Consider the following 141,411-nt stretch of genomic DNA (forward strand, 5'->3'; position numbering starts at 1 on the left):
TACTCCCATTAGCAACCTTGTCATGAGAGCACAAGGAACAGAGGAAAGCAGACATATTTATTTCCTATGCATTTGGGGTTGTCCTTACTGCTGTGACTGATCTCCATTGGCTGGAGCCAAACTTCACAATCTAAACTAAAACCCAATTGGCTAATAACTTGAAACTTTTCTAAACAGGTAAAAGCAATGGAGAGCAAAAAGAGGAAGTCCAAATAAGGGAGGGGCATAGGCTGCAAGCTCGGACATGCCTGTGAGAATGTCCAGCACAGATATCACAGTTAAAGTACAAGGACAATTGCTAGAAGCCCTATCCTATGTAGCTGTTAGACATGCTTACAGGCTAAAAGGACATGTCTTACAGGCATGTCTAACAGCTACATAAGATAGTGCTTCTAGCAAAAAAGCAAGAAGACTTTCGAAGACAGTGTTTAAAACAAACTATTATTTCTAACATTTATGAATTTTTCTTAAGAAAGGAAACTTTGAAGAGAAACTTTTCTACTTCCCACAGTTATTCAGCCTGGATTTGAACTCCTGGCCCACCTCAGCCTCCCAAAGTGCTAGGAATACAGGAATGAGCCACCACTCCCACGGGGCCTTGGAAAGGTATATTAACAACAGTCCTAACTGTCTAACAGAAGAAAGGACATGCTCTCCCTGAGGGAAAAAAAATAACACCTATTTTAGTCTCTATAGTTCTCTTAAGTACAATTTCTGGCATAGATACAATTTTTAAAAATATATAAGACATGCACAGAAGCAGGAAAATATGACCCATAATCAAGAATAAAAGTAGTCAAATAGAAGCTGACCCAAAGATGGTGATGTGGTTTGGATCTGTGTCCCCGCCCAAATCTCAGGTTGAATTGTAATCCCTAGTGTTGGAGGTGGGGCCTGGTGGGAGGTGACCGGATTATGAAGGTGGATCCTTCATGAATGGCTCAGCACCATCCCTTTGGTACTGTTCTTGTGATAGAGTTCTCACAAGATCTGGTTGTTTAAAAGTATGTGGCACCGCCTCGCTCTTCTCCTCCCCGTGCTCTGGCCATGTAAGACAAGCCTGTTCTCCTTCACCTTCTGCCATGATTAACAGTTTCCTGAGGCCTCCTCAGCAGCCTTTATGCTCCGTGTGCAGCCTGCAAAACCATGAGCTAATTACACCTCTTTTCTTTATAAATTATGTGGTCTGACACATGGAGTAGTTGTTGGAATTAACAGACAACTTTGAAATAACTATTATAAATATGTTAAAGAAATTAGAAGAAAAGATTGAAAAGAAAATGAATGAAAGGATGAAGAATTTAAACAAATACACAGAAAAATAGTGTATTGTTTTCCATTGCTGCATTTCAAAACCACCCCAGAACTTAGTAGACGAAAATAACAACTATTTGTTATTTTTCACAATTCTGCACAATAATTAAGTGGTTCTTCTGATATTCTCACATGAGGTCATTCATGTCACTACATCTCTCTTCACATAACCTCTCCACCTCAAAGAAGTTGACCTTGGCTTCTTCCATCTTGATGGGGTCCAAGAGCCTCCCAACATGCTAGGAATACAGGAATGAGCCACCACTCCCGGCCCGGCAAAGGTATATTAACAAAAGTCCTAACTGCCTAACGGAAGAAAGACATGCTCTCCCTTAGGGAAAAAGTAACACCTATTTTAGTCTTTATAGTTCTCTTAAACACAATTTCTGACATATATGGGTAAACCTCAACATGTGGCATTTCTCAAATTTCTGTTTGTGTTACATTTGCTGAAGCCCCAAGTCATATGCCAGTCACTGTGAAAGAGCACTACATAAGGGCATGAATACTAAGAGGCTGATTCACTGCATGATGGAAACTCTAAGAATAAATTGGGCCTTCTAAACTGAGACATACTAAAATTAAGAATTTATTGGATGGTAAGCCAGACATGGTGGCACATGACTGTAGTCCCAGCTACTCGGTAGGCTGAGGCAGGAGGATCACTTATGCCCAGGAGTTTCAGCCTGTAGTATGCTATGATCATGCCTGTGAATAGCCACATGTGAATAGCAACATAGTGAGACCCCACCTCTTAAAAAAACAAAACAAAACAAAACAATGTGTTGGATGGGTTTAACAGCAGAAGACAGAGCATTGTAGAAGAATGAATCAGTGAACTCAGAGATAGATCAATAGAAAATATATAAATCTATTGATATACAGAGATAGATCTATTGATATACAGAGATAGATCAATAGAAAATATATAAATCTATTGATATAAATATATTGTATACAAAATATACAAATCAATAGAAAATATACAAAATATACAAGCACTTTGGAAGGCTGAAGCGGGAGGATCACATGAGTCTAAGAGTTCAAGACCAGCCTGGACATCATAATGAGACCCCATCTCTATTTTTCTTTTTTTTTTTTAGACTGGGGGGGGGGTCTCACCATGTTGGTTGTGAACTCCTGCGCTCAAGCAGTCGGCCTGCCTCACCCTCCTAAAATGCTGAGGTTACAGGATTGAGCTACCAAGCCCAACCCCACCCATCTCTATTTTTTAAAATAAATTTAAAGTTGAGAATGAGGAAGAATAAATATTTTTAAAAGATGACAGCTGAAAATTTTCCAAAATTGTTGGAAGACATCAATCCATAAGAAGTTTAGTGAACTCCAAAGCAGCATAGACACAAAGAAAATCAAACCTTCAGGGCACAGTGGCTCATCCCTGTAACCCCAGCACTTAGGGAAGCCGAGGTGGGCAAATCGTCTGAGGTCAGGAGTTCAAGACCAGCCTGGCCAATGTAGTGAAACCCCATCTCTACTAATAATACAAAAATTAGCTGGGCATGGTGGCATGCACCTGTAAACCCAGCTACTCAGGAGACTGAGGCAGGAGAATCGCTTGAACCTGGGAGGCAGAAGTTGCAGTGAACCAAGATCCTGTCACTGCACTCCACCCTGGACAACAGAATGAAACTGTATCAAAAAGAAAAAAGAAAGAAAAGGAAAGAAAATCAAACCTGAGCATATTATAGTCAAACTACTAACCAAAGAAAAAGTACTTCTCAGTACCTATAAATATTTCATACAAAACATGTTCAAGAATTTCTGGGAAAAGATAGAAAATCTTATTGAAATACAATAGAGAAAGCCTAAATTAATTGAGAAAAATGCCATGCTTAGGAATTATAAGTCTCAATATCTTAAAGATGTCAACTCTATGCTAATTATTCCCTAGATTCTATAAAATTCCAACAAGATTTTTTCATAACTTGTTCAAAATTGTGTATGTGTAAACAAATATTTTGTTAGGGACACAAACATATACGATAAAACTTTAATAAAAGCTAAAGTGCATGAGATTTCCTTCCAGGTTACATCTAAAGTGTTTACTGTATTTAAAAATGAATATTCATATAGAAACAAGGAATCCAAATGCTATGTTCCAAAGATGTTATGCTTACTGGACATGCTGGTTTACCATGTAATTATGAAATCATTGAACACACACGAGTTCACGGTGTCACAAGTGACTCTGAAGTAGGTATTTGGCAATTCGTCCTCCTGAAGGGTGCAGCTAAAGCTGGATACTGAGACCAAAGTCAAAACTGGGTTTATTCCTACAATGTGAGCTCCGTACAGATAGGAATTTATCCGTTTTGCGCACTGCTGAGTCCTCTATACTTAGAATAATGGCTGGCACATAGAAGGTATTCAATAAATGTAAGTAGAATTAATGAAAAACAAAAAAATTGCTGATGCTAGCACGGCGTAGGTGAAAATCATCAACTTAATACAGTTGGGACAACGATGGAAATCATTAGGAATCCCAAATCAGAGAAACCTTAGTTTCGGCCAGGGGTTCACTGGACTTAAGCCAGTCTACTGCGGGTTCAAATTAGGAGGAAAAGGAGCAAAATTAATGAACATGTACAGAATGTTGGAGTTATAGCATTGAAAATTGTGTCTCGGCTGGGCTCGGTGGCTCACGCCTATAATCCCAGCACTTTGGGAGGCTGAGGGGGGCGGATCACTTGACCCCCGGACCAGCATGACCAATATGGTGAAACTTCGTCTCTACTAAAAAAAAAAAAAAAAAAAAAAAAATAGCCCGGCATGATGGCTCGTGCCTTTAATCCCAGCTACTCAGGAGGCTGAGACACAAGAATCGCTTGAACTCAGGAGGCAGAGGTTGCAGTGTCGGAGACCACAGATACCGTATCTCTCCAAAACAACAAAAACTCCCCAGCCAATTCCCAAAATAACCGCTAGAGGGGAGTATCTCCCCTTGAGAGTCATTGATCTCCTTAACGAGAGTCCTGAGAAAACAATGCGTCTCACTGAATCACCAAACTTTTTTTTTTTTTTCCCCAAGGAATCCAGAATTTATTTTATTATTATTTGTATTATCATTATTGTTATACTTTAAGTTCTGGGGTACATGTTCAGAACATCCAGGTTTGTTACATAGGTATACACATCAAACTCTTTTATAAAGAGACAAATGGAGCTGCATCATAAGCACAGATAATTTACCCAGACTCAACTACATGTGCTCAGAAAAAAAGAGACATTTAAAGAAAATAAGATTTTGGGTGGGTTTTTTCTTTTTTTCTTACTTTTTTGAGACGGAGTTTCGCTCTTGTTACCCAGGCTGGAGTGCAATGGCGCGATCTCGGCTCACTGCAACCTCCGCCTCCTGGGTTCAGGCAATTCTCCTGCCTCAGCCTCCTGAGTAACTGGGATTACAGGTACGTGCCACCATGCCCAGCTAATTTTTTGTATTTTTAGTAGAGATGGGGTTTCACCATGTTGACCAGGATGGTCTCGATCTCTTGACCTCGTGATCCACCTGCCTCTGCCTCCCAAAGTGCTGGGATTACAGGCGTGAGCCACCGCGCCCGGCCTTTTCTTACTTTTTAAATCAACTTTGTTTTGCCCTTCTAAAACATCATGTAAATGGAATTACTCAGCATGTATTTCTTTGTGTCTCTCTTCTCTCAATATAATGTTTTTGAAATTAATTCATAGTGTGTGTATTGGTAAATTATTGCTATTTATTGAGTAGCATATTGTATGGATATAACTCAGTTTATCCATTTATCCGTTGAAGATTTGAGCTGTTTCCATTTATGGGTTATTACAAGCAAAGCTGCTACAAACAAGGGTAGAGAAGTCTTTGTCTATTAACAAATTAAATGACATATGTATATTTAATGTTTCTCTTTGTTTGTTTGAGAAGGAGTCTCACTCTGTCATCCAAGATGGAGTACAGTGGCGCCATCTTGGCTGACTGCAACCTCTGCCTCCCAGGGTCAAGTATTCTCCTTCCTCAGCCTCCCGAGTAGCTAGGATTACAGGCATGCACCACCATGCCGGCTAATTTTTGTATTTTTAGTAGAGGCAGGTTTTCACTATGTTGCCCAGGCTGGTCTTGAACTCCTGACCTCAAGTGATCCACCTGCCTCAGCCTTCCAAAGTGCAGGGATTAAAGAAGCAAGCCCTAAAATGCAATTTAAAAAAAAAAAAAAAAAAAAAAAAAGGAGGAAAAAAAAAAAAAAAAGAAGTGAGCCACCATGCCCAGCCTATTCTGGGTATTTCTGTACAATGAAAACACTAATGATTTTAGTTTTCTTATTTGTGCTTCTCTGTTAACATGTTTCCCAATGAACATATATTACTTTTACAATTAGAAAAAAATATTAAAGATACAAATAATAATGACTCTGGAGCCTGGCACAGTGGCTCATGGCTATAATCCCAACACTTTTGCGAGCCCGAACGAGGCAGGAGGATTGCTTGAGGCCAGGAGTTCAAGACCAGCCTGGGCAACATAGCAAGACCTTGTGTCTACAAAAAATACAAAAATTAGCCAGGCATGGTGGTTCATGCCTGCAGTCCCAGCTACTGGGAAGGCTGAGATGGGAGGACTGCTTGAGTCCAGGAGTTCAAAGCTGCAGTCCGTGATTGCACCACTGCATTCCAGCCTGGGCAACGGAGCAAGACTGTCTCCAAAAAAAGACTGACTCTGGGAGACTAAATCAGGCAGAGGATCAGGGCAGAGTTCCAGGTTCACCGCTTCCTAGGTGTATGATGTGGGCAGCTTTCTTAGTTGCCTGACAGAGCCTTAGTTACCTTGTAGAAAAGGCAAAGATAGGCCAGCTGCAGCAGCTCACACCTGTGATCCCAGCACCTTGGGAGGCCAAGGCAGGAAGATCACTTGAGTAAAGAAGTTCAAGACCAGCCTGGGAGACATAGCAAGACCCCATCTCTACTATATCTCTACTATATATATGGCAGGTATGGCGGCACCTAGCTCCTCAGAGGCTGAGGTGGATCACTTGAGCCCAGCAGTGTGAGGCCCTGGGTTAAAAAAGAAAGGAGAGAGACAGAGACAGAGACAGAGACAGGGAGACAAAGAAGAAGGAGGAGGAGGAGGAGAAGTAACAACTGGCTGGGCATAGTGCTCACGCCTGTAATTCCAGCACTTTGGGAAGCCAAGCTGGACAGATCACAAGGTCAGGAGTTTGAGACCAGCCTGACCAACACGGTGAAACCCCGTCTCTACAAAAAATACAAAAATTAGCTGGGCGTGGTGGCGCGTGCCTATAATGCCAGCTACTCAGGAGGTTGAGGCAGGAGAATCGCTTGAACCCAGGAGGCGGAGGTTGCAGTGAGCCGAGATCGTGCCATTGCACTCCAGTCTGGGCAACAGAGCAAGACTCCATCTCAAATACACACACACACACACACACACACACACACACACGTATGTATGTGTATATATATGTGTGTATGTGTATATATGTATTTATATATGTATATATATATGTCTGTATATAGGTATGTGTGTGTGTGTGTGTATATATATATATATATATATATATATATATATATATACACATACACATACAACTGTGGGAATTCATTGAGGTGATACAGATAAAGCAATTGGTACTTTCTTTTTTTCTTTTCTTTTGAGACACAGTCTCCTCAGTTGCCCAGGCTGGAGTGCAGTGGCACAATCTCTGCTCACTGCAACCTCCTCCTCCCAGGTTCAAGCAGTTCTCTGCCTCAGCCTCCTGAGCAGCTGAGATTACAGTCACCCACCACCACGCCCGGCTAATTTTTTTTTTTTTTTTTTTTAGTAGAGCCGGAGTTTCACCATCTTGGCCAGGCTGGTCTTGAACTCCTGACCTCGTGATCCACCCACATCGGCCTCCCAAAGTGCTGGGATTACAGGTGTGAGCCACCATGCCCAACCAAGCAATTGGTACTTTCTACAGGGTACTTATATATCATCATCTCAACCTTTCAATGCTTCCTTGAGTATAGCCTGTTCTCGGAAAAAGCCCTTCTGAGCACCTATCCAGGTAGCTTCCTTCTCTAGCATCCCAGAGCCACCGGGCTCACCTTACACATCTCCAGCGTCAGGGGGCTCCCTTCCTCCCAAACCTGCCCCATCATGTGTGGCTCCACTCCTTGACATGTCACGTGGGAACTCTCTGGCCTTGAACAAGTCACTTTCCCTCTCAGCTTGTGGACCTCACCTGTGAGGTATTTTGGGGAATCTTCCACCCCAGAATTGGCTGGTCTCTTTGGCTTGCTGGGAGTATCCTGATGACTTAGGAAGTTGGATGTATGCTTAGGTGAGGGTCTGTTTGAACACTGAGAGGAAATGGGCAGTTCGTGTGTGAGGCTTAATTTTCAGAAAACGATCTAGTCTGTTGGTCTTGGCTTCAGTCCTAAGTCATTAGGATACCATATCAAGAAACACAGGAGAACCCTTTCACTCTCAGTAGGGCCTGCCTCTCAAGCCAAATGCACCATCTCATTCCGGATTCCAGGAGCTTATAACTGATTACTATTATTCACTGTTACTATCAACTCACATTGTTAACTCTTGTCATTATTAACTCTACCTTTCTTTTTACATTGCTTCTATAAAGTGCTCATCTCCTGATAGTATAATTATCCCCATTTTTTTTTTGTTTTTTTTTTGGTTTTTTTTTTTGAGGCAGAGTTTCACTGTTGTTACCCAGGCTGGAGTGCAATGGCGCGATCTCGGCTCACTGCAACCTCCGCCTCCTGAGTTCAGGCAATTCTCCTGCCTCAGCCTCCTGAGTATCTGGGATTACAGGCACACGCCACCATGCCCAGCTATTTTTTTGTGTTTTTTGTTTGTTTGTTTGTTTTGTTTTTTTGTTTTTTTGAGATGGAGTTTCACTTTTGTTACCCAGGCTGGAGTGCAATGGCACACTCTCGGCTCACCGCAACCTCCTCCTCCTGGGTTCAAGCAATTCTCCTGCCTCAGCCTCCTGAGTAGCTGGGATTACAGGCACGTGCCACCATGCCCAGCTAATTTTTAGTATTTTTAGTAGAGACGGGGTTTCACCATGTTGACCAGGATGGTCTCGATCTCTTGACCTTGTGATCCACCTGCCTCGGCCTCCCAAAGTGCTAGGATTACAGGCTTGAGCCACCGCGCCCGGCCATTATCCCCATTTTATGGTTGAGGAGACTTTCAGAGGTTGAATAATTTTTCCGGAGTTGGACAGAGAGAAAGTGATGTGGCCAGGACTGGAACTGTTTACAATGGTCATTAGCGCCCACTCTGCTCAGGTCCCTCACCTCCGTCCACGGACCATTTCTCCCACATCCTAGACCTGTCCCCCACCCCTGGGGGAAGAGGAGCACAGGAAGCAGACAGAAAGAAGAGACAACTGGCAGCCTGTGTTTTATTGGACAGCAAGAAGCAGCTACTCATATTCAGGCTTGGGGACAGGTGGAGGTTTCAATGCATAGGAGAGACAGCACAGGGAAGCATCTGGGCACAGGTGCATGTAAGTTTCTTGCCTTGTGCAGTAAGTCCGGCAGGCCCCTTGGCCCTTCCAGCACCGTTTGAATTCACTTCTCCCTAAGCAGAGGAAGACCACAGGTCACAGAGCAGCCTATGGGTCACAGGTTAGACCGCTGGTCACAAGTTATACCACAGATGCACTAACACTGGTCGAAGATTAGTCCTCTGGTCATTTGTTAACTCCCTAGTCATAGATGAGAGTACTGATTACAATTTAAATTAGACCTAATTAAATTAGGTCACAGGTTAGACCATTAGTTACAAATTAGAAACTAAGGCTGGGCACGGTGGCTCACGCCTGTAATCCCAGCACTTTGGGAGTCCAAGGCAAGCAGATCACCTGAAGCCAGGAGTTTTGAGATCAGCCTGACCAACATGGTGAAATCCTGTCTCTACTAAAAATACGAAAATTAGCTGGGCATGGTGGCATGTGCCTTGAGTCCCAGCTACTTGGGAGGCTGAGGCAGGAGAATCGCTTGAACCCAGGAGGTGGAAGTTGCAGTGAGCTGAGATTGCACCACTGCACTCCAGCCTGGGCAACAGAATGGGACTCCATCTCAAAAAAAAAAAAATAGAGATGAATTTCTTGTCCAGGTAAAACCACACACCAAGTACACATTAGCACTTTTCATAACAATGCTGCATGATTATAGGTAGTCTTATTACAACCCCTGCTATACAGGTAAAGAAACTGAGGCTCAGCGAGGTTAATGACGTTATCCAACTGGGCACAGTGGCTCGCGCCCCCCACTTTGTGCTAGTTCTTCTGAGCTGCTTGCTCTCTGCTTGTCTGAGGCTGTATGTCTAGAAATGTCATTTAGCAGTCAAGCTTGTCCACATGGTCCCCTCACTTGCCACATCTGCTCTAATTGGCCATCACAGTACCCGCATCATTTCCAACATGACAGTTACCACAGAACCTATGTCTTGTATTTATTTGCTTTTTTTTAACCGTCCTTCGTGACGCTGGAAGCTGCTTGAGGGCATGGACCATGCCCATATTGCTCATGATAACTTCCAGTGCAGTGGCGCAATCTCCGCCCACTGCAGCCTCCACCTCCTGGGTTCAAGCAATTCTCCTGCCAGCCCCCCAAGTGGCGAGGGCCACAGGTGCCTGCCACCATGCCCAGCTAATGTTTTTAATTTTTTGTAGAGATGAGGTCTCCCTATGTTGCCCAGGTTAGTCTCGAAGTCCTGGGCTCAAGCAATCCTCCCACCTTGGTCTCCCAAAGGGATAGGATTATGGGTATGAACCACCACACCCAGCCAAGAAATACTCTTAACGCGTCATCATATTTGAACTTCCCAATCACCCCAAGACCCAGAAGCAGTTTCTTTCTCCTGCGTGATCTGCACTCTCTTGCTCATATCTTGATTCTGTCACCCACCGATTTCCTCTGCGCTCCCTCCCCCAGCCACACCACCCTCCTTGCTGCTGTTCAAACACATCCATCACCCTGCCTCGGGACCTCGGCCCTTGCTGCTCCTTCTTTCTGTCTGGAACAATCTTCTCTCATATTTTCACCTTATTCAGACCTCTGTTCAAACCCACTTTATATCAAATAAGATTGCTGGAATCTACTTCAAAATAATTCACAGGGGAGGAGGAGGAAGTAAATAACAAAACAGGATTCGTTCAAGCTGGTAATTGTTGAGGTTGAGCGATGGGTAATAGAGGTTCTTTATACTATTTATTTCTTATTTTTGGTTGAAATTTTCCTAAATACCAAAGTTTCTGGCTGGCCTCATGCCTGTAATCCCAGCACTTCGGGAAGCCAAAGCTGGAGGATTGCTTTCGGCCGAGTTTGAGACCAGCCTGGGCAAAACAGTGAGACCCCCCATCTCTACAAAAAATTTAAAAAGTCAAATAAAGAAGTCTCTTTTTAAAAACTCATGCTGTTACATTAGTCTCTATTTCTGCATAAGTTTAAATTTTCCCATAATAAAAATGTTTAAAGTTCACCTTGTTTATTTATGTTATTCTCCCTACATTCATGTATATGTGAAATTTTCCTAAATAAAAAGTTTTTAAAAAGAAAAGATCTAGGCTGGCTGTGGTGGCTCACATCTGTAATCCTGGCACTTTGGGAAGCCAAGGCAGGTGAATTAGCCCAAGGTCAGGAGTTCGAGACCAGCCTGACTAACGTGGCGAAACCCCGTCTCTACTAAAAATACAAAAGTTAGCTGGGCATGGTGGCACATGCCTGTAAAACCAGCTACCTGGGAGGCTGAGGCAGGAGAATTGCTTGAACCCAAAAGGTGGAGGTTGCAGAGAGCCAAAATCGCACCATTGCACTCCAGTCTGGGCGACAAGAATGAAACTCCGTCTCAAAAAAAAAAGGGAAAAAATTTTATCAGAGGCCTTCCCTGTCCATCCTCCTCAGCCTTCCCATCACTGCCCCATCCAAACACTCGCCACTGTAACCCCTTCCCTTGTCTTTCTTCTTAGCACTTATCACCACCTGACATATGTTTATCTGTTTATTTTCTACCCCAACCAACTAAAATGTCAGCTGCATGAAAGCAAGGACCTTGTTTTCTTTCACTGCTAGACGTCTGTCACTGTTATGATTTCACAACCATCATAACATAAATGCATATTTATTGAGAGAATCCCATTTTGGAGATTCAAAAACTGAGGTGCAGGCTGATTTAGCAAGTTGCTCTAAGTTACCCAGCAGGTCGCTGGTGGGGCCAGAACTTAAATGCAGGCCCAGGCCCCTCTGTCCTCCAGGACCTGAGAGTCTGGTCCTCTTTCACACACACGCACATGCACATGCACACACACACACATACTAAGTGGGTACCTGGTGGCGCATGACCCAGGACCAGGAGAGCCACAAGGAGCAGAAGTAGCTGTGTCATGGCCACGGAGCTCCTGGGGCGGCTGCTGGAGAGAAAGCAAGAGGAGGGAGCCGAGATGCTGAGCCTCGCTGCTTCCAGCCCAGCCTTTATTGAGCGGCAGATGACGGCCGTGCTGTGGGCAGCAGACCTAAGTGGGAGTATGAGGCCATGTGGTCCCCAGGCTGCTTGGGACCTCTGCCAGCTACATGGGAACGGGTCAGCCACACCCTCTGGAGCCTGCTGAGCTCTGAAGCTGGGGGCAGAATTTTCTGAGACAATGTCTAGGGTCAGAAACTAGACATCTTCCCCGCCTAAGAGAGTGGAAAAAACCTTGACTTAAGAGAGACCTAATTCAATCCCAGCATCTCCCCCTAACTGCTGTGAGACATCAGACAAGTCACCTAACCTCTCTGAGCCTCAGGCTGTTGTCTATGAAATGATGACAGGCCCTTGCAAGGCCAAGTGACCAGCATGAATGCAGGCCGACTCTAAAATGGGAAGAACAGGCCAGGCGCGGTGGCTCATGCCTGTAATTCCAGCACTTTGGGAGGCTGAGACGGGCAGATCAGGAATTCGAAACCAGCCTGGCCAACATGGTGAAACCCCCTCTCTACTAAAAATACAAAAAAATTAGCTGGGCATGGTGGCGTGCAGCTGTAGTCCCAGCTGCTCGGGAAGCCGAGGCAGGAGAACTGCTTGAACCCAGGAGGCGGAGGTTGCAGTGAGCCGAGATCACACTACTGCACTCCAGCCTGGGCAACAGAGTGAGACTCTGTCTCAAAAAAAAAAAAAAAAAAAAAAAAAGGGAAGAGTAATAGGAGTAATAGTACCCATGTCATAGAGAGTAACAGCTACCCATCTCACTTAGGGGATTAAATGAAATAATACACTGGCTCTTAAAATGTGGTTCCCAGACCAGCAAGCAGTAGCCATACCTGGGATTTGTTAGAAATGCCACTTCTCTAGCCCTACCCGGAACCTACTGAATCCAAAGCCCTGAAGGGTGGGTCCCAGCAAAATGTGGCTTAACAAGCCCTCCAGGTGATTCTAACACACCGCCAAAGTTTGAGAACCCCTGAGATAATATTCATCTAGAGCTTAGAACAGTGTCTGGTACACGGGCTCTAAGTTGCGTCATGAAAGATGAATAGGGTAAAAGGTATCCCAGGCAGAAGGAACAGAATGTGCCTAAAAGAGTGGGACGTGAGCCAAGCAAGGGCTTTCCTGGGAGGAGAGGTTGAAAGGATTCTCCAGAGAATATAATGGGGCTTGAACTCCAAGTTCAGACTTCTGTATTGTAGACAACCAAAAGGTATTTTTTTTGGTTTTTTTTTTTTTTGAGACAGAGTTTCGCTCTTGTTACCCAGGCAGGAGTGCAATGGCGCGATCTCGGCTCACCGCAAACTCCGCCTCCTGGGTTCAGGCAATTCTCCTGTCTCAGCCTCCTGAGTAGCTGGGATTACAGGCACACACCACCATGCCCAGCTAATTTTCATATTTTTAGTAGAGACGGGGTTTCACCTTGTTGACCAGGATGGTCTCGATCTCTTGACCTCATGATCCACCCGCCTCAGCCTCCCAAAGTGCTGGGATTACAGGCGTGAGCCACCGCACCCGGCCCAACCAAAAGTTTTTTAGCAAGAGTGTAAGCTGTTCAAATCATGGTTTTAAATAAAGAAACTGAAAACCACAGAGGGGAGTTGACTTGCCTAAGGTCACACAGCAATTGAGCTGTAGAGATGGAACTAAAAGCCAAGTCACCTCACTCCCAGACAATGAAGGGTGCTGCAACAGGCACGGCCCATCTTCCAAGCCAGAAAGGTAAGCTAAGAGGGCCAAGCCACGGAAGGAAGCCAGCCATGAGGGCGTTCCGCATCAGTTCCAGGACCTGCTGGGGCTGAGCCAGTCTGCCCAGCTGCTGTGGGAGTTATTCCAAGCTGGACACCTGAACCCCCTCAGCCATGACAGCGAGCCCCACCTACAGGTGCAGCCTGGTCTCCATGGGCTCCACACATGTACACACCCCAATTTCTCAAGACCTAAAGGGAGGCACCCCTGTCAAAGAGTCTGGATGCTGGCCCCTCGGATGACCAACGTCACCAGCACTCTCTTTGCTCCATACCTGCAAGTTTGTTTGTTTGTTTGTTTGTTTTTTATCCATGAGTGATAGAAACAGTAGGCTGAACCTGGATGCAGTGGCTCACACCTGTAATCCCAGCACTTTGGGAAGCTGAGTTGAGCCCATCAACTGAGGTCAGGAGTTCAAGACCAGCATGACCAACATGGAGAATCCCTGTCTTTACTAAAAATACAAAATTAGCCAGGCATAGTGACAGGTGCCTGTAATCCCAGTTACTGGGGAGGCTGAGGCAGGAGAATCACCTGAACCTGGGAGGCAGAGGTTGCAGTGAGCTGAGATCGTGCCTTTGCACTCCCCTGACAGAGCGAGACTCCATCTCAAAAGAAAAAATAAATAAATAAAGAGAGAGAGAAACAGGCTGAACGGCAGAGACTTGAGGCCCAGAACCAGCTAAGCCTCAGCTGGTGAATGAATGAATGATGCAATGATGCCAAATATACGATTTTCAGGATTCTTCAGTGCAGACTTCCTGAGCTCTCTTTTCCTCCAGACCACCTCCCAGAATTAATCCTTCATCCAGAGCAGAGGTTCTCAAAGTGAGGTCAATGAGCCATCTGCACTAGGATCACTTGGGGCACTTGTTTAAAATGTAGCTTCCCAAACCCCTCTCCCAGCACTGCGGAATCTGCCTCTCTTGGAAGGTGGGACCCGAACATTTAGCAAGTTCCCCAAGTGGTTTTTCTGGAGGCTAATGTTGATTCATCCCCTTGATGGAGTGGACAGATGTGGACCCAGATGGGACGCTCCAGACCCAAGAATCGAGCCCCCATCCTCTCTCATCCACCACCCTTCACCCGGTTCAGTTCGTAGGACTGGCAGAAGCGGGTCAGCTGAGCTCTGCGCTTTCAGAAAAGTCACTGAGCGGCCAGGGCCTTGGGGCGGGGACCCCGGGGCTGCCCTAACGGGGCGGGGCTGGATGGGGCGGGGTCGCGGCTCCTCCCCCGACCCAGGGGAGGGCAACTGGCCTGAGGGGCTGCGTGCGGAGGCGGGTGGTGCAGCCTGGAGCATCCTGCCGCTGGAGCTGCGGGGGACCCTGGACCCTCCCACGCCGAGGTAAAGCCCTGCGCTCCGCGCCGCCAGCTTGCTAAAGTTGGAGCAGAGTTCGCCAGGCGATTGCAGGGGGGTTCTGCAGCGTTGCCAGGGTAGGGGGACTTCGAAACTGCGTCCCGAGGGTGAGGGTCTTCAGACCTTGGGACCCGGAGAGCTGGGTAGCCCTAGACAAAGACCCCCCGACCCCAGGATGGGGCATTCACACCCCGGATGCCGGCTGGGAAAGTTTGGACCCAGACTCCAGGAATGGCACAGCCTTCCTGGGCCCTGTGGTCTGTCCTCCCCGTCCCTTGCCACGACCCTGTCCTGTCACCTAACCTGAGGCCTGGCAGCTCCGGTCATTAAAAGCAGTTGGAGGCCGTAGCGCCAGCCGCTCCTGAATTTTTCACACAGTGGGCGGGTCAGACACGCGGTTCCCATAGCACCAGGGCACTCGGGTTACAGTCGGGTTACCCCCCACGCCCCCCCACCCTTCTGGAGTATCAACCCACCCTCCTGCCTCTTCCTCCTCAGACTCCGTGAAATTGGGCATCAAAGTTAAGTAACCCCTATCCTTGGTGGGGGACCTCAAACTGCACTCCCGACCCAGAACCTGTGAAAGAGAGCAGTGGGGAAGGGGAGGAGGGGAACAATTCAGATGCCTTTCACAGCCAGGGCCTCTTGTTGTATGGAAAGGGCAGGCCCGGTACACAGAAGGGAGAGTGTGCATGTGAGGACACCCCACCTCACTGCTGCCCTTCCGCCTGCCTGTCATCAGGAGTAGGTCATCCTTAATGGCCTCTGGGTGTGCATGTCTGTGTGTTCACAGCCTGTGCGCTCACTCCTTCCAGCCAGATCCAGGTGTACGCTCAGCCTGAAGCCAGAAGGCCCCCAACCCAAGAAGCTGAGGCACCTCATCCTCCCATCTGAACAAGAGGAGGATCTGGAAAAAGCCATCTCAGCAGCTTATCGGGATGCTATAGAAAGAAGCAGCAGCTCAAAGCCACTGGCTGACAGCCAATTCCCCCTTCTTTCAGAAGGAAGGAAGAGGCAAAACCCCTCTACCAAAGATGACACTCAACACCAGGCAGGAATCAAAGACCCCTCTGTGCCGGCGAGCTAGCACCCCACTGCCCCTGTCCCCGCGGGGCAGCCAGCCTGGCCTCCTGAGCACAGCGCCTTCCACTCAATCCCAGCATCCCCGGTTGGGCCAATCAGCCTCCCTCAATCCTCCCACCCAGAAGCCTTCCCCTGCCCCAGATGATTGGTCTTCTGAATCCAGTGACTCTGAAGCCTCCTGGGAGGCCTTCTACCGTGTGGTGCTACTTGGAGATCCTGGAGTGGGGAAGACCAGCCTGGCCAGCCTCTTTGCAGGGAAGCAAGAGAAGGACCTCCATGAACAGCTGGAAGGTAGGGGCCATACGGGCTGGGCTGGGATGTGGCCAAAGGAGTGAAAGCCCTGTCACCAGGGCACTGGGCTCCCAAGAACAGTTGTACAAGTCATGCACTGTTCAACTCTAAGGGGCATCATTCACTCAGACTATGACATGAACCATGTCCTCCCGTACTGAGAACCAGCTCGGTTGGGAGACCCCCACCTAGGTAGCACTGAAGGTATTGAGAGGCAGAACACCCAGATAGAACAACAGAGTGGATCTATCCAGGGGACCAACAGCCTTAGAGCTGAGAGGCTGACAGCTTTCCAGGCTGAAGTCCCTGAGCAGATCCTCATCCGTGTATTTATTTGCTCTTAGACAGGTGATTCTTATTAATACACAAATACTCTATATTTACTCATAACTCCAGAATCTACCAAATAGGCAGCTGTTACCTGCCTCCCACTAATTACAAACTAAAAGGTCCCTCCACAGAGGAGCCATGGGGGCAGGGCAAATGTAGTGTTTCTCAACATGCCCCACTCCAAAGTTGTACAGGGCACAGCCTGCACAATGAATGGTCAAGGGGAGGGAAATTCTTGAACAGAGCAAGAATTTTGCCAATTTCCCACGAATGAGAAGTGTATGATTCATTTCCATGTCATAAGGGTGGCAGTTCTGAGTTCCATGTCAAGAAATGGTGGGCTTCCACCCAGCTTGGAAACTCCCCACCCCGACGCCTCTGACTCTGATTCTCCTAGTCCCATAGACACCCATCTATGGTCACCATGACCTACAACAAAACTAAGATCCTTTGTGGAAGGGAGACTCCCAGACCCCAGGTTCTGGGCCCTGGGTTGCTTTATTCCCAAGAAATGAAGTGACCTGAGAGTGTCGGGGGCCCCAGGATGATGGAGTACAGGGAAGATAGAAGAGACGAAGGTAGGCCCTGAAGGACTGGGCAAGAGGACACAGGGTGAGTGGGGAAGGGGGTTGATTAAATGCAGAGAAAAGGTGGGGACATCTAGCCAGACTCTTCTCTAGTCTTAACTTCCCTCTGCCAGCCTCAAAAGTGAGAACCCATGTGTTACAAATAGGGAGACTGAGGCCAAAAGGGGATAACATGACCTGCCTGAAGCACACATTAAGTCAGAGACAGAGCAGGCCTGGGAGAATTCCTAGCCCAACTTTAACCCCACCACCCGACCTTCATTCAATCAATCAAGTCTTTTTGGCACCTACAATGCGCCAGGTATTATAGCAGCTAGGAAGACATGTGCTCCTGCCAGGAGAGACAGGCATCAAACAAGTGCAATGAGTGTTTCTGAGAAGTGGAGGGGGCGATGTGACCAGAAAGGCGGGTAGGGAACCCCACACTCTCTCAGGCTTGCCCCTCCTTTTGCAGAAGGTGTGTATGAGAGGACCCTCACGGTGGATGGAGAAGACACCACATTGCTGGTCGTGGACACCTGGGAGGCCGAGAAACTGGTATGGCACTGCAAGCAGGATTTGGGGAGACGGGTGCTGAGCCTAATACCAGACTCCTTCCTGTCCCCTCCTGGGACACTACAGATCAGGTGTGAGCAAAAGCTGAGGATGCAGCACCCTCCCCCAAAACCCACAGCCGCAAGCCGTCTTTCCAACCCCAAACAGAAGACCTTTTTGACCCTGGCCCCTTTTCTCACTCCATAATCCCCTCCCAGCGGGCATCCCAGAATGTGCTTCTCCCTACGCAGAGCTTCCCAGCATTATTTCCACCTTCACCCCACCCACCCACATTGTGCAGAAGGAATGTTGGATTTGGCACCAAAATGCCTAAGCCTGAACCCCCTTTCTTCTTCTTACTAGTTGTGTAGTTTTGTGCAATTGACCACTCCGAGTGCCAGTTTTCTCATCTGATAAATGGGTAAAACATTCTTGCCTTCCTCCTCAGCTAGTTTTTTAAAGTTCTTATGCAATCTCAGAGGTGAGCCCAGTTTAAAGCATGAAAAAATGCTGAATGGGGTGAAGAACTGTAAATGATAACTCTTAGTAATTATGACCTGGTAGCTAGAGAAAAAGGAAACCAGAGCAGGAAGACAGCAGTAGGCAGGAACACGTCCTATTATGGTTTTCTTTTGTTTGTGTTTTTTTTTTCTTTTGCTACACAGGTAATACATGGCTCATTGTAAAACTTTGAGGAAAAACACCTAAGCAAAGAGGATCTAAAAATCACCTGGGATCCCATCTCTAAGGCATAGGCCACTCTCCTAAAATTGAGGGAGGCCCTGCCCATGGGGTGGAGCTTAGGAGGACATTGATTCGTGATTGACAAGAATGGTTGACAGCTCTCCTTTTAACAACCATAAAAGGAAACCTCAGCCCAAATGAGCATAATAATGACGATGATTCTTATAACAGCACCTGACATTTATGGAGTGCCCACTTCCTAAGTGTCAGCCCCTGTGCTAAGCACTAGACATATTTTATGAATTCAATCAAAACAAAAACTGGGCCTGGTGCAGTGACTCAGGCCTGTAATCCCCGAACTTTGGGAGGGCAAGGCAGGTGGTTCACCTGAGGTCAGGAATTTGAACCAGCCTGGCCAACAAAATGAAACCACACCCCTACTAAAAATACAAAAATTAGCCAGGTGTGGTAGCGTGGGCACGTAATCCCAGCTACTTGGGAGGTTGAGGCAGGAGAATCACTTGAACCCGGGAGGTGGAGGTTGCAGTGAGCCAAGATCACGCTACTGCACTCCAACCTGGCCAACAGAGCAAGGCTCTGTCTCAAAAACTAAATGGTGAATCTTCTGATTCCCATTCTACTGATGAGGAAACTGAAGACCAGAGAGGTTAAATAATAATGTGTCCATAGCTCTCAAATAGCAAGTGAGATTCAAACCCAGATCTACAAAATCCCAGAGGCTGTTTCTTTTTATATTTTTTCTTTTTGAGACGGAGTTTCACTCTTGTGAAACTGTGTGTTTTCTGTGTGTCAAGATCACAAAAGCCAGTTGGTGCATGGATCTGTGCATAAGAACTCATTGGCAGTGTGATTAAAAATATAGATTCTTGGCTAGGTATAGTGGCTCACACCTGTAATCCCAGCACTTTGGGAGGCCAAGGTGGGCAGATCACCTGAGGTTAGGAGTTCAAGACCAGCCTAGCTAACATGGTGAAACCCTGTCTCTACTAAAATACAAAAATAGCCAGGGGTGGCAGCAGGCACCTTTAGTCCCAGCTACTCGGGAGGCTGAGGCAGGAGAATTGCTTGAACCAGGAGGCAGAGGTTGCAGTGAGCCTGAACCAAGATCGTGCCATTTCACTCCAGCCTGAGCAACAGAGAGAGACTCCACCTCAAAAAAAAAAAAAAAAAAAAAAAAAAAAAAAAAAAAAACTATATATATCTATATAGATTATAGAACCCCACTTTTAGGGTTTCTTACTTATTTATTTATTTATTTATTTTTGAAATGGAGTCTAGTTCTGTCGCCTAGGCTGGAGTACAACGTTGCAATCTTGGCTCACTGTAACCTCTGCCTCCCAGGTTCAAGCAATTCTCCTGAGGCAGATTCAAGCAATTCTCCTGCCTCAGCCTCCTAAGTAGCTGGGATTACAGGTGTGCACCACCATGCCTGGCTAATTTTTTGCATTTTTAGTAGAGATGGGGTTTTACCTTGTTGGTCAGTCTGGTCTCGAACTCCTGACTTCAGGTGATCCACCTGCCTTGGCCTCCCAAAGTGCTGGGATTACAGGTGTGAGCCACTGCACCTGACCAGAGCTCCTTATTCTCTAGGTCAAGGGTGAGGCCTGATAAATTTGATTTTTATTTATTTTAATTAATTAATTATTTTTTGAGATGGAGTTTCATTCTTGTTGCCCAGGCTGGAGTGCAATGTCGCAATCTCAGCTCACTGTAACCTCTACCTCCCATGTTCAAGCAATTCTCCTGCCTCAGCTTCCCGGGTAGCTGGGATTACAAGCATACCTTGCTAATTTTGTATTTTTAGTAAGGACAAGTTTTCTCCATGTTGGTAAGGCCGGTCTTGAACTCAGCCAGGTGTGGTGGCTCAAAAATTAGTTGGGCGTGGTAACGGGTGCCTGTAATCCCAGCTACTTGGGAGGCTGAGGCAAGAGAATTGCTTGAACCTAGGAGGCAGAGGTTGTAGTGAGCCAAGGTCACTCCACTGCACTCCAGCCTGGCAACAAGAGTGAAACTCCGTCTCAAAAAAGATAAATAAATAAAAATAAAAATAATACAGCCTCTGGGATTTTGTAGATCTGGGTTTGAATTTCACTTGCTATTTGAGAGCTCTGGACACATTATTATTATCATTATTATTTAACCTCTCTGGTCTTCACTTTCCGCATCAGTAGAATGGGAATCAGAAGACTCGCCATTTAGGTTTTGAGACAGAGCCTTGCTCTGTCACCCAGGCTGCAGTGCATTGGCATGCTCTTGGCTCTGGCTCACTGCCACCTCCACCTCCCGGGTTCAAGCAATTCTCCTGCCTCAGCCTACCAAGTAGCTAGGATTATAGGTGCCTGCCACCACACCTGGTTAATTTTTGTGTTTTTAGTAGAGATGGGGTTTCACCATGTTAGCCAGGCTGGTCTTGAACTCCTGACCTCAGGTGATCCACCCGCCTCAGCCTCCCAAAGTGCTGGGATTACAGGCATGAGCCATCGCACCCAGCCAAGAATCTATATATATATATATATATATATATATATATATATATTTTTTTTTTTTTTTTTTTTTTTTTTTTTTTTTTTTTGAGATGGAGTTTCGCTCTTGTTACCCAGGCTGGAGTGTAATGGCGCGATCTCGGCTCACCGCAACCTCCGCCTCCTGGGTTCAGGCAATTCTCCTGCCTCAGCCTCCTGAGTAGCTGGGATTACAGGCACATGCCACCATGCCCAGCTAATTTTTTGTATTTTTAGTAGAGACGGGGTTTCACCATGTTGACCCGGATGGTCTCGATCTCTTGACCTCATGATCCACCCGCCTCGGCCTCCCAAAGTGCTGGGATTACAGGCTTGAGCCACCGCGCCCGGCAAGAATCTATATTTTTAATCACACTGCCAATGAGTTCTTACACACAAATCCATGCACCAACTGGCTTTTGTGATCTTGACACACAGCAAATCCTCCATAAATATTTGTGCAATGAATGAATGAAAGAATGGTCAAGACTCACTTTCTCATTCTAGAGATGGGGAAAACTAAGACCCAGAGGAAGAAACCTGTCTGTAGTCAAGGTTGAGAACCCACATCAGTCTGACTCACCCTAAGGTTATTTGGTCTGGGAAATGATCAATATGGCTGTTGAGAACTTACCCCGCTTTGACAATAACGTTGACCATGGATCTGATGGTTTCCTATTCATCACCAAATTCCCATTTGGTTATCAGAAAATTTCTGGCTTCTGGTTGAGTGTGGAGGCTCATGCCTGTAATCCCAGCAGCACTTCGGGAGGCCAAGGCAGGTGGATCACTTGAGGTCAGGAATTTGAGATCAGCCTGGCCAATATGGTGAAACCCATCTCTACTAAAAATATAAAAATTAGCTGGGAGTGGTGGCAGGTGCCTGTCATCCCAGCTACTCAGGAGGCTGAGGCTGAAGAATCACTTGAACCTGGGAGGTGGAGGTTGCAGTGAGCCAAGACCACGCCACTGCACTCCAGCCTGGGAGACAGAGTGGGACTCCATCTCAAAAAGAAAAGAAAATTTCTGGCTTCTTCCCCACCTCACAAACACACTCAGTCTTTTTCCCTTTAGCGCCGACTGTTCCCTTTGCCTGGAATCTCTTCTCTCCTGCTTGGCCTGACCTTCCTTCCTAACCCCATTCACCAGTCCCCTGTGAAGCCCTCCCACACTCTGCCAGGGGAAGTTCTTCTGGCCTCCCGACCCCACTCCTCCAGCCACTTGCACATGCCTCTTACTGGCACTTTCACACTGCACTGTAACTCCCCATTTCCACAGCCTCTCTTCCAGATCATGAGCTTTTGGAGGGCAGAAACTGTGTCTTACTCAACACTTACAAAGTTATTACCTAAGTAGTCCAGTCTTGGAGGCCTGACCCTGACAAAAGATCACCATCCAAAATATCAGCGGAAGTCCAGTTCTTTCTTTTTCTTGGTCAAACAACTTGAAAGGACTCCACTTCTTAAAGTGCTCCGTGCCTCTCTCATCCCCTTGTGAAATTACACTTTGAAGTTGCTCCTTCACTTCCGTCTTAAAACTGTCCTGAAAAATGCCTTCCCTCTGACATCAGCCTCCTGTCCTCACTTCTCTTTTCTTTTTTTCTCTTCATTCTGGATTACAGCAGCCTTCAAGAACCATATGGGAAGGCTAAACCCTCCTAAACAAGGCAAAAGTGCCGAGCAGGCCAAGGCAGAACCCTCTTTAACAGGAACAGGAACCAAGTAAATGCTGCCTCCAATACCCAGCCTGCAAAACTAACCGTGAATGAGAGAATTCTGTGAGGTGGTGTTATTAGCCTAAACTTTCAAGCAGAGAAACTGAGGCTCAGAAAGAATCACTGGTTTTCCCAAGGTGACACAGGGAATTATGGCAGAATTTGTCCCCCACACCTGTCCAAACTATAAACCTCAGCCCCATCCCACCCATTAGACCATCCCAGCTCCACCTTTCTCAGCCAGGTCCTAGATACTCTCTGAGGACGGGCCTTGGGTCCCTCTCCCACAGGATAAAAGCTGGAGCCGGGAGTCATGCCTGCAGCAGGGCTGTGCCTACATCATCGTATACTCCATTGCAGACCGAGGCAGCTTTGAGAGTGCCTCTGAGCTCCGCATCCAGCTGCGGCGCACACATCAGGCAGACCATGTGCCCATCATCCTCGTGGGCAACAAGGCGGACTTGGCCCGCTGCCGAGAAGTCTCCGTGGAAGGTGAGCCCTCCATCCCACCCTTCCTCTTCCTCTGGGCCCCACTGTCATGGCTGCTCCTCCAGCACTCTTCATCTCAGTGACTGTCCCTGCCAAGCTGCCCCTACCCTGCAGCCAGTTGCCTAAGCCTGAAAGCCAGGAACCGTTCCTGCCTCCCCTCTCACCACCCCCAAACCAGTCCTTAAGTCCTGTCAGGCCACCTCCATTAATCCCACATCCCTTCCCTCTGTGCCGACAGCCTCTGTGCTATCCTGGCATCTCTACCTTCGACAGTCCTCCTACTTCTCAATCATTCTTCCTCACCAGCTGCCAGAATTTTCCAAGACCAGAGCTAAATTTACGCTTCTTAAAAATGCCTGTATGTGGCGGGCCATGGTGGCTCACAACTATAATTCTAGCACTTTGGGAGACCAAGGCAGCAGGACTTGCTTGAGCCCAGGAGTTCAGGACTAGGTTTGGCAACACCGCAAGACCCTCTCACTACAAAAAACAAAAAATAATTTTAACTCTTTTTAAAAAAAAAACCCTGCCAGGCACAGTGGCTCATGCCTGTAATCCCAGCACTTTGGGAGACCCAGGCAGGTGGATCACTTGAGGTCAGGAGTTCGAGACCAGCCTGACCAACATGGTGAAACCCCATCTCTACTAAAAATACAACAATTAGCCAGGTGTGGTGGTGAACACCAGTTATCCCAGCTACTTGGGCAGCTGATGCATGAGAATCGCTTGAACCCAGGAGGCAGAGGTTGCAGTGAGTCGAGACCACACCACTACACTCCAGCCTGGGCAACAGAATGAGACTCTGCCTCGAAGAAGAAAAAAAATTCTTCTACGGCTCCCCTATCCCCTTAATCAGAGACTTTATTCACCAACATAATAGGCCCGGTGCCTACAGGCTTTTCAAGGGCTTATATTTGAGAACTGAAAACAACGATTATTGGCTCCAAAATACAGTGAAAAAAATTAGAAATGCAAATTTCTCAAAGCTTTAATTGTCTGCAAAACGTATCTGTCAGCCAGCAACTACAAACCAAAACTTTAAATGTCGCATATGGATTGTATTTACAATGGGATGGGGAATACTTTAATAAGTTTGACATATCAGATGGGGCCTATGAAATTTTTAAATGGTTTTACTCACAGAATAAAATCTTAAAAATGTGTAAACTGAGACCCAGAAAAGAAAAGCCAATTTCACAGTCACCAGCCCTTGAGGACTAGAACTCGGACCCAGTGGCATCCTGGAGGTGGAAAACCGTATGTTTTGCGGACAGACATCCAAAAAAAAGAAAAAAGAAAGAAAGAAAACCTGCAACATAAGCCCCAGGAGATTTTGTTAAAGCACAGATTTCCAGACCTCAACCCAAACCTACAGAATCAGAAACTCTGAGGGTGGGTCCAGTAATCTGCATTTTAACAAGCTCCCCCAGGTAATCCCAATGAATTAGACCCTTCACCCGGCATTCAATCTGGCCCCTACCTGACCCCAGCCTTTCTGTCTTCCCTCAAAGCCCAGTCTGATTTACCTGAGTCCCCAGACAGCAGCACCAGGTCTGGGCACAGGAAAAATTGCTTCCAATCGAGACTGAACACACCTTCTCTACCTTTTTCTCCACCTTCCGGCTGTGGCTCCACCCCTGCTCGCCGGGCCCCGCCCCCTCAGAGGGCCGCGCCTGCGCTGTGGTGTTCGACTGTAAATTCATCGAGACGTCAGCCGCGCTGCAGCACAACGTGGCGGAGCTCTTCGAGGGCGTCGTGCGCCAACTGCGGCTGCGCCGCCAGGACTGTGTGGCCGAGGAGTCCCCAGCACCGCGACGGCGAGCCAGCCTAGCCCAGCGCGCTCGTCGCTTCCTGGCACGCCTGACAGCCCGCAGCGCACGCCGCCGGGCACTCAAGGCCCGCTCCAAGTCCTGCCACAATCTGGCCGTGCTCTGAAGCCGCCCGCCCTTCGGAGGGTTGGCAGGTCACTGAGGTGCATTCCGGGCTCCACGGACGACACTGCGGGACAAAAGCGCCGCTCCCTGGAGTCAGCAACGTGGGTCTTGCTTACCTGCCCTGATGGCCTGAGCATCCCCCAGATCCAAGCCTGGGGGACGCCAAGGAAGCGATGGACCAAAGCCCCATGCTGGGCGCAACGTAGTTTTTATCTGGTGGGGGTCTTTTTGTAAAAAAGTCTTCCTTGTCCCTGGGCTCTAGCCAACCCTTAGAAAACCTCACAATAAACCAGACTAGAAGGATGACCCATCTGAATGCCCAGACCTCTCCGTCTCGGCTCTTTGGGTCATCTCCACCTACTGCCCTCCCATCTACACTTGACTACAGACTGGTTTAGTCTGCTGGCCCGGGTGTCAGGGCCAATCAATAAAGTCCTTGGACCAATTTTGTGCTCAGGCCTTTCTCCGGGCAGTGGATCCCAACCACAGTTCCGTGACCAGCTACTTTCTCATTAACCCATTTTTTACATTCTAGATTCTCATGTCTGGAAGGACCTCATCCTGGCAATAGAAGTGCTGGCGTTTGTTGGGAGCTGGGTACTAAGCTGTCGCCACTATTAGTTTTTGTTTGTTTTTTGTTTTGTTTTGTTTTTGAGACGGAGTTTCACTCTTGTTACCCAGGCTGGAGTGCAATGGAGCAATCTCGGCTCACCGCAACCTCCGCCTCCTGGGTTCAGGCAATTCTCCTGCCTCAGCCTCCTGAGTAGCTGGGATTATAGGCACGTGCCACCATGCCCAGCTAAGTTTTTGTATTTTTAGTAGAGACAGGGTTTCACCATGATGACCAGGATGGTCTCGATCTCTTGACCTCGTGATCCACCCGCCTCGGCCTCCCAAAGTGCTGGGATTACCGGCTTGAGCCACCGCGCCCAGCCACCACTATTAGTTAATCCTCCCAACGCCTGGGAGGAGGGTGTTACAATTAACCCCATTTTGCTCATTAGTAAACTGAGGCATGGGACAGTGAAGGCCCACCAAGGTCATACAGCTGCTACTCGTGAAGCTGCCGGGATTCCAGTTAGGCTTGTCAGACTCCAGTGACCAACTTATCCACTGTCCTCTTTAAAGATGTTACAAAACCCTGTAGAATCTTAGGAAAACTAATTTAAAGACATAATTTCGGCCGGGCGCGGTGGCTCAAGCCTGTAATCCCAGCACTTTGGGAGGCCGAGGTGGGTGGATCACGAGGTCAAGAGATCGAGACCGTCCTGGTCAATATGGTGAAACCCCATCTCTACTAAAAATATACAAAAAATTAGCTGGGCATGGTGGCACGTGCCTGTAATCCCAGCTCCTCAGGAGGCTGAGGCAGGAGAATTGCCTGAACCCAGGAGGCGGAGGTTGCGGTGAGCCGAGATCGCGCCATTGCACTCCAGCCTGGGTAACAAGAGCGAAACTCCGCCAAAAAAAAAAAAAAGACATAATTTCACATCCAATTTAAAGGAGGTTGGGGCGGGAATACTCTATGAAACTCAATCCATTAATCCCGGGGATGGACCCCAATTTAATCCAATTCACTCATTTCCCTAAGGCAGAAACAAGGCTTGAGAGGGGAGGTGAGCAAGCCAGAGTCACCGGGCCAGGGAGGACCACACCCCAAGGCCCAGCCTCCTCCTGGAGCTCCCTTTGGCTGTGTGGGAGGAAGGAGGTGGTGAGGCGTCCAGCCCGGCTGGGGTCAGGGCTGGGTGTTGGGGATCAGGTCAGGAGTTTCCAGCCCGAAGGGAAGTGTCGCTACTTTGAGAGGAAAACAAGACGCAAACCGTTTGGACCACCGTGTCCCTGACGCCTGACATCCCTCCCTCCAACTGGCCCAGACGCCCCAGCCCTGGGGGTCGCAGTGCAGAGAAAGACAGCAGCCCCCGCCAGCCAGCCCCGTGTCCTCCAGCCACGACTCCCGGCTCCCCAGCCTTCCAGCTCCAGCGGGGAGTGATGGTAATCACTCCCACAACCCCAACCCCAGCCTGGGGAAGGGAAGAGACGGTCTTCCCCCACCCCAAGCCGTCTCTGGCCTGCGGTCAGGGGGAGGGGCTCTAGCTGTGGAAAGTTGGCAGAAGCAGCCGGCAGCAGCCGGGAGAGTGGAAAAAATGATATCAAACCCGGAAAAATGCAGGCCGGATGGAGGGCCGGAGTGGGCCCTGGGAGGTGAGAGGGCGGGAGGGAAGCGGGTAGGGGGAAGGGCTGAGAAAGGAAGAGGGGCCAGGGAGAGAGCGCAGGAGCTGGCTTTAGAAAACTGAGTACAGTTGCCCTCATTCCGTCCTTTCTCCATCTACAAATATTTATTGAGGGCCTACTAAGTGCAGGTCACAGTGCCAGCCTCCAGGGAGACCTGGTGAACAGAAAGAGGGTTCTTTCTCACTGCGCGGTGGCTCACAGCAAGGTGGGGTAGGCAGTAGGCAGACTAGAAAACTAATCAGCAAATAAAAGAATGGCAAACTGATGAGGAGCTGAAAATTAAAGTGGTCAGGGAAAGCCCTGAAGATAATCCAGTGCAATCCCCCATCCTCAGATGGGGAAACTGAGGGACACAGAAAGAGAGAGAGAGAGAGAGAGCGCTTACCCCAAGGCCACTCAGAATGTGGAAGAAATACTTGAACGGTGATAGGGGAGGAAAGGGGGAAGGAAAAAAGAACCGGTGCAGACCGAGATGGCGGAGTGTGGGGGTGGTGTTGGGGGAAGGAGAGTTATGCAGCCAGCAAGCACAGCAAGACGGCAGGGTGATTGAGGACACAGCCCTGAACCAGTGGGGTGTGTGTTCAAACCCTGCTCCCCTCCATCTCTCTGTGCCTTAGTTTCTCCATCCATAAAATGGGATTCATGACAATTCCTTCCTTTATGGTCGATGTGAAGATTAAATGATTTAAGATGTATAAAATGCTTAAGACAGTTCCTGTGTCTAGGAAGATTCAATAAATGTGGGCTGCTGCTAGCCTATCTTTTTTTGTGAAACAGGGTCTCACTCTGTCTATTGCCCAGGCTGGAGTGCAGTGGTGCGATCACAGCCTGCTACAGCCTCTGCCTCTCAGGCTCAAGCCATCCTCCCACCTCTTCCCCCCAAGTAGCTGGGACTATAGGCATGTGCCATTATACCCAGCTTTTTTTGTTTTAATTTGTAGTGGAGACAAAGTTTTGCTATGTTGCCCATGATGGTCTCAAATTCCTGAATCCAAGATCCTCCCACCTCAGCTTCCCAAGGTGCTGAGATGACAGGCATGAGCCGCTGGGCCCGGCCCTGCTATCATACCTTAAGGCCTTGCAGAAACCAGGATTTGTTAAGGGTAAGATATGCTGAGACTGTGAAGACCTGCTTATGAGGCTTTGCCTAGCATATGTATTCACATGTTTTTGTCTGTCTGCCCCACAGGAATGAAAGCTCCTTGACGGAAGGGCCCCCAGTGCTGCCCTGACCCCAGCACCTACAACCAGTGCCTGGCTCATAATAGGTACTCAGTAAATATTTGTTGAATTGATTAATTCATTATCTATTAATGGATATCCATTAATTCATTATCCATTACCTGTCAAGTGGCCCTTCCAATCCTGTCCTCTCTGATTCTAGGTGTCTGTGAATAGGCAGTGGCTGGAAAAGCATGTGAGAAAGCCACACTCTCCCTTCCAGGGACACAGCCTATTATAGTTTAGAAAGTACTTTCTCATCCATAAAAACAAAACCAAAAAAATAGCCAACTTTGTCTTAACTCTTTCTCTGTTAGTATTGGGCCCAATGCTGCATGCTGGGTACAGATTTTCTCACATTCTCATCACCACAACCCTCTACTTAATAGGTACCGTTTAATAGATGAGGACATGGAGGCTAAGACAACCCAAAAATCTCTCCAAGGCTGTACAGCGAGAAAGGGCCAGATGAGTGGTCGAAAGGAAGGCAGGAACTGCCGTCTTAGTTGTACAATCAGGGAAACTGAGACTCAGACAGAGGAGATGAGTTGTCCAAGCCCAAAGTCATGCAATAAACAGCAAACAGTTACATCACCCTTACTGTATACCAGGTGCTGTGCTAGGCGTTCTTCATACATTAATTCATGAAATCCTGAAAACTGATCATATTATCACACCAGTTTTCAGATGAAGAAACTTGTAGCACAGAGAAGTTCAGTAACCTGCTAAGATTGCACAGTTAGCAAGTAGCAGAACCAGAATTCACACCAGAGAGGTCTAGCTCATAGCATCAAGGGTGGTCTGTGTTGCACCATTTGTTGGCACAGCAAGCCTGGAACAGGCTTGTATAAAAAGGAAGGTGTGTTTGTCTGCAGCCCTGCTGCCTGCGCTAGTGTCAAGGCAGAGAACAAAAGCACATTGACAGCATCCTCAGTTGCCAGCTGGGACTTTCCACCTTGAAGGGAGGATACTGTTATGGAAAAAATGATAAAGCTCTTGGAAGATGGATGTCTCCCCAGGGGCCCCCAAGCCTCCTCAGAGCCCCTCCTCTTGCTGTGGAGGAGGGCCACAAACTGTGCTGGCCTGGTCCAGATGAGACAAAGGCCACCTGGATCCCAAGACACCCCAGCCAGGCTGCTCGAATACTAAGGATCATTGGCCTTGGTGACAAGTTCCAATTTCTCAGCCCAGGCATGAAGCTTCTGCTCAGGGACCCCCAAGGAATCAGGTTCAGGTTGGAACTCCCTGTCCTTGGAGATGGGAAATACACATCTCATAGGGCCTACTCCCTCCTTTCTTCATTCAGCAAACATTGACAAGGATGTGAGCTCGGAGGGAAGATAGAGAATGTAGAGAGGATCACAGCTGGTGGGTACAGGAACATCCATGTCCCTGCCTGGCCACAAAGGGAAGGAAAGGGTAAACGAGGGGTAGAAGTAGTGAAAAATTCACCTACAACTGCTTGGTAATGATGAAGAATCCCTTGGGTGTGTCATGACCATGTGATCTTAGGCAAATCAAAATATACAGAGCAAAGGGGTTAACATAGAATTCTCTATGTAATTGTCTCTGTCTCCAGAATATTTAAATATTGTAGTTCAACAGCTTGAAAAAATATACAAGTTCAGTTTCAATTTGAGCACTGTTCCCTTCTGTTCAGTTCAGGGTTCAGTTAAAAATAATACTAATGATGGGATGGGAGCTCTGGGTGCAGCAATGTGTGATGTTTTATCCATTTCCATATGGTTCAAGTTCAAGGCCTGGGTGTGTGTATATGTGTGTGTTTGTGTTGTGGCTTACATTCCCATGCTTTGTGGATGTGATAATTTATTGGTGGAAAAGCACAGGCTTCAGAACTAGAAGAAACCTGTGTTTAATTCCACCTCAAGCACTTGATCTCTGTGTGAGCTGGATTCTCCTTTCCTTCAATTTTGAAATGAGACATGATAATTGTTACCTTATAGGATTAAATGAGGTTTTTAGTACTTAAGAAAGAACCACTAGGGCCAGGCGCGGTGGCTCAAGCCTGTAATCCCAGCACTTTGGGAGGCCGAGGCGGGTGGATCACGAGGTCGAGAGATCAAGACCATCCTGGTCAACAAGGTGAAACCCCGTCTCTACTAAAAATACAAAAAATTAGCTGGGCATGGTGGTGTGTGCCTGTAATCCCAGCTACTCAGGAGGCTGAGACAGGAGAATTGCTTGAACCCAGGAGGCGGAGGTTGCGGTGAGCCGAGATCGCGCCATTGCACTCCAGCCTGGGTAACAAGAGTGAAATTCCGTCTCCAAAAAAAAAAAAAGAAAAAGAAAGAAAGAAAGAACCACTATATGCCATTGTTAATTTACTTCCCCTCTCTAGGCCTCAGTTTTCTCATCTGGAAAGTGGGGATATTAATAGTATTTCTTGGCCCAGCACAGTGGCTCATGCCTGCAATCCCAGCACTTTGGGAGGCCGAGGTAAGCAGACCACCTGAGCTCAGGAGTTCAAGACCAGCCTGGCCAACATGTTGAACTCAATCTCTGTTAAAAATACAAAAATGGGCGCCGGGCGTGGTGGCTCAAGCCTGTAATCCCAGCACTTTGGGAGGCCGAGGCGGGTAGATCACGAGGTTAAGAGATCGAGACCATCCTGGTCAACATGGTGAAACCCCGTCTCTACTAAAAATACAAAAAATTAGCTGGGCAAGGTGGCGTGTGCCTGTAATCCCAGCTACTCAGGAGGCTGAGGCAGGAGAATTGCCTGAACCCAGGAGGCGGAGGTTGCGGTGAGCCGAGATCGTGCCATTGCACTCCAGCCTGGGTAACAAGAGAGAAACTCCATCTCCAAAAAAAAAAAAAAAAAAAAAAATACAAAAATGGGCTGGGTGCAGTGGCTCACACCTGTAATCTCAGCTCTTTGGGAGGCCAAGGAGGGCAGATCATGAGGTCAGGAGTTTGAGACCAGCCTGGCCAACAGCGTAAAACCCCATCTCTACTTAAAAAAAAAAAAATTAGCCAGGCATGGTGGGGCGTGCCTGTAATCCGAGCTACTTGGAAGGCTGAGGCAGGAGAATTGCTTGAACCCAGGAGGCAGAAGTTGCAGTGAGCCAAGATCGAGCCATTGCACTCCAGCTCTGGACGACAGAGCAAGACTCCATCTCAGGATGAAAAAAAAAATACAAAAAATGGTCGGTGCTGTGGCTCACACCTATAATCCCAGCACTTTGGGAGGCGAAGGTGGGCAAATCACAAGCTAAGGAGTTCAAGACCAGCCTGGCCAGCACAGTGAAACCCCATCTCTACTAAAAATACTAAAAATACAAAAAAATTAGCAGGGCATGGTGGTGGGTGCCTGTAATCCCAGCTACTCGGGTGGCTCAGGCAAGAGAATTGCTTGAACCCAGGAGGTGGAGGTTGCAGTGAGCTGAGATCACACCACTGCACCCAGCCTGGGCAACAGAGTGAGACTCCGTCTCAAAAAAACAAAACAAAACAAAATAAATTATCTGGGCATGGTAGCACACACCTGTGGTCCCAGCAGCTCAGGAGGCTGAGGCAAGAGAATCACTTGAATCCTGGAGGCGGAGGTTGCAGTGAGTCAAGGTTATGCCACGGCACTCCAGCCTGTGTGACAGACCAAGATTCTGTCTCAAAAAAAAAAAAAAAATAGTATTTCTCACTAAGGGTCAATGTGAGAATTCAGTCAGGTTGGCTATTTGTTAGCATGATGCTTTGCACACAGTAAGCACCCAATAAATTGTAGTGCTTTTCTGTGCATTATTTTATACTTTTTCCTACATATATATTTTGCTAAGGCATAGTATTGGATGCTTTTAAACTTCACTCAAACATCATACTATGTGTATGCTTCAGTTTTTTTATTTTTCACATTCAACATTATGTTTATGAGATTCATTGTATTGAAATCTGTAACTGTAACTATTCTTTTTCATCACTGCATAGTATTCCATTGTATGAACATACAAGATTTATTTATCTTTCATTCCTGGAGTGCAGTGGTGCAATCTCAGCTCACTGCAATCTCCACCTGTCAGGTTCGAGCGATTCTCCTGCCTCAGCCTCCCAAGTAGCTGGGACTACAGGCGTGCACCATCATGCCCAGCTAATTTTTGTGTTTTCAGTAGAAACAAGGTTTCGCTATGTTGGCCAGTATGGTCTTGATCTCTTGACCTCATGATCCTCCAACCTCGGCCTCCCAAATGTGAGCCACTGAACCTGGTGATGGGCTTTTTTTTTTTTTTTTTTTTTTTTGCTATAAATAATGCACTATAAACATTGCATGTGTGTCTTTGAGCACAAATATGAGAGTTTCTCTTTCCATCTTTCCACTCTGCCATCTTCTGGGTCTCAGCTTGCCCTGGGGTAGCTACCCTTTGGGTCCCGATATGACCACCACAGTTTCAGGCATCAAACGTGGACATGACAAGGTCCAGGAGAAGCAAGAAGTTTGTTTCTTCCTCAGTGTGTCCCTTTCATCAGCAAGGAAACTCTTCCAGAGCCCTCCAGCTAATGTCCTTCATTGCTCTCTGGCCAGAATCGGGTTACATTGCCACCTTCAAACTAGTCAGTGGCTTGGGTTAATCAGGTTTTGCATAAAGTACAACATGGCCACACCAAGAAGAAAAGCTAGAGCTGGATTTACACCCCACCTGCTCTAGTAGGACAGTCAAGGGTTTACACTCTTAGCTTTTCCAGTGTGAAGAACAGTCCAGAGTGAGTGTGACGTTCCAAATCCAGTCTACTTCAGGGTTTGCCCAACTCTGTGAATGAGGATGGATACCTTTTCACAGAATTGTCTGGAAAGAAACTTTGGGAGGCCAAAGTGAGCAGATCATCTGAAGTCAGGAATTCAAGACCACGCTGGCCAGCATGGTGAAACCCCATCTTTACTAAAAATACAAAAAATTAGCCAGGCATGGTGGCACATGCCTGTAATCCCAGCTACTCGGGAGGCTGAAGCAGGAGAATTGCTTGAAACTGGGAGGCAGAGGTTGCAATGAGCCCAGATCGCACCTCTGCACTCCAGCCTGGGCAACAGAGTGAGACTCTGTCTAAAAAACAAACAAACAAACAAACAAATGAAAAAAAGCAGCTTGGGCTAGGCACAGTGGCTCTTGTCTGTGATTCACTTTGGGAGGCCAAGACCAGTGGGTCTCTTGAGCCCAGGAGTTCAAGACCAGCCTAGGCAGCATCGTGAAACCCCATCTCTACAAAAATTACAAGATTTAGCCAGGTGTGATGGACATACCTATATTCTCAGCTACTTGGGAGGCTGAGGCAAAAGGATTCCCTGAGCCCATGAGGTCAAGGCTGCAGTGAGCTGTGATCACACCACTGCACCTAGCTGGGCAGCAGAGGAACACCCTGTTTCAAAAAAAAAAAAAAAAAAAAAAATAGAAAAGTTCAGAAATAGGTTTTATTTTTATCAAGGAGGAAATTGTTCTACCAGAAATTTTCCTTTGCCTCTTGCCAATCCCCAAAAAATGGCTTCTATGAATGAGAGAGAAGTGGGTGAAGGATGTCAGATGGGCAACTTTGGTATTTGCCACAAAACTCCTTCCATCCTCCTCCCGGTCCCACTGTGCTCCCTGGAGGTCCTCACCGTTAACAGTTTGGGATATATCCTTCTGGATATTTTTCATTCCACTTATATATACGATGTAGAAAAGATTTGGCCACTTTTCTTTCTTCCACACTATCAGAATTGCAATTTTTCTCTGTTGTTCTACTCTTACCTATGGAATCAAGAATAAATCCTGATTGCTTTAAGCCAGAGATTAAAGGAGCACCTACGGTCTAGCTATGACCAATGAACTATAATGAAAAGTTAGCTGGAGGTTTCTAGGAAAAGCTTCTTTACTCTTAGAAAAGAGCTTAATAAATAAATAAAGAGCTGCATCGAAAGAGACCAGTCCCTTTTCTTTGATCCCTGGAGTGTATGAATGTAATACCTGGAACTGTAGCCACCATCTTGCAATTATGATGGAATCTAGTCAAAAGATGGCAAGGCAGAAAGATGGGGAGTGCCTGAACCCTTGCTGATGAAGTCAAGCCTCTGAACACCAACCTTGATGCTTCCCCATTTCTAGACTTACTGTTATGCAAATTACCTTGAGGGATTTCTGGGCCAGGTGCAGTGTCTCACGCCTGCAATCCCAGCACTTTGGGAGGCTGAGGCGGGTGGATCACCTGAGATCAGGAGTTCCAGATAAGCCTGACCAACATGGTAAAACCCCATTTCAACTAAAAACACAAAAATTAGCCAGGCATCATGGCATGCACCTGTAGTCCCAGCTACTTGGGAGGCTGAGACAGGAGAATTGCTTGAACCGAGGAGGGGGAGGTTGTAGTGAGCCAAGATTGTGTCACTGCACTCCAGCCTGGGCAACAGAGCCAAGACTCTGTCTCAAAAAAAAAAAAAAAAAAAATTAGCCGGCTATGGTGGCTCACGCTGTAATCCCAGCACTTTGGGAGGCTGAGGTGGGCGGATAACCTGAGGTCGGAAGTTCAAAACCAGCCTGATCAACATAGAGAAACCCAGTCTCTAAAAATACAAAAATTAGCTGGGCATGGTGGCGCATGCCTGTAATCCCAGCTACTTGGGAGGCTGAGGCAGGAGAATCGCTTGAACCCAGGAGGTGGAGGTTTCGGTGAGCTCAGATCGCGCCATTGTACTCCAGCCTGGGCAACGAGAGCGAAACTCCGTCTCAAAAAAAAAAAAAAAAAAAAATTCGTGAAGATTTCTGTGCCAAAGTCTAAATCATCCATCTAATATACTTGTATAGGTTTGTTTCCTTTTTTCACATAAGTGGAATTACAGCCATACACATTAAGACTGAATTCTATTGCAAATCCAAATCGGCAGTGATAGAAACTGATAGAAGGACGTTTCTCTCTCCTATAAGCGAAGTCCAGAAGCAGGCAGTCCAAGGCTGGCATGGCATTCCACAAGGAACTGTGGCTGCGTCTATCTTGTGGTTCTGTCATCTTCAATACAATATGCTGCTCAAGCGCGGCCAACATATTCACATTCCAACCAGCAGAAAGCGGTAAGGAGTCAAAAAAAAAAAAAAAAAAAAGGCACAGCCTTTCTGAAGACGCACACCTCTGCTTACATCTCATTGGCCAGAACATAGTCACGTGGCCTCACAATTTCACTGGAGTTTAGGAAACGTTTTCGTGGGGTTTTTTTCTGTTTGTTTGTTTTGTTTTTTTGAGATACGGTTTCACTGTCACCCAGGCTGGAGTCCAGTGGCACGATCTTTGCTCACTGTGACCTCCACCTCTCAGGCTCAAGTGATTCTCCTGCCTCAGCCTCCTGAGTGGCTGGAATTACAGGCACGTACCACCACGCCCGGCTAATTGTTGTATTTGTAGTAGAGACGGGATTTCACCCCGTCTGTCTGGTCTCAAACTCATGGCCTCAATGATCCACCTGCCTCAGCTTCCCAAAGTGCTGGGATTATAGGAGAGACTCACTGCGCCCAGCCAGGAACTGTATTGTATTCTAAATAGCTACATACCAGCTCAAAATTAGGGATTCTGTGTTTAAAGAAGGAGAGAGTAGACATCCAGAGACAAGGCAGAAAAAAAAAAAAAGGAAAGACCTTGAGAGACAACCAGCAATCTCTGCTACAATATCGCACATATTGGTTAATAGGCTTTTTTCACTCCGTGTGTACTGGCTTTCTATCCTTGCCTTATTATCACGCATTTCCCTTGTTATTTTGGAACTCGGATTGTTCTTATTTTTCTATCTTCTTCAGATAGAAACTTCAATCATTTATTTGAGGTCTTTCTTCTTTTCCAATTAAGCATTGAAAGCTATAAATTGCCTTCCAAGCGCTGTTCTAGATGCATCCCACAAATTTTGGTATGTTGTGGTTTTCATTATCATTCAGTTCAAAATATTTTCTAATCTACCCTGTGATTTTTTTTTCTTTATTTCCATAGGTTATTCAGAAGTATGTTAATTTCAAAATATTTGGGAGTTTTCTGTATTTTTTGTTTCTTTCCACAGCAAATTTAAGATTTGTTTAATAATTCAACATACGATCCATCTCGATGCATGTTTCATCTATACCTGAAAATACTATGTATTCTGCCATTGTTGGGCATAATGTTCTAAATGCCAATTAGGCCAAAGGGATTGACAATGCTGTCCGAGTCTTTTATATACTTAGTGATTTTATGTCTACTTGTTTTATCAATTACTGAGAAAGGAGTGTTGTATGTATCTGTTTCTCCTTCTAGTCTGTCAATTTTTCTTTTACCTTTTACCTTTTCATAGCTGTAATACTTTTCTGCAGTATGGATGTACCATATTTCACCCATTGAAGGACATTTAGGTTAGTGCAAATGTTTTGCTTTTCATAACAGTGTGACAAGTGAGTATTTTTATATGTACAGAAGAAATTACCAAATTCAAATTTACTAGTCAAAGGGCACATACATTTTACATTTTGACAGACACTGACAAATTGCCCTTCAGAGGACCTATTTTGTTTATATTCAGATGAATCATGCCGTATTTCCTACTTTGTGGCCCACATCAGATATTACCAGTCTCTTCTCATTTGACCCTCTGTTGGGGACAGAATGAGAGAACATAAGAAGGAAGGTGTTTCATTGCTTATTTTGCGTTTCCCTAATTACAACAAAGTTGAGCCATATTCTGCTCAATGACTGTGCCCTTTAACTGCTCAACACCACAGTGAAGCTTTGAAATTACAGCTGCAGTTAAGGGCTGCATTAAATTCTTCGCCCAGACTATCTCATTCTTTCTGCTCTGCCTGCGATAGAGGAGTGTGTTTTATTTCAGTTACCAGAGCCTTGGAATCCAGTTATGGATACTCTTGATATCAACCTAGAGTCCTGATTCCAGAACAGGAAATCTGGAATCAGCCAGGTCTGACTTTGAATCCCTCTGGCTCGGCCATTTGCCAGCTGCGTAACCTCGGGCATGTAACTTGGCCTCTCTGAACCTTTGGACAGTCAGTTTTACCAAGGAGGATGACAAGCACTTTGCACAGGTGTTATATAAATTAGAAATTGGGTGTGTAAAGCACCTCTCACAACACCTAGCACCTAGCAGGCTCTAATGATAGTTAAATTTTTAATAGCCATTGACTGAGTACCTGACATGTGCAGAGCACTGAATTAAGTAAGCCCCTTTTCCAGGTTATTTCATTAATCTTCACACCAGTAAGAGATGACACTATGGCCGGGCGCAGTAGCTCACACCTGTCATCCCAGCACTTTGGGAGGCCAAGGCGGGTGGATGACCTGAGATCAGGAGTTGGAGACCAACCGGGACAACATGGAGAAACCCCATATCTACTAAAAATACAAAAAAAAAAAAAAAAAAAAAAAATTAGCCAGGCATTGCGGCAGTCGCCTGTAATCCCCGCTACTCAGGAGGCTGAGGCAAGAGAATTGCTTAAACCCAGGAGTCGGAAGTTGCAGTGAGCCAAGACTGTGCCATTGCACTCTAGCCTGGGCAACAGAGCAGGACTCTATCTCAAAAAAAAAAAAAAAGAAAGAGAGAGACAGAGAAATAACACTATGCTACAGATAAAGATAACTGAGACTCTAAGATGTTAAGTAGCTTGTCCAAAGTCACAGCGTTAGTAAAGAACAGAGCTAAGGATTAAATCAGAAATGTCCGACTCCTGACTAAGCCTGCTTCCCAGGGTAGCTGGCTCATTTCACAGATCAGGAAACTGAGGCCCAGGCAGATGAAACGGCACATGGAATGACACGGTGAGTTAGCAGTAGCCATTTGAAGAAATAGTCCCCTTCTTTCTGGGTCTGGATGACCAGCTGGGGAAGAGACTGGAGAGAGTGGAGGCAGGGACAGCCACCCAGCAGAGGAGGCAAGAGCATGGAAAATGTCTCTTTCAGCCAATTTTCCTGAGGAACCCTGGCCGAGGCTCAGGGCTGGGAATGGAAAGCGTGCAGGGAGGAGGCGCAGCCGCATCCATCCGGAGAAACTGTCTGCAATGTCCTGCCTGGAGAGGCCAGCGGGAGGGAGCTGCTGGGACTGCGGTGGGTGAAGGAGCAGGAGGGGCAGATCCGGGAGGATGAGGATCTGACATCCATCCAGGGCCAGGTCTCCTGGGAGAGGAGCGGCAGGCATTCCCCAAGCTCCCTGCTTCCTCCTTGAGCTCCTCAGCTCTGCCAGCTCCTGCTGTGCCCTGCCCATGTGTCTGGGCATCAGCCACTCCTGGAATGGAGATGCTGGCAGACTCAACTCTCTGGGGATGTGCATGGCTGACTCAGGGAGGGTGCGGTGGCCAGGAAGAAGGACTGATCCTATTCTCAGAGATCTTGACTAGGGCAGGACTTGAGAGTCATAGGCCACACCAAATGCATCCTGATCTCTATGACATCAGTGTGGTCCCTCTGCCTCGTAAATCTCCCCTTGCTACTCACAGTGCCCACAATTCCACCATTATGGATACAACCAAGGCTTTTGTTCAATATGCAAAGGCATGGCCATACTAATTGTCAAAATATTTAAATGCATTCCTACTAGTTGGGAATAACCCCTGCCCTGAGTGTCCTCCAAGTGCCAGGCATAACAGATCCTCCAGGCCTTCCTCTAGAACCCTCTTAACGGCCATTAAAGGGGTAGTACCCCTGCCATGGCAGGGCCACCCAGGGTTGTGTGGATCATCAGTAAGTGATGGTCGCAACCATGATTAATACTTTTCATATCAGTCCTGGAAACAATCCTTTGGATCATGACTTTGTCTCATGTTTAAAAGCAAACAGAAGAAATTTAGAAGTGAAGAGGCCCTGTGCAATCTCTTCATCTTTCAGATGAGGAAACTAAGTCCCAGGGAGAAGCAGAGACTTGCCCAAGGTCACATAGCCTGGCAGTGTAAAACACAGCATTAGAAAGCAGGTCCCTGACTCCTGACACTTCCTTTAGATGTCAATGTATCTGCCCCCGCAACACACACACACACACACACACACACACACACACACACACACACACACGAACTTGAGCAGGTGATGGAAGGAAGTGATGGGGAATAACCTGTCTCAAGGAAGAACTGAGAGCCAATCATTTGGCGCTTGTACCTGGTCACCATAGTCATGGCAACAATTTCCTTGGTCACTGTCTCCACAGAAATAGTTGCCATGGTAACCACCATCCCGGGGCACCAACTTTCTGACACCCAGGAGCCTTAAGAGAAACCCAGAAGCAAGTCTGTTCCATAGCACTGACCCGGATCAGAGCTCCGAGTAGGAAAGAGACTTACCCAACATCACACAGCAAGCTGACAGTGAAGCCAAGCTTCCTGAGCTCCCCACCCAAGGCTCTCAAAGCAGCCGCCCTCTCTCTACGGCTGACACCGTCCCCTCCCCCATCCATCCATTTTTCTGCCGGCTTTGGTGCTTCCCACATTCCTGCAGCCCTCAGTCAGGATCTCCTTCCCACGGCATCTCACCCTTGGCTGCCTGTCAGCCAGCCCATCCTCCTGGGAACAGGCTGACATGAGCTTTGTGTAGGACTCATCACAGGGGTTTGTGACATTGGCAGAGGCTCCCTGAAGACCGAAAAGCCTTCCACATCCTTTGCCCTCCAAAGGAAATAATCTCCAATGGTGGAATTTCAGACTCTATGCTCAGAACTGAGTAGCTCTTTTTGGGTGGTCGGGCCCATCCACTGTGTAAGGCAGAAGTTGCTGCCCTGCTCTGAGTCTAGAACCACTCTGAGTCTGATCCTCTGTTTTGTTTTTATCAAGTCCCTTTTCCTCTCTGGGAGTCAGTATCCCCACCAAAGACAAGGGGATCAGGATACTGTTCTACAATCACCACCACCACCTTCATAGGACTGCTGGCAACCGGATGCAATCTAGCATTTCAATATTATCAAATAAGGAATAGCCATGGTTTAAAGAACTGGCCTACCTCCAGTTATCTCCTTTTAGAAAAATAGAATCTCAGGATTGGAAGGATGTCCCAAGCACAGGGAAGATCTCGAACAAACCAGAAAGGCTGGAAAGAATCTAGGGAGCCTGTGAGTACTTAGTGTGTTGAAGTGTAAGGATAAAGAGAAAGGCTGGGCACGGTGGCTCACACCTGTAATCCCAGCACTTTGGGAGGCTAAGGTGGGTGGATCACAAGGTCAAGAGATCCAGACCATCCTGGCCAACATGGTGAAACCCCATCTCTACTAAAAATACAAAAAATAGCTGGATGTGGTGGCGCATGCCCGTAGTCCCAGCTACTCGGGAGGCTGAGGCAGGAGAATCACTCGAACCTGGAAGGCGGAGGTTGCAGTGAGCCAAGATCACATCACTGCACTCCAGCCTGGGCAACAGAGCAAGACTCCATCTCAAAATAATAATAATAATAATAATAATTACAAATTATTGCATCAGATCTAAATCTTAACCTCCAAACTCAAGTGTGCAAGAAATATTCATTTTTTATTTTCTCAAAAAGCAAATTCTACTCTTATCCTCCACCCTCATCCTTCTGGGCTTCAGGGAAATTCAGTCTCCATCCCTACTAAGGCCACTCCCTGGCAAGAAACAAGGAGGGAAGACAGGGACTCTCCCTGGCACTGGACCACGTGAAGCTTCTGACTACGGTGCCCAAGCCCTCGAGAGCCCCTAAAGTTCTGCATCCGCTGCAAGCCAAGCCAAGTGAGGGGCCTGGGAGTCCTGCTGGAAGCTGGAATCATCAGACCTGAATTCAGCCTCCCCAGGCACACCACCTGGCCATCCCCATGGTCTAGCCACTTCTTGGGGTAGGAGAGCTCCCCAGTCCTGGACTCCACCAACCTTCATGACCTCTGACACCTCCTTTCTTCCTCCTCTTCCTGCCCTCAAAAGCAATGAGCACCAAGCATTTGCAAACTTCAAGTCTCCAAGGGCCAAGCAGGTACCAACAAAAACAAGAATGAGACTTGGTGAGACCTGAGAGCACAGGCTTTGCCTAAAAAGGTCAGCATAGGCCAGGTGCAGTAGCTCACGTCTATAATCATAGGACTTTGGGACAGAAAGATGGCTTGATGCCAGGAGTTGAAGACCAGCCTGGGCAACATAGTTAGACACCATCTCTAGCCCCCAAAAAGGTTTTTGTCTTTTTTAAAAATACAAAAAGATCGGCACAACTTAGCTTACCAAATGTTTCAGGTAGTGTACCTAATGGTTAGGGAACTGCGTTCTAGAGCTATGCTGCCCAGGTTCAAATTCTGGTGACAGTCTTTGCTTTTGTGAGTCCTTAGGCAAGTCACTTAACCTCTCTGTACCTGTTTCCTAAACTATGAAAAAGAATAATACTTGTGGCCTGACACAAGTAACGGATCGTGTGAGGTCAGGGGTTCGAGACCGACCTGGCCAACATGGTGAAACCCCGTATCTACTAAAAATACAAAAATTAGCCAGGCATGGTGGTACATGCCTGTAATTGCAGCTACTCAGGAGACTGAGGCAAGAGAATCGCTTGAACCCAGGAGGCAGAGGTTGCCGTGAACCAAGATCACACCACTGCACTCCTACCTGGGTGACAATGTGAGACTCTGTCTCAAAAAAAAAGAAAAAAACTGTACCGGTAGGAACGACAGCTTCACATGAGACAGCACTTAGGACAGTGCCTGGCATTAGTAGTTACTCTGTAAATATTAGCACCTATCACAGGAAAATACAGGGCCAACACTGCCAGACCTACTAAATGTTCAAAAGAAACCAGAGTCAAATTTTTATTCTGAAACTGCTCCATGTTTTAACCCTGGCAACTAAGTCAAGTCAGATTTTTGTTTTTGTTTTGTTTTGTTTTTTAGAGATGATATCCCGTTCTGTTGCACAGGCTGGAATTCAGTGGCACAATCATAGTTCACCACAATCTCAAACCCCCAGGCTCAAGCAATACTTCTGCCTCAGTCTCCTGAGTAGGTGAAACTACAGGTACATGCCACCAAGCCTGCTGGGTTTTTTTGTTTGTTTTTTTAATGTTTTGTAGAGAAACGAGGTCTTGCTACATTGCCCAGGCTGGTCTCAAACTCCTGAGCTCAAGCAGTCCTCTTGCCTCAGCCTCCCAAGTAGCTGGAACTACAGGCACACACCACCGTGCCCAACTAAAGCCAGTTTTTTGTTTTTGTTGTTGTTTTGTTTGGTTTTTGAGATGGAGTCTCACTCTTGTCTTCCAGGCTGGAGTGCCGTGGCACAACCCTGGCTCACTGCAACCTCTGACTCCCGAGTTCAAGTGATTCTCCTGCCTCAGCCTCCCAAATAGCTGGGATTACAGGCGCACGCCACCACGCCCAGCAAGTTTTTGTATTTTTAGTAGAGATGGAGTTTCACCATGTTAGCCACTATGGTCTCGATCTTCTGACCTCGTGATCTGCCCGCCTCGGCCTCCCAAAGTGCTGGGATTACAGGCATGAGCCACCATGCCCGGCCTAAAGCCAGTTTTTAAACTTTGGCAAGGTCATATGAAACACATCAGTGAGCAGGATTGGGTCTATAAAACCGACGATTTACGACATCTGCTCTATGATGTTTAAGCTTATAGAAAATGGAGTCCAGAAAAGAAAGAGTCTTGGAAGCAGATCTTGCTTTGGGCCCTAGAACCAAACCTCTCCTAGGCAAGGAGCACAGAAAGGGGAGGGGCAAATAGAGAAAGATGAAAGTATTAATAATAGAGCAAATCACCCTGGTACATAAACGCTACGTGTTGGGAAGGTTTGTTTGTCTTTTAAGTAACTCAGATAAACATAGAAAAGTGGTCGGGGCTGGGCGTGGTGGCTTACACCTGTAATCCCAGCACGTTGGGAGGCTGAAGAGGGAGGATTGCTGGAGCCCAGAAGTTTTAGACCAGCCTGGGCAACACAGTGAGACCCCGTCTCTACTAAAAATAAAAAAATTAGCCGGGCGCGGTGGCTCACGCCTGTAATCCCAGCACTTTGGGAGGCCGAGGCGGGTGGATCACGAGGTCGAGAGATCGAGACCATCCTGGTCAACATGGTGAAACCCCGTCTCTACTAAAAATACAAAAAATCAGCTGGGCATGGTGGCACGTGCCTGTAATCCCAGCTACTCAGGAGGCTGAGGCAGGAGAATTGCCTGAACCCAGGAGGCGGAGGTTGCGGTGAGCCGAGATTGCGCCACTGCACTCCAGCCTAGGTAACAAGAGCGAAACTCCGTCTCAAAAAATAAAAATAAATAAATAAATAAATAAAATTTAAAAATTAGCTGGGTGCGATGGCTGGCACCTGTAGTCTCAGCTACTCGGGAAGCTGAGGCAGGAGAATCGCTTGAACCTGGGAGGTGGAGGTTGCAGTGAGCAAGATTGTGCCACTGCATTCCAGCCTGGGTGGAAGGTGAGGTTGAAGCTACAACCCATGAGAAGGAGCTACCTTAATTTAACAGGAAAAAAAAAAAAAAGCAGGGAGAGAGACCAGGCAGGGGACACCCATACAAAGGGACTGAGGCAGAAAATAGCTTGGATGGAAAGAGGAGATGTGCAATGAATGAGTGGGACAACTAGGCCATGGTGAGGAGCATGAAGTTATCTTGAGGGCAGGGCCACGGGGGGGTCATTGAAGGGTTTCAAGCAAAGGGGACTCTAGGAGACAAATTAGGAAGCTGCTGAAGAGTCCAGGAGAGATGGGCTTGCTTGGGTTGGCCAGCAGCCTTAGACATGAACAGGCCCAGATTTATGTGGCTGGAATTGGCCTCAAAGTCAAAGACTGCATTTGAGCCTCAGGGCAGGCCTGCTGCCTCCCGGTAAACCAGGTGGTGGCCATCCATCCCAGTGTCCTGGCCCCTCCAGAATGCAGCTGTCTGTTAACTGGCTTAGGCTGCCCTCTGCTGGCAAAAGAGGGCACTTTTTTGGGGAGCTACAACCTCCCATAAGAAACAACTCCAGTCCAGTGCGGTGGCTCATGCCTATAATCCCAGCACTTTGGGAGGCTGAGGCGGGTGGATCACCTGAGGTCAGGAGTTTGAGACCAGCCTGGCCAACATGATGAAACCCCGTCTCCCTAAAAACACACACACACAATTAGCTGGGTGTGGTGGCGCATGCCTATAATGCCAGCTACTTGAGAGGCTGAGGCAGGAGAATTACTTGATCCCAGGAGGCGGAGGTTGTAGTGAGCCGAGATCACTCCACTGCACTCCAGCCTGGGTGACAGAGCGAGACACTGTCTTAAAACACAAGAAGAAGAAGAAAAGAAGCAACTCCAGGTGGAGACAGGAACAGGTGCCTCGGCCCCACCCATCTTCCCATCTCAGGTAATTGCACGTCCGTCATGCAGCAGTCAGCTCAGAAACCCAGGACACAGTTTCACACATCCTCCTCCCTCACATCCTATCAGGAAGTCCTTTTCATCTGATTTCCTAAACACAATCCCAAATTGGACAACATACCCCAGATCTATCCTAACCCTGTCCACCTCTCCTTGTCTCCACTGGCCCCCACCCCCAGCCGAAGCCACCAACATCACTTCTTTAGTCTATTTATTCACTTTTACTCTTGTCCTGGCCAATCTATTTCCCACTCGGCAGCCAGAGTCCTCATGGTGTCCTCTGATTCCGAGATCCTTTCTCCTCCGTGTTTGAATCAGATGGGGAAATCCCTGATAAACACACAGCCCCACCCACCAGGGCAGCCTGTCCATGTAGAAAACTGTCCTGAAGATGCAAGACAGCAAAGGTGCTCACAGCTGAGCCCCACAAACAAGGCGCCTGGCCACCCTCCTGCTGGGACTGTTTCCCCCATCTCTACCAGTGTCCCAGCCTCATGCCATCCGTCTTTCTGGCTCTGCTCCTTCCACATCCTGCCCTCCATTTCTTTTTTTTTTTTTTTTTCATTTATTTATTTATTTTGAGACAGGGTGTCGCTCTGTCACCCAGACTGGGAGTGCAATGGTACAATCATAGCTCACTGCAGCTTCAACCTCCTGAGCTCAATGATCCTCCCACCTCAGCCTCCTGAGTGGCTGGGACTACAGACGTGTGCCACCACACTGGGTTAGTTTTTGATTTTGGGGGTTTTTGGCTTTTGGATTTTTGGTAGAGACGGTCTGGTCTCAAATGGTCCTCTCTCCTCAGCTTCCCAGAGTGCTGAGATTACAGGTACGAGCCACTGCACCCAAGCCTCATGCCCTTATATTTCTATCTGCTGCTTCTCTCCCTCCCACAAACTCCTGTTCACTTCTAATGCAAGGCAGATTTGCCATTTCAGCCCTGCCAGCCAGGGTGCTTAGGGCTCACATTTCCCTCAAGCAGGTTGCCACGGTGTCTTCCTGTACTGTACACATATGTACAGTCCCCTCCCTAGGAAAAATACCAGGATCAGGACAATAGCATTTTCATCCAGAAACACTGTGAGGCTAGCATCGTTCTATGACCCTGACGTTCATTGCATGACATTCGACATCTTTTTCTTTCCTTTTTTTTTTTCTAATTTTTTATTTTGAGACAGAGTTTCCCTCTTGTTGCCCAGGCTGGAGTGCAATGGCATGATCTCAGCTCACTGCAACCTTCACCTCCCGGATTCAAGTGATTCTCCTGCCTCAGCCTCCCGAGTAGCTGGGATTACAGGTGCCCACCACCACACCCAGCTCATTTTTTGTATTTTTAGTAGAGATGGTGTTTCACCAGGTTAGCCAGGCTGGTCTCAAACTCCTGACCTCAGGTGATCCATCCCCGTTGGCCTCCCAGAGGGCTGGGATTACAGGCATGAGCCACCACACCCAGCCTGACATTCAACATCTATGGCTTGGGCTGAGATTCTGGAAATCCTCACTTACCTCAGAGTCAGCCTGTTGAACAGAAGCCTCACCACCCACCCCAGAGGATTTTGAGAGTAGAGCTGGACACCCTTCGAGACCTTCCTGACTAACTTGAGCCAAGGAACTCACAGATCTGGGAGTTTCTAGGTTCCTGCAGCAAATCTTAACATGTTAACTCAGTTCCTGAGGGCTGCTGTTTGTAGCGAGCCTGGTTTTCCGTGAAAGAGAATGAAGACTAAGCAGATAAAAGCAGAGAGGAGATGCAGAGAGAGGACCCTGGCAGCATGGACATCCTGGCTTCTGGGGGTTAGTGAGGCCCAATTCCATCCCCGCCTGTCCTCACAGGGGTTTGGTTTGGTTATTCACCTCTTCCTTGGAGTTCAAGAGGCCAGTGCATTCCAGCCTTTGCCTAAAGTGCTTCAAATTGTGCTTCCAGCCCTTGCAAACCGAAGAACCCTGATTGTCTCAAAGGTTCTCTCTCTGGCACTTCCCATTCCCTTGGCAAATCCAGCCTCCATTCCCAACAGAGCAAAGCACAAAGGGAACTCTGAAATGACAATTTTCTGTTAAAGTCTTCAATATTTTCCCTTTTGTTTTCTATTTCGAAAGTTAGGAGCAGAGTGATGAGTTCATCACACTCATTCCTTCCTCGTGGCCCATCATCACTATTTTCCACAAGGCCCTTGTATAATTTTACTTCTGTACCTATTTTTTGCTTGTATGTTTTAATCCCAGTTGCCACTCTCATTCTCATCCCTCTACAGGCAACCATTCCAATGTGCTTGACCTGCATTTTTTAATGTGTAAATGACCTTGTCAGATTTGCTATGTGGCCTTCTGACATATACCTGTCAGAGGTGCTTGAACCAGAGCAACTAACTCCTTCTTGAATAGGGTCTGAGTAAAGTGAGGCTGAGATCTACTGGGCTGCATTCCCAGGCCGTTAGGCATTCTTAGTCACAGCATGAGATAGGAGATCAGCACAAGACTCAGGTCACGAAGACCTTGCTGATAAAACAGGTTGCAGTAAAGAAGCCAGCCAAAACCCACCAAAACCAAGATAGAGACAAAACTGACCGCTGGTTGTCCTCGCTGCTTATTATATGCTAATTATAATACATTAGCATGTTAAAAGACACTCTCACCATTTATATGCCATCATAGTTTATAAATGCCATGGCAACGTCCAGAAGTTACCCTTATGTCTAAAAAGAGGAGGACCCCTCAGCTCCAGGAATTGCCCACCTCTTTCCTAGAACACTCATGGGTAATCCACCCCTTGTTTAACATACAATCCAGAGATAACTATAAGTATACTCAGTCGAGCAGCCCATGCCACCATTGTGCCTATGAGTAACCATTCTTTCATTCCTTTGCTTTTTTTTTTTTTTTTTTTTTTTTTCTGGATACAGAGTCTTACTCTGTTGCCCAGGCTGGAGTGCAATGGTGCAATCTCAGCTCACTGCAACCTCTGCCTCCCAGGTTCAACCGATTCTCGTGCCTTAGACTCCTGAGTAGCTGGGATTGCAGGCATGAGCCACCACACCCAGCTAATTTTTACTAGAGATGGGGTTTTGCCATCTTGGCCAGGATGGTCTCAAACTCCTGACCTCATGATCTGCCCGCCGCAGCCTCCCAAAGTGCTGGGATTACAGGCATGAGCCACCACACCCAGCCATATATTAGCTATTTAAAAAATAAAACATAGAAAATAAAAATCTCCTTTATCCTTTAAGACTTGGTTCAGGCCGGGCGCGGTGGCTCAAGCCTGTAATCCCAGCACTTTGGGAGGCCGAGGCGGGTGGATCACGAGGTCGAGAGATCGAGACCATCCTGGTCATCATGGTGAAACTCCATCTCTACTAAAAATACAAAAGCTGAGGCAGGAGAATTGCTTGAACCCAGGAGGCGGAGGTTGCGGTGAGCCGAGATCGCGCCATTGCACTCCAGCCTGGGTAACAAGAGCAAAACTCCGTCTCAAAAAAAAAAAAAAAAAAGACTTGGTTCAAATGCCCAGTCCGCTGGGAGCCCTTCGATGGCAGAGACTGCTGCTGGCTTCTAACTCCCATTCTCCTCCTCTTTCATTCTAAGAATACTCCTGCATTCTGCAGCTTGGCACATTTTTTTAAAAAAAGAATACTCCATTTTTAGGCAATTGCAAGATTTCCAATAACTAGCTTAATGCTGTCCCACTAGTAGAGTGTGCATAACCTCCCTTGTGGTTAAACATGATCAGGTAATTATGATCTGGCCAATTAAATGTAAGTAGAAGCATTATATAGAACTCCTGGAGTGATTGTCAAGGGAAGGGGATGAAAACTCTTTAGCCCTTCCGTTAAGTTCATCTGTTTTAATTTTTTGTTTGTTTGTTTGTTTGTTTGAGATAGAGTCTCTCTCTGTCACCCAGGCTAAAGTGCAGTGCCACGATCTTGGCTCACTTCAGCCTCCTCCTCCTGGCTTCAAGCAACTCCCGTGCCTCAGCCTCCCGAATAGCTGGGACTATAGGTGAACACCACCATGCCCAGCTAATTTTTGTATTTTGGTAGAGATGGGGTTTCATCATTTTGGCCAGGCTGCTCTTGAACTCCTGACCTCAGGTGATCCTCCCTCTTTGACCTCTTAAAGTGTTGTGATTATAGCCATGAGCCACCGTGCGCAGCCTCTTTAAATTCATCTGTTTTAAGTCACTGTTATTTGGGGGTTTTCTGTTGCATGCAATCAGCCAAACCTAATCATAACTAATACATTGTTCTAGTTATCTATTGCTGCATAAACAGGAGCTCCCAAAGGAACTATTCTGTCATAGTCATTGATTCTGGGGATCAGGAGTTTTGACAGGACTTTGTGGGCATGGCTTGACTCTGCTCTGTGCTCTCATGGGCTCCAGCTGGGAAGACTTGATGGCTTAGTATGACTCAAGCAGCTGGGGACTATGATGATCTGGAGGGCTCTTCACTCACCTGTCTGGCACCTGGGATGAGATAACTAAAAGACTGGGTTCGGATGGCATTGCTGACATAAGCATCTACACATAGATCCTCCATGTGACTTGGGCTTCCTTACAATATGGCAGTCTCAGGACAGTCAGACTTGTCAAAAGTGGCTCAGAGCTCCCTCCTCAAGTGTTCCAATGAACAAGATGGAAGTTGTTTGGCTTCTTCCTTATTTCCTTTCTCTCTGATTTCGTCTACAATGTTTTACCTTAGTGTTTGGCTTCTTCTGACCTTGCCTCAGAAGTCATGCAGCATCAACCTTGCCTGCACCTGTCCTGAGCCAGCAGTTCTTTACACACCCAGCATCAGCATCAAGCAAGATGCACCTGGCAAAGTTGGAGCAGGCGTGGGCAGAGTGATGGTGGCCAGGCTCCGGCAGGAGCTACTGCTTCTGGCAGTGCTCCTATCAATGCAGGTTTATACAGCTCAAACAACTGTTGTAACACTTTTAAGTAACTTCTCCCAGAATAACTTGGCTGCCCCCAAGTCTAGCTAATGCCACCAGTAAGGCATTGGCAGTGTCCTGCAGTCAGCCAGTCTCCTCCCTCACTCCTCAGGGTCTCACTCTCTTCCACTTCTCTACTGTTAAAAGACTCAGGCTGGGTGGGCACTGTGGCTCACGCCTGTAATCCCAGCACTCTGGGAGGCCGAGGCAGGTGAATAACCTGAGGTCAGAAGTTTGAGACCAGCCTGGCCAACAACATGAAACCCCATCTCTACCAAAAATACAAAGAATTAGCTGGGCATGGTGGTGCATGCCTATAATCCCAGCTTCTTGGGAGGCTGAGGCAGAAGAATCACTTGAACCCAGGAGGTGGAGATTGCAGTGAGCCAGGATTGAACCATTGCAGTCCAGCCTGGGAAACATGAGTGAAACTCCCTCTCAAAACATAAAATAAAATACTCCGGGTGCGGTGGCTCACACCTGTAATCCCAGCACCTTGGGAGGCCAAGGTGGGTGGATCACGAGGTCAGAAGTTCAAGATCAGCCTAGCCAAGATGGTGAAACCCGGTCTCTAGTAAAAATACGAAAAAAAAATTAGCCAAGAATAGTGGCGTGCGCCTGTAATCCCAGATACTTGGAAGGCTGAGGCAGAGGATTACTTGAACCCAGGAGGTGGAGGTTGCAGGGAGCTGAGATCGAGCCACTGCACTCCAGCCAGGGTGACAGAGCAAGACTCCATCTCAAAAATAAATAAATAAAAATTATTAAAATTAATTAATAAAAGTGAAAACACTTGGGCCAATATCGGGCACGGTGTCTTCCCAACGTCCACACAGACACACACTGCACTAAAATGCAAGCTTCATGAATGCAAGGACGAACTTTTGCCTGTATTGTTCACCTGAGTGTCCCCAAAGCCTAGGACAGTTCTTGGCGTACTGAGGGACACTCAATAAATATTTAAGCAGTGAATAAACAATTGGATACCCGATAAATGCATGTATGAATAAACACATTCCTAGTTATTCGGAATATGAGGATCTGCGGAGAGTGGACAGCCTGGGACTGAGGAGACCGGCTGGGACTGGGAATGGGCATTTGGGTCGCATGCCCACTGCAGAGGTCCAGAGCCCCTGTCCGGACGCCCAGCAAGTTCCTTAGCAACCCGCCGCCAGCCCTCGGCCACCGCTAGAGGGCGAGCGGGCGGGGAGACGTGCGCGCGCGCGCGCGTACGTGGAAGCGTGTGTGCGCGCGTGCGCGGCGCGGGCTTGGGAAGGAGTACGTCACTTCCTGTTACCTTAGGGGAACGTGGCTTTCCCCGCACAGCCGTTGTCTCCGTCTGCGTCTCCGCTGCAGCAACCGGAGCTGAAGTCGGATCCCGAACGCACCCTAGCCATGGACTCGGCCGTCAGCGATCCGCATAACGGCAGCGCCGAGGCAGGCGGCCCCACCAACGGCACGACGCGGCCTCCTTCCACGCCCGAGGGCATCGCGCTGGCCTACGGAAGCCTTCTCCTCATGGCGCTGCTGCCCATCTTCTTCGGCGCCCTGCGCTCGGTACGCTGCGCCCGCGGCAAGGTAGGGTCACCGGGAAAACCGGGCACTTTGCACCCCCATACCGAACACGGCAGACATGGACCCTTCCTAGGCAGGACGGACACTGAGCCCTGATCACCACCGTTCCCTCCATCCCGGGCACACATTATGGGGCTGGCGTTTCCTGCGCACCGACCCCCGACCAGGGTATGACACCTTCTCCAATAGGAACTTGCTTTTGCTCCCGACCCGGACCCTGACAATTACCTCCCTGTGCATCATGCCGCGGCTGGGAACGCTGTCAGCCCGTCCCCAACTTTGAGTCGGCCACTGACTGTTCTGAGCCCGTTGGGCCCAAGTAGACCAGCCCCATCTATACCTGATGGATAGTGGTCCCGAGAACTTCCTGAATGGTGCAATCTCATGTCATCCCCGGTTAGAAACCCTGCCTCAGCCCACCCCAGGGCCCTTTCCACCATCCAGACCCATTCCTAGACTCTGACTCCTGTCTCACTGAAATATATGGCACCTTATGTGCTCACCTAGAGCCCCCACCCTTGGCCCTTGCCCCTGCCTCAAAAACAGTGGTCTCTCAGCCCCTGGTTTCTCACATCACTTTCTGGAACCACCCCAGTCGGCTAGCTCCTCAGAACCTGGCATCTTGGTGCCTCTACTTTCCAACCAGGTATGGACGTCTTACTTTGCTGGTCTCCTCTCTCTCACTACCATCCAACCTTGGACATGGCCTAGTCGAAACCCAGACCTTGTTCCTAACCTGTAACCCTTTTCCCAGCCAGCCTTTGACCCTATCTCAAAGTGGACTTTCTCCCCTACCCCCAGGACAACTCCCCCGACCAAACTGGGCCTGCCTACTGGGCCACTGTTGGCCCCTCTTGTGAGACTGGGCTAAACTCCATCCCTGGCCTTCCTCAGCATCTGTCCCATTGGATACCTAGGAGGTCTCCAGCACATTTCACCTTCTGCTTCCTCTTCCCTCTTTGCCGGCCCACTTCTTCCCTATATGAAGCCCTCTCCAGCCCGTTGTACCAATGGCTTCTCTTAATCTGCAGCTCCCCATGCTCCTCCCCGACCCAGACCTGAAGAAAAACCTCAGTGGAAGCTGTCTTGCCCAAAGAGGGCAGGCCAACAGAGCAGCTGCCACTTTTGAAACTGCTCAAGCTGAGGTTCTCAAAATACAACGCAACTTGAGCAGTGGCTGAGGCCTGCCACCTTCCTTCCCTAAGAGCAGGGAGCTCACTACTGGCTCTGTATGCGATCAGATGCAAAGGAAAGTAGTAGTCAGGCAGGGCTTAGGCTGAGAGACTCAAACATGACTCCATGTTCCTTTTGATTTGGCTTTTTCTAAGCAGAGTTCAGGTGATCTTAACCTTCTCTACTATGCCTGTCAGGTAGACACTTAGTGCAGAGAGAAGTTCTAAGATAAACCAGGACAGAGGAGGCAAAGGACAGCTGCTGTAAGGCTAGGCAGCTTGATCTGAGCTGCTCTCCAAACTGACTAATTCTCCCTGGCACCTTTCGTATGCGGATCACTAATCTCTGCAGAAAACACCTTCCAGACAACAGTATTTCCTGAACTTCCACCACTGTCAAGGTTAAGGGAGGATTCCTGTAAAGATGAGTAGATCTGGGCTGGGCGCGGTGGCTCAAGCCTGTAATCCCAGCACTTTGGGAGGCCGAGGCAGGTGGATCACGAGGTCAAGAGATCGAGACCATCCTGGTCAACATGGTGAAACCCCGTCTCTACTAAAAATACAAAAAATTAGCTGGGCATGGTGGCGCGTGCCTGTAATCCCAGCTACTCAGGAGGCTGAGGCAGGAGAATTGCCTGAACCCAGGAGGCGGAGGTTGCGGTGAGCCGAGATCGCGCCGTTGCACTCCAGCCTGGGTAACGAGCGAAACTCCGTCTCAAAAAAAAAAGATGAGTAGGTCAGGAGTTGGGTGAAAGCAAAATAACTAGATCTGGGATTATAATACAAGCAGTGCTGCAGGGTTGTGGGAGAAGGACTGAGCACATCTGGGACAGTGCAGGAAGGCTTGTGCTAGGGATAGGCCTGAGCCTTGATATACAGGTAGAATTTCAACCAGGAGAAGGCATTCTAAGCAGAAGGAACCAGGTAAGCAGAGAGAGATACGGAGGCAGGAGGCTATAGGGCAGTTCAGGAAATAGTGGCAGGTCTGGTGTGGCTGAAACAGAAGGTAAGAAAAAGCCTTAGCCTCTGAATACCTCTCCCAAGCATCTCCTGCAGGGCAGCAGGGTTTGGAGGACTGTATGAAATTACAAACAGGATCTGACCATTAAGAGCCTACCACCACCAATGACGCAGATGCTGTAAAACTTGCAAAAACCTTTACGCCCTTTGATGCTCACAGCAACTGAGGTGGCAGGCAGAGCCAGTTTCATTATCCTCATTGTGCAGAAAAAGAAACTGAGAGTGAAAGAAATGACTTCTGAAGATCACTCTGCCACTTAGGGGCAGAACCAGATATGCCTAGTTCTTTTCCAGGGCTCTCTTCCTGATACAGGTACCTCTAAAGACAAGCAGCATTGACCTAGGGGAAGGACAGGCCATATGACTCCCTTTCTACCCTGAGTCGTTTCCCTGATCATGTGGAGAGAGAAGAGTTAGTGTAGAAACCCAGTTTTGATTTCCCACCAGTGTTGGACCCCAAAGCCAGTGGAAGAGAGGGAATGTGAGGACAGAATTCTCCCCAGGGGTCAAGGTGTCCATAACAGGCAGGGAAAATTGGGAAACTGTGAGAGAAGGTGGAGTCTCCAGGAGTATGTTGTAAAGAAGTAGCATTGGGAGGAGCAGCTACTCAGAGCAGCACCCATCCCGGCAGAGGCCTACCTCCCAGACAGAAGCGAATCTGGCCCAGGCAGTAGCTACACATTGGATTGGTTTAAAGGGCCCAAAGCCAGCAGGACTGGGTGCCCCCTCTGGGCCGAGCTCTGGGCTGGGTACCAGGAGTTCCAGGACAACGAAGGCCAAGCCCTGCCCTCACTGAGTTCAGTCACCAAGGAGAAATAGACATGTGACTAGCCAAGACGATAGAGTTCTCATAGGCCTCCTGGAGGGGGCAGCGGTTGTCTTTGCGTGGATGGTGGGGAGTCCAACAGGCAGAACCACAAGATGTGAGAGGCAGTGAGGAGTGTGGTGTGAGCCCAGGAGAGGGGCTTGGATATAATGGCATGATGTTCAGGACCTGTGGCCTTTCTGAGGAAGAGAATCCTGAAAGCAGTGCAGCGGTTAATCACTATTGTTAGAAAAATACTATACACTTGTAAAAAAAAAATTCAAACAGTACAGAAGTATAAAGGAAAAGCCTCCTGGGCACTATTCCTTGGAACTATCCCAATTAGCTCTTGGGTGTGTAACCGTAACTTTTAAGAATTTTCTCTGTGTATATACAAACATTGTGTATGTGTCTGTGTATATAGACATACGTCTATTTATTTTATAAAAAGTGGATTATATTGTACATATTGTTTCTCAACTTGATAATTTTTTTCTTTAACAATTTGTTGGCCAGGTACAGTGGCTCATATCTGTAATCCCAGCACTTTGGGAGATCAAGGTGGGCAGATCACTTGAGGTCAGGAGTTTAAAACCATCCTGGCCAACATGGTGAGACCCTGTCTCTACCAAAAATACAAAAATTAGCTTTGCATGGTGGGGCATGAGTGTAATCCCAGCTACTCGGGAGGCTGAGGCACGAGAATCACTTGAACCCAAGAGGCAGAGGTTGCAGTGAGCCGAGATCGCACCACTGCACTCTAGCCTGGGCAACAGAGTGAAACTCCATCTCAAAAACAGTAATAATAATATGTTTTTGTTATAACCAGATGTGGTGGCATGCACCTGTAGTCCTAGCAGCTCTGGAGGTTGAGGTGGGAAGATAACTTGAGCCCAGGAGTTCAAGGCTTCAGTGAGCCCTGATTGCACCACTGGGCAACAGAGTGAGACCCTGTCTCAAAAAATACAGACATAAATATATGTCTATATGTAGCTCTACCTCATCTTTTATGGTGGGGAGGATAAGTAATGTCATGCCCATGGTACAGAATTCAAAAGGTACAAAGGGGTGCACAATGATTGTCTCCCTGACACCTCAGGGTGCCCCAGTTTCCTCCTCAGAGGCAGCCCCTATTTGTGTGTTTCTTAGAGAAAAGAATTTCTCATCCAGAGAGATTCTGTGTCTTTACAAATAAATAGGCATAAGCGCCGGGCGCGGTGGCTCACGCCTGTAATCCCAACACTTTGGGAGGCCGAGGCGGGTGGATCATGAGGTCAAGAGATCGAGACCATCCTGGTCAACATGGTGAAACCCCGTCTCTACTAAAAATACAAAAAAATTAGCTGGGCATGGTGGCACGTGCCTGTAATCCCAGCTACCAAGGAGGCTGAGGCAGGAGAATTGCCTGAACCCAGGAGGCGGAGGTTGCAGTGAGCCGAGATCGCGCCATTGCACTCCAGCCTGGGTAACAAGAGCAAAAGTCCGTCTCTAAATAAATAAATAGGCATAAGCTTTCCCTGGTTTTTGTTTTGGTTTTTGAGACCAAGTCTCACTCTGTTGCCTAGGCTGGAGTGCAATGGCACAATGTCAGCTTACTGCACCCTCCACCTCCCGGGTTTAAGGGATTCTTCCACCTTTGCCTCCCGAGTAGCTGGGATTGCAGGCACCTGCCATCATGCCTGGCTAATTTTTGCATTTTTGTAGAGATAGGGTTTCACCATGTTGGCCAAGCTGGTCCTGAACTCCTCACCTCAGATGATCCACCCACCTGTCTTCCAAAGTGCTGGCATTACAAGGTGGCCCCAGCAATGTATGTTTTAACAAGCCCATCTGGTGATTCCGATGCATGCTCAAATTTAGAACCACCAATTTAGAGTCCTCCACTGGTCATTCAGGTTATTTCAGCCTTTTGCTATTACAAACCATGCTGAAATTAGTATCTTTATACATTTTTATTTCACACTTGTCTGTGTATTTGTAGGTTTGTTGTTTTTTTTTTTTAAGATAGAGTCTCCCTCTGTCACCCAGGCTGGAGTGTAATCGCACCATCTCAGCTCACTGCAACCTGCCTCCCAGATTCAAGCAATTTACCTTCCTCAGCCTCTTGCGTAGCTGGGATTACAGGCACACACCACCACACCCAGCAAATTTTTGTATTTTTAGTGCAGATGGGGATTTGCCATGTTGTCCGGGCTGATCTCAAACTCTTGACCTCAGGTCATCTGCCCACCTCAGCCTTCCAAAGTGCTGGGGTTACAGGCCTGAACCACTGCTCCCAGTCCACACTTTTGATTGAGATAGATTTTACCATGTGATTCACTATAGAGGTTATATCAGTTTACTTCCCACCAGCAATAACCTTAATTCTTGTTTAATTGCTGTGGAGTAGTCTGTTCTCCAGAGGTGTTTTTGTTGTTGTTGTTGTTGTTGTTATTGTTTGCTTTTAGTTTTTGTTTGTTTGAGACAGTGTCTCACTCTCTTCTTCTGGGCCGGAGTGCAGTGGTGTGATACTGGCTCACTGCAACCTCCGCCTTCCGGGTACAAACAATTCTCATGCCTCAGCCTCCTGAGTAGCTGGAACTACAGGCACATGCTGCCACGCCCAGCTAATTTTGGTATTTCTAGTAGAGACGCGGTTTCACCATGTTGGCCAGGCTGGTCTCAAACTCCTGACCTCAAGTGATCTATCCACCTCAACCTCCCAAAGTGCTGGGATTATAGGCGTAAGCCACTGCACCCAGCCTCTCCAGAGGTTTTTAAGCAGGTATGTGATACAATCAGGTGTAGGCTTTAGAAAGAGCTCGTGGCAGCATGGGTGATAGGCCAGAGGGAGAAGTGTAAGGTTGGTGCAGGGGTTGTGAAGACAGCAGTGAGGGCCAAAGGATTGGGGTGGGAGGTTGGGTCAGGAAAGGTAACCATGGAGAGCTGAGTGACTGAATGGGGTGGTAAGGAGTAGAGACCCTGGGGTGTCCAGCTGGGGCAACAGTAACAGAATGGCCCATGAATTCCAGATCATTTCCAGGACATGGCCTACAAGCAGCCGTGCCAATGGCTTCCAGCAGGCATTTGTCCTCCCTTACTGCTTTTGTTTCCGCTCCGCTAACAACATCCAGAATGTCATTGGAAGCCACATTTACTTCTGCTGTTTGGGTCAGGTTTTTTCCCCCACTTGCTAATTGTGTCTTGTGTTGCAGGAGCTATTGCATTTATATACGTGCATCTGGTTAAAAAATGCCAATTGGTAGCTTTGCGCAGTGGCAGTATTGTAGCCAGGGAGATTTATCTGAGGCGCGATTACTGCTAATTGAAAACTTTTCCCAATACCCCGCCATGACAACTTGAAATATAGTCAGCATTGGCAATTTGTGGCAGTCTCTACAGAGACTGAATTTAAAAAAAAAAAAAAAAAAAGCCAATTGGATTGTTAAAGAATCCTAAAAACTTTTTAAATATTTTTGTAGCGACAAAGATTAGCTGTCCAGTTACCTTCAGGATTCTGTTCCTCAGAAAAGTTGCAGGCTTCCCAAGTATCTTCCTGTTATAACTTTCCTACAGAAATTTCCAGATAGGAAAGATAGAGGTCTTCTAGGAAACAGCTGCCAAGAGTTTGGGGTCTGGAACTGGACTGCGTCAGTTTGAATCCTGGCTCTGCCACTCACCAGCTTTGTGACACTACTAAGCAAGTTACTTCACCTCTCTAGGCCTCCACTTCCTCATTTGTAAAAGAGCTATTAAAAGTACCTGTTTTAGGCTGGGCGCGGTGGCTCAAGCCTGTAATCCCAGCACTTTGGGAGGCCGAGGCAGGTGGATCACGAGGTCGAGAGATCGAGACCAACCTGGTCAACATGGTGAAACCCCGTCTCTACTAAAAATACAAAAAATTAGCTGGGCATGGTGGCGCGTGCCTGTAATCCTAGCTACTCAGGAGGCTGAGGCAGGAGAATTGCCTGAACCCAGGAGGCGGAGGTTGCGGTGAGCCGAGATCGCGCCATTGCACTCCAGCCTGGGTAACAAGAGCGAAACTCCGTCTCAAAAAAAAAAAAGTACCTGCTTTGGCTGGGCACGGTGGCTCGCACCTGTAATCCCAGCACTTTGGGGGACCAGGGTGGGCAGATCACCTGAGGTCAGGAGTTCAAGACCAGCCTGGCTAACATGGTGAAAACCCGTTTCTCCTAAAAATACAAAAAAATTAGCCGGGCATGGTGGCGTGCATATGTAATCCCAGCTACTGAGGAGGCTGAGGCAGGAGAATGGCTTCAACCTGGAAGGTGAAGATTACAGTGAGCCAAGATCGCACCACAGCACTCCGGCTTGGGCAACAAGAGTGAAGCTCCATCTCAAAGAAAAAAAAAAAGTACCTGCTTTGTGGGGTTTTTATGGGGATGTAAACATGTAAAGTACCTAGAACAGTGCAGTAATGTTATCATGTTATCGTTATTACTATTATTGTCAGATTTTAGGTCTCCCATTCTTCTTCTTTTTTTTTTTTTTTTTTTTTTTTTTTTGAGAGAAAAAGTCTCACTTTGTTGCCCAGGCTGGAGTACAGTGGCACGATCACAGCTCATTGCACCATACCCAGTTAATTTTTGTGGATTTTTTTTCTTAATAGAGGTAGAGTTTCTCCATGTTGCCCATGCTGGTCTCAAACTGCTGGGCTTAAGCAGTCTGCCCACCTTGACCTCCCAGAGTGCTGGGATTACAGTCGGTCTCCTGTTCGGACTCAACATTGCAGCATGGGATATTTATAAGTCACTCACAAAGGAGACCATATTTCTCTGTGTGGTGGAGAGGATCTGTCCAACCTTGGTTTGTCACTGAATAAGATTAGGCTTCTTCCCACCCAGAGTGCTGGGCTGAATTGAAAGGAATACATGGAAATGAGCCATAATACTGGTTTGTAGGTGAAGCCACAAAATCCCGTGTATCCTTTTACGGCCCTGAGCCTCTGAATGTGTGTATCTTTCTGCCTGATAAGCACTTCCTTTCCTTGTACACAAAGCACACTCCTCAAGCTGGACATGGTGGCTCATGGCTATAATCCCAGCGCTTTGGGAGGCCTAGGTGGTTGGATCACCTGAGGTCAGGAGTTCAAGACCAGCCTGGCCAACATGGTGAAACCCCCATCTCTGCTAAAAATACAAAATTAGCCGGGCTCGGTGGCGCATGCCTGTAATCCCAGCTACTCCGGAGTCTAAGGCAGGAGAATCACTTGAACCCGGGAGGTGGAGGTTGCAGTGAGCCGAGAGCCGAGATCACTCCATTTCCCTCCAGCCTGGGCAAAAAGAGTGAAACTCCACTCAAAAAAAAAAAAAAAAAAAAGACTCCTCAACCTAGTCAGCATTTATCTGGCTCCTGCTGCATACCAGCCCATCAGACCCTGTGCTTGACCATCAAGGCCTTGCTTAAGTGGTAGCGGTACCTGCTCTCACCACCTCTGACCCCTTTACTTCTCTGCAGAAATAGTGTCTTGTTAGCCTTCTCTTGATCCCCTTGTGCATAATAATAGTACAAATGTTGTATGTAGTTTAAATGATGACTCAAGGCACAATGCTGAGTACTTCTAAAGCAGAAATCAGAATCCTCACAACTCATTTTACAGCTGAGGAAATCAAAGCTCGGAGAAAAAAAAAATCACTTTCCTGAGGTCCCACAGCTAGGAAGAAGTAGAGCTGGGAGTCCAAATGGGCTTCCTGACCTCAGAATGCCTTTGTAACTGCTGGTGTTCATACTGTCGGTCACACTGATATACGCATCTGTTGCGTCACATGTCACACTGCATTATAATACCCTGTTTGGGGTTTTGTTTTTTTGGAGCTCGAGTGCAGTGCTCGGTCTCAGCTCACTGCAACCTCCGCCTCCCAGGTTCAAGCGATTCTCCTGCCTCAACTGTCTCAGTAGCTGCGACCCAGGTGCACACCACCACCATCCAGCTAATTTTTGTATTTTTGTAGAGACAGGGTTTCACCATGTTGGTCTGGCTGGTCTCCAACTCCTGACTTCAGGTGATCTGCCCGCCCCAGTATCCCAAAGTGCTGGGATTACAGGCGTGAGCCACCAAGCACAGCCGGTTTTGCTTTGCATTCCATAAAATAGAATACATGTTCCCTGTAATGTTCTGTTTACATGTCAAGGTATTAGCCTATCTCCTGTGAATGCTTCAAGATCAGGAACTCATTTTTGTACACGTACTACTGCTACCCAGGAAATATACTGAATTTTTGGAGGTGCTCAGAGGGGATAAGGAACTTGCCCAAGTCCCACAGCACACTGCTGGCAAAAGCAGAAGCCAAGGGTTGGGAGAGAATAAGGAAGGAAGGAAACCGGACCTCTCATGTGGGTATTGCTCACCCACCCCACCCCCACCTCTTGGCAAAGCCACTCAAGTGACTCACAAGGAGCTGCCTCCAGTGGTATAATCCCAGCATTTTGGGAGGCCAAGGCAGGAGGATCAGTTGGTGCCAGCAGTTCAAGGCTGCAGTGAATTATGATCTTGCTACTGCACTCCAGGTTGGGCAACAGATAGAGACCCTGTCTGTTTTTTCTTTTTTTCTTTTTATTTTTCTTTAAAAAAAAAAAAAAGTCTGTTGGCACTTTCTTAAAATAAGTGAGGCTAGAGACAGTCCTCCTGTTTGACAGAGAAGTAAACCCAGTCACTCAGCAAGGCATTAACACAGCAAGGAATACCTTGGATACATTTTATGTGTAGCATTTTACTTATGTATGAACTGTATCTGTAGGAAGAATTCCCACACATGGAATTGCTTGGTCAAAGGGCATGTGCATTTGTGATTTTTTATATATTGCCTAGTTGCTTTTTTTTTTTTTTTTTTTTTGAGACGGAGTTTCGCTCCTGTTACCCAGGCTGGAGTGCAATGGCACAATCTTGGCTCACCGCAACCTCTGCCTCCTGGGTTCAGGCAATTCTCCTGTCTCAGCCTCCTGAATAGCTGGGATTACAGGCACGAGCCACCATGCCCAGCTAATTTTTTATATTTTTAGTAGAGACAGGGTTTCACCTTGTTGACCAAGATGGTCTCGATCTCTTGACCTTGTGATCCACCCGCCTTGGCCTCCCAAAGTGCTGGGATTACAGGCTTGAGCCACCGCGCCCGGCCCGCCTAGTTGCTTTCTACAGGAAGACCAATTGACTGCCATAGGCAGTGTGGGAGACTGCCTCTTTCCCCATAACCCCGCCAACTCAGTATGTTACCCAACGTGTGGATTCTTACCTTTCCGATAGATGAAAAACAGAGTCTCAGTGTGCTTCAGTTTGAGCTCTTAGTAAGAGTGAAAATAAACACTTTTTTTAATTATTAAGAGCCATTTGGGCCAGACGTGATGGCTGACGCCTGTAATCACAGCACTTTGGGAGGCTGAGGCAGGCAGATTACAAGGTCAAGAGATCAAGACCATCCTAGCCAACATGGTGAAACCCTATCTCTACTAAAAATAAAAAAATTAGCTGGGCATGGTTGCACGGGCCTATAGTCCCAGCTACTCAAGAGGCTGAGGTAGGAGAATCGCTTGAACCTGGGAGTCAGAGGTTGCAGTGAGCCAAGATTGCGCCACTGTACTCCAGCCTGGATGACAGACCAATACTCCATCTCAAAAAAAAAAAAAAAACGGCCGGGCACGGTGGCTCAAGCCTGTAATCCCAGCACTTTGGGAGGCCGAGGCGGGTGGATCACGAGGTCGAGAGATCGAGACCATCCTGGTCAACATGGTGAAACCCCGTCTCTACTAAAAATACAAAAAACTAGCTGGGCATGGTGGCTCGTGCCTGTAATCCCAGCTACTCAGGAGAGGCTGAGGCAGGAGAATTGCCTGAACCCAGGAGGCGGAGGTTGCGGTGAGCCGAGATCGCGCCATTGCACTCCAGCCTGGGTAACAAGAGCGAAACTCCGTCTCAAAAAAAAAAAAAAAAAAAAAAACGGAGCTATTTGTAATTCTTGTTCTGTGGCTCTTCTTTTTGTATATTTGAGCATGTGGAAATTTCAATTTAATGCATCCTGCCAAACTGCCCTCCCCAAAAGTCTGAACACGTTTGTACTCTAGGCCAGTGCTACGTATGTATTTCCTTTAGCCAGGCACAGTGGTGTGTGCCTGTAATCCCAGCTCCTTGGGAAGCTAAGGCAGGAGAATTACCTAAGCCCAGGATTTCAAATCTAGCCCACACCTCCCTTTCCTGGTAGTCATCTCATGGGCTTACTGCCCTCTGCCCCATCTCCTTCCCCTTTGCAACCTTCCACCTGGGACACTAAGGCCTCTCTGAGCCAGTCTTACCTTCTCCAGACACTCTCTGTCTTAGCAGATTTTTTATTGTTGGTTTTGTGAGCCAAAAAATTTGTGCATCTCCACGACTGAATGTGATCCCTTCTTCTAGGGATGCTGGTGCTTTTTTCTCAGGATGGACATGGTGATGATAGAATCTTGGACACTGTGATAAGCCTGTGGCTACTGTGGAAAGAACTTCACTTCAGCATGAGCAGGAGTCTAATCTGGTGCTAGGACTTTTGGTAGCCCTGATATAAAACAGTTGAGTAGGTTGTCCCAGTGGGGAAATCTGGAAGGGCTTCGTGTTAGTGACATTTGCTAGGCCCTTGAGGACTGTGAGGATTTTGCCTAGCAGAAAGAGGGGAGGTAGAGAGCACTGTGATCCTGGAAGCTTTTGACCCTGTTTGGAAATTTTTTCTTTTTCTTTTTGAAATGGATTCTTACTCTTGTCACCAGGCTGGAGTGCAGTGGCACAGTCTTGGCTCACTGCAGCCACTGTCTCCTGGGTTCAAGTGATTGTCCTGCCTCAGCCTCCTGAGCAGCTGGGACTACAGGCATGCACCACCACACCCAGGTAATTTTTTTATTTTTAGTAGAGATGGGGTTTCACCACATTGGCCAGGATGGTCCTGATCTCTTGACCTCATGATCCGCCTGCCTCAGCCTCCCAAAGTGCTGGGATTACAGGCATAAGCCGCTACACTCAGCCTGGAATACAAATTTATACCAAAAAAAAAGAAAAGAAATGTATACCAGTACTATACTATCATTAATAAATTTTCACTAGAAAGTTCTGGCTGGGGAGTTCAAGACCAACCTGACCAACATGGTAAAACTCCGTCTCTACTAAAAATACAAAAATTAGCCAGATGTGGTGGTGCACATATATAATAGCTACTCCGGAGGCTGAGGCAGGTGAATTGCTTGAACTCAGGAGGCAGAGGTTGCAGTGAGCTGAGACTGCGCCACTGCATTCCAGCCTGGGTAACAGAGCAAGACTTCGTCTCAAAAAAAAAAGAAAGAAAAGAAAAGAAAATTCTGCCCAGGTACAGTGGCTCATGACTGTAAGCCCTGTACTTTGTGACGATGAGGCGAGCAGGTCACCTGCAGCCAGGAGTGCAAGACCAGCCTGGCCAACATGGTGAAATCCTGTCTCTACAAAAAATACCAAAATTAGCCAGGTATGGTGACATGTACCTATAGTCCCAGCTACTCAAGAGCCTGAGGCACGAAAATTGAACCAGGAGGCAGAGGTTGCAGTGAGCCAAGATTGTGCCACTGCACTCCAACCTGGGCAACAGAGTGAGACTCCATCTCAAAAAAACAAAGAAAGTTCTTTGGCATAAATTCTATGAAGCTAATTTATTCCTATGTTGGTCTGCTACTCCATTTTCAATTATTTTTCATTTTTATAACTGAAATTATTTTGATTACATTCAGTTTTTTCATGTAAATATTTATCCTTCATCAGTTCTTTACCCACGTCACATTCTTGCCAACTATAGCATCTGCCATTATAAATTTAATTGTGGGCCAGGCGCGGTGGCTCAAGCCTGTAATCCCAGCACTTTGGGAGGCCGAGGCGGGTGGATCACGAGGTCGAGAGATCGAGACCATCCTGGTCAACATGGTGAAACCCCATCTCTACTAAAAATACAAAAAATTAGCTGGGCATGGTGGTGTGTGCCTGTAATCCCAGCTACTCAGGAGGCTGAGGCAGGAGAATTGCTTGAACCCAGGAGGCGGAGGTTGCGGTGAGCCGAGATAGCGCCATTGCACTCCAGCCTGGGTAACAAGAGCGAAACTCCGTCTCAAAAAAAAAAAAAAAAAAAAAAATTTAATTGTGGCTTTTATTTTTACCATTTTCAAGTCTGCCAGTCAAATATCTTAAATTTAAGTTTTGTTAAGATTTGCTTCTCTTCACAGTTGGTGTCTCCCTGTGTGCAGTTTCAGCCATTATCTGTCTTGTTGTTAATTTCAACTTATAATATTCATTACCTGCTGGATGAAAGAATAGTCATATTTCCCTCTTAGCTGATCCATTAGAAAATTGAAAACATTCTCTTCCAGAGGTCTGAAACTGCTGTGGCGTCACTGGTGTCCAGAATTTCTTCTGTCAGTTATTCCTTACTGGAATAGCCTCTGACATGCCCTTCTCCCCAGATGTGTCACACATGCCCTGGGTTCTCCTTGGTCTCTTGATCAGGTTCCAGATCCCCTCATGGCACAATGGCAGAATCAGCTGGGCATGGTGCTTCACACCTGTAATGCTAGTACTTTGGGAGGCCCAGGTGGATGAATCACTTGAGGTCAATTTGAGACCAGCCTAGCCAACATGGTGAAACTCCATCTCTACTAAAAATACAAAAATTAGTCATGCATGGTAGTGCGTGCCTATAGTCCCAGCTACTCAGGAAGCTGAGGCAGGAGAATCATTTGAACCCAGGAGGCAGAGGCTGCAGTGAGCCAAGATCACACTACTTCACTCCAGCCTGGGTGACAGAGCAAGACTCGGTCTCAAAACAAAATGGCAGGATCAGACCATCTTGCCCCAGGGTGAGGCAGGCAGCATCCCTATCCAAGGAAACAGCATTAGCAGAGCCTTGCAGGAACATCTGAGAACCCCTAAAGCACCTAACTGAACCAAAACAGAGGTGAGAAGGAAGCGAATGAGGTAGTGGGGCATCAGATTCCCACCAGTACCCAGCCCTGGAGGCCAGAACGCCAGCCGCGCTGAGTCTGTGCCATTCTCTCTTCTAGAATGCTTCGGACATGCCTGAAACGATCACCAGCCGGGACGCTGCCCGCTTCCCCATCATCGCCAGCTGCACACTCCTGGGGCTCTACCTCTTTTTCAAAGTAAGTCTTTTGCCACCTGTTGTGTCATTTGATTTAAATGACTTTATTTTTTTTTATTTTTTTATTTTCCCATCACAAGAGCCATGCATGTTCATTTATAGAAAATAAAAGAGTAGAGAAAAAGTAATAATTCACCCATAGACCTACCCAAAGACAACAACTGTTAGTGTTTGGGACCCTTTCTCACTAGTCTGTATTTCTTTTCTCCATGTAGCTTTTTGTTTTGTTTTTATGATACCAGTTTGGTTTCATTGTACCGTTTATGTTGGGATGGGGTATAGCTTGTGCTCAGACATACCTCTACCATACTAATCGCCTTTTTTTTTAATTTATCGAGGTTTATTTTCCCAATAAAAGTTACACAGGCTCAGTGTTGAAAACCTGGAAAACACAGAAAAGTAAAAAGGGGAAAACAGCAGTCATCCAAAACCCCACTACCAGAGACAGTCACAGTTTCCCTTCGGAGGTGTGTCCTTCCACTGTTTCTGCCTGTGCATGGTGTCTCTGTAGCTGTGACCACATGGTGTATTCAGTTTGTAGCTGCTTTTTTCACTTCACATTGATAACATCAAAGCATTTTCTCATGTTACTGCAAACTCTCCTTAGTTGTACTATTTTCTGGATTATAAAAGTAATAAATTCAGAAAAATCTAAAGAAAGCATATCAAGAGAGGGAAAAACAAATTCCACAACACAGAGGTAGTCATTAACATTTTGGCCTATCTCCTTTCGGGCTTTTTACTCATTTATTTTAGGACAGGATCTCACTCTGTCACCCAGGCTGGAGCACAATGGCACCATCACAGCTCACTGCAGCCTCAACCTCTTGAGCTCAAGAGATCCTCCCACCTCAGCCTCCTAAGTAGTTGAGACTATGGCCGCGTGTCACCACTACACCCAGCTAATTATTTCTTTTAGTAGAATCAAGATCTCGCTTTGTTACCCAGGCTGGTCTCAAACTCCTGGGTTCAAGTGACCCTTCCGGCTCTGCCTCCAAGAACTTAATCCTGCTAGGATTACAGGCATAAGCCACTGTATCTATCCTTTTCAGGCTTTTAATAAGCATATATTTAGCATTATTATAATCGTATTTTAACTATAATGTTAAATCTTTTATTGTTTTTGTTAGGTTTTTCTTTGTTTATTGGTTTGTTTATAGAGACAGGGTCTCACTCTTGCCCAGCCTGGCGTGCACCGGTGCAATCATGGTTCACTGCAGCCTCAACTCCTGGACTCAAGTAGAAGACTGGCTGATTTTTTTTTTTATTATTTTTTCGGGGGGAGACAGAGTCTTGCCCTGTCGCCCAGGCTGGGTTGCAATGTCGTGATCTCGGCTCATTGCAACCTCTGCCTCCCAAGTTCAAGCGATTCGCCTGCCTCAGCCTCCTGAATAGCTGGGATTACAGGCACACCCTACTATGCCTGGCTAATTTTTGTATTTTTAGTAGAGACAGGGGTTTCACCATGTTGGTTAGGCTGGTCTTGAACTCCTGACCTCATGATGTGCACTTCAATCTGGCGACAGAGCACGACTCTATCTCCCAAAAAAAAAAAAAAAAAACTGCAAAAAATTAGCCCAGCATGGTGGCACACACCTGTAGTCCCAGCTACTCAAGAGGCTGAGGCAAGAAAATCAGTTGAACCCAGGAGTGACCCAATATCGCACCACTGCACTCCATCCTGAGCAACAGAGTGAGACTGTCTCAACAAAAAAATTATATATATAAATATATATATAATTTGTATACATGTAGGCCTGTCGCAGTGGCTCACCTGTTAACCTAGCACTTTGGGTGGCTAAAGTGGGAGGATCACTTGAGCTCAGGAGTTAGAGACTAGCGTGGGCAACAGTGAGACCCCATCTCATTCATAAGTAAATAAATAAACTGACTGGGCGTGGTGTCTTATGCCTCTAATCCCAGCACTTTGGGGACCTGAGGCGAGCAGATCATGAGGTCAGGAGTTCGAGTCCAGCCTGACCAACATGATGAAACCCTGTCTCTACTAAAAACACAAAAATTAGCCAAGTCATGGTGGTATGCACCTGTAATCCCAGCTACTCAGGAGGCAGGGGCAGGAGAATCACTTGAATCACTGTCACCCAGGTTGGAATGCAGTGGCATGATCTTGGCTCACTGCAACATCCGCCTCCCAGATTCAAGCGATTTTCCTGCCTCAGCCTCCCAAGTTGCTGGGACTATAGACATACATCATCACACCCAGCCAGAAATCCTCTTTTTTTTGTTGTTTTTTGTTTTGTTTTTTGAGACAGAGTCTCTCTGTCACCCAGGCTGGCGTACAGTGGCACGATCTCGGCTCACTGCAATTTCTGCTTCCCAAGGTTCAAGCAGTTCTCCCAAGGTTCAGGCAATTCTCAACCAGCCTGGGCAACATAGCAAGACCCCCTTTCTTTCTGTAGGACCTGTGAGTGTAATAAATCCTTTAATTTCTCCTCCCTCAGCCTCCTGAGAAATGCTCTTTTTAGTAGTTGCAGGATATTCCCACAAGCAACCAGCCTGGGCAACATAGCAAGACCCCATCTCCACAAAAAATTTAAAAATTAGCCAGACGTGGTAGTACAGGCTTATACTCCCAGCTACTCAGGAGGTTGAGGCTGAAGGATGACATGAGCCCAGGAGTTCAAGGCTATGGCGAGCTATGACCACACCACTGCACTCCAGCCTTGACACGAATGTGACCCTGACAATAAAAGAGGAAGAATATCCCCTACAAGCAGATACAGCATAGTTGACTTACAGCATCCCCTGCGTTTAAAACAGAAAATGTAATTCTGATTTTTACTCTAAGAAATATGAGTGCATTAAGTAACATTGACTATTCACAGATTTTTTTTTTTTCTTTTTTCCTGGACTTCGGGTGAAGACCTGAATTTATCAAATGCCTTGGTTCATAGCATTCCATCCTCAATCCATGCCAGGCACCCCTACTTTGTCTTTTTTTTTTCCTCCCCCTTCACTCCCAATATCCACCTCCATTTCCCACCTTCATTTCTCTCTCTACCAAAGCCAGCTGCTTTAATGCATTTGACTTCTGTCCTTTGATGTGTATGTTTCTTATCAAATATGTAGTGTTGGTGTATCTGTGCGTATGAGTGAGAATTGCGTTTCCATAAATAGAACTGTGCATTGTATCTCCCTCTGTTTCCTTTTCTGCTCCTTGTACTTTAAGATCTCTCTGTGGCTCTGTATACATCCAGCCCATTGCTTCTGCCTTTGCTTTTGGCAGATAGTTATGAAGTCCTGAGAGACCTTCTAACATTTTTAGTATTTAGGATTCTTTCCTTAGACCAGATGCTCCCAAAGGAATTTCTGGCAGCAGTGGGTGTGAGCACTCTTATTTAAGGCACTGGCTTCCTGTTGCTCAGCCTTTCCTCCTCTCTGGGCAGGTAAGCCTCAGTCTGCCTCGTGCCAGAAGCACAGAGTATACCTCTTCCTCATGCCTCCAGAGTGTCCCCAATAAGATTTCTGAAAGGCAGCTGCCTAGACAACACAACCACTGGGCTCCTCCTAGACTCCCCACCAACATCTGGCTGGTTGGTTTGCTTAACAGAAAAATAGCCCACCACAGTGGCTCTCCCTCAGCCCTTTTCCTCCCCAACTCCTGGTTGGGGCACTGGAGTTTATAACTACATTGTACATTTTTAAAACTTCAGGGCTGGGCATGGTGGCTCATGCCTATAATCCCAGCACTTTGGGAGGCTGAGGTGGGCAGATCACCTGAGGTCAGGAGTTTGAGACCAGCATGGCCAACATGGTGAAACCTGTCTGTACTAAAAATACAAAAATTAGCTGGACATGGTGGCGCATGCCTGTAGTCCCACCTACTTGGGAGGCTGAGGTAGAAAAATCACTTGAACCCGGGAGGCGGAGGTTGTGGTGAGCCAAGAATGCACCACTACACTCCAGCCTGGGTGATAGAGTAAGACTCCGTCTCAAAAAAAAGATAACAAAAAAAAAACTTCATATTTTCCTGATGCCTCAACATCCCACAAACAGGCTATGAACACTTTGCCCAGGTGAACAGGTGCCGGTGTGATAAGGCTGGACCCTCCCACAAGTTCCCCATCTCACCCTCCTCTACTGTGACCTAGTGACATTCAGACACATGAGTGAGATTCCCTTTTGCTATGTCTTCCACCCTGAGCCCCAAAGAAGGCACTTACCCATGGCTTTCCTTCTGTAGGACTTGTGAGTATAATAAATCCTTTCATTTCATATGCCTGTCTCTCAAGGACGTTCACTCTGAGTTTATAATGATCCCGGCCTCATCACCAATTGTGTTGTAAAAAGGAAGTCCCCTTTGTGAGGTTTTTTTTTTGTTTTTAGAGACAGGGTCTTATCCTTTCACCCAGACTGGAGTCCAGTGATGTGATCATGGTTCACGGTAACTTTAAACTCTCAGGCTCAGGTGATCCTCTCACCTCAGCCCCCTGAGTAGCTGGGACTACAGGCATGTGCCACCACACTGGCCGAAATTTCCTTTATTTTTTATAGTGATGGGATCTTACTTTGTTGCCCATGCTGGTCTTGAACTCCTGGCCTCAAACAATCCTCCACCTTGGCCTCCTAAAGTGCTGGGATTACAGGAATGAGCCACTGCATCCAGCCCCCTTTATGACATCTTTAAAGATCACTCCAACACAGGCACAGAAACTATGCTCAGAGAGGCCTATGAAATTACAGGGTTTACTATACTCCCATGTTTAGAGAAGCAGGTATGCATGCCACACAGGGGGCCATGTGGGAGGTGCTCCCAGGAAGCCACTCAACCAAGCAGGTAGGGAGAAGCGGGCAGGACAGAGGGAGGAAAGGAGAAGGGAAGACCACAGAAGAGGACCAGAGGCTGGGTGTCATGGCTCAATGCCAGTAATCCCAGTACTTTGGGAGGCCAGGCAGGCAGATTGTTTGAGCCGAGGAGTTCAAGATCAGCCTGGCCAACATGGTGAAACCCTGTCTCTACAAAAAATAGGAAAATTAGCCAGGTGTGGTGGTACACACCTGTAGTCCCAACTACTTGGGGGGCTGAGGCAGGAGGATCGCTTGAACCCTGGAGGTCGAGGCTGCACTAAGCCAAGATCGGACCACTATACTCCAGCCAGGACAATGAAGTAAGACCCTGTTTCAAAAAAGAAGAGGGCCAGAAGGAGAACCTGGGCAGAGTGTTCGTAGCCCGTTGGTGGGGACGTCGAGGCATCTGTAAAGTGTGTTTTTTAAGTAAGTTTTAAATTTTTATAATGCAGTAACATTTACACAAAATTATAGCATATACTTTATCCAACCATATTTAAAATGGATTCCTTTGAGGCAACTCAAAAAGTTAAATCCAACAGCGTAAGAAATAGAGTTAAAGGAGAAAATTAAAATAGGATAAAACAAACCTTGGGTGAGGACCACACCCATACTTCATGCTCTAAAGCCTTGTACTCTTGCTAGAAATGGGCTTAGTTGTGGCTCTGACTTTTTAGCAGCCAAAGCACAAAGGAAAATGAGACCTGGTGCTCAGTCCACATAGGTTACAGTGAAACCAACCAGAAGCTCAGGGTATGGCTTGAGAGCAGTTTGCCCCAAGGGCTCACACTGAAAGAATGCAATGCAAGAGGTATGCCACATCTTCAAAATAAAGCACAATCCATATGCCTACAAAATCTGCTCATAGGTCTTTTTCTAGTAGCACTGACATTATGGACCACCAATTTGCCCTTCCATTCATTCTGTATTTATTGAGAGCCTGCTACAGCAGGCCCTATGCTGGGTACTGGGGATACTGAAGTGAGAAAAACAGCTGACCATCACTGTCCTCAAGAAGCATCTTCTTAAGTGGTAGAGACAGACACCAATCACATAGATAGATGTGAAGTTACAGCTCCATGAAGTGCTTCCATGCTTCCAGGAAAGCATGGAAGAACCAGCTTAGGGTGAACCTCCACCCAGGGTGAAGCTTCTGCCCAAGCCCCTTATCCATGACAACAGCACCTGCATCGACCTAGCAGCCGAAACCCCGGGAGTCATCGTTTTCCCTGCCCCCTCAAGCCCTCGTTTCTAGCGCCTTCACACATCTTGCAGCTCCGGAGGCCAGATGTGGTGGGCCACGCCTGTAATCCCAGCACTTTGGGAGGCCCAGGTGGGTGGATCACCTGAAGTCAGGAGTCCGAGACCAGCCTGACCAACACAGTGAACCCCTTTCTCTACTAAAAATACAAAATTAGTCGGGCATGGTGGTGCATGCCTGTAATCCAAGCTACTTGGGCGGGTGATGCAGGAGAATCCTTGAACCCAGGAGGTAGAGGTTACAGTGAGCCAAGATTGCACCATTGTACTCCAGCCTGGAAAGTAAGAGTTAAACTCCATCTCCATCTTGGATGGGTGAAAAAAAGCAGAACAGATTTGGAATCGTTCCACTGCTCAACTTCCCCACCATCCCTCTCTCCTGCTCCCTGCTTCTGCTCTTGCCCTGTAGGGTCTGTCTTCTACACAGCAGCAGAGGGGTCCTCTCATGCTGTCTGATCATGTCAAACTCTGCCCTCAGCATTCTGTCTCGCAGGCAGATCTAAAGACTTCCCCATGGCACTGCAGGGTCTGGCTCCCTCTTCCCTCCCATCCTCTCTCCTGACACTGTCCCCATGCTCCCTTAGCTCTGGGTTCTCAGGCCGTCTGTAGTCCCTGCACACATTAACATGCACCCACCTCAGGACCTTTGCAGCTGCTCTCTTCGTTTATGACTCTGCTCCTTTGTCCTCTCCAGAGCCTTTCCTGACCACCTGTCTAAAATAGCAGCTCTCCCCCTTCATTCTCTGTCTCCCTGCCTTGGTTTGCTTCTCTTAGTGCCCATTACCACCTGACAGTATATTATTTGTAACTTTTTTTCAAGATTCTTTCTCCTTCACTGGCCCGTGAGCTCTAGGGGAGCAGCAACTTTGCCTGATTCCTTGCTGAATCACCAGTGCCCTGCACATAGTAGGCAATCAGTCAGTAGGGGCTGAATTACTGAGGGGTTGATTGTGTCATGGAAACTATTTGAGCAAATCTTCTCTGATCTGGAAGCTAAAGAAGGCTGAGTAGGGGTGGCCTTGGTGAAGAGAGGAGAGAGGAGAAAATCTCAGGCAGCAGGAGAGCTTGAACGTGGCTGCCTATGGGTGGACATGTAGCACACACATCGCACTGCAGAAAGGCCAGTGTGGCTGCAGCGTGCAGAGTGAGAACATGTGTGAGCCCAGGCTCAGGAGACCTGTGGTGGCCACCATGAGGGCAAGAGGCCAACAGGTGGATGTGAGCTTTCAGTTTATGAAAGCAGAGGGTAGCTACGGAGTGGCTTCCAGCAAGGGAGTGACATGATCTGGCTGATGTTCAGCAGATTCAAAAACAGCCCTGCTTGAGAGAGGCCAGGTTCCCTACACCCCACGCAACAGCACATTTTTCCCTCCCAGTTAGAGATCTTCGTAGTAACACACTCGGCAGCAATGCAGCAAACATGGTGCACGTGATATAACATTTCCAAACTCTAGAATTAACACATGACCGTTGACTGGAGCATTGTGACAGAATATTTCTCAGTTTCACCTAACAATAAAAAGACCAAGAAGCAACTGCCAGGAATTCTGTCATAGCTTTAGCCACTATTGCAAGAGGAGTCATTAGAAAGCAGGATGTGGAAAATGGAGTGGGACAGATGTCTTGTAACTAGCATGCTTGGGGCGTGGATGGCCACTCTGTAGAGGCTTCTTGGATCATTAAACAGGGAGAAGAAAATGTAGAAGAGTAAGTTCTGAGGTTCCAACAGCTCTCTTGGGGCTCTGTACTGAAGACTCCCCCATCCCTTCAGAACCCCTGTGCAGCATTCTGAGCACAAACATAATTGCCTCTCTCCAGATAATGGAGACACTAAACATAAACCTACAGACCCCTTTGCAAGCTACATCTGAGGGCTTGAGCTTTCTCCCTTCTCCCCTACAGCTGCAGAAACTAGAATACCACTAGTATTGTCTGAGACTTCCTGACTGCCTCCCAACTCAAGAAGGGTGAAACAAACCTTTCCAGAAGAGAAGCAGGGATTCTGGTTTCCTCGCAGCCACTGGCAACCCTAACTTCCTGTTTCTCTTTGTATTTCTGCCTCAGATATTCTCCCAGGAGTACATCAACCTCTTGCTGTCCATGTATTTCTTCGTGCTGGGAATCCTGGCCCTGTCCCACACCATCAGGTCAGAAGGCATCTCTCTGCAACATTTGAAGCAGCTTTATCGGGAGCCAGTACAGGGTCTTGGATGAGAACATGACTTTTGGCATCATTCAGAGCCAGATTTGAATCCTGGCTATAAAACTCAAGGGACTCTTTCCCCTGCACACTATAGATGACTAGGACAAGAATAACCTCTCTGGGCCAGTTTCCTTATAGGAATGATGAGAATCTGGTGGCTGTTTCCACCACCACAGCTTTGGGAAAGTGATTTGTGAGCAGTAACGTCATGTTAGTTGGGATAGTACTCAGATGAGTAACACCATTACCACCTGCCGACGTTGTGGTCTAGCTGTGTACTAAGCACCATGCTGGGCTCCTCACACATGATGTTGCTTCATAAGGAGCCAGAGGCAGCACAGTGAGAAGTTAGGAGTACGGGCTCTGGAATTTGACTACCTGACTTTGAGTCTAGACACTGCCACTTAATAGCTCTGTGATCTTGGGCACGTTACTTAATCTCTCTGGCCTCAATTTCCTCATGAATGTGGAGAAAAATAATAGTACCCTTCCCTTGGGGTCATGTGGAAAGCTTTTAGCACAGTATCTGGCGATTTAAAGTGTTCAATAACTATTAGCTGTTGACTATTAGCTATTACTGTTATCTGTGTTAACTTGCCAGACAACTGTAAATGGGTCGCTTTGGCTTTCTTTCACTTGTATAATAGTCAGGGAAACTGAAGCCCAGAGAGGTTAAGAAATTTGCTAGGATCACACCGCTGATAAGCCGCAGAGCCAGGATTCAAACTGTGGTGTGGCTTCAGAGCCCATCCTCTTCCCACTGCTGTCCTAACTCAAATTGTCACACACTCATGTCTTTTCAGTGGTATAGGCCAGTTCATTAGAGGGGGCTGCTATTTTTATTTTGGACAGGCCAGTTGTCCACTCTGCGGGACTATCCCACACATTAAACAGTTGGCATCCTTGCCCTGCTTACCAAATGGGAGTTGCACACCAGTCTTCTCCAGCTTGTGACTATAAAGATGTCCCAGTATGTTTCTGTCTGCCCCCTTGAAGTGGTGCAGCCTCAGGTTGAGAACCACTGGTAGACCAAGAAGTGGCCAGGGAAAGTTCCCAGAAGGAAGGAACTCAACTTGAACTTAGCTTTCTTTGAAGGGTAGGAAACCTGGAAGATGTACAAAAGAGGGAGAGCCCAGGCCCTGGAAAGTTTGTCCACACTGAGGGCATAGGCAGAATCTGCTCCCCAAAGCACTGAAAGCCAATATGAGGCCGGGCGTGGTGGCTCACGCCTATAATCAAAGCACTTTAGGAGGCCAAGGCAGGTAGATCACAAGATCAGGAGATAGAGACCATCCTGGCCAAAATAGTGAAACCCCATCTCTACTAAAAATACAGAAAAATTAGCCAGGTGTGGTGGCGTGCCCCTGTAATCCCAGCTACTCAGGAGGCTGAGGCAGGAGAATCGCTTGAAGCTGGAAGGCAGAGGTTGCAGTGAGCTGAGATTGCGCCACTGTACTTCAGCCTAGTGACAGAATGAGACTCTGTCTCAAAACAAAAAGAAAGAAAGCCAACATGAATGTGGCATCATTCCCTCATTCTTCTAGGCACAATGGCAGGACAGTGTGGTAGTCAGGAGCATAGGGTCAAGAGGCAGGCAACCCTGGGACCAACACCTGGTGCTGCCGGCTCTAATTTGTGTAAGTTACCCAAGCTCTGAGCATCAGTTCTTCTACCTATAAAATGGAGAGACTGCAGGTACCTCCTCAGAGGTGTGGGGAGTGTCTAGTGAGCCCCAGGCTGTAACATCCTTAGAGCACAGTGCCAAGCACACAGTGAGCCTGGTGGCTCGCCCAGGGTTACACAGCCGCATTTCACATCTGTTATTCCAACTGAGGTCACTGTTGTCCTCACCTGCACTGACTCTTCACCCACACTGACTCTTCACCCATAAAATTTTATTCTAGCTAGCTTGGGAGAATTCTAGTCCAACCCCCCGTGCTGAAAAATGGAGGCCCACAGAACCTCAGTGACTAGGAATAATGGCAGGCCCAGTCACCCTTGCTCACAGGACAAACCTTTCCTTTCGTAGTGGACCTGGGGTGGGATGTTGCAGTCACTTCCAAGCACTGGGTATCCTCCTTTCCCATGCTGATTAAGATCTGCCCCATCTCTAGCCAATCCTACCCCCCAGCATCTGTGACAGGCTTGAGACCCCCAAGTCTCCCCCATAGCCCAGCCTCCGCCTCAGAGAGAACTCAGTGTGTTTTGAAAGCCGCTGCTGGGCTGTGTGCTGAGGAACTGATTATTTAACGTTATTGCAGCAACCCTACAATGAAAATCTTATCTCTACCCAGCTGCCCAAGCAGGGTATTTTGAACTTCTTGACACTAAAGACTTTTTTTTCCTCTTAGAACAATAACTAAGGGACATCGTCCCAAATTTCTTGTTGATTAATCAAGAAATAATAGCTGGGCACAGTGGCTCACGCCTGTAATCCCAGCACTTTGGGAGGCCAAGGCAGGCAGATCATGAAGTGAGGAGTTCAAGACCAGCCTGGCTAACATGGTGAAACCTCTTCTCTACTAAAAATACAAAAATTAGTCGGGCATGGTGGCACATGCCCAGCTACTCAGGAAGCTGAGACAGGAGAATCGCCTGAACCTGGGAAGCAACGGTTGCAGTGAGCCAAGATCATGCCATTGCACTCCAGCCTGAGCAACAGAGTGAAACTCCATCTGAAAAAAAAAATTAGCCAGGCATGGTGGCACATGCCTATAGTCCCACTCGGGAGGCTAAGGCAGGAGAATCGCTTGAACCTGAAGGCAGAGGTTATAGGGAGCCAAGATCGCGCCATTGCACTCCAGCCTGGTCACAGAGCAAGACTCCGTCTCAAAAAAGAAAAAGATATAATTGAGGTTGGGCATGGTGACTCACACCTGTAATCCCATTACTTTGGGAAGCCAAGGCAAGTGGATCATCTGAGGTCAGGAGTTCAAGACCATCCTGGGCAACACAGTGAAACCCCATCTCTAATAAAAATACAAAAAAAGTAGGCTGGGCACGGTGGCTCACGCCTATAATCCTAGCACGTTGGGAGGCTAAGCTGGGTGGATCACCTGAGGTTGGGAGTTCGAGACCAGCCTTGCCAACATGGAGAAACCCTATCTCTGCTAAATATACAAAATTAGCCTGGCATGGTAGTGCATGCCTATAATCCCAGCTACTCGGGAGGCTGAGGCAGGAGAATCGCTTGAACTTGGGAGGCAGAGGTTGCAGTGAACCAACATCATGCCATTGCACTCCAGCCTGGGCAACAAGAGCGAAACTCCGTCTCAAAAAAAAAAAAAAAAATACAAAAAAGTAGCTGGGTGTGATGCCACGCCCCTGTAATCCTGGCTACTCAGGAGGCTGAGGCAGGAGAATCGCTTGAACCCAGGAGGTGAAGGTCGCAGTGAGTTGAGACAGCACCACTGCATTCCAGCCTGGATGACAGAGGGAGACTGCATCTACAAAAGAAAAGAAAAGAAATAATTGATTGCCTATCTGTCTTTTAGCTACTTCATAATTTTTAGAGATAGATATTATCAACATAAAATAAAACCATCAACAGCTAAAACTGCATATGGTAAAATGTATGGGTGACTAGAAACCAACAGAAGAATCATTTTCTTAATGAAATTTAGAGCAACAAAATTTGACCTAGGAAAACCATACCTTTTAAAAACAACGGATCTGCCGGCATGGTGGCTGACACCTGTCATCCCAATACTTTGGGAAGCTGAAGCGAGTGGATCACCTGAGCTCAGGAGTTCGAGACCAGCCTGGGCAACATGTTGAGACCGTGTCTCCACAAAAAATGCAAAAATTAGCTAGATACGGTGGCAAATGCCTGTGGTCCCAGCTACTCGGGAGGCTGAGGTGGGATGATTGCTTGAGCCTGGGAGGCAGAGGTTGCAATGAGCTGTGATCATGCCACTCCAGCCTAGGTTACAGAGTGAGACCCCTTCTCAAAAATAAAAAAAAATAAAAATAATGGCTGGCCATAGGCAGAAGGGTTGCTCACCATGTGGGGTTAAAGCTGGTCCACTAAAAAATTTGATGGAGACTAAAAACTGTCAGATGAAGGAAATTGTTATTGTAAAATTTACGTGGAAAAGAACTGAATCCAATGAAAACAATTTTATAAGGTAGGGAATGATTTGATTGTGCTTTTTAGAAAGTTGGTCCACTAATTATGTTTCTTCTTCAGTTAAATTGAGTTTTCTTACATATTTTCTCAAGGAAAGTCTACAGTGTTGTTAGAATTTTGATCAGCTGCCTGTATCCACAAACTTAGACCTTCCTCAGGATTCAAACAACAGATCCAAAGGTTTAAGACAGGAAAATTGTGGCTCAGAGGGTTATGTGACCACCAGGATTCACAGCTTGTAAGGGCAAAGTGAGGTTTTGTGCTCTGGTATGTCTGACTCCAAAACCACTATTCTTTCCATTTTGGCAAAAGTGAAGGGAGGGAGCTTAAAGAGGGTGGGCTGGCCACCTCCTGTCACTGAACCTGTGGTCTCCCGGGGACTGACAGCGGAGAAGCCTGGTGAAAGGCTGCAGAGAGCTGCACCTGAGCTGTGTCAGCACAGGCTGAGGTTCTCTTGGGATCCCTGCCACCTCCACTGCCACCTCCTAGCCCACTTTAAGCCTCTTTGGGATCAAACCCCAGCCTGCGGTATTGGAGGAAGGCAGGGGCCATAGCCTGCCTTACCTTGTAAAGTCACCAAGATTCAAACCCAAGACATCCTTCCTGCAAAGGAAACCTTGGCTAACTTCATCATCTGTGTCTGAGCTCATGCCCCACCCAGCTGACCTTAGAGGGAAAAAAGGGCCAGATCTGCCACCCCAGAGGAGGAAGCAACGTCACCAGTTTCACTCACCCTGCCTTCCACACCCAGGGGAGAAGGGCACCAGGATGTGGCTTGTCAGTGGGAAGCAATAACCTTTACGTTTGACGTGAGCCACTGAGGGCCAGGAAGAATCCGCCTGCTACAAGTCTGCATTCAGAGTCATCCAGCAAGCATTTAGCAAACGTCTAGCAGGCACCAGGCATCTTCACCTCAAGGTGGGGTGAAGATGATGAGACATCTGCTCTCATGTCCACAGACTTGTGCTAGCCAGGTCGCCTGACTCTTAGAGCTGAGCAGCCCCTCTTTTCTCAGAATAACAAAGATGTCAATCTAGAGACTTGCTACTTGGAGTTGAAGCTGCAGTTACATTTATAGGGTGCTGATTTAATTCTCTGAGTAGCCCTTCGAGAAAGGTGTTGTGGCATTCCAGATGAGGAAACAGCTGCACAGAGCAGTTAAGTAACTTTCCCAAGAGCAGACCACTAATAAGGGCAGAGTTAGGATTTGAGCCCAGGAAGTCTGGCTCCAGAGTCCATGTCCTTAATTGTCACACTCTGCCGGTTGAGAAGCTGAGCACCAAGCTCCTAAGGAAAAGACCAGCTAAGCTGGGCAAAGGGCTTAGCTCCTCAGGCTGCCCCTCTGCCTCCATCTATACTTGCACTCACACCCTGGCTTCAGACTCCCTCAAAACTGATTCGGCAAACTAATCTGAAAGTTATTCCAGTCAGCCACCCAGCTTCTGCCTCCCACCGCCTTAGAGCCCTGCTGTGGGAGGCCATTTCTGATTCTGCCCTTGCACCTGCTGCACCTCTGTTCACAAAGCCCTCCCATCATTCATGCCATAGCCCTACAGGCTAGGAGGGATTGGCTCTTTGACAAGTGGAGAAATGGAGGCCCAAAGATGGTTCTTTTTTTTGAGATGGAGTCTCACTCTGTCGCCCAGGCTGGAGTGCAGTGGCACAATCTTGGCTCACTGCAACCTCCCCCTCCTGGGTTCAAGCGATTCTCCTGCGTCAGCCTCCCAAGTAGCTGGGATTACAAACATATATTATCATGCCCAGCTATTTTTTTCTATATTTTTAGTAGAGACGGGGTTTCACCATGTTGGCCAGGAGGGTCTCAATCTTCTGACCTTGTGATCCGCCCCTGTCGGCCTCCCAAAGTGCTGGGATTACAGGCATGAGCCACCGCACCCGGCTGCCTGGCTAATTTTTGTATTTTTTCAGCAGAGGTGAGGTTTCACCATGTTGGCCAGGCTAGTCTCCAACTTCTGACCTTAAGTGATCTGCCCACCTCAGCCTCCCAGATGTTGGGATTACAGGCGTGAGCCACCAAGCCTGGCCAGAGATGACTCTTGAATCTATACCTTGCTCCATACCACCAGCATCTTTAGAAGAGAGTTCCTTTTCCTTCCCTTTATCACTGTGACCTGAGTACCTCCTGGCCTGCCTCATCCCTGCTAAAGACCCTGTGCCAGGCATAGCATTCATCCTCCCTTCTTTCATATCTTCATAGCAATGCTCTGAGATGGGTGGTGATGTTAGCCCTATTTACAGGTGAGAAGATTGAGGTCCAGGGAGACAGAGCCACTGAAATGGCTCTCCCACAGCCACATGGTAGAGCAGGCCTCAGGGCTGGGCTCCACAGTACTACCACCAGGCTGGGTCAAGAGGCCCTGGTCAGCTAATCTTGCTCTGAAGAAGGTCCAGAAAAGGTCTCCGCTTCCTGCCTGGCTAGGAGGGTGGGGCATGCTGGGTAATCAGAATGGAGGCCAAGCTAGTCTTAAACAACAGAGAGGACTTGTGGAAGGAGTGAATGTGATGGTGATCCTGCCCAGGGGCTATGATTCATCTGGCTGATTGATTCCAGCTGAGTCTGTAAAAATCTCAAGCCTGTCGGAGAACAGAATGTCAAGTCATGAAGTAGGGTGGGGGTGACTGTCAGGTCATCTAACTTGATAGGTCTGGAAGGGAGTCCACAAATACGCTTCTTGACAGGGGACTCATAGGTGGCACGTGGGCCAGACTCCTCTGCTCTACCAGACATGGTATTTTGCCTGAAAGTCGATCTACTTCTACTTTGCATTTCTTTGATGTTAACAAAAAGGCGGTACAGAAATCACTAGGAGTACCAAGACCTAGGTTTGAGTCTCAGCTGAGTTATAGGCCCCCCGTGTGACTCTGGGCAAGTCACTTACCTTTTGAGGACCTGGGTCTCCACATCTGTAGAGTGGAAACAGTAACACCTGCCTATCAGGACAGCTTCAAGGGTGCCAGCTATAGATGGGGTAGGGGAGTGTTAGGGTTGACCACCCACGGGGGCTCTGTTTGCCAACTTGCTTTGTCTTTCCTTCCAGCCCCTTCATGAATAAGTTTTTTCCAGCCAGCTTTCCAAATCGACAGTACCAGCTGCTCTTCACACAGGGTTCTGGGGAAAACAAGGAAGGTCAGTGCTGCCCACCTTTCCCTGTAGAGTGCCTCGGGTGTCTTCCCCTGCCATTCCCTTTGTCTCTCCGTTACTGGGGATCTCCAATAGAGCAAATGATGGAAGAAGTGGGCTCTGGAATCTCATGGCCTGGATTCACATCCAACTCTGCTGCTGCCTAGACGTGGGACCCTGGGAGAATGCCTTACCTCTCTGAGCATTGGGTGTTTTTGTTGTTTTTTTTTTTTCTCATCTGTAAAATGAAAGTGTTAATCTAGTACCTCCTTTACGGTCACGTTGTTAAGATGGCAAGTCAATGATAAGTGGAAAGCATTCAGCACGCTGCTTGGTTCATAGTAAGCACTCAGTAAAATTTGGCCTTCATGACTCTTTTATTTGTGTACATTTTTAGTGTGATCACTGCCTCACCTAAGGTTTGAAAAGGGGGTTCCACAGCTCTTTTTCAAAAATAAAAACTGGCCAGACACACTGTCTCATGCCTATAATCACAGGACATTGGGAGGCCAAGACAGGATGATCACTTGTGACCAGGAATTTGAGACCAGCCTGGACAACATAGTGAGACCTCATCTCTACAAAAAAATTAATTAAAAAAAAAAAATGCAAACTGTGGGGAATTGTGGAGATCCTGGGATTTGCAAATTAGGGTATGGATTCAAATGCTGTAACAAGAATATCAGTAGTTTGACCAAATAGCAGGTTTGTTTCTTTTTTTTTTTTTTTTTTTTTTTTTGAGTCTGAGTCTCACTCTGTCACCCAAGGTGGAGTGCAGTGCCATGATCTTAGCTCACTACCACCTCAGCCAACTAAATAGTTGGGATTACAGGGGTGTGCCACCACACCTAGCTAATTTTTTTGTATTTTTAGTAGAGACAGGGTTTTGCTATGTTGGCCAGGCTGGTCTCAAACTCCTGACCTCAAGTAATCCACCCACCTCACCACCTCAGCTTTCCAAAGCGCTGGGATTACAGGCGTGAGCCACCCCGCCCAGCAGGTATTTCTCTTGTGTAAAATACTAAGCCTGTGGAATATAGCACTCTCGCTTACTGGTGCCTACCACCTTCTGCATTGTCCCTAACCGGCAGCAATTTTATATGATTGCTTTGTGCATCTCTGAGGAACTTCTGTCAAATAAACTTTTCTTTTTTTATTTTTTTTATTTTAAGGATAAGCTTGGGCTGGGTGAGGTGGCTCACACGTGTAATCTCAGCACTTTGGGAGGTTGAAGCAGGCAGATGACTTGAGGTTAGGGGTTCGAGACCAGCCTGGCCATTGTAGGGAAACCCGGTCTCTACTAAAAATACAAAAAAATTAGCCAGGGTGGCGTGTGCCTACAATCCCAGCTACTCGGGAGGCTGAGGCAGGAGAATCGCTTGAACCTGGGAAGGTGGAGGTTACAGTAAGCCGAGATGGCGCCACTGCACTCCAACCTGGGCAACAGAGTGAGACCCTGTCTCAAAAACAAAACAAAACAAAACAAAAAATACTAAGGTTGGCCAGTCACGGTGGTTCACTCCTGTAATCCCAACACTTTGGAAGGCTGACGCAGGAGGGTCACTTCAGCCCTAGAGTTTGACGCTGCAGTAGGACACGGTCACAACACTGCACTCCAGTCTAGGCAACAGAGCAAGACCCTGTCTTAATAAATAAATAAATAAAATAGTAAAACAGCTAAGCTTGTACCACAGAGTCTTCAAGGTCCCAGGCCCTATCTCTCTCATGCTCCGCCATATCCAGTGCTGGCCCTCGGATCAGGATGGTGTCATCACTCCACTGTCCACCCAGAGGGAAGGCGAGACATCCATATCCGGGGTGCATTTAGCTATGAGAAGCTGGAAAATGGCTGAGTCGGCCTGTTGTCCGGTTAGAACTAACTCATCAGGTTGCGCACCTCCAGTCTCCGGCAAGAAGAAAGCATTCCTATCACTTGTTGCTTCTCAAGCGCTACTGTTTCAGCGATCCTCATTGGAGGAATCAGCAGTCGAAAGAAGAGCGGACCAAGCACTGTCGTCACGTGGCTTTTAGAGAGCGGAAGTTGTCATATTTCACCGAGCCGTAAAGCGCGCTAGCTGTGTCATCTTCCGGTTAGCGACAACGGCTCTGACTGTCCGACAGTCCGCGTGGCGCCCGTGCCGGCCTTCCTGCGGATGACTGCCGGAGCCTTCCGGATTCCGTTTGTTTCCCTGTTCTCGCCCGCTTCACCCTGGATCATGTTCAAGAAGTTTGATGAAAAGGAAAGTGTGTCCAACTGCATCCAGTTGAAAACGTCAGTTATTAAGGGCATTAAGAGCCAACTGATAGAGCAGTTTCCAGGTATTGAACCATGGCTTAGTCAAATCATGCCTAAGAAAGATCCTGTCAAAATAGTCCGATGCCACGAACATACAGAAATCCTTACCGTAAGTGGGGAATTACTGTTTTTTAGACAAAGAAAGGGGCCTTTTTGTCCAACTCTAAGGTTGCTTCACAAATACCCTTTTATCCTGCCACACCAGCAGGTTGATAAAGGAGCTATCAAATTTGTACTCAGCGGAGCAAATATTATGTGTCCAGGTTTAACTTCTCCTGGAGCTAAGCTGTACCCTGCTGCAGTAGATACGATTGTTGCCGTCACAGCGGAAGGAAAACAACATGCTCTGTGTGTTGGGGTCATGAAGATGTCTGCAGAAGACATTGAGAAAGTCAACAAAGGAATTGGCATTGAAAACATCCATTATTTAAATGATGGGCTGTGGCACATGAAGACATATAAATGAGCCTCAGAAGGAATGCGTTTGGGGGACCAAATGTGGATATTGATCGTGCTGTATGTGTGTTTGTGTCTGTGTGTAACAGCGTGGAAACACTGCCTCTGTGGTTATACTAAATAAGTTTTAACAGATACTTTAAAGAAAACGAATCAGGGTGCTGTTACCACAGAGGAAAAAACAAATTAGGGGACAAGCAGCAAGCAGTCGGCTACACTCTGGAATCTGAAAGCAGTGGCTGGACCCTGTGACTCAGGCTCCACAGCCTCTCTTGTCCTCTTTTTAGGAAGCTTGGAAGCAATCAAGAATGTCCTAACATCAGGATGTTTACCACAAGGCCCCCCCAAAAAAAGCAGCCTTGGGGACTCCTGCCTTTCCTTAAGACCTGCATTTCTTAGCTTCTTCATCGTCTGCTAGTGAACTAAGGCTGCCGCTAACCTTCTTCATCTCTTTGGTGGCAAAGTAGAAAGATTCCAGAATTAATTCAGACTTTCTTTTAGACCTGGGCTCAGTGGCAGTTGACATTGACTGAGCACCCACTATGTGCCAGGCACTGTGCTGAATGCATTGTAAGGACTTTCTTATTCCCCACAGGAGCCCTAAAAGGGGGTGCTATTATCCCCTTTTTACAGATAAAGAAACAAGCTCAGAGAGGGAACTGCCTCCCTCAGGGTCACCCAGCTACAAGTGACAACGCCTGTGCTTCTAACACCAAAGACCACTTCCCACTGACCCTGTGCCAGGCTTGAATTCTCTCTGGGCCTCCATTCCCTCCTCTAGGAAATTGGAGGGCTTGGGGTGGCTCCAGTGAGCTCTCCCATTCCTGAAATTCCTACCAACGTGGGGCAGCCAAGGCTTAGCCCCCCAGCCTGTGAACCTCTGACAGTGCCCACAGCCATGCCCTCCTCCGTCCAGGGGCTGACAGGTGGGAGGGGCAGCCCCGCCCCGGGGAGTGGACTTACCCGGCCTCTCTGCTCAGAAATCGTCAATTATGAATTTGACACCAAGGACCTGGTGTGCCTGGGCCTGAGCAGCATCGTTGGCGTCTGGTACCTGCTGAGGAAGGTGAGTAGCCAGGGCCTGGGCAGAAGCGGAGGATGGGGTTGACAGGGCAGGGTGGGGCACAGCAAGCCGGTCTCATTCCCCATTTTCCTCAGCACTGGATTGCCAACAACCTTTTTGGCCTGGCCTTCTCCCTTAATGGAGTAGAGCTCCTGCACCTCAACAATGTCAGCACTGGCTGCATCCTGCTGGGCGGACTCTTCATCTATGATGTCTTCTGGGTGAGTCAGGCAGAGATGCCAAGGATGTCTGGCTCCAGGGCCATCTCACCTTCCTACTACCCTGCCTCTCTGGCCCAAGTGCCAGTCATCTGATGGAGAGCAGCTGTTTGGGGCTGAAGGTCTAGACCCCAGAGTCCTCTCTGGGCCCATCTGTGAGATGGAGCCAGAGAGAACAGATTCCACCTCTTTCTGGGAGCACACTCCATCCACCTGTGTGTCTTTGCCAGCAGCTCCCTCAGCAAGGGAGTTGAGACTCAGAGAAGTTCAGGTTGGGTGGAAGAATGTTGATGAATGGGCCCAGAAAGGGCATTGACCTGGGAAGACAGACTAGCTGTGCTCAGCTGCACACCAGCCCTGGCCTGTGATGCCTCTCATATTCACTCTGAGAGGCAACACGGAGGGACTGAGGTCAGCCTAACTCAGGCACTGTTTCCCTGGCCCCAGGCAGCCTCTTACCCTCTTGAGTGGGTGGCGCTGGGGGACTTTATCACTTGAGAGGAGCAGAACCATGAACAAACATAGGCTGCCTGGCTTGGGCCTTCAGAGGTTCTTTCTGTACTCCCTCAAAATTCCCCTCTTTGTTGCCTAGAAGCAGTCTCAGTGGCTACCTCACCCCAACTTCAGATCTGTACTGGAGCCCCTCCCAGCTCCCTGCCCCACTCCCACTAGGTCTCAGGCAGCAGCACATCTAGAAGCCCAGGGACAGCCATTTTTTTCCCCCAGCCCCTGACTTCCCTTCAAACTACTCTTCTCTCCTTCTAGGTATTTGGCACCAATGTGATGGTGACAGTGGCCAAGTCCTTTGAGGCACCAATAAAATGTAAGTGACCACCTCACCTCAGGGAACCCCTTCCCCCACCCCCACCAGGCCTTGCCCTCACAGTTCCTGTTTCAGTCAGTGCATCTCCCTATCTCTTCCCCATGTACCTCTTCCTCCTGTGGCTCTCCAGCCTGGTTTCCCTTTCCTCATTGATTCATCTGGCTGCGTTCATCCTTCTCAGGCCTGGCCTCTGGCCACTTGGTCATGGTGCACATGATGTGAAATGAGCCAAAATAGGAGCAGACATGGAGGGGAAGCGTTTAATCCAGCCCGGGGGTTGGGAGGTGCATGCAGAGGCTTTCCGGGAGAGGAAACCTCTAACCCGAGACCTGTAGCACCCCTCACTGGGATCCCCTCGGAATGTCCCTGCTCTCTATCCCATGCCTCTCAAACTGCCTTGGTTTTGTTCTTCAGTGTATCCATTGTTTATAAGTAATAGAAAATCCACCGACAGATTGAGCATCTCTAATCCGAAAGAAAATCTGAAATCGAAAATGCTCCAGGACCCAAAACTTTTTGAGCACTGACATGACACCACAAGTGGAAAATTCCACACATAAGGACTTAACATGAACTGTGGTTCATGCAGAAAAATATTTTTAAGTATTGTAAAACTCTTTAGGAGGCTGAGGCGGGAGGATCACTTGATGCCAGCAGTTCAGGACCAGCCTGGGTAACAGCGAGACCCTGTCCCTACAAAAAAACTAAAATATTAGCTAGGCATGGTGACACACACCTGTAGTCCTAGCTACTTGGGAGGCTGACGCAAGAGGATCACTTGAACCTGGGAGTTTCAGGCCAAAGGGAGCTATGATCATGTCCATTTAAACTTAGGTTCTGTCCCCAAAATATTTCATTATGTATATGCAAATATTCCAGAATTCAAAAAAGGTCTGAAACATTTCTGATTGAACCATTTCAAATATGGGTTACTCAACCTGTATAACTCTTTAAACAAGGGGGAAATTTTGTCATCTTACACTACAGCAAGCCCGGGCTAGAAGGCTTAGAGTGGCTTCATGGCACTCTCTTCACCCAGAGCCAAGGTTACATCAGTGCTCCCACCCCAGCCTTCTCAGCATGTCCACCGCCGCCCTTAGGTCATCCCTTCATGGTCCCAAGACGGCTGCCACAGTTTCTAGCGCTGACTCCTCACGCAGCCATGTCCAGAAAAATAAAAGGGAAATGGTGTCTCAGGGAGGGATGGTTTTTCCCGAATCTCCTGTGCAGCCTCCCTCATACTTTGTTGGCCAAAACTGGGTCACAGGCACAGGTCTAAACCATTCATCAGTGACGGGGTAGGAAAGCACGATTGGCTTAGAGTTTAAGCTTTAGACTAGCGGAGAATCACCTCCTGGGATTACAAGGCTCAAAGAGGGGAACAGAATCCCAGGCATGCTAGCAAGGAAGCGAGGAAGACGCTGCGGGGGACAGGCAGCAGCAAGTGCGTGCCATGGAAGCACTGGCTCATGGCGACAGGCAGTTTGGGGGAGGGGGAGATTTGGGGAGATTCCACTCAGGGAGTCAAGAAACAGCTGTCTTTCTTGTGATTCACTCCACCGCTGTAGACAGGCTTTCTCGCTGCATTGGAGAGAGCTTCATGGCCACAAACAGCTCCTAAATTCTGTGGTCCCAGCTTAGTGACCCCAGAGGAAAACCGGTTTCTCCCACCTTTGGCCTGAATAAACCTGTAAGTCCTGGCCTGGCCCATGAGCCAGACACTCCCACTGGAGAGATGGAGGATTGTGATGGACAGGCCAGGGACACTGTCCACTCCAGTGCCTGGGGGCAGAGTATTAGAATTGGCAGCCCCCCAGAATGAAGTGTGCAAGGGGAGGGCAGTTCTCCAGAGCCAGGGAACAGATGCTGGGCCAGCCAGAGCAACAGCTATTCCCCACATGCCTTGATGGATGAGCCTGAGGGTGCGGGAGCCCAGATAACCCAGCCAGTGTGTTAGGAAAATCTTTTCTGAGTCATGAAGGATGAATACACATTTCCCAAGCATGCGGGGGCAATATGGCGTTGAAAGATAGTGTACCGCTTCAGCAAAGGGCTGGAGGCAGGAAGGTGCGTGGAGGGTCCTGGGAGCAGAGAATCAGGGAGTGGGTGTAGCTGAGTGCAGTGGAAAGAGGCGGGCAGAGGCCAGGTTTGGGAAGCCAAGGATTCCACTGCAAAGAGCTTGGACAGTGCCCCTCAGGCCATTGGAAGGCCCGGAGCAGGGAAGAGGTACTGTCATATTTGGTTTCTGATATGTAGGGTCTGGTTTTCTGGGCTAGAGAGAAGACCCACTGCCTTCTGCTAGGACTAGAGCTCAGTGGCAGAAAGGCAGAACAGTGAGGTGCACATATGCTGAAGTCAGTCTCCCTGGACTTGAATCTCAGCTCTGCCACTTGCTGACTGCATGGCCTTAGGGAGGAGACCTGTCCTCTCTGAACCCTGGTTTCTAGAACTGTAAAATGGAGACAGTATTCTCCGCCACATAGAATTGAATGGTACCAGGATTGAGAGAAGAAATATATAAATTCACTGCAGATTGTGCATTCAAAGCAGGAAGAGGCAGGCAGGGCAAGGAAACCTATCCATGTATTAGAACTTTACCCAGAACCCCTGTGCACCTCTGTGTACATATTGTCAGCCAGATGGAGGTTGCAGTGAGCCAAAATTGCACCACTGCACTCCAGCCTGGGTGACAGAGTGAGGCTCCATCTAAAACATACATATATAAATTTTTTTTTTTTTTTTTTTTTTTTTTTTTGAGACGGAGTTTCGCTCTTGTTACCCAAGCTGGAGTGCAATGGCGCGATCTCGGCTCACCGCAACCTCCGCCTCCTGGGTTCAGGCAATTCTCCTGCCTCAGCCTCCTGAGTAGCTGGGATTACAGGCACACGCCACCATGCCCAGCTGATTTTTTTGTATTTTTAGTAGAGACGGGGTTTCACCATGTTGACCAGGATGGTCTCGATCTCTTGACCTCGTGATCCACCCGCCTCGGCCTCCCAAAGTGCTGGGATTACAGGCTTGAGCCACAGCGCCCGGCCTATAAATTTTTGATAAAAAATTTTTTAATGGCTGGCATGGTGGCTCACACCTGTAATCCCAGCAGGCGTGGATTTGTACACACTGTTAACTGCTACCCCATAGTAGCAGTTGGGAGGCCAAGGCGGGCGGATCACGAGGTCAGGAGATTGAGACCAACCTGACCCAACATGGTGAAACCTCATCTCTACTAAAAAATACAAAAAAAATTAGCCAGGCGTGGTGGCAGGCACCTGTAATCCCAGCTACTGGGGAGGCTGAGGCAGGAGAATCACTTGAACTCAAGAGGTGGAGGTTGCAGTGAGCTGAGATCATGCTACTGCACTCCAGCCTGGGTGACAGAGCAAGACTCCATCTCAAAAAAATTTTTTTAAATATTGTTGGCCAGAGCTGACCCCCTACCTACCTGCAAGAGAAGTAAGGAATTCCAGGAACGGGATTTTCCTGATTGGCTTAGTCTTGCACCACGCTCGACCTGTCACCTGGAAAGGCTGCCTCACACAAAACGAGCACTGGGTCAGTAAAGAAGGCCTGGAGTGGCAGTTAACAGTGTGTACAAATCATCTACTTTCACTACCACCCTGAGGGGTCGGTCCCGTTGTCCCCCCATTTCACAGGTGAGAAAACTTCAGTAGGTAAGCTGTGCAGAGCACAGAGCTAGGCCTCTGACCCGCAAGTCCGACACCAAAGCCTACTTGTGACTGCTCTTCTGATGAAGTCCAGTTACAGCGGCCTTTTGCTGTAACTAGACACAGGGAGGCGTTTCTCCCTAATCTGCTGTATTTATCCAAACAAGCTGTCCAGCAAGATTTCTTAATGAGGGGTGTTTTTTTCCTTTTTTTTTTTTTTTTTTTTTTTTTTTGAGACGGAGTTTCACTCTCGTTACCCAGGCTGGAGTGCAATGGCGCGATCTCGGCTCACCGCAACCTCCGCATCCTGGGTTCAGGCAATTCTCCTGCCTCAGCCTCCTGAGTAGCTGGGATTACAGGCACGCGCCACCATGCCCAGCTAATTTTTTGTAATTTTAGTAGAGACGGGGTTTCACTAAGTTGATCAGGATGGTCTCGATCTCTTGACCTCGTGATCCACCCGCCTCGGCCTCCCAAAGTGCTGGGATTACAGGCTTGAGCCACCGCGCCCGGCCTTTTTTTTTTTTTATTTGAGACAGAATCTCATTCCGTTCCCCAGGCTGGAGTACAGTGGTGTGATAGCGGCTCACTGCAATCTCCACTTCTCGGGTTCAAGCGATTCTCCTGCCTCAGCCTCCCCAGTAGCTGGGATTACAGGTGTGCACCACCATGCCCAGCTAATTTTTGTATTTTTTAGTAGAGATGGGGTTTCACCATGTTGGTCAGGCTGGTCTCAAACTCCTGACCTCTTGATCCACCCGCCTGAGCCTCCCAAAGTGCTGGGATTATAGGCGTGAGCCACCACACCCAGCAGTCAGGAATTTTAAGGAAGGAATCTGCAGGTATGTGGCCTTTTCTCCCTCAGCAAATACAGAAGGTGCTTATAGCCCAGGCTTACCCTGCCTCAGAACAACGGCCGCCATCTGTCCATGCCTCTGTTACAGTGAGATGGGAAACCTTTTAGAGATCGGCACTATGTGGCTTTTTTCTTTCATACACTGGGCTTTAGGGTAAATCCCATTTAACCAAAGGCTTCTGTAACTATAAAAAGGCATTGAAGTTATACAGTTATTTGGTTATAGCTCAGTAAAGGCATTAAACCTTCACCCTAGATGACCCCAGATTCCTCCCCACTCTAACCAGCTGTGACTCCAGATGGAGGCATTGCCCTGCATCCTCTTACCTCCTCATCCCCCACCTCCCACCCAGAAACATAAATGTGTGAGTTTCATACAACAGGAATGGGGAGTTAGAAGTCAAAGTAAGGCTGGCCGCGGTGGCTCAAGCCTGTTATCCCAGCACTTTGGGAGGCCGAGGCGGGTCGATCACGAGGTCAAGAGATGGAGACCATCCTGGTCAACATGGTGAAACCCCGTCTCTACTAAAAATACAAAAAATTAGCTGGGCATGGTGGCGCGTGTCTGTAATCCCAGCTACTCAGGAGGCTGAGGCAAGAGAATTGCCTGAACCCAGGAGGCGGAGGTTGCGGTGAGCCGAGATCATGCCATTGCACTCCAGCCTGGGTAACAAGAGCGAAACTCCGTCCCCAAAAAAAAAAAAAAAAGTCAAAGTAAGCTGGGAATACAAAAATGGGACTGGTGCCCGTAGTCCCAGCTACTCAGGAGGCAGGAAAATCGCTTAAGCCTGGGAGGCAGAGGTTGCAGTGAGCCAAGAGATGAGGCCATTCATTGCACTCCTGATTGCAGTGCTCATTGCACTGGGCAATAGAGCAAGACCCTGTCTCAAAAATAAATAAAGTAAGCTGGGCTCCAGCTGATTCCTCACATCCCTGCCTCCTCCTACAGTGGTGTTTCCTCAGGATCTGCTGGAGAAAGGCCTCGAAGCGGACAACTTTGCCATGCTGGGACTTGGAGATATTGTGATTCCAGGTGAGCCTGCTGGGGTGGGGGCCATGTGCAAGGGGTGGAGAGGGTATTCCCTGGAGCAGGGGGGTTACTGCTAAACAGACAGGCTTACCAGCTGAGAAATAAGGCTGGATCAGGCCAGGGTTTGGTGAAGGCTTCCACCTTAACATGCATTTATAGAGTGCCAGTCAGGTGCCATGCCCCAGGCTAGGCCCTGGTCAGGCATCAGTGAACAAGACTGTCCTCGCAGAGCCTCTGGTCTAGGTGAGCAGATGTTACTCAGGAACTACAAAAGTAAAAGTCTAATGACAGAGTTACACTCTGAAAAAACACATTTCATGACAGTCTTAATGGACTGGACCCTTCTCACACATACCGACACATACACATACGCCTTCCCCAGCATCTGCAAGCATCGCAGGTGTACCAGAATTGTCATAGCCACATGGAGCTATGTCTCCAGGAGCACACGCACATGGGCTCCTGTGTCTGCACTCTGGGCAGAGGAGCGTGCGCATGCACACCTGCTTGTCTGCGGAAGCTGGCCTTCGAGCCCCTGGATCTACATGTGGGTTCTAGCCAGTGTGTCTGTGGATATGGACACGGGCCCCGTCCACAGTCCAAGCAGGAAGCGTACCCACAGCCTGGCCTCACCTTGGGGCAGGAGCAGCTCAAACTACCAGTCAAGAAAGAGACTAAGGGTAAAGCTGAGCAGCCACTCTGAAGGCAGCTGAAGTGGCTGAGGCTTGGGTGCTCTGTGTCTGCTCATCTGGGCCCAGTAGTGGGGGCAGTGAACCCTAGGGACATACTTGTCTTCCTAGTCTCAGAGTCAGAGGGTCAGAAGCTTGCTTAAAAGAAGAAGGTTTTTGCAGATGGAGCCAGTATAGAAAAAAAAAAAGAAAAAGAAGAAGGTTTTGGCTGGGCACAGTGGCTCACACCTGTAATCCCAGCACTTTGGGAGGCTGACTCAGGGGGATTGCTTGAGGCCAGTTCAGCACCAGTCTGGACAACATAACCAGAACTCATTTCTACCAAAAAAAAAAAAAAAAAAAAAACAGTTGTGATGGCTAATGCCTGTAGTCCCAGCTACTCTGGAGGCTGAGGTAGGAGGATCGCTTGAGTCCAGGAGTTCAAGGCTGCAGTGAGCTATGATTGTGCCACTGCACTTCAGCCTGGGTGACAGAGTGAGACCCTGTCTCTTTTCTTCTTCTTCCTTTTTTTTTTTTTTTTTTTTTTGAGATGGAGTCTTGCTCTGTCACCCAGGCTGAAGTACAGTGGCATGATCTCAGCTCACTGCAACCTCCGCCTCCAGGGTTCAAGCCATTCTCCTGCCTCAGCCTCCCCGGTAGCTAGGATTACAGGTGCACACCACCACACCCAGCCAATTTTTGTATTTTTAGTAGAGACAGGGTTTCACCATGTTGGCCAAGCTGGTCTCGAACTCCTGACCTCGTGATCCACCCACCTCAGCCTCCCAAAGTGCTGGGATTACAGGCGTGAGCCACTGTGCCCAACTGCAACCCTGTCTCTTAAAGAAAGTTTGGTCTGGGCAATGTAGACCCCATCTCACTGCAGCAGTGATTTTGCCTACTCCTGCATTGCCCATGGTGCCTGGTATGTAGGCACTTGATAAGCATTTGGGCAGACACACAGTGTGACGTAATACGGTACTATGAGGTGCCAGCCCCATGCTATGTCTATCTCTATATATAGATATCGTTTTTTGTTTTTTGTTTTGAGACAGTCTCACTCTGTCACCCAGGCTGGAGTGCAGTGATGTCATCTCGGCTGACCACAACCTCCGCCTTCAAGGTTCAAACAATTATCCTGCCTCAGCCTCCCAAGTAGCTGGGACTACAGGCATGCACCCCCATGCCTGGCTAATTCTGTATTTTTAGTAGAGACAGGGTGTTACCTTGTTGGCCAGGCTGGTCTCAAACCCCTGACCTCAGGTGATCCACCTGCCTTGGCCTGCCAAAGTGCTAGGACTATATGCATGAGCCACCGTGCCCAGCCAGGGTGCTAGGTGCTTTTTCTGTGTTGTCTTTACTTCTCCCAGCAATCCAGTGAAGATAATGGGCATTTCCACTTTACCAATGAGGAAACTGAGGTTCAAAGAGATGGTTTGACTTGCCTAAGGCAGTGGGGATATGGGCCCGAACCCGTGTGTCTTCATAATTTGCAGTGCTGTGAGGCAGAGAGACTTGTTTCCCCAGTGGAAGGCAGCTCCATCAGACAGAAGAATGGAGTCCTGTAAAGCGTCTGGCTCGCTCTCCAGGGCATGGTCTGTCAGGCACTCACACAAACTTCCCCCACGTCCTTGTCATGAGTTCTGGGCTTGAGACATGCACAGGACATCTCGGCATATCTGTCCCTCCCCTACGCTCTATATATATCCCCAGTTGTTCCACAGTCACAATAAATGTAAGTTGATCACGTCTTCACAGAGTCTCAGTGGAGCGTTGTTTGGAAGCCCAGATGTGCTTTAGGAGTGAAAGGCCCTGGCAGAGCTCTAGCCCCTGGATTAGTTGGAGAACACTTGTAGAAATCAGCCTCGGCCGGGCGCGGTGGCTCAAGCTTGTAATCCCAGCACTTTGGGAGGCCGAGGCGGGTGGATCACGAGGTCAAGAGATCGAGACCCTCCTGGTCAACATGGTGAAACCCCGTCTCTACTAAAAATACAAAAAATTAGCTGGGCATAGTGGCACGTGCCTGTAATCCCAGCTACTCAGGAGGCTGAGGCAGGAGAATTGCCTGAACCCGGGAGGCGGAGGTTGCGGTGAGCCGAGATCGCGCCATTGCACTCCAGCCTGGGTAACAAGAGCGAAACTCCGTCTCAAAAAAAAAAAAAAAAAAAGAAATCAGCCTCGAGGGGGCGCTGAGTTCCCAGCTTGTTTCCAGAATGACTGCAGTGTCTGCTTTCTCCTCCAACTCCCTACTCCCACAGAGTATTCATGGAGAACTCATTCATTTCCCTCTTTAAAATTAATTATATGTTGACAGGCAGTGCTTCTTATCAGCACCTGCCTTCAACTAAATGAGACGCAGAGCCTCGAGACCAGCGAGGGAGGCAGACACGCAAGATGTGTGTACAACAGACAGAGGCAGGACTGCTTGGCTGTGTTTGGGGATGCTGAGGCTTCTGGGATGTCTCTTTTTCTTTTTTTCTTTTTTAGCAGAACCATTGCTTACAATTAGCTTGGTTTTGAAGTTTCAGAGTGCAGTGGGTGAACCGAGGTAACCCTCTCCTGTGCTCCTGTGGAGACTCCAAATAGCCCGCTGCGTGCCCCTCCTCCTTCCCCCTCCAGCCACACACTGCCACTGGGGACTTTTTTCAAAATCTGTTCAGGTTGTTCTCTTGCTCAGAACTCTTCCATTGCATCTCTTCACCCACAATAATGACCCACCTCCTCCTCGTGGGCCTTAGGGCCTTGCAGGGCTGGTTCATCTCCTCATCTCCTGCAGTGAGCAAGCTGCCTTACTGGCCCCTACCTCCTGAGCCTTCTCCAGGACCTTGGTACATGCTGTTCTCTCCTCCTGGCATGTGTCATTTCCAAGAAGCCTGCCTTCTTTCCCCTCCTTCATCCCTGTCCAGCCTAGGTCTCATCCTGTTACACCTTCTCACAACATAGGAAGCATAATTCTCCTGCCTCAGCCTCCTGAGTAGCTAGAATTACAGCCAAGTGCCACCACATCTGGCTGATTTTTGTATTTTTAGTAGAGACAGGGATTCACCGTGTTGTCCAGGCTAGTCTCGAACTCCTGACCTCAGGTAATCCACCCTCCCAAAGTGGAAACATACTCTTTCAAAGTTACGTTCTCACAGTGATTTCCGTGACTACTTGAGGTCTGTCACAGTGTGACTGCCCTGTCCCCTGGCTGAGCTCTGTGGGAGCAGTGATTTTTGCCTACTCCTGCTTGCCCATGGTGCCTGGTACATAGGCACTCGATAAGCATTTGGGTAGACAGTGTGACATAGTATGGTGCTGTGAGGTGCCAGGTCATTGTAGTCCCAGGCCAAAGCAAAATGCTGGGACCTTCTCACTGTTCTAGGCAGAGAAATGGGACTTTCTGCTGGCACTTGAGACTATTGGCCACACCCTTGATCTCCAGTGACTGCTTCATGACAGAACACCAGGTTGGGGACCAGGACCCAGTCTCTTGTTCACTGCCGTGCTGCTTCCCTGCCACTCTCTAACCCCGGCTTTCTCCCACAGGGATCTTCATTGCCTTGCTGCTGCGTTTTGACATCAGGTGAGTGAGTGAGGACCTGCCCCAACATGGGGTTCTCCAGGGGTTCTCCAGTGGCTTTCAGGAGCCCTGAGAAGGTACGTCAGGGGACCAGGCCCTCCACCCCCACAGCAACCAGAGCAATTCTGATTTTATCTGCAGTTTGCATTTTGAAGTTCTATGTGTTTGAAGAGTTTGTGGTCAAAAAAATGTTTTAAGAAACACAGGCCAGCTGGGCGCGGTGGCTCACGCCTGTAATCTTAGCACTTTGGGAGGCCAAGGTGGGTGGATCACCTGAGGTCCGGAGTTCAAGACCAACCTGGCCATCATGGTGAAACCCCATCTTAAAAAAATAAGAAAAAGAAGAAGAAAAAGAATCACAGGCCAAGAGACTGAAAGCCACAAGGGCCTGGTGGTACTCACAGTGCTTTCTCACTGTGAGACCTTAACAAGTGGCCTGACCTTTCTGAGCCTCCAGTTGCTCACCTTGAGTTAATAACAAGAGTTCCTACCATGAAAATCAGGAGAGTGCTGAGCACACACTGACCTCGGTAGCTCTTGGGAGAATCCAGTTACAGTCATCATCATCATCATCTTTTATCAGCCTAGGGTCAGGTCACCATGTCTCAGCTGCTCTAGCTGTTCCTGCCCTCTTCTTACGCAAACATTTTTCAGTCTGTCGTAGACAGCACGAGGGAGAGAAGGGGGCCAATTTAGGGTCAGCATTTAAAACACAGAGAAGGGGGCCGGGCGTGGTGGCTCACGCCTGTAATCCCAGCACTTTGGGAGGCCGAGGCGGGTGGATCACGACGTCAAGAGATCGAGACCATCCTGGTCAACATGGTGAAACCCTGTCTCTACTAAAAATACAAAAAATTAGCTGGGCGTGGTGGCACGTGCCTATAATCCCAGCTACTCAGGAGGTTGAGGCAAGAGAATTGCCTGAACCCAGGAGGCGGAGGTTGCGGTGAGCCGAGATCGCGCCATTGCACTCCAGCCTGGGTAACAAGCGAAACTCGGTCTCAAAAAATATATATATGTAAAACAAACAAACAAAAAAAACACGCAGAGGTCTTAGCCGAGTTAATGCACCTGTGCAGTGGGACTTGCCGTCAGCAGGGGGCGCCAGCAACTGCTCCATCATTTTATGCTCGGTCACCCCAGTGAGAGCTGGTGGTCTGTGCACTTAACTTTGAGGTGGTTTGTGAACTTCTCTTTATCTCTTCATGCCTCATAGTTGCAAAAGCAGTAATAACAGTGACAGTGGTAATGAGAAACTACCAGCATCGTTGAAATCCAGTTTCCATGTGAAACAGGTTTTTCCCACTCACGTGCACCTGGGTTACTTGTATAGTGCCACTTCGAACCTTATGAGTATATGGGCTCACAGTCGTCTTTGGAAGAGACCTGGCTGGTTTATAAGTAGAGGGATGTCTGTGCCAGCCATCTCTAGTCCTGGATGCTCAGAGGTAATACAAAGTGAAACCCACAAGAATCCCACAGGCTATTTGCTGAAGAGACAGCTTCAGCTGCCAGCACTCTCAGAAGCAGAGTCTCATTTCCAGCCTCGGCTCGCAGCATAAGCAGCTCCTCCGCTGATTCCAGAATCAGTGCAGCATTCCCAAAGGGTGTCACTTATACCCCAGTTCTCACAGTAGGTAAGTTCTCAATGTACTTGCAGCTGAAGGCTTAGAAGCACCCAGGGCAAGGAGAGAAAGGGGTCAGAAGTACTCATTCATTCCACAAATGTTAATTGAGTCCATAGTACTGGCTGGGCACGTTCCAGGCACTGAGGACATGCACAGGTTATGGAGCTGGTGTTGGAGAGAGAAGTCACATGATGGCAATGCCAAGCTACATAGGATTCATCTGTTTCGAAGCTGATCTTGGATGAATCACCTCCAGGAAGCCAGTGGCATTTTACTCATGCAGCCAGCATCTAGTTAGTGCCCACAAATAGGCTATGATTACATCCACTGCACTTAAAAGTAGTAACTTACCTTTGTAGTTTCTGTATCTGTGTTTCTCAAGGCATGATCCAATGGTATGAGATTCACCTCAGATGTTTTTCAAAATGCAGATTGCTGGGTCTTGCCCTAGGCCTATTAGATCAGACTCCCTGGGGTTGAGACCTAGAATCCTGCATTTTTTCACAAGCTTTCCAGATGATTTTTATGCTGACTAAAGTCTTAAAGCCACTGTTGTAGGTTATAGCATTTGATATTCATAACCACCAGGGAGATGAGCTCCTCACTTTCCCATTTTGCAGATGAGTAAACTGAGTCTAAGAGAAGGAAAGCAACTTGTCCAGAGACATATAGCTGGTGGCAGTACCAGTGTGCACACCTACCTCCAGACTCCCAGCCCAGAGCTCACTCACCCCCCACAGCCTCTGGGGTCCTCTCCAGCTCCCTCAGAAGGTTTGTCACTGCTCCACAGTCCCTGTATCTAACCCTGCTCCTCTTTCTTCACACCTTCCCTGAAGCTTGAAGAAGAATACCCACACCTACTTCTACACCAGCTTTGCAGCCTACATCTTTGGCCTGGGCCTTACCATCTTCATCATGCACATCTTCAAGCATGCCCAGGTGAGCTGGAAGGTATCCGAGTGTCAGGAACGCCTCACTGCAAATAGAGGGACTTACAGGATTTATTTGTAAATGCGAGCAGTCCAGAGATAGGCACTCCCCACTGGTGTTAGAGTAGTCATGTCTCTCATTCTCTTGGCCTTTCATTTGTGGTTGCAAGATGGCTGCCACTGCTCTAAGCAGCATGGGCACATTAGAGGCAAGAAGGAGGGAACAGTGTAACAGCCATGCCTGCTGTGTTCATCAGGAAGGCAGGAACTTTCTCTCCCAGAACGCTCTCAGTATCTCGTGGGCCAGATTGGGGTCCTAAAGCCACCCTAGCTACAGGAGAGTCTAGGAAAGAGGATTTGGCTTCTCAGCCTTGGTAGTGGGAAGCAGACAGAGAAGAACAGGATGGGAGTGGGTGTTGGTATTGGGGTATTGGGGCCTCCTTTCCCCTACCCCCAAATAGCCCAGGCTCTGCCTCCTTCTCCCACCAAGATGAGGATGGAGTACTGAGCCACCACCGGATAAAACAACATAGCACGAGGAGTGGGAGCTCTCAGTGTGGCCCAGAGAGGGGAAAGTGAGCAGACAGGATTGCCCTGCGCTCTACTGGAAATAGTGAGAGCTCCTGTTGGTTAAGCACTTCCACGTGCCAGGCTCTGCACTCATGAGGGTCCTTGTGAACAGGTGGGGAAAGTGGCATTTAAGTGCCACCCAGCAAGTATGCGTTACTTGCGTTGAAGCCAGGATTCAAACCTGGGTCAGCATGGAAACCACACCCCGGCTCTCAAGCCTGGCCATGGGAAAGGAGCATGGAATTGGGGCTAAGGGAGCCCTGTTGTGAATCCTGGCTCCACCTGGTAATCGTGGGACTCTGGCCTTGCTGCTTCTGTTCCCTTTCCCTTCCCAGGGCCTAAACACAGACAAGTCATCTTTGAATTAATCACAAAAGCTGGGGGTTTTTTGGGTTTTTTGTTTGTTTGTTTGTTTGTGTTTTTTTTTAAGCTGGTTTCTGATCACTCTGTGCCAGGCACTGTGCTTAAACTCTTTTGTAATAACTCATTTAGTCCTTATAGTACTCCAGGGAGGGAGGTCCTAGTACAGTATTACCTTATAGAAGGTCAAAAGGCCCCTCGTCCATAAGTGGAAAAAGCAAGAACCAGTGTGGAACTGCATCTCACATCTGCTCAAGGGCTTCAAGGGCGTGTAAGCTGAGCGTAACATGCATATGGCAGGGGGTCCCAGAGAGTGACAGGACCTGGATTGGAGGACTAGTTAAGAGGCCATGGCTGGGCGCGGTGGCTCATGCCTGTAATCAGATCACCTGAGGTCGGGAGTTCAAGACCAGCCTGACCAACATGGTGAAACCCCGTCTTTAAATAAATAGAGAGAGAGGCCTTTTGGAGTCTGCAGCTCTCAGCCACTTATTGGAGTACAAGCCGAGAGCCAATTCCCCCAGTGGCCACAAGGTGGCAGGCTCGCCTTCTGCCTGGCTGGACTCAAAACAGACTCCCATTCAGAGCTCTGGCACACAGGATTCCTCTCGGGGAAACTGCAGCACTGAGAGAATGCGGACTCCCCAGGCCACACACTACATCAAATTGGGCCCTGGCCGGCCTCCGGACTCTGTGCTAATGAACTCCTGAACCCTGGCTCAGGGCCTGTGCTACTCTCCAGCAGCAGCCCAGCCCTTCTCCCCGGTCATCCAAGTGGGCACCTCTCTGAAAATCCTTCTTGGAAAGGGGATCCAGGATGTGAGAGGACGCTGTTCCACAGGGTGCCCTGCCCTCTCCAACACACAGGTAGTCCCAGTGCTAGCACTGCTCTAGGTGAGGATCACCTCTCACTTTGTGCAGTGGTATGATCTCAGCTCACTGCAACCTCGGCCTGCTGGGCTCAAGTGATTCTCCTGTCTCAACCTCCTGAGTAGCTGGGACTATACGCATGCACCACCACGCCCAGCTAATTTTGGTATTTTTAGTAGGGATGAGGTTTCACCATGTTGGCCAGGCTGGTCTCAAACTCCTGACCTCAGGTGATCCGCCCACCTCGGCCTCCCTAAGTGCTGGGATTATGGGTATGAGCCACCATGCCTGGCCTACTTAGGGATTATTAGAGTCAATGATTTAATATACGTAAAGCAGTATTGATCACAGCCCACCTATGAAATAGCCTACGTTAGGATCAAGGGCATGCGGGAAAGATTTATTTGTTATCTGGCCAAGGGCTGGCTTTACATTAAGAATGAAGTCTGAGGCCCGGCCTGGTGGCTTAGACCTGTAATCTCAGCACTTTGGGAGGCCGAGGCCGGCGGATCACAAGGTCAGGAGCTCAAGACCAGTCTGGCTAATATAGGGAAACCCCATCGCTACTAAAAATACAAAAAAATTGGCCAGGTGTGGTGGCGCATGCCTGTAATCCCAGCTACTCGGGAGGGTGAGGCAGGAGACTCGTTTGAACCCAGGAGGCGGAGATTGCAGTGAGCTGAAATCGTGCCACTACACTGGGTGACAGAGGGAGACTCCATCTCAAAAAAAAAAAAAAAAACGAGGTCTCAGCTGGATGAGAGGTGGCTGTCCCCTGTAATCCCAGCACATTAGGAGGCTTAGGCAGGTTGATCATGAGGTCAGGAGTTAGAGACCAGCCTGACCAACATAGTCAAGCCCCATCTCTACTAAAAATACAAAAAAAACAATTAGCCTGGCATGATGGTGTGTGTCTGTAATCCCAGCTGCTCAGGAGGCTGAGGCAGGAGAATCCCTTGAACTGAGGAGGCAGCGGTTGCAGTGAGCCAAGATCATGCCATTGCACCAAAAAAAAAAAAAAAAAAAAAGGAGTACTTGGCCAGGTGCAGTGGCTCATGCCTGTAATTCCAGCACTTTGGGAGGCCACGGCGGACAGATCACCTGAAACCAGGAGTTCAAGACTAGCCTGGCCTACATGGTAAAACCCTGTCTCTACTAAAAATACAAAAAATTAGCTGGGTGGGGTAGTGGACACCTGTAATCCCAGCTACTTGGGAGACTGAAGCAGGAGAATCACTTGAACCCAGGAAGTAAACGTTGTGGTGACCCAAAATTGCGCCACTGCACTCCAACCTGGGCAACAAGAGCAAAACTCCATCTAAAAAAAAAAGAAAAAAGAATGAAGTCTCCTCACCCTCTCCAGGACACTCTTCACTTTGTGAGCACCCATGAAGGAGCCATTCACTGAGTATTTACCAGGCCTCTTCAGCATGCAAGACACACTGTGGTGAGCAAGACAGCCGTGGACCTGCCCTCATCGAGCTCACCACCTACGGGGATATTCCATTACAAACTGCTGAGGAGGCTGGGCACGATGGCTCAGCTGTAATCCCAGCACTTGGGGAGGCAAAAGCAAGTGGATCACTTGAGCTATGGAGTTCGAGACCAGCCTGGGGGAAAATGGTGAAATCCAGTCTCTACAAAAAAAAAAAATACAAAAATTAGCCAGACATGGAGCGCATACTTGTGGGCCCAGCAACTTGTGGGCTACACTGAGCCGTGTTCATGTCACTGCACTTCAGTCTGGGAGACAAAGTTAAGAACCTGTCTCAAAAAAAAAATTGCTGGAGAATGCTGTGAGGACCTACAGAGCATGTAGCAAGGGACCTGACTCCATGTGAAAGAGCACAAGTGTGCCAGCCTGACCACCATGGTGAAACTCCATCTCTACTAGCTGGGCATGGTGGCACACACCTGTAATCCCAGATACTCAGGAGGCTGAGACACCAGAATCACTCCAGCCTGAGAGGTGGAGGTTGCAGTGAGCCAAGATCACACCATTGCACTCCAGCCTGGGAGACAGAGTAAGAGTCTATCTCAAAAAAAAAAAAAAGAGAAAGAAACTCTAGGTACAAAGGTCCTTCAGGCTGGGCACGATGCCTTACACCTGTAAAACCAGCACTTTGGGAGGATAAGGTGGGCAGATCACCTGAGGTCAGGAGTTCAAGACCAGCCTGGCCAACACAGCAAAACCCCATCTCTACTAAAATTACAAAAATTAGCTAGGTGTGGTGGTGCATGCCTGTAATCCCAGCTACTCCGGAGGCTGAAGCAGGAGAATGGCTTGAATCTGGGAGGTGGAGGTTGCAGTGAGCTGAGATTGCGCCATTGCACTCCAGCCTGGGTAACAAGAGTGAGACTCCGTCTTAAAAAAAAAAAAAAAAAGGAGGGGGGCCGGGCGCGGTGGCTCAAGCCTGTAATCCCAGCACTTTGGGAGGCCGAAGCGGGTGGATCACGAGGTCGAGAGATCGAGACCATCCTGGTCAACATGGTGAAACCCCGTCTCTACTAAAAATACAAAAAATTAGCTGGGCATGGTGGCGCGTGCCTGTAATCCCAGCTACTCAGGAGGCTGAGGCAGGAGAATTGCCTGAACCCAGGAGGCGGAGGTTGCGGTGAGCCGAGATCGCGCCATTGCACTCCAGCCTGGGTAACAAGAGCGGAACTCCGTCTCAAAAAAAAAAAAAAAAAAAAGAGATCGAGACCATCCTGGTCAACATGGTGAAACCCCATCTCTACTAAAAATACAAAAAATTAGCTGGGCATGGTGGCACGTGCCTGTAATCCCAGCTACTCAGGAGGCTGAGGCAGGAGAATTGCCTGAACCCAGGCGGCGGAGGTTACAGTGAGCTGATTTCGATCTCTGAGGCTTGGACTATTCCCTCTCCTTGTGAAGCATCGGTCTTCCGCCTCTACAAAGGATAACCATTATGGAATGTGGCAGTGGGCTTACTCCTGGGAAGGCTAAGCTCAGTCCCTGCACAATAGATGTTCATGATCAGGGGTCTTAGTATAATTATCCTTTTCTCCAAACCCAACTTTACCAGGAGTCTCAACACAGACATGCCAAACTGCTTGGATGTGAATCCTGGTGGAGCCAGTGACCAGCTAGTTCACCTTAATACAGGCTGCAACAAGTACTCGTTACATAGCAGCTGTGTCATCATCGTCACTATAATAGCATCTCCTGGAGCATTTGCTAAAATGCAGGTGTCAGCCCCAGACCTCAGGAAGCAGTCTCTGGGCATAGGACCAAACCAGGAAGTTGCATTTTGCACCTGGTAACCCAGGTGATTCAGATGCTGCCAACCAAACCCTGGGAACCCTTGAAGCCCTGCCTGCTTGAGTTTCTTAGTTTTCTTGCATTCCCTCTTGGGAGGAACAGCCGTTGTCTGGGAGTTCGGAGGCCTGGGTTCAGCCCCAGCCACTGACTTGCTATGGACCTGGGCCAGTCACTGTCCTTCAGTCCAGCCCAGGAGGGGGTTGGGGTGCTGGGCATGGCCCTGAGGCAGTGCCCTGCCCAGCATGCCCTCACCAGCCTGTGTTCTCTCATAGCCTGCCCTCCTGTACCTGGTCCCCACCTGCATCGGTTTTCCTGTCCTGGTGGCGCTGGCCAAGGGAGAAGTGACAGAGATGTTCAGGTAAGGCAGAGTGGGGGGGCAGATGTCCTTGTGGACACTGGTACACCTGTTCGCAGCCAGTAGGACCTGCTGGGGGTGTCTGTATACCTCTCCAGGAGAACATTGTTCCTGCCACCAGCCCCACCCCTCGCTCTTTCCACCAGTACATAGGTACCTGGCCTGTGGGCACCATTGGGAACCTCCCCCTGGGCCAGGAGCCAAGGGAGAGCAAGGCATCAGGGCCCACTAAGTATCCCCCATCCAAATGCTAGCTGGAGCTTAAGAATAGCTGGTATGGGCCGGGTGCAGTAGCTCACGCCTATAATCCCAGCACTTTGGGAGGCTGAGGCAGGGGAATCACGAGGTCAGGCAATCAAGACTAGCCTGGCTAACATGGTGAAACCCCATCTCTACTAAAAATACAAAAAATTAGCCCGGCGTGGTGGCACATGCCTGTAGTCCCAGCTACTCGGGAGGCTGAGGTAGGAGAATTGCTTGAACCCGGGAAGCGGAGGTTGCAGTGAGCGAAGATCAAACCACTGCACTCCAGCCTGGACAACCAAGTGAGACTCCCTCTCAAAAAAAAAATAGCTGGTACGGATTTTTCTTTGCCTACTGTCAGAAGTCCTAGGTGAAGGTGACTGCAGGCATGTCTGTCCCTCCCATGGCCTCAGTTTTCACATGTGAGTGATAGAGCTGGGGCGGGGGTGTCGAATGCCCGAGCGTGGTAGAGTGTGCTCAAGTAGAAGTCATGTGTCAGCCCCTGTTCATTTGCCTCTATGGCTGTAACCCACAGCTCACTGCTTTCTCTTCATCCGTTTGTATCTCACTCAACAGATACCCCCTCCCCAGGGCCATAGCCACAACTGTCACACCCTGCACACAGTCCCACCCATACCCCAAGGCCTGCGTGATTCCAACAGGTGTCTGTCCTCCGCACCACTGACCCTGCCTGCCAGGGACCTAGAAATAGCTGCCAGTTGGCGATTAAAGCTGCCTACTTGAGGGCCTTCCGCCCAGTTCCACCTGCCTGGCCTCCAAGCTGTCCCTAGAGCCCCTGCCAGGGCCTCCTGTGCACCTGGCTGCCCGCAGGGGAACCTGTGACTCACCCCTCCCCCGGACCTGCTTCTGCCCTCCCTGTCCTGCCTAGAATCCCCAGCTCCCAGCCTGCCTGCCCATATTTCCTCTCCCAGCAATGCTCTGTGGTCGGAGGCAAGTAGGGGCTGGGGGTGAACTTGGGGACAGGTCTCAGGGAGCTTTGGGAGCAGGCACGGCACCCGATCCCTGAGCTTAGCATGCACCCCTTGCCCTCTGCCTCCCATCCAGCCCAGATTTCCCTGCCCCTTGGGGTAATCCCCCAATGCTGTTGTGCCCTCGTCAGGCAAAGTCTGAATACCTCGACCAAGGCAGAGAGGGCCCCTGGACTTTACCTGCGTGGTGCTAAGTGTTCTGCCGTACAGGTACCCTGCCCCTGCTCTTTGCCCTCCACCCCTACCCTGAGGGTTCTTAGATTGGGGTAAAAAGCAAGTGATCTCCTTTCTGCCCATTTCTGTCCCTTGATTGTCCACCCTATCTTTTGTTTGACTTTTCTCTTTGATTGCCCCCCTTTTTTTCCTGATTTACTTATTTTTGTATTAGTACCACATTTACATAGTTCAGAATTCCAGAGCTGTAACAGAGAGCACCCGCATGCTCCAGCCACCCCGCAGAGGCCAGCTGTGTTGCACAGACATTCAGAGACACCTGTGCCCTGAAACCAGACGTGTGTATACACACTCTTGCACAGACAGTGGCATTCTGGGAACATTCTGCACCTTGGTTTTGCACAGTATTTCTTAGAGTATTTCCACAGCAGCACATACACTTCTAACTTCAAGAGCCCACTTGTTCCTTTAACACAGCGACCTGATGTGCCTTTGTCTAGGTGCATCTTTTTTCACTCTCCAAATAATACCAGCTTCTTTCCATAAAATCTGGAAGTGTAAAAAATAGGTAAGAACAGGACGGTTCTGCTCTCTGCTCCTTGGAAAGGAGATCTCTGTCTTCCCTTAGTCTTTCCCTATCCATCTCTTTTTTCTGTCTCTTCTCTGTCTCTCACACAGCTACGAGTCCTCGGCGGAAATCCTGCCTCATACCCCGAGGCTCACCCACTTCCCCACAGTCTCGGGCTCCCCAGCCAGCCTGGCCGACTCCATGCAGCAGAAGCTAGCTGGCCCTCGCCGCCGGCGCCCGCAGAATCCCAGCGCCATGTAATGCCCAGCGGGTGCCCACCTGCCCGCTTCCCCCTACTGCCCCGGGGCCCAAGGTAGGGCAGACACTGCAGCTCCAGTGTACAGGGCAGGGACTATTGCCAGGGGTAGGCTGCAAGAGGCAGCTCCTCCACAGCCACCAGGCAGTGGCTGCACCCAGCCATGGACAACCCCAAAGCTTCCTGTCCTCACCAGTAACACGGGGCCCACATCAGAGTGGATAGAAATGGCCCTTGTCATACAGTAGTAGATACTGTTGCTATTCAAGGTGTATGTGTGACCTCAGGCAAATCTCTCACTTTCTTCATCTGTAAGTGAGCACGTTCCTGCCTCCCGGGGTTGATCTGGTGAGGAAGTGTGTGTACTGTCCTTGGCATGAACTCAGTTGCTCAATAAGTGAAGCCCATAGAAGGCGCTAAGCCGGGGTGTCTGTCTTCAGAGCAGCATCTTGCCACTTACCAATACAGCAGTGCCCTCACCTCTGGGGCTGAGCTATTTGATTCCTGCCGTGTGCCCTGGGAGGCAGCCAATCTCCATCTCTTGTAGCCTGGTCATGGCCGCCCCTTTTTCCACGCTACGGCAGAAGGTTCAGGAAGCTTGAAGTCGGCCCGCACAAGCCCAGGCCCAGCCTCTCTTCCATTGGCTGCTGCCCTTGCTGCCTCCTGGCACCCCCTAGCACAGAGAAAGCAGAGCAGCCTGTCTCAGGCGGGCACACAGTGGGGCTGGGGCCAGGCACTGTTGGGTGCTGGGCAGTGGACACAGGGCTGGCACTCCACGTGTGACCAGGCACTTTCCTAGGATGGGAGTGGGGAAGGGAACCACCAAGGTTCTGCTGACCCTCTCCTCTAAATGAATTTGTATTGTTTTGTTTTTTGGTCAGTTATGAGGAGTCAAATCCAAAGGATCCAGCGGCAGCGACAGAATCCAAAGAGGGAACAGAGGCATCAGCGTCGAAGGGGCTGGAGAAGAAAGAGAAGTGATGCGGCTGCTGCCCAAGCCTCTCAGGGCCAGACCAGACAGATGGGGGCCGGGCCCACATGGGCGTGCATGGGCAGAGGGCACAGGAGGCTGAGGGCAGCTCCAGGACAGGCCAGGGGACAGCAGGATACCTCCAGCCAGGCCTCTGTGGCCTCTGTTTCCCTCTCCCTCTCCTGGCCCTCCTCTGCTTCTCCCCACACCCTGCAGGCAAAAGAAGCCCCCAGCTTCCGCCATCCCTGGGAGCCCAGTGGGAAAAGTGGGTGTGATTTTTAGATTTTGTATTGTGGACTGATTTTGCCTCACATTAAAAACTCATCCCATGGCCGGGGCGGGCCACTGTGCTCCTGGAAGGGTTCTCTGCGTAAGCACCCAGTGTCTTGCACTGGGTTTTCTACGTCTCACCTGCCCACCCAGAATCTTTTCTGCAAGCCCCTTGAGGGTGCCCACCGCCAGCACCTGGCCAGCCCAGCCCCCAAAAACCTTCTAGCAAGTAGAGGGGGCCCAGGAGCCCTCCTCTCATCAAGTATCAGATTTTTCTCACCACCTTCCTGGAAACACTTGGTGGGCAGCAAGGGTTTTGGACAGATGAGAGTCTCGCACTCATCACGGTGAGAGGCTGACCGGACTCAAGGGAACCAGTCACTGTAGAACCTGCCAGCTTCCCTGGTCCCTGTTCCCCTATGGCTTCAGCTGGCAAGGCTCGGACTTGAGGTTGCCCTGAAGATCGATGCTTTGTCTCTCCCATTCTGCCCATTCCTGGGAGAGGCCAGTCATGGCACAAGGACTAGGCCCTCTGGAGAGGCTGCACTGAGGAAGGATTGAGCCTAGTGATTCTTAGAGGCCTTCTGGGGCCTAGGAGCTGAAATCTCAGGGCTGATTTCCCTGAAGTTTGCTTGCTGAAGACAGCAGCCCTGGCCAGCAGATGATGGACCCCACCCCAAACCAGGCAACAGTGGCCGTAACCCTTATCCACTTACCTGGCTTGAGGCCACTGAGTGGGGAAACAGGAGCCGGTACCCACCTGCTTGCTTGGACTGACAGACCCAGGGCTCTCCCTTGCCCAAGCTTTAGGTTCAAAGGCTGAAAATAACAGTGGCGGCCAAGCGCAGTGGCTCACACCTGTAATCCTAATGCTTTGGGAGGCCGAGGCAGGCAGATCACAAGGTCAGGAGTTCAATACCAACCTGGCCGTGAACCCCCATCTCTACTAAAAATAGAAAAATTAGCCGGGCATGGTGGCAGGTACCTTTAATTCCCAGCAACTCGGGAGGCGAGGCAGGAGAATCACTTGAACCTGAGAGATTACACCACTGCACTCCAGCCTGGGCGACAGAGCAAGACTCCGTCTCAAAAAAAGAAAATAGGCCGGGCGCGGTGGCTCAAGCCTGTAATCCCAGCACTTTGGGAGGCCGAGGCGGGTGGATCACGAGGTCAAGAGATCGAGACCATCCTGGTCAACATGGTGAAACCCCGTCTCTACTAAAAATACAAAAAATTAGCTGGGCATGGTGGTGCGTGCCTGTAATCCCAGCTACTCAGGAGGCTGAGGCAGGAGAATTGCCTGAACCCAGGAGGCGGAGGTTGCGGTGAGCCGAGATCGTGCCATTGCACTCCAGCCTGAGTAACAAGAGCGAAACTCCGTCTCAAAAAAAAAAAAAAGAAAAAGAAAACAGTGGCTTCCTTTGGAAGTGGCAAAAGAACAATCATGACCAGAGACTCAGGAGTATGACTGTAATACCCTCACGAGGTATTGGCATGTACCAGGCATCTTGAGAGAGGATTTCACTCCTGAGTCTTGGGCTGTAGGTGCTATTATTAGCTCCATTGTGCAGATGAGGGACTTGAGGCAGCTTGCCCATGGACACCAATTTGACCTTAAGCAAGCCAAACTGAATTCCAAGTTCCTAAGGACAGCAGCTCCTTCCCAGACCCCTGGGACCAAGTCACTGTGGCTGGTGTGCTGGGCATCCCTGAGCCCCAGCCACTCAACTTTACTGGGTCCAGGATTCTATGGAAAGGAAAGTGATAGAAAATCTCAAAAGGCTTCCTTTCAGGGAGGGGGGGTTCCCTTTTGGGGGCTTCTGGAATCTACCCACTCCAGCCGACTCTGGGCCCATGTGGTCCTGGAACAAGGCCCCTCTGAGGGCGGCAGACGGGGTGGGCAGCCCAGGCATACAGCATGGTTGGCTCTGCAGCCCAGGTCCCACAAAGGCCTTATTGAGTCACCAGCAGCCCCCGGCAGAGGCTGAGGTGGCAGTGGCGCCGAGCGCCTGCCACCTAATGACTGTCCTGGCCCAGCCAGATGTTCCGCAGACCTCCGGAGCGGCGGACCAGGGCCCGCCCGGCCAGCCGGCACCGCAGAGGCCACTCTAATTCCAATTAACCAGCTTCAGCTGAGCAAACAGCGGGCAGTGGTGGCCCAGCCCGGGCGGTAGGCCCGGCCCGCAGAGCCTGCGAGTCTAGACTCCAGATGTGAACCGCCACCACCACAGTCCCATGGAAAAATGGCACCAGTCCGGGCACGGATTGGGCCTGCATGCTGGGAGGGGATGTGGGTGGTTGGGCAAGACACTTGAGTGGGCTTGATGCCAGCCTCAACTGGGTGGGGTGGATTCTTAGGAAACTGCTCTAGAACCCTCCCCAAGTTCTACCCTGATCTACTAGGTTCTGTTTCTGTGCCTCAGTCTCCCCTGACTGCGGTAGGAGAGAGGGCTGCAAGAACAAAACCAGCCCTGCTGAGACTCCACTATGCGCTTTAGTTGTACTTCACACGTGACTAGCATTATGCTGGTATAACTGACCCTTGAACAACAGGAATTAGGAGCACCAACCCGTCATAGTCGAAAATCTGTGTAACTGTTTCTTTTTTTGAGATGGAGTTTTCGCTCTTGTTGCCCAGGCTGGAGTGTAATGGTGTGATCTCAGCTCAACTGCAACCTCCACCTCCCAGGTTCTAGCAATTCTCCTGCCTCAGCCTCCTGAGTAGCTGGGAATACAGGCATGCGCCACCATGCCTGGCTAATTTTGTATTTTTAGTAGAGATGGGGTTTCTCCATGTTGGTCAGACTGGTCTTGAACTCCCTCCCTCAAGTGAGCCACCCACCCTCAGCCTCCCAAAGTGCTGGGATTACAGGAGTGAGCCACTGCGACCGGCCTGTGTTAACTTTTGAGTCCCCAAAAACAACAGCCTATTGTTGACCAGAAGCCTCACCTGGTAACATAAACGTATGTAACACTTAACGTTACATACAACATTTTGTATATGTACTATACCATATTTGTACCATAGAGTAGGCTAGAGAAAAGAAAATGTTTAAAAAAAAAATCATAAGAGAAAAACATTTAGTAGTAGAGGGAATGCAAAAATAAATTTTAAAAATATATTACTCATTAAGTGGGCTGGGCACCGTGGCTCATGCCTGTAATTCCAGCCCTTTGGGAGGCCGAGGTGGACAGATCACAAGGTCAGGAGTTCAAGACCAGCCTGGCCAATATGGTGGAAACACTATGTCTGTACTAAAAATACAAAAATTAGTTGGGCACAGTGGCGGGCGCCTGCAGTCCCAGCTACTCGGGAGGCTGAGGCAGGAGAATCACTTGAACCCAGGAGGGGGAGGTTGCAGTGAGCTAAGATCGCACCACTGCACTCCAGCCTGGGCTACAGAGTGAGACTCCTACTCAAAAATAATAATAATAATTCATTAAGAGAAAGTGGATCATTATAAGATTTTCATCTTAGGCCGGGCGCGGTGGCTCAAGCCTGTAATCCCAGCACTTTGGGAGGCCGAGGCGGGTGGATCACGAGGTCAAGAGATCGAGACCATCCTGGTCAACATGGTGAAACCCCGTCTCTACTAAAAATACAAAAAATTAGCTGGGCATGGTGGCGCGTGCCTATAATCCCAGCTACTCAGGAGGCTGAGGCAGGAGAATTGCCTGAACCCAGGAGGCGGAGGTTGCGGTGAGCCGAGATCGTGCCATTGCACTCCAGCCTGGGTAACAAGAGCGAAACTCCGTCTCAAAAAAAAAAAAAGATTTTCATCTTGGTCTTTGTGTTGAGAAGAGGCATGGTTGGTCTTGCTGCCTCAGGGATGGCAGAGGTTTAAAAAAAAGTCCACGTATAAGTGCACCCACACAGTGCAAACTCGTGTTGTTCAATTTTTTTTTTTTTTTTTTTTTTTTTTTTTGAGACGGGAGTTTCGCTCTTGTTACCCAGGCTGGAGGGCAATGGCGCGATCTCGGCTCACCGCAACCTCCGCCTCCTGGGTTCAGGCAATTCTCCTGCCTCAGCCTCCTGAGTAGCTGGGATTACAGGCACACGCCACCATGCCCAGCTAATTTTTTGTATTTTTAGTAGAGACGGGTTTTCACCATGTTGACCAGGATGGTCTCGATTTCTTGACCTCGTGATCCACCCGCCTCGGCCTCCCAAAGTGCTGGGATTACAGGCTTGAGCCACCGTGCCCGGCCTTCAAATTTTATCTTAGATTTATTTAATCGTTGTAACAACCCCAAAAGGTACCTACATCATTCTTACGATAGGGAAACTGAGGCAGAGATTAGTAAGGGCCCTGGGGCACGTGAACCCAGAGTGCCTGGCTTCCAAGACTCGTATTCACCGTGGTGCTGTTTGACACGATCAGGATACTGGAGTTCCCTTTTTGGGGGGCAGCGTTGGAGAGGGGGTAGGCAACCTGAGTCTCGCCGCAGGGCTGGCTCCTGCAGTGAATGGAACGGTCTTGCTCACGCTGTGCTGTGCTTGACTGTGAAGAGGGGGAAAGAACCGCTTCCCAGGGCGGGTCCAGCTTTCTGAAGGAAAGCCTTCAGAGCCTCCAAGCCCGGCACCAGGTACCAGTTCAGCACTGGGCAGGGAACAGAAGCGGTCAAACGCCGCTTGCCGCGACTTGCAACGGCTGAATAAATGGATAATGTCAAGCGCTATGGCTTAGGGCAGTAGTGCCTCCGGTTACTACGATCGTGTCTGGGGTCCCTGAGGAGCAAAGCGAGAGTCTGCCATCCAGGAGATAAGAGTTCATCTGTTCTTGCACAACTAGGGAAGCGGAGTCGCCCCAAAACACGGGCAAGACTTGGCGGTGGTCGCAAGTGGCTATCAGGAGCGAGGCCACAGGGGCCTGCCCTGCCGCCCCGCCCCGCCCCGCGTTTGGATTCCCTCCAGGATTCCGGGCCAGGGCGCGGGAGGCGGAGGCCGCAGAGGGGGCGGCAGGAGGCTGCATCCTGCCCTAGTGCGTCAGGAAGGGCCGAGCGAGCGGGAAGGAAAGCACCACCCCCACCCCCGCCGCGGCCACACCTGGGTTCTCCAGGCGGGCGGGGGGCCCCGGGCCGGCGCCTGGCTCCAGCAAGTCTGGGCCGCCTCCCCGTGCCGCCCCGCGGGGGCCGCCAGATGGGCCGCCCGCCCAGCTACGCAGGCAGGAAACGGCCGGCCGGGCTGCCAGGAACGCGCGCGGGGGAGGGGGCAGGCCCGCGGCCTGGCCACGCCCGGCGGGGGACGGAGAGGCCGAGCGCCGCCCGGCGGGGGACAGGCGAGCTCCAAGAGGCTGCGATCGCCGTCCCTGCCAATTCCTAGCTGGGTTTCGTTGGGCAGGTCGCTTTAACTTCTCTGTGCCTCAGTTTCCCCACCTGTAAAGTGGGGCTGCTTATCTCCGCACTTTTCTCTTTTTCCTTTTTTATTTGTGCAGCAGGGTCTCACTCTGTCGCCCAGGCTGAAGTGCAGTGCCGCGATCACGGCTCACTGCAACCTCGACCTCCTGGGTTCAAGCGATCCTCTAGCCTCAGCTGGGACTATAGGTGTGTCCCACCACGCCTGGCTGATTTTTTCCTTTCTTTTTTTTTTTTTTTTTTTTTTCCTAGTAGAGACCGCGAGGTTCTCACTGTTGCTCAGGCTGGTCTCCAACTCCGGCGCACGATCTTCGCACGTCGGCCTTCCAAAGTGCTGGGATTAGACGCGTGAGCCACCGCGCCTAGCCTCAGCTATTTTCTTTTTTTTTTTTTTTTTTGAGACGGAGTTTCGCTCTTGTTACCCAGGCTGGAGTGCAATGGCGCGATCTCGGCTCACCGCAACCTCCGCCTCCTGGGTTCAGGCGATTCTCCTGCCTCAGCCTCCTGAGTAGCTGGGATTTCAGGCACGCACCACCATGTCCAGCTATTTTTTTTGTATTTTTAGTAGAGACGGGGTTTCACTATGTTGACCAGGATGGTCTCGATCTCTTGACCTTGTGATCCACCCGCCTCAGCCTCCCAAAGTGCTGGGATTACAGGCTTGAGCCACCGCGCCCGGCTGCCTCAGCTATTTTCTTAACCCGTGTGACCCCAGGACAATTTCTTTCCCTTCTCTTCCTTGGTTTTCGTAACTAAAAAATGGGGTGAACAATTGAACCTCCTTCAACCATGGGCGAAGCCTTTGTTTTTCTCCCCACCGGAGCCCCAGCACTTGGCCCATTGCCTGAAACATGAAGACACTCACTATTTGTTGTATGACTGAATATAAAGGTTTAGGACAATCTTGAGGACCTGGCTATGGTACACAAATTATCAAATTACCCTGAGTCTAATGCTTACCAACGAGTAGCTTCTGGCACGTGACTTCATCTCTGAGCTTCACTTTCCCCATCTGCTTCATGGCTGTGAGGATTAAGTAAAATAAATAGTGCTGGCCGGGCACGGTGGCTCAAGCCTGTAATCCCAGCACTTTGGGAGGCCGAGGCGGGTGGATCACGAGGTCAAGAGATCGAGACCATCCTGGTCAACATGGTGAAACCCCGTCTCTACTAAAAATACAAAAAATTAGCTGGGCATGGTGGCGCGTGCCTGTAATCCCAGCTACTCAGGAGGCTGAGGCAGGAGAATCGCCTGAACCCAGGAGGCGGAGGTTGCGGTGAGCCGAGATCGCGCCATTGCACTCCAGCCTGGCTAACGAGCGAAACTCCGTCTCAAAAAAAAAAAAAAAAAAAAAACTTTGGGCCAGGTGAGGTGGCTCATGCCTGTAATCCCAGCAATTTGGGAGGCCGAGGAAGGTGGATCACGAGGTCAGGAGTTCAAGACCAGCCTGGCAGACGCCTGTAATAGCTACTCAGGAGGCTGAGGCAGGAGAATCCCTTGAACCCTGGAGGCAAAGATTGCAGTGAACCAAGATCGTGCCATTGCATTCCAGCCTGGGCAACAGAGCAAGACTCTGTCCCAAAAAAAAAAAAAAAAAAATTAATAAAATTTAAAAATCTTCAGTCGGGCACAGTGGTTCATGCCTGTAATCCCAGCACTTTGGGAGGCAGAGGCAGGTGGGTCACAAGGTCAGGAGATCGAGACCATCCTGTCCAACATGGTGAAACCCCGTCTCTACTAAAAATACAAAAATTAGCTGGGCGTGGCAGCGCGTGCCTGTAATCCCAGCTACTCGAGAGGCTGAGGCAGGAGAATTACTTCTACCAGGGAGTCAGAGGTTTCAGTGAGCCGAGAATGTGACACTGCACTCTAGCCTAGACAACAGAGTGAGACTCCGTCTCAAAAAAAAAAAATCTTAATTAGGCTGAACACGGTGGCTCTCACCTATAATCACAGCTTTTTGGGATGCCAACATGTGTGGATTGCTTGAGGCCAGGAGTTTAAAATCATCCCGGGCAGCATAGCAAGGCTCCTTCTTTACAAAATTAAAGTATTAGCCAGAAATGATGGCACACACCTGTAGTCTCAGCTACTCATAAGGCAGAGGCAGGAGGATCGTTTGAGCCTACTCTTGTGAGAATCTATGCTAATGGGCTGGGCTCGGTGGCTTAGGCCTGTAATCCCAGCACTTTGGGGGGCCAAGGCAGGCACATCACCCGAGGTCAGGAGTTTGAGACTAGCCTGGTCAACATGGTGAAACTCGTCTCCACTAAAAATACAAAAATTAGCCCAGCGTGGTGGCATGGGCCTGTAGTCCCATCTACTCAGGAGGCTGAGGCAAGACAATCACTTGAACTTGGGAGGCAGAGGTTGCAGTGAGCCAAGATCACACCACTGCACTCCAGCCTGGATGACAAAGTGAGACTCAAAAAAAAAAGAGCGCGAGAGAGAGAGAATCTATGCTCATTTTTGGATTTCTACAAGTTGTGGGTAAGGGTGAAGCTGAAATCTTAGGTGGAACAGTGTGGTAGATGGGTTTCTATATGATTGTGTTTGTGAATGTGTGCTTATGTGTTTGTCTACCTTAGCCTGTTGATGTGTGTGCTTCTGAGAACATTTGTGAGCAAGTGCCTACATTGGTGTGTGGGTGTGTATAAGAGAGACAGAGATCATATGGAAGTGTTTGGGTTTATAAAAGGGCTTTTGCAAAGGCATTGCCTGTGTGTTTGTGAATGTGTGTTGTTCCATCTGCTTTCTGCCCGTGTGTATGGGCGTGTGTGTGTGTTTCAAGTCTTGTTTTAGTTCATGCCCCCCTTTGCCTGGATCATCCCCCAGTGGTGCAATCACAGCTCACTGCAGCCTCAAACTCCTGGGCTCAAATACCTCCCACCTCAGCCTCCCAAGTAGCTAGAACTACAGGCATACACCTGGCTTTTTCTTTCTCTTTCTTTCTTTTTTTTTCTTTCCTTTTTTTTTTTTTTTTAGACGGAGTTTCGCTCTTGTTACCCAGGCTGGAGTGCAATGGCGCGATCTCGGCTCACCGCAACCTCCGCCTCCTGGGTTCAGGCAATTCTCCTGCCTCAGCCTCCTGAGTAGCTGGGATTACAGGCACGTGCCACCATGCCCAGCTAATTTTTTGTATTTTTAGTAGAGACGGGGTTTCACCATGTTGACCAGGATGGTCTCGATCTCTTGACCTCGTGATCCACCCGCCTCGGCCTCCCAAAGTGCTGGGATTACAAGCTTGAGCCACCGCGCCCGGCCTCTTTCCTTCTTTTCTTTTGAGATAATGTCTTGCTCTGTTGCCCAGGCTTGTAGTAGTGGCACGATCTCGGCTCACTGCAACCTCCGCCTCCTGGGTTCAAGTGATTCTCCTGCCTCAGCCTCCCAACGTGCTGGGATTACAGGTGTGAGCCACCGTTGTCTAGCCAGGCTAATTTTTTAAATATTTTTGTGGAGACATATGTTGCCCAGGCTAGTCTCAAACTCCTAGCCTCAAGCAATCCTTCTTCCTCTGCTTCCCAAAGTGCTGGGATTACATGGCCTCCCCATCCAGCCTGCTTCTACATCGACCTCTCTGCATCTTCGTCTCTTCATCTTTCTCCTCATGGAGAAACCCCAGAAAAAGCACAGACTCTGGAATTAGAGAAACAGGGTTTGTTATTCTGTGCCATACTCTCCCTGTGTGGATTTAGCCAACTGATTCAAAGTCTATTTCCTCATCTGTAAAATGGGGATATTACACTCAGTGGTTCTTGTTATTACTCTGATTATTATTATCTCTCTGCTATCTGCCCCCCTCCCAAACACCAGCCTGTCCTCTCTGCTCTGGCCAGATTGATGACAGCTTTGTTTTTCGGGCCTAAAACCTGCTTCTTCCAATGTGCTCAGCAGCTATTTGCTAATCATCCAGAGTGACCTAGGACAAATTTACATGAGCGGAAGAGCCGCTGGGGAGGGTGCTGCTGGGAAATGCCTCCACAGAGATGCTGATTGTGCTCATGCCGTGAAAGGCTCAGCTTTTTCTGTTCAGGCCCAAATGTGCAGCACAATCGGTGGGAAAATTGCAGGAGAGAAAGCAAAAAAAAAAAAAAAAAAAAAAAAAAAAAAACAAAAAACCAAGACTTTTTACTTCCTTAATAAAATTGATTTTGGTGCTCACTTGGGCAGCACATACACTAAAATTGGAACTAGATAGAGATTGGCATGGCCCCTCAGCAAGAATGACAGGCAAATGCGTGAAGCCTTCAATAAGAAATAAAAAATTTTTTCCTGATCTGTGTGTCTCTTAAAATCCCACAGGATGGAAATGTCCTAAAATAAGAGATTCAGTTAGAGGGGAAGTCCCATTATCTATTCTGGGTTTTTGGGTGGTGGTGGTGGTGGTGTTTCTTAATGGGTCTGTCGGGATTCTCCTGGACCCCCTTCCCAGCTGCTGTGTGGTCCCGGCCTGAGAACACCAAGCCCCCGACCCTAGGCCCACGCCCACCCACCACCCGGCCTCGGTGGCCGTTTCCCAGGATTCACATGGTAATGAAGGCATCCATCTTCTCCCAGACACACACTGGGCCCTCCGACCCTCCCAGGGCCCACACAATGGCCCCCAGTGCCTCGGCCCCACCACCTGTTGGATTTTCCCAGGGAAGGGAGGAAGGGGGTGGAGAAGAAGAGCCGCCTGCCTCCTCCCAGCCCCCAGGCCCCAGCCCCATTTGCGCCCTGGTCGCAAGAGTCAGTCAGCCAGGGCACCCATGTCCTTGGACTCCCGGTCCATCCTCAGCACCGTGTTTCTCATCCCCAAACTGCAGTGTGGTTGGGAGGATTCTGATGGGAATGGTGGTGAGGAAACTCTCAGGAACTGTGGAATGCCGAAGAAATAAAGAGAGCAATCAACCAGGCGCAATGGCTCACACCTGTAATCCCAGCACATTCAGAGGCCAAGGCTGGTGGATCGCGAGGTCAGGAGTTCGAGATGAGCCTGACTCACATGGAGAAACCTCGTCTCTACTAAAAATACAAAAATTAGCCGGGCGTGGAGGCACACACCTGTAATCCCAGCTACTCCGGAGGCTGAGGCAGGAGAATTGCTTGAACCTGGGCGGCGGAGGTTGCAGTGAGTTGAGATGACACCATTGCACTCCAGCCTGGGTAACAGAGCAAGACTCCGTCTCGAAAACGAAAACAAAAACAAAAAAAGAGCAATCAATAATAATGAACTTGACAATGAATAAGGAACGGGCTCATGCCTGTAATTCTGACAATTTGAGAGGCCAAGGCAGGAGGATTGTTTGAACCCAGGAGTCTGAGACCAACCTAGACAACACAGCTAGATCCCTCTCTCTACAAGAAATAAAAAATAATCATCATAAATAATAATAAGGCTGGGCAATTATGCCACCTATATACCCAGAACTTTGGGAGGTGGAAGCAGGTGGATTTCTTGAGCTCAGTAGTTTGGAACCAGCCTGGGTGACACCTTTCTCTAAAAAAATTTAAAAATTGGCTGGGCGAGGGGGCTCAGGACTGTAATCCCAGCACTTTGGGAGGCTGCGGCAGGCAGATCACCTGAGGTCAGTAGCTCAAGACCAGCCTGGCCAACATAGTGAAATCCCATCTCTACTAAAAATACAGAAAGTAACTGGGTGCAGTGGCAGATGCCATTAATCCCAGTTACTCAGGGGGCTGAGGCAGGAGAATTGCTTGCACCGGAAGGCGGAGGTTGCAGTGAGCAGAGAGAGCACCACTGCACTCTAGCCTGGGCGACAGAGTGGGACCCTATCTCAAAAAAATAAATATATAAAATTTAAGGCCGAGTGCGGTGGCTCATGCCTATAATCTCAGCACTTTGGGAGGCTGAGGTGGGTGGATCACGACGCTAAGAGATCGAGACCATCCTGGTCAACATGGTAAAACCCCATCTCTACTAAACAAAAACAAAAATTAGCCCGGCGCGGTAGCTCACGCCTGTAATCCCAGCACTTTGGGAGGCTGAGGTGGGCAGATCACCTGAGATCAGGAGTTCAAGACTAGCCTGACCAATATGGTGAAACCCCATCTTTAAAAAAATAATAATAATAATACAAAAATTAGCTGGGCTTAGTGGTGCACGGTTGTAGTCCCAGCTACTTGGGAGGCTGAGGCAGGAGAATTGCTTGAACTCAGGAGGCGGAGGTTGCGGTGAGCCGAGATCGAGCCATTGCACTCCAGCCTGGGTAACAAGAGCGAAACTCCGTCTCAAAATAAATAAAAAGTCAGGTATGGTGGCGCACATTTAAAATCCCAGCTACTGGAGAGGCTGAGGTGGCAGGATTGCTTGAGCCATGAAGATAGAGGCTATAGTGAGCTGTGATCACCCCATTGCACTCCAGGCTGGGTGACAAAATAAGACCCTGTCTCAGTAATAACAATAGGCCAGTCACAGTGGCTTGTGCCTGTAATCGCAGCCCTTTGGGAGGCCAAGGTGGGCTGATCACTTGAGGTCAGGAGTTTGACACCAGCCTGGGCAACATGATAAAACTCCCCCTCTACTGAAAATACAAAAATGATCTGGGTATGATGGTGGGCACCTGTAATTCCAGTTCCTCAGGAGACTGAGGCAGGAGAATCACTTGAACCCAGGAGACGGAGGTTTATAGGTTTGAGCCACCGTGCCCAGCCAGAATTATTATTGAGATGAAGTCTTTTTTTTTTTTTTTTTTTTTTGAGACGGAGTTTCGCTCTTGTTACCCAGGCTGGAGTGTAATGACGCGATCTCGGCTCACCGCAACCTCCGCCTCCTGGGTTCAGGCAATTCTCCTGCCTCAGCCTCCTAAGTAGCTGGGATTACAGGCACGCACCACCATGCCCAGCTATTTTTTTTTTTTTTTTTTTTGTATTTTTAGTAGAGACGGGGTTTCACCATGTTAACCAAGATGGTCTCGATCTCTTGACCTTGTGATCCACCCGCCTCGGCTTCCCAAAGTGCTGGGATTACAGGCTTAAGCCACCGCGCCCGGCTAGAATTATTATTTATTTATTTTTATTTATTTCTTTTTTTTGAGACGGAGTTTCGCTCTTGTTACCCAGGCTGGAGTGCAATGGCGCGATCTCGGCTAACCGCAACCTCCGCCTCCTGAGCTCAGGCAATTGTCCTGCCTCAGCCTCCTGAGTAGCCGGGATTACAGGCACGCGCCACCACGCCCAGCTAGTTTTTTGTATTTTTAGTAGAGACGGGGTTTCACCATGTTGACCAGGATGGTCTCGATCTCTCGACCTCGTGATCCACTCGCCTCAGCCTCCCAAAGTGCTGGGATTACAGGCTTGAGCCACCGCGCCTGGCCCAGAATTATTATTTATATTTGATTTGTACCCACCAGGAACCCAAATATTTATGAAATAAATGACTCTACAAATAAATACATTATTCCACCTTGTGAGAAGTGACAGACTGGAGTGGGTGGGAGCATTCACAGCAGGCCTCTGGGAGGTGGGGATAATTATATCAAGTATCAGAAAATCAAAACCATTGCCTCTTTTTTTTCTTTTTCAGACAGAGTCTTGCTCTGTCTCCCAGGCTGGAGTGCAGTAGCAAGATCTCAGCTCACTGCAACCTCTGCCTCCGGGGTTGCAGTGATTCTCTTGCCTCAGCCTCCTGAGTAGCTGGGATTACAGGCGTGCACCCCAACTCCTGGCTAATTTTTCTATTTTCGGTAGAGACAAGGTTTCGTCAAGTTGGCCAGGCTGGTCTCAAACTTCTAACCTCAAGTGATCCGCCCACTTTGGCCTCCCAAAGTGGTGGTATTACAGCCATGAGCCACTACACCCATTCGAGTTGTACACTTTTTTCATTTTTTAAATTTTTTGAGACAGAGTTTTGCTTTTGTTGCCCAGGCTGGACCGCAATCATGCAATCTCGGCTCACTGCAACTTCCTCCTCCTGGGTTCAAGTGATTCTCCCTTCTCAGCCTTCCAAGTAGCTGGAAACACAGGCATGAGCCATCATGCCCAGCTAATTTTTTGTATTTCTTTTTTTTTTTTTTTTTTTTTTGAGACGGAGTTTCGCTCTTGTTACCCAGGCTGGAGTGCAATGGCGCGATCTCGGCTCACCGCAACCTCCGCCTCCTGGGCTCAGGCAATTCTCCTGCCTCAGCCTCCTAAGTAGCTGGGATTACAGGCACGCACCACCACGCCCAGCTAGTTTTTTGTATTTTTAGTAGAGACGGGGTTTCACCATGTTGACCAGGATGGTCTCGATCTTTTGACCTCGTGATCCACCCGCCTCGGCCTCCCAAAGTGCTGGGATTACAGGCTTGAGCCACCGCGCCCGGCCAATTTTTTGTATTTCTAGTAGAGACTGGGTTTTGCCATGTTGGTCAGGACGGTCTTGAACTCCTGACCTCAGGTGATCCACCCACCTCGGCCTCCCAAAGTGCTGGGATTACAGGCATGAGTCACCGCACCCAGCCAAATTGTACACTTTAAATGGATGAATTGTATGGTATGTGAAACGTCTCTCAATAAAGCTGATAAAAAAAAAAAAAAAAGAGACAGGTGTGGTGGCTCACACTTATAACCCTAGCATTTTGGGAGGCAGAGCGAGTACAGCCCTTGACCTCAGGAGTTCCAAACTACCCTGGGCACATGGTAAAACCCATCTATACAAATTATACAAAAATTAGCCGGACATGGTGGCATGCTACTTGGCGGCTGAGGCAGGAGAATCATTTGAGCCCAGGAGGCAGAGCTTACAGTGAGCCAAGATCATGCCTCCAGCCTGGGTGACAGAGTGAGACTCTGTCTCAAAAAAGGAGGTGGGGGGCGGGGAATGTTACCCCATCAAGAAGAAAAAAAAAGGTAAATTCTAGAAATGCTCCTGTTTCTGAGCACCCAGCACGACGGGGCATTCACCGTCTCCAAGGTCCCCACTTTCCACGCCCCTCCCCCACTGCACTCCCATTCCACTTCCACGTAGCTATGACTGAACAATTATTAATTAGACCTTATCAATCATGGGTTCAGGTGAGTGTTGCCCACTTGGGGTTCACAGATGTCTCCAAACCACACAATCTCAGCTTGGGTAAAAACCCCAGGGCCATAGGGCTTTCCCTTAACCACCTTTTCTTGATCCAGACCGCTCCCCTTTGGATTTTAATTTAATTTCTTTTTTTTTTTTTTGAGATGGAGTTTCGCTCTTGTTACCCAGGCTGGAGTGCAATGGCGCGATCTCGGCTCACCGCGACCTCCGCCTCCTGGGTTCAGGCAATTCTCCTGCCTCAGCCTCCTGAGTAGCTGGGATTACAGGCACGCGCCACCATGCCCAGCTGATTTTTTTGTATTTTTAGTAGAGACGGGGTTTCACCATGTTGACCAGGTTGGTCTCGATCTCTCGACCTCGTGATCCACCCGCCTCGGCCTCCCAAAGTGCTGGGATTACAGGCTTGAGCCACCGCGCCCGGCCTATTTTTATTTTTTTTGAGACAGAGTCCTGCTCTGCCATCCAGGCTGGAGTGGTGGTGCGATCTCAGCTCACTGTAACCTCTGCCTCCCGGATTCAAGCGATTCTCCTGCTTCAGCCTCCTGAGTAGCTGGGACTACAGGCGCATGCCACCATGCCTGGCCAATTGCTTTTTTTTTTGAGACAGCGTCTCTTCTTGCCTAGGCTGGAGTGCAATGGCTCCATCTCGGTTCACAGCAACCTCGCTCTCCTGAGTTCAAGCTATTTTCCAGGTAGCTGGGATTACAGGCATGTGCCACCACGCCTGGCTAATTTTGTATTTTTAGTAGAGACAGGGTTTTTCCATGTTGGTCAGGCTGGTCTCGAACTCCTAACCTCAGGTGATCCACCTGCCTTGGCTTCCCAAAGTGTTGGGATTGCAGGTTTTAGCCACGTCTTCCGGCCCTCTCTAGGTTTTTATCACCAGATGAGATCATTGATATTGTGCTTACCTTGTTGTCCTCCCCCGGCTCCAGAATGAAAACTGCACGAGACTGAGACTTCTGTCGATTGTGTTCACCATATACAAATGTAAAACCGAAAACAAAAGCCGGCAAGGTGGCTTACTCCTGTAATCCCAGCACTTTGGGAGACCAAGGTGGGTGGATCACGAAATCAGGAGTTCGAGACCAGCCTGGCCAATATGGTGAGAACCCATCTCTACTAAAAATTCAAAAATTAGCTGGGTTTGGTGGCTCACTCATCCCAGCTACTCGGGGGGCTGAGGCAGGAGAATCACCTGAACCTGGGAGGCGGAGGCTGCAGTGAACCGAGATCACGCCACTGCACTCCAGCCTGGGCGACAAAGCAAGACTCCATCTCAAAAAATAAGTAAATAAATAAACCAAAAATAAAATTCTAAGGGTCCCCAACTTATCTGAATGGACTCCTCCTCTCTGCCAAGAGCATTCCAAAGTGAATCTGAGAAATGAGTTCAGGCTAGGATGGAAGTGGGGTTTGGGACGGGGGGGTTGTTGGGGAAGCATTGGACTTGGGACCCTTCTCCTTTCTGGAATTCAGGAAAAGCTGACCAGCATTAACATCAACACACACCTTAAGTCTGACAGGAAACATTTACAATCTATTCTCAAACCTGCTATCAGGGGGTTTCATCTGCATGATAAAACCTTGGTCGTCACAACCCCTTATTGTAACCAAGACACTTCCTTCTACAACCTTGGGCACACTCCTGAGGCTATGTCTTGGCCACATAATTAACCTTGACAAAATAAACGTTTTTGTTTTTGTTTTTGAGAGGGGATCTCCCTTTGTCGCCCAGGCTGCAGTGCAATGGTGGAATCTCGGCTCACTGCAACCTCCGCCTTCTGAGTTCTCCTGCCTCAGCCTCCCGAGTAGCTGAGATGAGAGACTTGAGCCACCATGCCTGGCTAATTTTTGTATTTTTAGTAGAGACAGGGTTTCACCATGTTGGCCAGGCTGGTCTTGCACTCCTGACTCCAGGTGATCCACCCACCTCGGTCTCTCAAAGTGCTGGGATTATAGGCGTGAGCCACAGAGCCAGGCTGTCCTTTTTTTTTTTTTTTTTCAAAGAGCAGGGAGTTTAATGAGCAAGAAAGAAAGGGAAAGAGGCAGGGTGCGGAGGCTCACGCCTGTAATCCCAGCACTTGAGGAGGCCGAGATGGGTGGATCATCTGAGGTCAGCAGTTCAAGACCAGCCTGACCAACATGGTGAAACCCTATTTCTACTAAAGATACAATATTAGCCAGGTGTGGTGGCGCATACCTGTAATCCCAGCTACTTGGGAGGCTGAGGCAGGAGAATCGCTTGAACCCAGTAGCTGGAGGTTGCAGTGAGCTGAGACTGCATCACTGCACTCCAGCCTGATGACAGAAAGAAATAGGAAGCTCCCTGTACAGAGACAGAGGGAGTGGGGGCTCCAAAGCCCAGGGACAGAATTCTCCCCCAGCTTTTTTAAAATGTCAATACAGGGTCTCACTGTGTTGGCCAGGCTGGTCTCAACCTCCTGGGCTCAAGCAATCCGTCTGCCATGACCTCCTCAAATTCTATTACAGGTGTGAGCCATCACGCTGGGCCAAAATAAACTTTCTAAATTGATTGAGACCTGTCTTAGATGCTTTTGGGTTCAATATGACTAAAAATCCAGTCATATTGGATTAGTGAAACAAGATTCTGCTCACTGTAGTATGCCAGAGCTGGCCCACAGCCTGGCAAGCAGGAGGTATTCCACAGCTTCCAGAATCCTGAACTCCAACCCCAGCTCTGCCTGGCACTCACTACCATCGTGGACAAGTTACTCATCACTCAGGAGTTCTCTGCTCATAGTCCCTAACCTGAAAGGAATTCTTTTTTTTTTTCTTCACTTTTTCATTCTGTCTTGGCTGCTTGAATCAGAATGGAGGGGACCCTCTACACAGAGTGGCTGTAAGAATTAAGTAAGATGAGGCCAAGCGTAGTGGCTCATGCCTGTAATCCAAGCACTTTGGACGCCAAGGTGGGAGGATCACCTGAGGTTGGGAGTTCAAGACCAGCCTGACCAACATGGTGAAACCCCGTCTTAAAAAAAAAAAAAAAAAAAAAAAAAAAAACAAAGAAAAGAAAAAAGAATCAAATAAGATAACACTTTAGTGCCGGGTGCGGTGGCTCATGCCTGTAATCCCAGCACTTGAGAGGCTGAAGCAGGTGGATCACAGGTGTCAGGTGGATCAGGAGGTCAAGACCAGCCTGACCAACACGGTGAAACCCAGTCTCTTAAAAAAAAGAAAAAGAAAAGACAATGCTTAAAAGCCCTGATAAGAGCTTTATAATATCAGCGAGTACTGCTGCTACTATGCTGACGGTGGTATGACAGGCAGGGGTGTGCAGAAGAGGGGTGGGGGGAAGGCCGTCATATGGGGGAGGGGCGTTCAGACCAGATTCCTGAGATGTCGTTTTTAGTACTCTCCAGCAAGAAGGTGGGACAGCTGGAGTGGTGGAGGAGGCCACAGGTACAAGCTTCCACCTGAGAAGTCCTTAGACCCTAACCTCAGCTCCCACCTTCCTAGTGGCCCCGGGCGGTGGCCACGCCAGCCGCACCTTCCCCCCGCCGGCCCAGAGCAGCTGCTGGGAAGGACAGAGGGAAGGCAAGCTGGTTTTTCCCAGGCTCCCCCTCCCGCTCCCGGAACATCTGGCCGCGAACATCTGCCCTTCGCCTTTGTCTCGCGGCCCCAGGCCGGCCTCGAACCCATCTGCCGCCGCCCCGGCCCCTGCCCCATCTGCGCGCGGCTCCCCCGGGGCGGTTCCCGGCGCCCTCGCCCCTGCCTGCCGGGCCGGTTCCCACGGACAGAGTGCGGGAAGCCAGGGCGGCCCGTCTGCCGCGGGCGGCTGCGGTGAGCGGCGGGTCCAGCCCCCAAGGCGTCCCCAAGGGGCGGGACACGGCGCCCAGGAATGCCTTTCTGGCGGGTGCACCCTGAGCAAAGCGAGGGTGCACAGCCTCTCCCCACGTGGCTGGACCCAAAGTCGCTGCCTGGGGCTGCTGGAGCCAAGGGTGGCCGCCGCCCCTCCCGCCTCTCCCCGGAATGGCCTGCTTGCCCCCCTGCCCACCGCCTCTTAGCCGCTCTTCCTCCCGCACAAAACACTTAGGGCAGGCCGGCCGCGGTGGCTCAGCCTGTAATCCCAGCACATTGGGAGGCCGAGGCGGGTGGATCACGAGGTCAACAGATCGAGACCATCCTGGTCAACATGGTGAAACCCCGTCTCTACTAAAAATACAAAAAAATTAGCTGGGCATGGTGGCACGTGCCTGTAATCTCAGCTACTCAGGAAGCTGAGGCAGGAGAATTGCCTGAACCCAGGAGGCGGAGGTTGCGGTGAGCCGAGATCGCGCCATTGCACTCCAGCCTGGGTAACAAGAGAAAAACTCCGTCTCAAAAAAAAAAAAAAGATTGAGGCCATCTTGGCCAACATGGTGAAACCCCATCTCTACTAAAAATAAAAAAATTAGCTGGTTGGCCGGGCGCAGTGGCTCACGCCTATAATCCTAGCACTTTGGGAGGCCGACGTGTGTGGATCACCTGAGGTCAGGTGTTCAAGACCAGCCTGGCCAACATGGTGAAACATCATCTCTACTAAAAATACAAAAGTTAGCTAGGTGTTGTGGCAGGTGCCCGTAATCCCAGGTAGCGGAGGCTAACGCAGGAGAATCGCTTGAAACTGTGGGGGCGGAGGTTGCAGTGAGCAGAGATTACACCACTTCACTCCAGCCTGGATGTAAGAGCAAAACTCCGTCTGGGGGGGGAGGGGTGAAAAAGAAAATAATTAGGTAGGCTTGGTTTCGCGTGCCTGTAGTCCCAGCTACTCTGGAGGCTGAGGTGGGAGAATCGCTTGAACCCTGGGAGGCGGAGTTTACAGTGAGCCAAGATCGTGCCATTGCACTCCAGCCTGGGCGATAGAGTGAGATTTCGTTTCAAAATAAATAAATAAATAAATAAATAAATAAAACAAACAATAACAAAACAAACAGGACCCACAGACACCATTCTTCATCTTTGGCAGCTATGCCTTCAAACCTGGGCCTTGCTCTGTCCCAGGAGAAGATCTAGGTTTTGTAGGGCCTCTAAGAAAAAGCATATATTTGGGAAATTTTGCAAAACACACAGAAACAATGTGAACACAACACTTTCCACGTGAGGAAGCTTGAAGTTTAAGCTTCAGTAATTTCCCGGTAATGCACTTCTTTACCTACTCTGCGTCTCCCACTAAAATGTTAAGTTCTAAGAGGGCGATACTTTGTATCTGAATTGTTAGCTCCTGGGCCCCTTCCTAGCATATTGTAGAAGCTTTATAAACTATTTGCTGCCGGGCGCGGTGGCTCAAGCCTGTAATCCCAGCACTTTGGGAGGCCGAGGCGGGTGGATCACGAGGTCAAGAGATCGAGACCATCCTGGTCAGCATGGTGAAACCCTGTCTCTACTAAAGGTGCAACTGGGCATGGCGGCACGTGCCTGTAATCCCAGCTACTCAGGAGGCTGAGGCAGGAGAATTGCCTGAACCCAGGAGGCGGAGGTTGTGGTGAGCCGAGATCGCGCCATTAAAAAAAAAAACAAAAACACCTGGGGCTCCCTGACGCGTCCTCTCCATCCTGAGCCCCAAACCTCCAAAGTACAATAGACAACTGTCATGTCATCCCGCAAAAAACGCTAAGGTCTGATAATACAAAAGGCTGGTGAGGCCGTGGAAAAATAAAAGCTCCAAACTGCGCTGCCCCACAGCCTGGAATACCGCTTGTTCTCATGGCCTGCTTAACTGTTGATTTTGTTAAATGTAAAAATTACCGAGTAATACAGCGATTTGTGTTACTAACACCACTTCCCCCACCAGGACTGACAACTGTCAGCTGTATTTACGCCTGTTTCTCCTTCTCCAAAGAACAAAACTTTACAGATGGTGCTCCCATCTTTTTGTTCTCTTTGTTTATTTGTTTGTTTGTTTGAGACAGAGCCTCTGTCACCCAGGCTGGAGTGATACATACAGTGGCGTGGTCATAGTTCACTGTAGCCTTGGACTCCAGGTTCACTGTAGCTTTGGACTCCATAGTTCACTGTAGCCTTGGACTCCCACTGCAGCCTCCATAGTAGCTGGGACTAGAGGTGCCCACCACCAGGACAATCTCATTTTTTGTTTTTGTTTTTTGGAGAGACAGTTCTCACTATGTTGCCCAGGCTGATCTGGAACTCCTGGACTCAAATGATCCTCCCGCCTTGGTCTCTCAAAGTGCTGGGAAACCGAGCCACTAGCCTTTTTTTTGGGGGGTGGGGTGGGGACAGAGTGTCACTCTTGTTACCCAGGCTGGAGTGCAATGGCACGATCTCGGCTCGCCGCAACCTCCGCCTCCTGGGTTCAAGCAATTCTCCTGCCTCAGCCTCCTGAGTATCTGGGACTACAGGCACGCGCCACCATGCCCAGCTTACTTTTTGTATTTTTAGTAGAGACGGGGTTTCACCACGTTGACCAGGATGGTCTCGATCTCTCGACCTCGTGATCCACCCGCCTCGGCCTCCCAAAGTGCTGGGATTACAGGCTTGAGCCACCGCGCCCGGCCGCCACTAGCCTTTTAACCAGAGGTCTCTTCCCTTTTCTCTAAGACTATTTGCCACCCCACCCACTCATCCCCCAATTAATATTAATATAATGACTTGGATATGTTTTTTCTTTTTCTTTATCTTTTTTTTTTTTTTTTGAGACGGAGTTTTACTCTTGTCACCCAGGTTGGAGTGCAATGGCGCGATCTTGGCTCACTGCAACCTCTGCCTCCCGGGCTTAGCCTTCCAAGCAGCTGGGACTACAGGCACCCACCACACCCAGAATAACCACGCCCGGCTAATTTTTGTAATAGGATTACACCAGGTTGGCCAGGCTGGTCTAGAACTCCTGACCTCAGCCAATCCACCCCCCTCAGCCTCCCAAAGTGCTGGCCACCGCGCCCAGAGGATATGTTTTCTTCCAGGTTATGTTTTTTTATACTTTTACTACACGTAAATATATTAACATTGTGTGTTTTTAAAAATGTATACTTCTGGGCCCGGCGCGGTGGCTCAAGCCTGTAATCTCAGCACTTTGGGAGGCTGAGGCGGGTGGATCATGAGGTCAAGAGATCGAGACCATCCTGGTCAACAGGGTGAAACCCCATCTCTACTAAAAATACAAAAAATTAGCTGGGCATGGTGGTGCGTGCCTGTAATCCCAGCTACTCAGGAGGCTGAGGCAGGAGAATTGCCTGAACCCAGGAGGCAGAGGTTGCGGTGAGCCGAGATCGCGCCATTGCACTCCAGCCTGGGTAACAAGAGAGAAACTCCGTCTCAAAAAAAAAAAAAAAAAAAAAAAAAAAGATTGAGGCCATCTTGGCCAACATGGTGAAACCCCATCTCTACTAAAAATAAAAAAATTAGCTGGTTGGCCGGGCGCAGTGGCTCACGCCTATAATCCTAGCACTTTGGGAGGCCGACGTGTGTGGATCACCTGAGGTCAGGTGTTCAAGACCAGCCTGGCCAACATGGTGAAACATCATCTCTACTAAAAATACAAAAGTTAGCTAGGTGTTGTGGCAGGTGCCCGTAATCCCAGGTAGCGGAGGCTAACGCAGGAGAATCGCTTGAAACTGTGGGGGCGGAGGTTGCAGTGAGCAGAGATTACACCACTTCACTCCAGCCTGGATGTAAGAGCAAAACTCCGTCTGGGGGGGGAGGGGTGAAAAAGAAAATAATTAGGTGGGCTTGGTTTCGCGTGCCTGTAGTCCCAGCTACTCTGGAGGCTGAGGTGGGAGAATCGCTTGAACCCTGGGAGGCGGAGTTTACAGTGAGCCAAGATCGTGCCATTGCACTCCAGCCTGGGCGATAGAGTGAGATTTCGTTTCAAAATAAATAAATAAATAAATAAATAAATAAAACAAACAATAACAAAACAAACAGGACCCACAGACACCATTCTTCATCTTTGGCAGCTATGCCTTCAAACCTGGGCCTTGCTCTGTCCCAGGAGAAGATCTAGGTTTTGTAGGGCCTCTAAGAAAAAGCATATATTTGGGAAATTTTGCAAAACACACAGAAACAATGTGAACACAACACTTTCCACGTGAGGAAGCTTGAAGTTTAAGCTTCAGTAATTTCCCGGTAATGCACTTCTTTACCTACTCTGCATCTCCCACTAAAATGTTAAGTTCTAAGAGGGCGATACTTTGTATCTGAATTGTTAGCTCCTGGGCCCCTTCCTAGCATATTGTAGAAGCTTTATAAACTATTTGCTGCCGGGCGCGGTGGCTCAAGCCTGTAATCCCAGCACTTTGGGAGGCCGAGGCGGGTGGATCACGAGGTCAAGAGATCGAGACCATCCTGGTCAGCATGGTGAAACCCTGTCTCTACTAAAGGTGCAACTGGGCATGGCGGCACGTGCCTGTAATCCCAGCTACTCAGGAGGCTGAGGCAGGAGAATTGCCTGAACCCAGGAGGCGGAGGTTGTGGTGAGCCGAGATCGCGCCATTAAAAAAAAAAACAAAAACACCTGGGGCTCCCTGACGCGTCCTCTCCATCCTGAGCCCCAAACCTCCAAAGTACAATAGACAACTGTCATGTCATCCCGCAAAAAACGCTAAGGTCTGATAATACAAAAGGCTGGTGAGGACGTGGAAAAATAAAAGCTCCAAACTGCGCTGCCCCACAGCCTGGAATACCGCTTGTTCTCATGGCCTGCTTAACTGTTGATTTTGTTAAATGTAAAAATTACCGAGTAATACAGCGATTTGTGTTACTAACACCACTTCCCCCACCAGGACTGACAACTGTCAGCTGTATTTACGCCTGTTTCTCCTTCTCCAAAGAACAAAACTTTACAGATGGTGCTCCCATCTTTTTGTTCTCTTTGTTTATTTGTTTGTTTGTTTGAGACAGAGCCTCTGTCACCCAGGCTGGAGTGATACATACAGTGGCGTGGTCATAGTTCACTGTAGCCTTGGACTCCAGGTTCACTGTAGCCTTGGACTCCATAGTTCACTGTAGCCTTGGACTCCCACTGCAGCCTCCATAGTAGCTGGGACTAGAGGTGCCCACCACCAGGACAATCTCATTTTTTGTTTTTGTTTTTTGGAGAGACAGTTCTCACTATGTTGCCCAGGCTGATCTGGAACTCCTGGACTCAAATGATCCTCCCGCCTTGGTCTCTCAAAGTGCTGGGAAACCGAGCCACTAGCCTTTTTTTTGGGGGGTGGGGTGGGGACAGAGTGTCACTCTTGTTACCCAGGCTGGAGTGCAATGGCACGATCTCGGCTCGCCGCAACCTCCGCCTCCTGGGTTCAAGCAATTCTCCTGCCTCAGCCTCCTGAGTATCTGGGACTACAGGCACGCGCCACCATGCCCAGCTTACTTTTTGTATTTTTAGTAGAGACGGGGTTTCACCACGTTGACCAGGATGGTCTCGATCTCTCGACCTCGTGATCCACCCGCCTCGGCCTCCCAAAGTGCTGGGATTACAGGCTTGAGCCACCGCGCCCGGCCGCCACTAGCCTTTTAACCAGAGGTCTCTTCCCTTTTCTCTAAGACTATTTGCCACCCCACCCACTCATCCCCCAATTAATATTAATATAATGACTTGGATATGTTTTTTCTTTTTCTTTATCTTTTTTTTTTTTTTTTGAGACGGAGTTTTACTCTTGTCACCCAGGTTGGAGTGCAATGGCGCGATCTTGGCTCACTGCAACCTCTGCCTCCCGGGCTTAGCCTTCCAAGCAGCTGGGACTACAGGCACCCACCACACCCAGAATAACCACGCCCGGCTAATTTTTGTAATAGGATTACACCAGGTTGGCCAGGCTGGTCTAGAACTCCTGACCTCAGCCAATCCACCCCCCTCAGCCTCCCAAAGTGCTGGCCACCGCGCCCAGAGGATATGTTTTCTTCCAGGTTATGTTTTTTTATACTTTTACTACACGTAAATATATTAACATTGTGTGTTTTTAAAAATGTATACTTCTGGGCCCGGCGCGGTGGCTCAAGCCTGTAATCTCAGCACTTTGGGAGGCTGAGGCGGGTGGATCATGAGGTCAAGAGATCGAGACCATCCTGGTCAACAGGGTGAAACCCCATCTCTACTAAAAATACAAAAAATTAGCTGGGCATGGTGGTGCGTGCCTGTAATCCCAGCTACTCAGGAGGCTGAGGCAGGAGAATTGCCTGAACCCAGGAGGCAGAGGTTGCGGTGAGCCGAGATCGCGCCATTGCACTCCAGCCTGGGTAACAAGAGAGAAACTCCGTCTCAAAAAAAAAAAAAAAAAAAAAAAAAAAGATTGAGGCCATCTTGGCCAACATGGTGAAACCCCATCTCTACTAAAAATAAAAAAATTAGCTGGTTGGCCGGGCGCAGTGGCTCACGCCTATAATCCTAGCACTTTGGGAGGCCGACGTGTGTGGATCACCTGAGGTCAGGTGTTCAAGACCAGCCTGGCCAACATGGTGAAACATCATCTCTACTAAAAATACAAAAGTTAGCTAGGTGTTGTGGCAGGTGCCCGTAATCCCAGGTAGCGGAGGCTAACGCAGGAGAATCGCTTGAAACTGTGGGGGCGGAGGTTGCAGTGAGCAGAGATTACACCACTTCACTCCAGCCTGGATGTAAGAGCAAAACTCCGTCTGGGGGGGGAGGGGTGAAAAAGAAAATAATTAGGTGGGCTTGGTTTCGCGTGCCTGTAGTCCCAGCTACTCTGGAGGCTGAGGTGGGAGAATCGCTTGAACCCTGGGAGGCGGAGTTTACAGTGAGCCAAGATCGTGCCATTGCACTCCAGCCTGGGCGATAGAGTGAGATTTCGTTTCAAAATAAATAAATAAATAAATAAATAAATAAAACAAACAATAACAAAACAAACAGGACCCACAGACACCATTCTTCATCTTTGGCAGCTATGCCTTCAAACCTGGGCCTTGCTCTGTCCCAGGAGAAGATCTAGGTTTTGTAGGGCCTCTAAGAAAAAGCATATATTTGGGAAATTTTGCAAAACACACAGAAACAATGTGAACACAACACTTTCCACGTGAGGAAGCTTGAAGTTTAAGCTTCAGTAATTTCCCGGTAATGCACTTCTTTACCTACTCTGCATCTCCCACTAAAATGTTAAGTTCTAAGAGGGCGATACTTTGTATCTGAATTGTTAGCTCCTGGGCCCCTTCCTAGCATATTGTAGAAGCTTTATAAACTATTTGCTGCCGGGCGCGGTGGCTCAAGCCTGTAATCCCAGCACTTTGGGAGGCCGAGGCGGGTGGATCACGAGGTCAAGAGATCGAGACCATCCTGGTCAGCATGGTGAAACCCTGTCTCTACTAAAGGTGCAACTGGGCATGGCGGCACGTGCCTGTAATCCCAGCTACTCAGGAGGCTGAGGCAGGAGAATTGCCTGAACCCAGGAGGCGGAGGTTGTGGTGAGCCGAGATCGCGCCATTAAAAAAAAAAACAAAAACACCTGGGGCTCCCTGACGCGTCCTCTCCATCCTGAGCCCCAAACCTCCAAAGTACAATAGACAACTGTCATGTCATCCCGCAAAAAACGCTAAGGTCTGATAATACAAAAGGCTGGTGAGGACGTGGAAAAATAAAAGCTCCAAACTGCGCTGCCCCACAGCCTGGAATACCGCTTGTTCTCATGGCCTGCTTAACTGTTGATTTTGTTAAATGTAAAAATTACCGAGTAATACAGCGATTTGTGTTACTAACACCACTTCCCCCACCAGGACTGACAACTGTCAGCTGTATTTACGCCTGTTTCTCCTTCTCCAAAGAACAAAACTTTACAGATGGTGCTCCCATCTTTTTGTTCTCTTTGTTTATTTGTTTGTTTGTTTGAGACAGAGCCTCTGTCACCCAGGCTGGAGTGATACATACAGTGGCGTGGTCATAGTTCACTGTAGCCTTGGACTCCAGGTTCACTGTAGCCTTGGACTCCATAGTTCACTGTAGCCTTGGACTCCCACTGCAGCCTCCATAGTAGCTGGGACTAGAGGTGCCCACCACCAGGACAATCTCATTTTTTGTTTTTGTTTTTTGGAGAGACAGTTCTCACTATGTTGCCCAGGCTGATCTGGAACTCCTGGACTCAAATGATCCTCCCGCCTTGGTCTCTCAAAGTGCTGGGAAACCGAGCCACTAGCCTTTTTTTTGGGGGGTGGGGTGGGGACAGAGTGTCACTCTTGTTACCCAGGCTGGAGTGCAATGGCACGATCTCGGCTCGCCGCAACCTCCGCCTCCTGGGTTCAAGCAATTCTCCTGCCTCAGCCTCCTGAGTATCTGGGACTACAGGCACGCGCCACCATGCCCAGCTTACTTTTTGTATTTTTAGTAGAGACGGGGTTTCACCACGTTGACCAGGATGGTCTCGATCTCTCGACCTCGTGATCCACCCGCCTCGGCCTCCCAAAGTGCTGGGATTACAGGCTTGAGCCACCGCGCCCGGCCGCCACTAGCCTTTTAACCAGAGGTCTCTTCCCTTTTCTCTAAGACTATTTGCCACCCCACCCACTCATCCCCCAATTAATATTAATATAATGACTTGGATATGTTTTTTCTTTTTCTTTATCTTTTTTTTTTTTTTTGAGACGGAGTTTTACTCTTGTCACCCAGGTTGGAGTGCAATGGCGCGATCTTGGCTCACTGCAACCTCTGCCTCCCGGGCTTAGCCTTCCAAGCAGCTGGGACTACAGGCACCCACCACACCCAGAATAACCACGCCCGGCTAATTTTTGTAATAGGATTACACCAGGTTGGCCAGGCTGGTCTAGAACTCCTGACCTCAGCCAATCCACCCCCCTCAGCCTCCCAAAGTGCTGGCCACCGCGCCCAGAGGATATGTTTTCTTCCAGGTTATGTTTTTTTATACTTTTACTACACGTAAATATATTAACATTGTGTTTTTTGTTTTTTTTTGTTTTTGTTTTTGTTGTTTTTTTTTTTGAGATGGAGTTTCGCTCTTGTTACCCAGGCTGGAGTGCAATGGTGCGATCTCGGCTCACCGCAACCTCCGCCTCCTGAGTTCAGGCAATTCTCCTGCCTCAGCTTCCTGAGTAGCTGGGATTACAGGCACGTGCAACCATGCCCAGCTAGTTTTTTGTATTTTTAGTAGAGACGGGGTTTCACCATGTTGACCAGGATGGTCTCGATCTCTTGACCTCGTGATCCACCCGCCTCGGCCTCCCAAAGTGCTGGGATTACAGGCGTGAGCCACCGCGCCCGGCTAACATTGTGTGTTTTTAAAAATGTATACTTCTGGGCCGGGCGCGGTGGCTCAAGCCTGTAATCTCAGCACTTTGGGAGGCCGAGGCGGGTGGATCATGAGGTCGAGAGATTGAGACCATCCTGGTCAACAGGGTGAAACCCCATCCCTACTAAAAATACAAAAAATTAGCTGGGCATGGTGGTGCGTGCCTGTAATCCCAGCTACTCAGGAGGCTGAGGCAGGAGAATTGCCTGAACCCAGGAGGCAGAGGTTGCGGTGAGCCGAGATCGCGCCATTGCACTCCAGCCTGGGTAACAAGAGCGAAACTCCGTCTCAAAAAAAAAAAAAAAAAGAGCCCATTGCTGATTTTGCCTCAGCCGAAAATGAAAAAGAAAACTTAGATTATCATGAGTCATAATATGTGAGGAGTACAGCTCTGAAGTGGCCCGAGGTGAGGGTGCAGCTGGAGGCACCACCTGCTGGGGACTGGGTACTCACTCGGGGCTGGGTTTAGCCAGGAGGGTGGTGGTTGCCCCAGGCTCTGTGAAGGGGGCAGGGAGCTGGGCAGGGTCCTGAGACACTCCACCTCTGCTGGTTCCTGGGTTCCGGGCCCTGGAGCAGTAAGGGAAGCCAGTTAAATGGGAGGCAGGTGAGTCAAAGGAGTGTCAGGCTGGGTGCCAGAGAGAAGGGCCACTGCTTCTGGGAGGGGTCCTCTCGGGCACTCTGCCCATCACCCAGTGGGCATATGGGGGCACCACCAAGGCCCAGAGGCCTCTTGCCCAGTCTCCCCACTTTCACTTCAGAGGGCCTTGTAGCTAGGGGCAGTGGTCTCTGCTGAGCTTTGCCCCAGTTGGCCTCAGGGCACTCCCAGGCTGCTGCTGCCAGGATCAGGGCAGCTCCCACGCCTCCACCCTGGGTAGGGCTCAGGCCTGCATGCATGGGTGCAAGAGGCCTGGAGCCTAGGTGGGTGCAGTTGTGTGTCCTTGGGGCTTCAGGAGGATTTTTTTTTTTGGTGGGGGGATGGAATTTTGCTCTTGTTGCCCAGGTTGCAGTGCAATGGCTTGACCTCGGCTCACTGCAACCTCCGCCTCCCAGGTTTCAAGCGATGCTCCTGCCTCACCCTCCTGAGTAGCTGGAACTACAGGTGCCCACCACCATGCCCAGGTAATATTGGTTTTTCTTTTTTTTTTTTTTGAGACAGAGTCTCTCTCTGTCGCCAGGTGCCAGGCTGAAGTGCAGTGGTGCGATTTTGGCTCACTGCAGCCTTCGCCTCCTGGGTTCAAGCAATTCTCCTGCCTCTGCCTCCCAAGTAGGTGGGACTACAGGTGCGCACCACCATGCCCAGCTAATTTTTGTATTTTAGTAGAGACGGGGTTTCACCGTGTTGACCAGGATGGTCTCGATCTCTTTGACCTCATGATCCACCCGCCTCAGCCTCCCAAAGTGCTGGGATTACAGGCGTGAGCCACTGCGCCCGGCCTTTTTCTATTTTTAGTAGAGATGGAATTACACTATGTCGGCCAGGCTGGTCTTGAACTCCTGAGCTGCCTCGGCCTCCCAAGGTACAGGCATGCACCACCAAGCCCAGCTAAATTTTTGTATTTTTCCTAGAGATGGGGTGTCTCTATGTTAGTCAGGCTCGTCTCGAACTCCTGATCTCAGGTGATCTGCCCGACTTGACCTTCCAAAGTGCTGGGATTACAAGCGAAAGCCACCTTGCCCCGCTTTTTATTTTATTTATTTATTTTTTTTTGAGACAGAATCTGGCTCTGTCGCCCAGGCTTAGAGTGCAGTGGTGCTATCTCGGTTCACTACAAACTTTATCTCGTGGGTTCAAGCAATTCTCCTGCCTCAGCCTACCGAGTTGCTGGAATTACAGGTGTGCACCACCACAGTCGGCTAATTTTTGTAATTTTAGTAGAGAGGGTGCTTCACCCGTATGGGCTAGGCTGCTCTAAAACTCCCGCCCTCATGTGATCTGCCTGCCTTGGCCTCCCAAAGTGCGGGGATTACAGGTGTGAGCCACTATGCCAGGCCTTCATGCAGGATTCTGAATTGTGTATGTCTGGAGAGTAAAGAAACCGTGTACTCTAGAAAGGCTATGTTGGGCTGGGCGGGGTGACTCACGTCTGTAATCCCAGCACTTTGGGAGGCTGAGGAAGGCAGACGACAGGTCAGGAGTTCAAGACCAGCCTGGCCAATATGATAAAACCCCATCTCTACTAAAAATACAAAAATTAGCCGGGCATGGTGGTGCGCACCTGTAATCCCAGCTACTCAGGGAGGCTGAGGCAGGAGAATTGCTTGAACCAAGGAGGGGGATGTTGCAGTGAGCCGAGATCATGCCACTGCACTCCAGCCTGGGCAACTGAGTGATACTGTCTCAAAAAAAAAAAAAAAAAGAAAGAAAGGCTGTGGGGGTAGGTCTCTGACCTGGTTCGGGTGGGTGTGGGTTGGGTCTGCGCACTGAGGGGTGGGTGCCTGAAGGAAGCTAGTTCTTCTTGCAGGTGGTTGTTTTCTCTAAGGCTGTCGGCATGTGTGTTAGTATGTTGGAGTCGCAGGGGTTGTGGTGTAAGCAATACTGCATAGATATAATAAGTATGTGTTGTGTTTGCAATGTTGTAGAGTGGGTGCATGTGTCTGTGTGTCGTGTTTGTTGAGGGGATCACTGCGGTGTGTTGATTGTGGTTCTGTTAGGTGTGATAATGGGGTGTTTCGAGGGGTTGCCTCCTTTGTCTATGTTTTGGTGTGTTGGTTGTGCAGACTTGGTGTTTTGGTGCGCTGAGGTCAGTGTGTTGGTTGTATATTATGGGGTACTATGCATTGTGCCTTTGGCAGGTTGTGTCTATTGGGGTGTGGCTGTTGGGTTTGTCTGTTGTGTTCATCGTACGTATACGTGCCACGTCGGGCGTGTGGGTGTGTGCATTTGTATATTGCCCTGTGGGTGTGTAACCCTGCAGGTTTGGCCTCTGCTGAGTAACCTAAGATGGGAGCTCCCTAAGCCTTGGCTCTGCCCTGCCTTTGGCTGCTGGAGACCCCGGGCAGCAGTGGCCCTTTGTCCACCCACAGGAAGGCCCCACCCCCGCCGTCAGCAGGGGAGCTGGGAGGGGCCCAGACTGGCGGGCTCCAGCTTCCAGTCCATTGTTCTGAGGCCTCTTTGGAAACAGGATGGGAGGTGAAAGGTGGCACATGCCTGGACCCCCACACACTCTCAAACAACCCGGGGACACAGCACAGAATCCTTAGGGTGGGGGGCCTGGCCACAGTCCCCATTTTGTGGATGAGGAAACTGAGGAATTTCTTTTTTTTTTTTTTGAGACTGAGTTTCACTCTTGTTACCCAGGCTGGAGTGCAATGGCGTGATCTCGGCTCACCGCAACCTCCGCCTCCTGGGTTCAGGCAATTCTCCTGCCTCAGCCTCCTGAGTAGCTGGGATTACAGGCACGCGCCACCATGCCCAGCTAATTTTTTGTATTTTTAGTTGAGACGGGGTTTCACCATGTTGACCAGGTTGGTCTTGATCTCTTGACCTCGTGATCCACCCGTCTCAGCCTCCCAAAGTGCTGGGATTACAGGCTTGAGCCACCGCGCCTGGCAGAATTTCATTCCTGTTAAACGGTAGGGTGCCTAAGCCCTCATACCATTCACGTGCCCACCCCACAGCCTCCTGCCGGGTTTGGGGGATGGAAAATGATACTCCACATAAGGGTCTATTGCGGTTTCCCTTTCGGAATGCTCGCCATGTGCTAAGTGCTGAAGTGTCATTACTCTGCGGGTTACGTTGGCTCACCGCAACCTCCGCCTCCTGGGTTCAGGCAATTCTGCCTCAGCCTCCTGAGTAGCTGGGATTACAGGCATGCGCCACCATACCCAGCTAATTTTTTGTATTTTTTTTAGTAGAGACGGGGTTTCACCATGTTGACCAGGATGGTCTCGATATCTTGACCTCGTGATCCACCCGCCTCGGCCTCCCAAAGTGCTGGGATTACAGGCTTGAGCCACCACGCCCGGCCCTGCGACAATTTATTCTTCAATGAATGCTACTCTAAACATTCCTGTATTTCAAGTAGTATGCTGTGTGACCTTGGGCAAGTTGCTTACCTTCTCTCAGCCAAGCCCTAGGTCACCTCTGGGGCACAGCAGTGACCAAAGGAGCCATGGTTCCTGCGCTCTTCCAGCACATAGCCTGGCCAGGGAAGAGGAGGCAAGGAATGGAAAATACACAAGAAAACAAAGATCATTTCAGATGGTAATGAATTCAGTGAATAAGAGCAGGAGAATGTGATAGAAGGCTGAGGGGGCTCTGAGAAGGCCTCTAGGGAGGCGACATTTGACCTGAGACTAGAAGAATGAGGAGTCTGGCCAAGACCTGGGTTGATAAGTGTTCTAGGAACAAGGAACTGCAAGGGCAAGGGCCCTGAGGCAGGACGGAGCTATTAATACTTTAGGGAGCCGGGCCGGTGGCTCAAGCCTGTAATCCCAGCACTTTGGGAGGCCGAGGCGGGTGGATCACAAGGTCAATAGATCGAGACCATCCTGGTCAACATGGTGAAACCCCGTCTCTACTAAAAATACAAAAAAGTAGCTGGGCATGGTGGCATATGCCTGTAATCCAAGCCACTCGGGAGGCTGAGGCAGGAGGATTGCCTGAACCCAGGAGGCGGAGGTTGTGGTGAGCCGAGATCGCGCCATTGCACTCCAGCCTGGGTAACAAGAGTGAAACTCCGTCTCAAAAAAAAAAAAAAAAAAAAAAAACTTTAGGGAGGGAGGCCTTGGGGCTGGTGAGAGAAAGGGAAGGGGCCCAGCTGGGTGGTGGGCAGGGGCTACAAAGCAGGGGAGGAGTCTGGATCTGATTCTCCCTGCCATGTGCTGGTGGTGGGGGGGTGGGTCCTGCAGTCTCCCGTTACTAGGGCTGTGGGGCGGGGCGGCCAGAGCCAAAGGTCTCTCCCCCGCAGCCCCGGCAGCCTCGGCAGTCCCAGCCCAGAGGCGCCGGCCTGGCGGCTGGAAGACTGCACTGTGGGCACATCTGGGGAGCAGCTGCCGGGCCAGGGCCAGAGTGGGTCACGTGGCACAGGGCACACCCGCCCTGGAGCTTACAAGGCCAAGACTCCTAGGAGGGGCAGTGGAGAACACTCTGGACAAGAACATGTGTCAACAAGGAGGAACTGTGTGGTGTAGACGTCCAGGCACGTGGCTCCCTGCAGCGCACACAGCCCCTGCCTCAGGACAGAGCGCCCGGGGTCTGCGCCGCCTCCCAGCCGTGAGCTCTGAAACAAGTCACTCACCTTTCTAGGCCTCATGGCCTCAGCTATGAAGGGGACATGATACTACCTGTTCCATAAGCTGGTTTTTTTTTTGAGACATAACCTCACTCTGTTGCCCAGGCTGGAGTGCAGTGGCGCCATCTCAGCTCAGTGCAACCTCTGTCTCCTAGGTTCAAGCAATTCTCCTCACTCAGCCTCCCTAGTGGCTGGGGCTGGCGCCACCACGCCTGGTTAACTTTTTTGTATTTTTAGTGAGATGGGGTTTCACCATGTTGGCCAGGTTGGTCTCGAACTCCTGACCTCAGGCGAACTGCCCACCTCGGCCTCCCAAAGTGTTCCCAGGCTCCCAGTCTATTATTTTTTTCCTTTTTGAGATGGAGCTTCGCTCTTCTTGCCCAGGAGTGCAATGGCACAATCTCGGCTCACAGCAACCTCTGCCTCCCTGCAACCTCCGCCTCCCAAGTAGTCGATTCTCTTGCCTCAGCCTCTTGAGTTGCTGGGATTATAGGCATGCACCACCATGCTGGGCTAATTTTGTATTTTTACTAGAGACAGGGTTTCTCCATGTTGGTCAGGCTGGTCTCAAACTCCTGACCTCAGGTGATCCGCCCACCTTGGCCTCCCAATGTGCTGGGATTATAGGCATGAGCCACCAAGCCTGGCCCAGGCTGTTTATTTCTAATTCAACAAGTGTTCGTTGAGCACTTCCCACATGCCAGGCACTGTACTAGGCTCTGGGTGACAGCAGGGAACAGGACCACCATGGTCCCTTTCCTTCTAAGCACACAATTGATACTTCAACCCAGGCCTGGCATTGAGGAAGCTCTTAGTAAATGTGAACCATCTGCCTAGAGTGCTGGAGGCCAGAGGAGGCACTCTGGAAGACAGAGATGGAAGTGTGGTGACAGGGAAATCATAAAGAAAAGACACTCTCTTTCATCACTAAGTGCTGCGGTTGGCTCTGGGCATGACTCATTTCACTTTCACAACCACTCTAGGAATATGGATGAGCATTAGCTACAATTTATGGATGAGGAAACTGAGGCCCAGTTTGTTAGTGGCCCAGCCAGGATTTCAGGCATTGAAGGGCTGGTCCCTTTTCCTCTCTAGGCCTTGATATTGCCATCTGTGAAATGGGGTGTTAAAATAATACAGCTGCACCAGCTCCAGGGAGCAGTTTGAAATCAGATGTGCCAGGAATGTGAAAAGGGCTTCCTAAAGGACTACTACCATGAATGCTGGGTTGGGAATATGGGGGTTCATTTAAGGAGCACTCCGAACTTCCTGGTCACTAGAAGAAGGGGCTTTCTTTCTTTTTTTTTTTTTTTTGAGACGGAGTTTCGCTCTTGTTACCCAGGCTGGAGTGCAATGGCGCGATCTCGGCTCACCGCAACCTCTGCCTCCTGGGTTCAGGCAATTCTCCTGCCTCAGCCTCCTGAGTAGCTGGGATTACAGGCATGTGCCACCATGCCCAGCTAATTTTGTATTTTTAGTAGAGAGAGGGTTTCTCCATGTTGGTCAGGCTGGTCTCGAACTCCTGACCTCAGGTGATC

At 49.0% G+C, this 141,411-nt stretch overlaps 4 protein-coding genes, 1 non-coding gene and 1 pseudogene across 9 annotated transcripts; 5 read left to right on the forward strand and 1 right to left on the reverse strand.

Moving 5' to 3' along the window:
• Nucleotides 1-8,712: 8,712 nt before the first annotated feature.
• Nucleotides 8,713-24,714, reverse strand: DEFB124 (defensin beta 124). The gene is made up of 3 exons (XM_039479823.2): nt 24,658-24,714; nt 11,656-11,738; nt 8,713-8,905 (listed from the first exon to the last, which is right to left on the reverse strand). The coding sequence occupies exons 2-3, from the start codon at nt 11,711-11,713 to the stop codon at nt 8,748-8,750; spliced, it is 216 nt and encodes a 71-aa protein (XP_039335757.1). The 5' UTR covers nt 11,714-11,738; nt 24,658-24,714; the 3' UTR covers nt 8,713-8,747.
• REM1 (RRAD and GEM like GTPase 1) lies at nt 14,772-26,008 on the forward strand. Of its 3 annotated transcripts, none has more exons than XM_074406376.1 (5): nt 14,772-14,885; nt 15,691-16,271; nt 17,643-17,725; nt 22,933-23,134; nt 24,643-25,038. In XM_074406376.1, exons 2-5 carry the CDS (start codon nt 15,932-15,934, stop codon nt 24,960-24,962), a joined length of 945 nt encoding a protein of 314 aa, XP_074262477.1. In that variant the 5' UTR covers nt 14,772-14,885; nt 15,691-15,931; the 3' UTR covers nt 24,963-25,038. The 3 variants fall into 3 exon arrangements, with proteins under 3 accessions (XP_074262477.1, XP_074262476.1, XP_010350035.1); XM_074406375.1 differs by having other exon boundaries at nt 15,713-16,271; XM_010351733.3 differs by having other exon boundaries at nt 14,773-14,885; nt 15,713-16,271; nt 24,795-26,008.
• Nucleotides 26,009-50,983: 24,975 nt separating this feature from the next.
• Nucleotides 50,984-107,146, forward strand: HM13 (histocompatibility minor 13). 3 transcript variants are annotated; one of them, XR_746584.3, is made up of 13 exons: nt 50,984-51,295; nt 65,324-65,422; nt 73,555-73,637; nt 80,882-80,970; nt 84,697-84,782; nt 84,875-85,000; nt 85,763-85,820; nt 91,291-91,374; nt 95,568-95,604; nt 98,066-98,168; nt 103,514-103,599; nt 105,681-105,883; nt 106,708-106,826. XR_746584.3 is itself a non-coding variant. In XM_003940996.4 (13 exons), the coding sequence occupies exons 1-13, from the start codon at nt 51,113-51,115 to the stop codon at nt 106,805-106,807; spliced, it is 1,281 nt and encodes a 426-aa protein (XP_003941045.1). In that variant the 5' UTR covers nt 50,984-51,112; the 3' UTR covers nt 106,808-107,146. The 3 variants fall into 3 exon arrangements, 2 of the variants coding, with proteins under 2 accessions (XP_003941045.1, XP_003941044.1); XM_003940996.4 differs by having other exon boundaries at nt 105,681-105,827; nt 106,708-107,146; XM_003940995.4 differs by lacking the exon at nt 105,681-105,883 and having other exon boundaries at nt 50,985-51,295; nt 106,708-107,146.
• On the forward strand, nt 57,533-57,673 carry LOC120368036 (U4 spliceosomal RNA). Its single transcript, XR_005582258.2, has one exon. It is a non-coding gene; the product is annotated as a U4 spliceosomal RNA (small nuclear RNA).
• Nucleotides 81,127-84,626, forward strand: MCTS2 (MCTS family member 2). Its single transcript, XM_010351732.3, has one exon. The coding sequence runs from the start codon at nt 83,118-83,120 to the stop codon at nt 83,724-83,726; it is 609 nt and encodes a 202-aa protein (XP_010350034.1). The 5' UTR covers nt 81,127-83,117; the 3' UTR covers nt 83,727-84,626.
• A 9,429-nt stretch (nt 107,147-116,575) lies between the features above and the next one.
• LOC120367973 (U6 spliceosomal RNA) lies at nt 116,576-116,691 on the forward strand (annotated as a pseudogene).
• Nucleotides 116,692-141,411: the final 24,720 nt, after the last annotated feature.

Source organism: Saimiri boliviensis, chromosome 9 (assembly GCF_048565385.1).
Source record: "Saimiri boliviensis isolate mSaiBol1 chromosome 9, mSaiBol1.pri, whole genome shotgun sequence".
NCBI lineage: Eukaryota > Metazoa > Chordata > Mammalia > Primates > Cebidae > Saimiri > Saimiri boliviensis.

Excerpts from the sequence above, each read along its gene's own strand:
- DEFB124 (XM_039479823.2), bottom strand. The coding sequence starts at position 11,713 with ATGACACAGCTACTTCTGCTCCTTGTGGCTCTCCTGGTCCTGGGTCAT. Across the intron at positions 8,906-11,655 it reads CCTGGGTCATGCGCCACCAG|GGAGAAGTGAATTCAAACGG; the intron begins GTACCCACTTAG and ends TCCTCTGCTTAG.
- REM1 (XM_074406376.1), top strand. The coding sequence starts at position 15,932 with ATGACACTCAACACCAGGCAGGAATCAAAGACCCCTCTGTGCCGGCGA. Across the intron at positions 16,272-17,642 it reads CCTCCATGAACAGCTGGAAG|AAGGTGTGTATGAGAGGACC; the intron begins GTAGGGGCCATA and ends CTCCTTTTGCAG. Across the intron at positions 17,726-22,932 it reads CCTGGGAGGCCGAGAAACTG|GATAAAAGCTGGAGCCGGGA; the intron begins GTATGGCACTGC and ends CCTCTCCCACAG.
- HM13 (XM_003940996.4), top strand. The coding sequence starts at position 51,113 with ATGGACTCGGCCGTCAGCGATCCGCATAACGGCAGCGCCGAGGCAGGC. Across the intron at positions 65,423-73,554 it reads GGCTCTACCTCTTTTTCAAA|ATATTCTCCCAGGAGTACAT; the intron begins GTAAGTCTTTTG and ends TTTCTGCCTCAG. Across the intron at positions 85,821-91,290 it reads CTTTGAGGCACCAATAAAAT|TGGTGTTTCCTCAGGATCTG; the intron begins GTAAGTGACCAC and ends CTCCTCCTACAG.
- MCTS2 (XM_010351732.3), top strand. The coding sequence starts at position 83,118 with ATGACTGCCGGAGCCTTCCGGATTCCGTTTGTTTCCCTGTTCTCGCCC.